The sequence below is a fragment of the Mus musculus genome, chromosome 1 (assembly GCF_000001635.26).
Source record: "Mus musculus strain C57BL/6J chromosome 1, GRCm38.p6 C57BL/6J".
Classification (NCBI taxonomy): domain Eukaryota; kingdom Metazoa; phylum Chordata; class Mammalia; order Rodentia; family Muridae; genus Mus; species Mus musculus.
In genome coordinates this window covers 9,532,990-9,666,409 of record NC_000067.6, presented here as the reverse complement: position 1 = coordinate 9,666,409, position 133,420 = coordinate 9,532,990, and the positions used below count along the sequence as shown (strand labels likewise).

At 43.0% G+C, this 133,420-nt stretch overlaps 3 protein-coding genes, 1 long non-coding RNA gene and 1 pseudogene across 9 annotated transcripts, besides 1 other annotated feature; 1 reads left to right on the top strand and 4 right to left on the bottom strand.

Moving 5' to 3' along the window:
* Window positions 15,445-18,187: an enhancer, noted in NCBI's record as "VISTA enhancer mm1546". NCBI's record gives its function as "enhancer in: neural tube[5/8] | hindbrain (rhombencephalon)[7/8] | midbrain (mesencephalon)[6/8] | dorsal root ganglion[4/8] | trigeminal V (ganglion, cranial)[6/8] | cranial nerve[5/8]" and the evidence as "EXISTENCE:transgenic organism evidence [ECO:0001131][PMID:17130149]".
* On the top strand, window positions 35,318-105,578 carry 2610203C22Rik (RIKEN cDNA 2610203C22 gene). The gene is made up of 5 exons (NR_015470.1): window positions 35,318-35,349; window positions 45,328-45,455; window positions 46,771-46,860; window positions 102,539-102,587; window positions 104,632-105,578. It is a non-coding gene; the product is annotated as an RIKEN cDNA 2610203C22 gene (long non-coding RNA).
* Vxn (vexin) lies at window positions 39,268-65,143 on the bottom strand. Its single transcript, NM_178399.4, has 6 exons — window positions 64,760-65,143; window positions 59,381-59,436; window positions 52,936-53,098; window positions 46,513-46,574; window positions 43,726-43,817; window positions 39,268-41,697 (listed from the first exon to the last, which is right to left on the bottom strand). Exons 1-6 carry the CDS (start codon window positions 64,824-64,826, stop codon window positions 41,514-41,516), a joined length of 624 nt encoding a protein of 207 aa, NP_848486.1. The 5' UTR covers window positions 64,827-65,143; the 3' UTR covers window positions 39,268-41,513.
* Adhfe1 (alcohol dehydrogenase, iron containing, 1) lies at window positions 88,440-118,462 on the bottom strand. Of its 6 annotated transcripts, NM_001357377.1 has the most exons (15): window positions 118,259-118,462; window positions 117,794-117,970; window positions 116,466-116,503; window positions 114,653-114,693; window positions 113,434-113,487; window positions 112,938-113,092; window positions 112,591-112,787; window positions 110,795-110,872; window positions 109,305-109,410; window positions 108,125-108,277; window positions 106,203-106,301; window positions 102,823-102,901; window positions 102,517-102,613; window positions 99,472-99,629; window positions 88,440-90,219 (listed from the first exon to the last, which is right to left on the bottom strand). In NM_001357377.1, exons 5-15 carry the CDS (start codon window positions 113,485-113,487, stop codon window positions 90,136-90,138), a joined length of 1,260 nt encoding a protein of 419 aa, NP_001344306.1. In that variant the 5' UTR covers window positions 114,653-114,693; window positions 116,466-116,503; window positions 117,794-117,970; window positions 118,259-118,462; the 3' UTR covers window positions 88,440-90,135. The 6 variants fall into 6 exon arrangements, with proteins under 6 accessions (NP_001344306.1, NP_780445.1, NP_001344305.1 ...); NM_175236.5 differs by lacking the exon at window positions 117,794-117,970; NM_001357376.1 differs by lacking the exons at window positions 114,653-114,693; window positions 117,794-117,970.
* Gm6161 (predicted gene 6161) lies at window positions 90,545-91,874 on the bottom strand (annotated as a pseudogene).
* A 492-nt stretch (window positions 118,463-118,954) lies between the features above and the next one.
* Window positions 118,955-121,002, bottom strand: Rrs1 (ribosome biogenesis regulator 1). Its single transcript, NM_021511.2, has one exon. The coding sequence runs from the start codon at window positions 120,884-120,886 to the stop codon at window positions 119,789-119,791; it is 1,098 nt and encodes a 365-aa protein (NP_067486.2). The 5' UTR covers window positions 120,887-121,002; the 3' UTR covers window positions 118,955-119,788.
* Between the last annotated feature and the right edge of the window lie 12,418 nt (window positions 121,003-133,420).

Sequence of the window (133,420 nt, the reverse complement as noted above, 5' to 3'; positions counted from 1 at the left end):
TTGGTATGTAAAACCAGAATTCTGTTCATTTGTATGTAAAATAAAACTGCAGAGGACTGGGTCCGTTCTCACCTTAGATGTAAGCAGAAGGAAATAGTAACCACAATTAGATGTGACCAGATCTCTAGGGTTGTCTAATAATAATGATTCTTATTTATGTTCAACTTGGGGCTGGTTTCCACACTTCATTTCAATTTTTCCGGTGCCTTGGCTCTCCCAAGAACATACTTTTTTCATGCCTGTGTTTGCAATGTTACCTTTTTTTATACTGTTTCTAGAATGTTATTGTCAGCCAGGCCTATGAAGCATTTCCTGAGTGCTTCATAAAATGTTCCTTCTATTCTTCCTGGTTCCATGATTATTTTGTTTCTGAGCATCAATGAACTTAGAAAATCTTGTAAATGTTTTAATAATTAGTTATTACCAGGGAATAGTTATACGTACACAACAGATTTACAAATAGCTTTGATTTCCTATTGCCATAAAAAGTTTTGCCTATATTCAAGAAACTTTCTGAAGATCTTTTAGCTCATTTTTTATAACCATGTAATTTGCTGCTCTATTTGTCAGTTATGGAGTGATAAGCCAGCCAGGTAATCAGATCTTTAATGTCTTATGTAAAACAGTTGATAGGATTTGAAGGGATACTTTGTCTCCGAGAAGTGAAAGTGTATTAGAGAGTGGAGGGTAAACTGAGTTGAGAGAGATGCTTTGGGAAATTAACTTTCCTCTGTTTTGTTTTAATTAGTACAGATATGCTCAACAAGAATATGTGAGATAGACAAGCTAAAGTGCACTTAGAAAAGAAATTTTGTAGCCAGTGTGGTTGAAAACTTAGTATCTTGGTGCAAATACATTTAAAGCTATTGGATTTGAGGTACACTTAATTTTAAGTAGTTATACTGTCCTTTCTAAAGTTCCTAGGACTGGTATGATTATTCAAGAGCCAAGTAGAGAATATGTTTGAACCACATGGGTACCAGGGATGGAATTCAGGCAAGCACCTTTTATCACCTATGAACCATCTTGTCAGCTCTATTCAGTTTTAACTATATAATTTTGTCAATGATAGCTCAAAGGTTTCACTGTATTCTGACAATTTCTTAAGTACTAATGCAGTTAGTACTTAAATATTCAACTTTAATGAGTACTTTCCATGCCCCCACGCTGGGTTCGGGGGATACTCGGAGAGGGCAGTGGGACAGCCATTATGGTATTTCATTAGGCTCCTCAGTAACAGAGAAGCTGATATTCTAGGTAAAGGGATGAATATTTAACAGATAATTTTCCTTTGGCTAAAAAAGTGAGCTAGATCCTACAGCCAAGTTTGTTAGTATGTGTGGACTTGGCCCAGAGAGTGAATAGCTCCCCAGCCCCTCTGCTCACCAAACAGAATTAGAGTTATATGGGGCCTTGGAGGCTTGCACAGCAGGATAGCAACTGCAGCCACAGGCCAGTTACTATGCTAAACCCTGTATGTACCTAATCTCATTGTAATCCTTACAGCACCCTTTTGAGATAAATACTCTTGCAGTCAACTTCTGTGGATATGGAGTAGGTTTATGTTAAGAGACTTGTCTAAACACCATGCTGAAGATGGGCTTCAGTTGTCCACGATTTAGACGGTTTCTTCAAAATTACACATAGGGTGCAAAAAAAAAAATACATCATTTATATAAAAATTTAAAAGTATAAAGCTAAGCAAAGCTAATGTATGCTGTTGCTGTTAGAAGTTGGGATGATGTTCACTTTGTGTGCGTAGCTGTGTAGGGTGCTGCAATGTTCTCTCTTGCTCCCGATGCTGGTTTCATGGATATGTTCACAGCTTGTGAAAATACAAGCTGCGGTATTAAAGATGGGGAGCTGCTCTTTGTACATTTTCAGTACACTGTAAAAATTAAGCCCAAGCTGAATCACAACAAATGTATGAATATTCCTGGTACTATTCTACCTGTGTACAGCAAAGCAATACATTACTTCCCAGCAGATATGCCAGGCTCATTTCTCCTGCTAAACTAAACTTACCTGAAGCTTCCTCATGGCACAAATGACTTCCTCCTGGGTGATTACATTCATGTTTTTATGAGTGAGAGCTTATTCTGTTCCAGTACATGAGTCTTTGATAGATAGCATCCCTTCTAAATTCTCTGCAGTTGCCCACCTGTTAACCTTTACCCAGACTTTCTCTTCAACTTGATGTTTGCACTTGCCTTCCCACACAAATGCAGAAATGTTCATACTCACCAAATCAGCGGTCACCTAACATGCAGTACTGCATGTGTGTCCACTAACTCCTGTACTTTGTCAGCTGCATTTCTTTATAACACATGTGTTAATATTTTGTTTATTTGGAGCTGATATTCTCTATGCTATCACTTAACTCACTCCTCAGATTAACCTAGTCTTTGTTCCTAAGGTCCCTGTATGCTCATGGTGGAGCAGACTGTACATCTCTCATTTGACTGCCAACTTTTGTTCTTACCTAAGCTCTGATAAGAGAGAAGATATCTAATTTTTTACAGTTTAGTGATCTGTTTTGTTTAAATCAATATATTGAAAAGATTATAAGTTTAACATGGGACCACTTTACAAAATTATAAATTATGTTTTTCTTTCTAAGTCTTTGAAATACAATGTTCAGTATACTTCAAACAAGGGACCAGTATTCATAATTTACTAAGAATTGCAGAAATTAAATACCAAGGAAATAGAACAGCCAATCAACAATTGGGTAAATGAACTGAGTAGACAGTCTAAAAGAAAACAAAAACACAAATGCCAGTAATTACATTAAAAGGTGATAAACATTCCTAGCCATTAGAAAAATGGAATTAAAACTACATTGAGATAGCACCTTACTAAAGACAGAATGGCTCCTGAGAACAGCCTGACAACAGCTAGAGAGGGTGTGGTGAGAAAGGTACCCTGTTCACTGTGGCAGTACAAATTGATACAGCCATTGTGCAAATCAGTTTGGAAGTTTATCAAAAAGTTAAAACATAAGTACTATATGATTTGTTATTTCACTCTTGGGCATATGCCCAGAGAATTGCATAACCTATTATTAAGGTATTTTTGTTTGTTACTGCTTTATTTACAATAGCTAAGAAGATGACTAGATAATGAAAATTTAGTACATATAAGTGCTGTTCTGCTGTAAGTGGGAAAAACTTACAGGAAAATGGATGAACTTAGCGTTTATAATATTAAGCAAGGTCACACAATTCCGGAAAGAAACAACCTACATGTGCAGAATCTAATGTGCATGTGAAACAAGTGTGTGTGGTACAGTATAACATGAAGAAGAAGAAGAAGTAAGAAAAGCTCTAAGTGGACAAGGAGGGACTCTGTGCAAGTGGTGGGTGTGAGCTGTAGAGGAGGATATGAAGTTAAGTTCTAATTCTCTTGTAGACTAGGTTTTTGTTTTGAGTTGAGGATAAAATACTGAAAGTGAAATTTAAACCATAGCTCCACAGCTTCTGTTCCTAATACCTATTCTATTATATAAAACTTGTAGTTGTATGGACTTTGGCTCTGGTTACTTTGTGTGTGATGTTCTTATTTATTTGCAAGGTTTTTTTTTTTTTCATAATGAAGTTTATAAAGTTAGGGGAAAAATGTCCATTTTGCACATAAGAAATTCAGAGCAGCCACATTTCATGGACTTAAAGGCCACATCTGCTAAGTGACTATTATATACCAGTCAGTGCATTCACAGTTCTGGGCAATTTTAGATTTCTGGGCATTAGGAGGAGAGGTTACTGTAATTCAGAAGAAAGTTCAGGTCACAACAAATAATTTAGTAAGTTACAGTGAGTGTCTTCTCTTTCTTGAATCTTTTGAATTTAATCTGAATTAAACTGTAACCGTATGCAAAATCCTGGCTTAGGTTTCTTCATGAGGAAAATAAAGAAATATCATATATTCAGTCCCCTCCTCTGTCAGCAGATTGTAAGGCCCCTGAAGCCAGTCTTGTTCACCAGGATCTACCTAACACTTGGCAAACAGTCAAGGACAGCAGTGGTGGGCAGAGCTGAGCAGCTCTGCTGGGAGAACACACAGGCTACTCAAGTGCTATGTGGGAAATAACTGCTGTTGCATATGGGGTTGTGACACAGAAAAAGGATCTGCTTCCCTTGGGAGAAAAATGTGTCTGAAGTGATGGATCTCTGACTGATTGGCCTGAGGCAATCAGGCAAATAGATTGGGGAACACTAGGTAAAGACTTGGCACAGGGGGCGGGGGAGGTCAGTTCCATGTTTAAAGACCCTAAGTAGACCCACAGCAGAGCATGCCTCTAATCTCAGCATGTGGACGGCAGAGCCAGGCAGATTACAGGACAGCCAGGTAGACAGAGAAACCCGGTCTCAAAACCCACAAAAACTGGAGAGATGGCTCAGTGGTTAAGAGCACTGACTGCTCTTCCAGAGGACCTGAGTTCAAGTCCCATCTTAAAACCATCTGTAATAGGATCTGATTCTCTCTTCTGGTGTGTCTGAACACAGTGACAGTGTACTCACATTAAATAGATAAATAAGTAAATAAATAAATACCAAAAAACAAAGAGCCCAAGTCTAGGGGTATGAGCGGAGGAATTGATGGAAGAAGGATGGTACTAAAGTGGTTCCTGAAATAAGCCTACCCTGGTATGCCATGCATTCTGTAGGAAGCCGACTGGAGACCAAAACTAGCATGCAGGCAATGCATACGGAGTTAAGGCATCTAAGAAAAGACAACTGGCAGGGCAAAGCTGGGCTGTCTTGAATCTCTGTGAAGGCCTCTACTAACTCCATGAGAATCTCTGAGACTCCATGCTTCTTCCAGTTGTACAAGTTGAGGTGAGAGGAGCAGATCTTCATTTCATGTAAGCAATCTAGAAGTGAGATTTGCTTTTGGGGAAGGACTTGTGTGAGAAGATGCAATTCCTTAAAATGTTCATTCGCTCATTAAAAAGACTGAAGAATCATCTGCTGAAAGGAGAAGGAGGAAATATTGCTGTGGGAGACATTGTCAGTGATCTCAGTGCTTAGTGTAGTCACTGGTAAGTTGCCCTGCTTAAATAAACAACTCCACCCATGCTCTTGAAAGCAATCCTAATTAAATGCACTGGGCCATATGTCAAAGACAAGAAAGAAAACAAAAGCAAGGAAGACTTGGGAAGAAGAAGGGACTTGACAAGAGGGGATAATGTGAAAAGCTATGTTTAAAGAACTTGTGAACAAAATTGTGAAAGTGAAAAAATTTAGTTCTTTAAGAGAACAAGGAAGAGCTATGATGAAGGAAATACTGTGAGCTGCCAAGAGCGTGAAGGGCTTGTTTTCAGTTGGTAAGCATGAGTCCAGGTCTCTACTAGGTCCCTAGCAATGGCCCTGTGGTAATATAGTTTCCCTTTCCGTACAACCACAGGCAGAAGTCCAGTCTGAGTGAACAGTGACACAGGCCTGCCCTGACTTTGGTATGATCCTTCAGGGCAAGGATGGCCTGGAGTAGCCAACGAAGAAGCAGGCAGAATGCCCAGTACAAAAGATGGAGAAGCAAAGGGTACGGAATATTACCAAGAGGCATGGTTCACAGATGAGGCAGGGTAGCTCTCGTGTGCTGCAGCAGGCGCAGATTCATCCCTGGGCATGCTCTCTCAAAGTCTCTCATCTGATTCCTTTTGGGTGTAGTTCTAGGGGTAGTATAGCTGGGTCATAAGATAGTTCAACTTTTAGTTTTCTTTTTCTCTTAAAGATTCTTAATCTGTTTCTGTAGTAGGAATACTAACTCATACCCCTTTCAACAATGTGTAAAGATTCCTTCTCCCAACATTTCTCTCAGCGTTTATAATACAATATTGTTGTTTTCTAATGGGGATAGGATGACACTGTAATATAATTTGAAATTGCATTTCCTTGATGACTAAACATGTCAAATGTTTTCCCTACACTATTCACGTATATTTCTTTTTTTGAGAAGTGTCTGCTTAGTCTTTTAGGTCATCTATTGATTGAATTACTATTTCTTTGAGTATTAAATTATTTAGGATTTTTAAAATAATCTGGGTATTAATCCTTTATTGGAAGACTAGCTGCTAGAATTTTCTCCCATTTTTTTTTAGGCTATCTTGTCACTTTGTTAATTATTATCTTTGTTGAACAGAAATGTTAATTTATTTACCTTCATGTAGATTGAACCCAAGATTCTGGGCATTTAAAGAAAGTGTCCTATTACTGACTATACATTTCAGAAACTTTTAAATTTGATAGCATCTAGTGTGTCAGTTTGGGTTAAGTATCTCAAGAGGTAAAATCTAAGGTTTACCATAGCATCAAAAAGTAATAAATCAAGCAGGTGGTTTTTTTTTTTTTTTTGTCTACTTTCACAAATTAATTAATTTTGAATTTAATTTAAATGTATCTACTATAAATACTGTCTATATACATATATTCAACTATTTCATCTATGAGAATTTAAAATATATTATTTGCCTCCCCCACCCCCTTTCTTTTGAGCAGTGTCTCATAGAGTCTAGGCTGGTCTTGAACTTGCTATATGTGTGAGGATGACTTTGAACTCCCCGTCCATCTTTCTCTACCTTCTAAGTATTGAGATTGTTGGCCTGTGCCAACAAAGCCAGTTCATGATGTGATGGAGATCAAATCCAGGACTCTGCGCACGCTCTCCCAGCCCTGCTTTGTTAACTTGAGAAGAAGAGTAAAGCACAGAGACACCATGGGGATAATAAACAAAAGGTATATCCCACTCTGTGCCTTGTTCCTCTGTTACCCTAAGGCTGTATGTGGCTGTTTTCCTGCCATGTCACCCCAGATCTGTTTGGGTTAATATCTCCTACTCCCCTTATAGTGTCTCTTCCATTCCTTCTGTGGATATTACAGAAAAGCAGCTAACTCTGGGCTGTGGATGAGGAAATTATAATTGCAGAAGCATTTAGTGAACTGTGGAATAGTGACTGAGGGACAACTTTCATTGGCCAATGCCAAAGGTTTTCTTCTCTTATTTACTGTAAACAAACCAACCAACCAACCTGCAGTTGTTTGCTTTTGTAGATCAGTCACCAGAGGGAAGTGTGTGTCTGGTGAGAAAGCAGAGGAAATAGCTTATAGAAGCCTTTGTGGTTCTCTTAGGCTCAGAAGACGGTGTCCCAGCAGGAAGACGTGGAAAGTCTGTGCAGCCCGAGCTAGATTTCCCCAAAGAGACCGTAAAAGCAGCTCACAGAGCCCTGAGCCTCTGATGAGTTCAGGCCACCAGAGAGGCCAGCCCTGGGCAGTGTGTATGTCCAGTGAAGCGTGAAACAGTGTCTCCAAGCTTTTGTTCAATAAGCTGAGCAGCTTGGGCAGGAAACCCACTGGACATGGTTCTGAATTACGGACTACGAACTCATGAATGGCCCGTCTGCTTCCAGGGCAGAGCCGTTGGATCTCTTGAATCCTCTAACCTCATTTCTAGATGCTTCAGTGCTCGGGGGTGGGGGTGGGGGTGGGAATCAGATCTTATTATGTATTATTTTCAGAAGAGATAATCAAGGGGAAGCTCGAGATAAAGCATCGCTTTACTGACTTCCCATTTGGGCCATTCATGGCTAGTGAAGCATTGGTAAAAATGCATAGAACCTGCTATTCTAAAAACAAAATCCATTAAAAGTGATATCATAAAGGTAGAGATTGTGTGCTGAAAACTAACAATAACGTATTGGAAAAGACTTGGTCTCTCCAAGGGGCAGGGCACACTGCTGGGTGGGTTTTAGACAGCACTCACCACCTGGCCTCTGGTGCTAGAGGATATTGACTGTGCTCAGTGAAGTTCCATGCTTTCCAAATGTAACTGCCGTGACTTACACGTGAGCCACAGTAACCCTGAGTCCGTTTGATGAGTAAGCAAACAGAAGTTTGGAAGTTATTTCACCCGCTCAAGGTCATACTCATAGAGGTGAATTTATTACTAAGTGATGCGTAAATGTCAAGGCTGCTCACACTGGCCCCCGCTGAGTTCTGAGAGCCTCGGGGTACACATAGGGAATTAGATGGAAATTACTGAGAGGGTCTAGCTAAGCGTTTCTGGTAAGTTGCCTAAAGAAATTTCAGAAAAGGAAATTGAAATCTTAGTGTCTCCAGACGTGTGTTTTGATTTGTTTTTTTTGCCATTGAAAAGCAATAATCAATCCCATTTCTACTTTTGTATAGTGTTGGAATCCCAAAGAACCTTCCATATATGTAGTAAGCTACAGAGGTAGGGTTGATTCAGAGACCTAACTTTACAATTTTGTAAAAGACAAAAATATAAATAGGACATTGGGTTGAAAGTATGAAGGAGGAGTGTGAGAATTACAACCACAACCCCATTAAACTCTGTTTCAAATCAGAGATGAAGGAGACACAGTTTCAAGCTGCGAGCAGTGTGTTAGAACCTGTGCATTCGTGATTGTTCTGCCTTTCCTCTAGTGAGATGCTAAATTACTTAAACAGTATAGACAAATTGAAAACACAAATTACTTACATTTAAAACTTTTACCATCATAACAAATCATACTGGTAGTTTTTAAAACTTTCATTGAATATAAAGCAAATTTTAAAACTTTATATGCCCCAGTACAGGGGAACGCCAGGGCCAAGAAGTGGGAGTGAGTGGGTAGGGAGAAGGGCGGGGGGAGGGTATAGGGGACTTTTAGGATAGCATTTGAAATGTAAATGAAGAAAATATCTAATAAAAAGTTAAAAAATGAATTTGAATATAAGGCCAATTTTAATAAACTGTTAACTTCAAATGTTGATATTTTAGATTTATATTATCTTGGTCAAAACACTAAGATAGACTTTTATTTCCAAATATCAGTGGTTTCAATTATCTTCAATACATCTCTGACAGCTATCTCTCTGTCTGTCTGTCCATACACACACACACACACACTGATCTGTCTGTATATCTATCTATCTATCTATCTATCTATCTATCTATCTATCTATCTATCTATCCATCCATCCATCCATCCATCCATCCATCCATCCATCTATCTATCTATCTATCTATCTATCTATCTATCTATCTATCTATCTATCTAATCTATCTACCTATACTTTCCTACCTACCTACCTAGCTTTTCTTTTAGAAAATAGAGCTATTGTCATCTATCCTTCTTTCGTGTTAAGCTCCCTTTTCATGACAGAGATGGTGAAACTGAAAGAGGGGTAGAAAAGAGCGAGGAAGCTTATTCTTGATCAGGTACCAGCCTAAGTTGGCCAGCTTAACTCCTGCGATGCTAGGCTCTCCTTTTATAAAAAGAAAACAGAAGAATTTTGGAGTGAGGATGAGCTGAAATAATAGTCTACAAAAAATGGAATTGTACACAAAGGTGAAGCATTCTTATTGGCCAACTGAATTCATTCATTAAGAAAACAAGTTATTGTAAGTAGATGTCCAACTCAAATTCTTTGTACAGATGGTCTAATTAACACTTATAAGGATGATTAAGAGAACAGAAAAACACATATTTTGTCTACAACTGTTGTTCAAGCACATATACTGTGCCTTGAATGTAGCAGGTGTTCAGTGGATATTTGTAGAATAATGTATACATGATTTATGCAAGATCTATCAAGATTTGGCTCTACTAATACTGGCTTCTGAGTAGGAACTGCATTTTAGCCAGAGAGAACAAGAATGGACAAAACTAGAGAATGAAAAATTAAGGGCACACTTGGAATCACAAGTGGTCCACTTTGTCTTGAAGAAGCAATACTGTGGTCATGTCTATGGAAGCCAGATCCTAGAGGGTCTTTAAAATCGTGCTGAGAAATTGCACTTTTGTCCTGAAAGCACCCAGGAACCTATTCCACTTTAAACATAATAGAAACAATGCTTTTAAAAGAACTATAATATGTATCAATGCGACTAGTGCTTTACTTCAACTCGATGATTATTACTTCAAACAAAAAGCAGGCAAGTTGGTCGTGGCCACAGGGAGACAAGCCATGAGGGAAGACATGCTTCAGGACCCACGGTTTCAAATACAACTAAAGAGTTAAAGTTGTTTTCCATTCAGTTAAGCATGAGGTGTCACCAAGTATCTGTGGTGTGCAGATCATGGAGAGCCATCACAGATTCTAATGGGAAAGCTGAAATTCAATGTTTAAAGTTTCTTCAGAAAGACAGACATTTATACACGAACATTTACTTTAGAAATCTTAGCAAAGAGATCCAGTCAGAGAATGTAGGTGGTTAGGTGGAATATGACTGAGAAAAGACATAGAAGAAGTTGGGCAGATCTGAAAGGGGGAGTGGTTGGAGTTAGGGAGAGGAGGGATAGGGTCTTAAACCACACTTCTTGCATGAAATTTTTAAAGAACTAAATTCTTAAAAAGGGATAAGGACTTTGAGTGAGGACATAATCTTATTCAAGGAAAGTTGACAGGAATAATTTGAAAAAAAAATAGATACATATCTAAAATTCATGACCCAGGTACTCATGTCATATCTAAGATCACACAGACATAAAGTGACATGTTGAAAAATACAGCTCAAAACTTGTATCTTTTGATACAAAGTCTGTTATAGATTTTATATTTTCAAATTTTTATTAACATGTATTGATTATACATCATGGAGGAGCATCAGCCAGGAAGGGAGAGGGAAGAGAAGCCTAAGGGAGAGGCTATGGGAGCGAGAGTTAAAATGAAGGGCCATTGGAGCGGTTCATGGAAACCTAATACAGAATAAGCTTCTAAAAACATACACACAAATGAAAGAAACCTAAACAGAATCGCCAAACACCAGGGAAGCTGAAGCTCCGACCGGACATCTCTTGTCACCAAATGAAATCTGCAGTGTTGAAAGCGGGTTACATCCCAGCGAATGGGTGGGTCTCCACACCTGTGTGTGTTTCTTGTACTTTTTCTTTGGTTCTATTTAAATTTTTTGTTTTGTTTTGTCTTGTTTAGGCTTGTTTGTTTTTATATCATCATCTTCGTCATTGTTATTAGATGTCTGTTTTCTAACGAGAGGAAGAAAGGGTGTGGATTTGGGTGAGTGGGGAAGATGGAGGATCTGGGGGGAGTTGAAGAAGGGGAAACTGTAACCAGGATATATTGTTTTAAAATCTGTTTTCAATAAAAATAACTATACGTTAGCCTATATTGATTATGCTTATTGGGATTCATTACGGTATTTTTGTGCATACATATAATGTATTTTAATCACCATTATCTCTGTTACCATCTCCTGTTTTCATTGGTCCTCTCCCTCTTTCTGGGTACTCTATTTTTCACTCCCCACAACCACCTTGCCTTTCTGATGACCCAATGAACTTCATTGGGGTTTCTTATGGGGTTCTTCATCAGAGCATAAGCAGTTTACCAGTGGCTACACAAGTCAAGAACTTATATCCCCTCCCCCAGTTACAATTAACTCTCCACCGATACCCAGGGAGGAGTACGGGCCTCATGAACCTCTCCCCTCTATCTGCCATTATCTTTTTATAGGTCTCAGGGAGGGGGTGGCTCAAGAACTCTTCCATTTCATGCAAGGGAATGCTGAGAGTTCCAATCTTGTGTGGTTTCTGGGCTGTTAGTTACAACTGTATAGGATCAAGAATGTAAGAATCATGGCATGTCCTGATTGTGTTTGTCCATAATCTACTTCCTCTAGCTTTTACATTCTTTCTGACCCATCATCTATGATATTCCCTCAATCTTGGAGGTGGTGGTGTAGAAGCCTTAAGTGTGGTTGAGCCTCTCCTTAAGGCTGTAGAGATAACTCAGTAGCTAAAAGCACTTGTCATGCAAGCCTGATAACCTGAGTTCAGACCCCTACAACCATATAAAAGCTAGATGTGGCCGGGTGTAGTGGCGCACGACTTTAATCCCAGCACTCGGGAGGCAGAGGCAGGCAGATTTATGAGTTCGAGGACAGCCTGGTCTACAGAGTGAGTTCCAGGACATCCAGGGCTATTTAGAGAAACCCTGTCTTGAAAAACAAAACCAAAAACAACAAACAAACATCAAAAACAACAACAAAAGCTAGATGTGGCGGCAAGTGTTTGTAACCCTAGCACTCCTACAATGAGCTGGGAATTAGATGGCAGCTAGACTGGAACACACAGTGTGGTGGCAAAGACAAGGGAGACCCTCTCTCAAACAGAATGGAAGGCAGGACCTGACACCAAGGTTATTTTGTGACACAGATGCCCTGAGGCATGTATATGCCCTCACACATGAATTTGTGTGTGTGTGTGTGTATCACAAACATATACATAAGTAAACAAATAAGTATTTTTAAAACCAGTCCCTCCCTCTCTGTGCTTTGACTAGTTATGTCACTGCAGTTATTGTCCCTCACTACAAAACTGAGCTACTCTGACCAAAGCTGGTGGTGCATAAATGTAATTATTTAGGAAGCAATTTGAAGGTATATCAAGTCCATTTAGTGAAACAATAGCAACGGCTTCTCCACCATGGCCTGTGATATCTCCAGCATAGGGTTTTGATCAGGTTTACAGTGCCAGCTATGAATTTGGACTCCAGTCTAATCAGAGAGCAGTTGGTTACTAACACTCATTAATTGACTTGCCACTATCACACCAGTGGGCACATCTTTCCTGTCTAGTTGCTAGTGTAGACTCAGGGTTCACAGCAAAATAGGACTTTTGATGATAATTCTCCCCTAGCAGCCCTAGGCCTCCCTCTTACATCTTTGAGTTCCAAGATTTTAATTAATTAATTTATTTTGTGTGTACAAATACAAACAGGGGGAGGGAAGGAGGAGGAAGGGAGGCAGCCAGGGAGAGGGAAAAAGAGCACATTTGTATGTGCTTTTGCCATGGAGCACGTGTGGAGGGAGGCTGAAAGACAAAGCTTTAATGTTAGTTTTTCCTTCCCTTTGAGTCAGAGACTCTGTTGTTTTTCTTCTGGGTACCAGGCTAGCTGGCCTGTGAATTTCCAAGGATTCTCTTATCTTTGCCTCCAATTTCCCTGCAGGAACACTACTATGATAGATACTTTTATTGTGCTTCTAGCTTTCCTGTAAGTTCTGGAGGCTTGAACTTGGGTTTTCTTGCCTGTGCAGCCAGAGCTTTTACCCTGAGAGCCATCCTCCCGACCTGTTTTTGAAACCACAAAATGAAATCCAGTATTCTGGATACCACTTGAGCTTCTTAGGTAAGGAACTTCATCCACATAGCTTTTTGCAATAGAGCTTTAGAAAGATGTCCTTTATTTCTTTCTGAGTACTTTCTTGTATTGTTATATAGCTCTTGAACAGCATGTCATGAAACTGACTGAGATGAGCTTGTGCTTCCTTGGCACCTAGATATAGGAAACCTCATTTTCTTATCCTAGTCATTTTCACAATATTAGGTATAAGAACATGGCGATGCTATCTTTCAATTAAAGTTACTGGCACTGCAGTCAGGATGGTATTTCATTAAGGTCACTGGTAAAAGAGAAGTAGATTTGTGTTTTAAGATCTAGGATTCTCGAAAGTACACAGAGTCAAGGAAAAACAGGGCTCATTGCTCTCCCAGCAGCTGCACAGATTTTCTTCTAATAATCCACAGCAAATGGGAGTAAATGACAAGGCAGGGTGTCTAAGTAAAAGCCACAAGGCTGGTAGAGGGTTGTATTGCTGGTGTTAGGGTAGGAGGAGCCAGTGGCAGCATGGCTCTGGGCCATCAATTAAATCATCAGATGTCAGCTATCAACTTTCTCCGGTAGTGTAAGGAGAGACTCCCTCTTTATGATTTCTCCCCATTTATGATTATTTTCCCTCTTTTCATAAAAATAGAAGGTGGAACATGTCCTCAAAAGAGCTATCAAAACAGCACCACTCTCAAGAACATGGTTATTGTGTGATTCCATTTACTTCCCTAAGAGGAGAAATGGTTTACTGAAAATGATGTAAGTTATTCAACAATGACGTTTTGAGAGAAAAGGACAAAAGAGTTAGGACATACATGCTTGGAATGGAGTTGTAGGTACTAAGCAATTCATTTCATTAAAATAAAAAGCCTAATCATGTGCCTGACTTTAATTACAGGACTAAAATTAATATGACCCCTGTGGTGTTGTGGTACAACTAAAATTTTACTAAAAATTGTTGAACACTTAAAATGAATGAACTTTATAGCATGTAAATTATATTTCAATAGTTATTAAAATAATTGCCTGGGAGCACTAGCTCATTAGCACAGTAGCTGAGCTCTTGCCTAACGTAGAAAGGATTTAAGTCCTGGTTAGAATCCTCAGCAGCACAGATATTCCTCCTTCATCTCTTCCTCTCCCTCCTTTCCTTCCTCCTCTTTCTCCTCTTCTTAGTGTTGTTTGGTGTATATAGCTAATGAAATTGTAGCAGAAAAGAAAAAAAATTAAGATATACAATTCGTAGTCAGCCATGGTTGTTCACATCTGTGATTCCAACTCTTGCAGGCTAGAGGCAGGAGAATTGCTGTGAGTTCAAGGCTAGACTAGTTTGAATGTTTGGACCAATGTAACTACCCCAACCTTGTTCAGTACTCAGCCCACTGACAGTGCCACGTGGGTGCTGAAGTACCTATGGGGGACTTGTGATTTTGGGAGAATGACTCAGAAGATCCTGGTTAATATGAGAATAATTATAACTGAAGAGAACACATATCTAACCTGGGACAGTTTTGGAACTCAAAACGTGGTTTTATTAATAATGATGCTGTAACAACAGACATAAACAGATCATATACATAGTCTCTCTAATTCCAAATATTGTCTAATAATAAAGCCAATGTTTATTTGCAACTCTTGTGTGTTTTATAATTAGGATTCAAGATGCAGTTCCAAGGCAGGGCACTTGCCTGGCACACACGAAGCCACAAGTTCTGATCTTGGCACTACAAAACCCTAGAAGACCTGCTTGACTTCTGCAGTTACAGATACAGAGATCTGCTGCCCCCTTTCCAACCTTCCTCACACAACACAGATTTATTGAACTCATGTTTCTATGTTTCACACCAAGAAGCCAAGAGATAAAAATAAAGACAGTGCATTTTGGGGGGTCTCAAGAAACTCTGGGTCTAGTTTTAGAAACAGATTCCCTCATACAGTGACACTTCCTGTCCTCGGTGGTAGTCCTTGCCAGCTTTCTGTCGGATATGATTCCCCTAATAGTCTTGAAGTCAGAACAAGTTTCAGGCAGGGGTAGGAAGCTATTCCTAATAAGGAGGCAAAGGGCACCCGGACCCAGGGTTCTGCTTTGAGAAACAAAGTAAAATGCAGCCTTACCTCCACCAGTCTGTCCAAGTTTGGAGGAGGTCCCATAGTGTACCAAGAGAAAAAAGTCCAGAAGTGGACACTGACTTGTGAATGACACCACAGAACCAAGCAATCCCTTGTGTGGTTGCCTGGAACCCCCTCTCCTGGCTCAGGGGGCTCGTTCTCATGTTCTTTACTCTTCCAATCCATATTGTAATCACGCAACAAACAAAGTCCTCAGTCCTACCCACCACATACCCAGCCAGTTCCCTGGCATCATGGTCACTTTTGCTCTGCTTTCTCTCCTTGGCAAGAATGGATGTCATGGTTCAAGTTCCATGTAAGCCAGGCCACCCACCACCCAGCCTGCCTGCCTTGGTGTCCTTGCTCTCCAGCATCATGTCCCCTGTTCTCTCCACTGGCCATTTTATTATGCCCCAATTCCCTGTCTCTGTTGCTCTTCACAGCCAACTTCATCTCCTCACATATGTACCTTGAGAATGCCCTACTCACAAACAAGTTTCAGGGGTGGGAAGCTACTCAGGCAGGGTGGAGTTCCTTCAGTCTTTGACTGCCTCCTCATAGGGGCCCACAGCCAACTCTGTGTAGCCCTCCCTTCACCTGCCTGGCCTCTGGAATTCTTGTTTTCTGCTTCTCTTCTCCTGGCCACTCTTGGTTTCATCTTGTCTCTTTCTACTTCTGTGTCTAACTTGTAAATATTGGAGTCCCCAGGCCTCTGCATGGGCTCTCTTCTCATTTTCACACAGAAAAGAGAATCAGTGACATCATTATTAACAAGTAAATGATCTGCACCCACAGATAATGTCATTCCATCCATGGCTTTATGTGACAGTTACACAGAAACACAACATTACCTAGAGTTCATTTATTTACTTATAGTAAGGTATAAGAGCCCTAAAATACAGATAACCATATCTAGAGAGATTAAATCAGACCCAAGTTCACTACCTAGAAATAATCACCTTGAACATCATGCTGTGTATATTTTGTGTACATTCACATAACTGTGTATGTGTATATAAATGCAGTACATATTATAACAAGTTCTTTTATTTTGTAGCATTGAGCCCTTGTGTGTATCCTTTGATCCCATCACTCCTCCGGCATTATTTCTGGGTACTTAGACTATTTTACAGTGATGATTGCCCCAAAATTTATGTAACCTGAGCTATTCACTCTCTTCTCTCTGATTTATTTTTTCCACCCCTTTCTGTATTAGGGATGGAATACAGGGCATGACTCATACCTAGGTGGGCTAGAACTGAGATGCGTAACTAACCCAATCCCAGCCCTGTCTGTCTGTCTCTCATTTTATTTATTTTAATGCTTTTGGTTTTCGAAGCACGTTCTCCTCTGCAACTTAATATGCAGCCCGAGATGGCCTCAAACTCCTGGCAATCTTCTAAATGCTTGGGTTACAGGCAAGAGCTACTACATCTTCCTCATTATTAGTTGAAATTGTGTGTCCAAAGTTTTGCTAGTACACAGAAAAGGTAGTGGTGCACACTCCTGGCAGCACTGGCTGTAGATCGTTGTGTGTTGTTAAATGCCAGGAAACTTCAAGATTGAAGCACTGAGTCAGACTGAGGAATGCACACTAAGGGTCCCAGGGTCCCTAAATCGCCTGCCTCTTGCTGAAGGCCAGGAGAACAAACAGCCCCTGCACAGGCCTGAGGCTGACCAGCTGTCCTCAGTGCGGCCAAGGAGCGGGGCGGGACCCAGGGCCTTTGTCTGTCTGGCCCAGTGCTCCCAGCCTGCCAGAAGGGTGTAGCGTCGTCTTGACGCGAGGCGGCTGTGGCCCGTGTTGCACAAATGCACAGCCTGACCCACAGCGGCTGCCAGCTTTTGTATTTGCTAGACACCAGATGGAGCAGAATTAGGGATGGCACCCACGGGTCAGATGGCAGGTGTCCCTGCAGACCCTCTGCTGCTGCTGCTGCTGCTATAGGCATTTTGGCGGGAAAAGAAAATTAGAAATGAATAAAATAGTAAAAGAGCCGTCTTCTCTGACAGGCCCTTTGAACAAATGTCTTTTTGACTTTGTGTGTACTTGTGGGGAGGAGTTGTAGCTCAGAACCAGTCTCTTACCTTCTGAGATGAAAGCCAGTTGCCTGTGCGATCTGGGCCAACGAATGCTGCGGGAGAGTTTCCATCTGGCCTTTGAGGGCAGAGACCAGGGCGATGTTTGCACTTCAGCGAGCACCGAGCACCGGCTGGTCCCATGGGTCATTGTTAAAGACGATTCTGAATGCAAGGATGTAAAAAATAATGGATTATGGATTCATGCTGAGTCCAGGGCTGCCCCAGCAGCTCCTACAGAGTGTGCACGTGCAGACAGGAGGACTCTGGCGAGAAGGCAGAGACACTGAGATCTGCAAGTTTCCTCCCAAGTACATCTGGACCAGAGTTTTTGGCAGGAAAGAGGAGATGAGCATCTCCAAAGTGGGCTTATAGTTTGACAGGAGGGTTGGGTAGGGGCCGGCAGAACTCCGTGCTCTGCCTGTAGTCATCTACATGATTCTGGTGAACACAGCTTATCCAGGCCTGTAGCTAGCTAAGGCAGTGGGAAATGAATCATTTAGATTCGAACAGGAGAGGTCAGCTGTAAAACACTCCTACCCTGGGACAGGGCTTTTTGTTGTTGTTGTTGTTTTTCAAGACAGGATTTCTCTGTTTAGTCCTGGCTGTCCTGGAACTCACTTTGTAGACCAGGCTGGCCTCGAACTCAGAAATCCGCCTGCCTCTGCCTCCCAAGTGCTGGGATTAAAGGCATGCGCCACCATCACCCGGCTATTTTTTTTTAATTGGATATTTTCTTTATTTACATTTCAAATCTTTTCCCTTTTCCAGTTCTCCTCTTCAGAAACCCCTTATCCCATCCCCTTCCCCCTGCCTCTATGAGGGTGCTTCCCCACCCACACAGCCATTCCCACCTTCCCATCTTGGCATTCCCCTACACTGGAGAATTGAACCTCCTCAGGCCCAAGGGCAGCTCCTCCCACTGATGTCCAACAAGACCATCTTATGCCACATATGTGGCCTGAGCCATGGGTCTCTCCATGTGTATTCTTTGGTTGGTGATCCATTCCCTGGAAGCTGTGTGTGTGTGTGTGTGTGTGTGTGTGTGTGTGTGTGTGTGTGGTCTGGCTGGTTGACATTGTTGTTCCCTCCATAGGGTTGCAAACCCCCGCAGCTCCTTCAGTTCTTTCTCTAACTCCTGCATCAGGGACCCTACTCTCAGTCTAATGGTTGGCTTTGAGCATCTGCCAACAGAAGCTTTTTATTATTTTTTTGTTTTGTTTTGTTTTATTTTATTTTTTAAAATGACCTCCATCCTATTGACTTGCCCTCTTCAGGTGGGTGTTTGATTTAAAAGGCCCATCATAGATTCAAAGATGATCTGGTCACTATTGAATGCCCCTTTCCCCTCCTCTTTCTCCATGCTCATGATATTTTTATTGTTACTGGAGAGTAACAGCCAGTTCAGGTTATACATGTGATGGCACTCAGCACCAAAAACCTCCTGGTGTGTGAGACCCAGGAGATTTTGTGTGCCCAGCAATGGGTTCCTGCTATGAAGCTAGCTAAGACAGATCTCCCACTAGGGGACCTGAAAAGCTGCTTCTGCCATATTTGTCCTGCTTCCTTACTAACTGATGTTGAGACTATTGCAGAGAACATGGACAGGTGTCTATGTGTGTTTGGTGGTATCACCAATCTTCTAAAATGATAAAACTGGGCATGGTGGCTCCCAGCATGTGGAAGACTCAGGAAGGAGGATTGCTCTGAGCTTCTGGCTACTTTGGGCCAGAGAGTGAGACTCTACTCAAATAGACAAACAAAATCCCAAACAAGCTAAAGAGTTAAATCTGTGGAGGGCTGACTCCTGCACACACTGCACCCCACATTCACTGATACATGGTATGACCTTGGCTGATAAGTCCTTCATCTGCTGATGCTCTGTTCTCCCCCCTCTCTCCCTGTCCTGCATTTGAGGTGCTTCAGTTTCTTTATTGGTAATCAGAAGAGAGACATACCCAATTCACAGGGTCAGGCTAAAGATGGAACAAGGTTTGTAAAAATCAAGGCAGCATGGGATAGAGATGACTGTGACGATGGTAACCATGGCCTTCTCTGTACTTATGGTGGCTCTTTCCAGAGGTTTAGCTACTCTCCTTTGTTTTTCCCTCCTGAAATAGGCAGCCATTTTTTAATATCTCTATTAGAATAGAGTTTGGTTACCTTTACCTTCATGTTTACTTCTCTGACTCAGATATTCAATACTAGCCATTCACCACAACAGGCCACTCATCACTTGAAACGGAGGCTGGTTTGAATCGGAATGTTATCTATGTGCAGAAAATATACCATACCATGCCAGATCTATAGGATTTAGTTAAAAAAAGCTAAACCATATATAAATCTATATCTATATCTATATCTATATCTATATCTATATCTATATCTATATCTATATCTATCTATCTATCTATCTATCTATCTATCTATCTATCTATCTATCTATCTATCTATCATATTTTGTATACTTTAGGGTAAGTTAAATTGACTTAAAAACTGTGGCATCTAAAAAATTAAGCTTATGTACATGAAGTGCATTAAAAAGACAATCCTATTATGAAAGATAAAAAAAAAACACTACTGTTCACTGTCCAGCACTCATGCCCCCTCAGAAAGCTGGCTGGGGACAGTGGCAGGGTGGGGTGGTGGATCAGAGGGCAGTGACAGAATGCTCTGATCTGTCATTGCCTTCTCCTTGAGAAGTCCAGTCCTGGTTTCAGTGTTTCCTGGATGGCCACAGTGAGGCTGAGCTCAGGGGAACCAAATCTGTTCTGAAATGGAAGATCTGGCTCTGTGCTTTTTAGCACAGGTTATTTGAGAAAGTCCAGATCAAAGGGTGAATCTGATGTTCATTGTTCTTGTGAGCTGGGATTGCAGTGTGTGCACTGTTGCTGTCTCTGCTGGTGACTTCTAATTTGGATGTGCTCACGTTATTGCCTTACTTCACTGGCTTCTTTCTCCTTTATAACTTTGTCAAAGCTAAAGGAGGCTAAAACCTTACAGTGATTTGACTTGGGAGACCTGAGTCCCTGTGGAGAAGGTGGCCTTCTTATTTCTCTGAGCAGAGGTAAGATCTCCATGCCTCATGAGGAAGGACTAACCTTGCACTTACGTGATTCTCCACAGGGATTATGAAATAAGAGGAACAGCTCCTCACCTCCACCAGGAAGCAACTGAACGTGTCTCACTTCACTCCCGCTCTGCAAGTGATTTCACACCAATGTCTTTGTACTTTGGTCTAGGCCAAGTAGAACATGTGGAAATGTCTTAACTTAAAACTCTCCTCTAAATAGTTGAAGATTTCATTCCATTTCTCTTTCTAGGAGTGAAAATCAGCATCTGAACACTAGCTGAGGTTTAGGAAGGGGGCAGGATGTCCTGATTGCATCACAGATGGGCAGAAGGGCTATCTGCTCTGCCACTTGGTGTAAGTCCACATCCAGCTGGCCTACAGGTCACAATGAGGCCAGAGCTCTCCATTTGTAGGAATGACCACAGACTTACAGGAAAGGGTGACAGAGAAACCCCCACTTTCAAGGGTACGAGGGTATCAGACATTTTCTTCCAACTTCATATTTGATATATTTTCACAAAGGTCATACCCTAAGATTGGCCTACTGCAATCAGTAGTTCATTGTATTCTATACTAAGCGAGCTAGCAGACAGGCTCATTCTACAGTTCTATCTAGATACCAAGTTCCTTGCCTGACATGAGAAGAAAAAACATATCAGGGAACCAGATTTATAGAAAAAGGAAGCAAGCATTTCTTGGAGCAACAGAAACCCTGAAGCAGCTCCAGTGAAAGGTAACTACTGTCAAAGCCTTCCTTTTCTGATGAGCATGCCCAGTGTGGTTGTTTGAATGAGAATGTTCTTTGCAGGCACTGGCACTTGAACACATGGTCCCCAGTTGGTGCTGCTGTTTGGAAAGGCTTAGGAGGTATGGTATTGCTGGAGGATATATGTCACTGGGAAGTATGTCCCTGAGGTTTCAAAGCCTTCTGACACTCTGCTCTCTCTGCTTGCTGCTGGGAGTTCAGACTGTGAACTCCCATTGGTTCCTGCCACCATGTCTGTCTATGGTCATGTTTATTCGATATGGTGATGACAGACTCCTAACCCTCTGGAACTGTAAGCTCAAAACAATCCCATCCTTCCTTGGTCATGGTGTTTTACTCCAGCAATAGGAAAATAACTGAAACACAGTGACAATCGTGAAAAGCCAGTTTTGGCAAGCCAGTGGTTGGGGTCACTTTTTAACATTAGACAAAGCCTTTGTGGGGTCTAGATGCAACTCTAACCTTTGAGAACATGAGTGTTAAGCATCTATTGACTGCACAGTTGGCATGGAGTTGGGGGACAAAGGATTGAAAATAGTGAGAGAGTAAGATAATAATTATGCCTTCTGTTTGGACTGGAAGAAAGATCTCCTAATCCTGGTCACTCAGTCACTCACCTGCCAAGCATACCTGCTGTTTCAGACTCCACAGCCAACATACAAGCATGTCACTCAACTATTCAACAATCTTTAATGAATCTTTGCTGCCCACAGTTGGATATCTGGGGCAAACCCCTAAGCCTTCCCATCACCTTGTTCCTTCATACCAACTAGATCTACTTTTGCATGTGCATACTGTGTCCGTATTGTGTGCTCATAAGTGTGTGGGTGCACATGTGTGCATGTATGTGGAGGCCTGAGATGGATGTCAGGCATTTTTCCCAATCTCCCTCCATTTTATATATCAAGTCGGGACCTTTCAGTTGATCTCAGAACTTGACAAATCAGCTAGTCCAGACGCTTGCTCCACGGATTCCATGGCCTTGCCTCTTGAACACAGGGCTAATAAGTGGTTCTCTATGCTCACTTGGAATTTGTGTGGTTGCTGAAGACTTGAGCTTCCACTCTCATATTTGTATGCCAAGAACCTGACCTGCTGAGCCATTTTGCCAGATCCACAACCAGATTCCAGTTCTTCAGAGAAATTAGTCATCTTCCCAATCCTCAATGTTTTGGTATAAATGCCCTTTTTAGGTTTTAGTTAATTTTTGTGATGCTATATGTAGAACTTAGGGCTTCACACATGCTACAAAAGTTCTCTGCTCCTGAGTTACATCCCTACCTATCATAAAAAATGTGCTGAGGGATTGGGGGAGACATCTCAGAGGTTAAGCATCTTTACAGTTCTTGCAGAGGAACCAAGTTCAATTCCCAACACCTGCACGAGGCAGCTCTAGGAGATCTGACATCTTGTCTGTGTACCATCTGTACCTGTATATACATAGCGCGTGCGCGCACACACACACACACACACACACACACACACACTCTCGCGCAAGACCAGTGGTTCTCAACCTATGGGTCACAATCCCTTCCAAGTAGTCACATATTAGATATCTTGCATATCAGATATTTACACTACAATTCACAACAGTAGAAGAATTACAGTTATGAAGTAGCAAAAAATTAATTTTATGGTTGGGCCCCCCCCCACAACATAAGGAATGGTATGAAAGGGTGGCAGCATTAGGAAGATTGAGGACTGCTGCTCTAGACTTGGCCACTTCCAATTTGTACAATCCATTCAAGGCTTGTTCACTTCTGCTTCCCGCATGAAGCCTGCCAGGATTTCCTAAGCCAGCACCTCTGAACACTTTTCCTTTTTGCTTTGCTATTTCTCATTTGCTAATATCTGCTTTCTATTTGTTCTTACACTTACTTCAGCAATCATTTGATGACACCGCTAGGTACCTTAAAGTATCATTAGTTCATTCAATGGATTTAGCTGATACCTAGATATTGTTTAGTGGACATGTGCACTGAGGTGGCACATGAATTTGTATGGCAGTGTTGATATGGCAGGGCAACAGGGCAGCTGGCAGACAGGTGAAACAGAGATCTAAGCTCCCATGCCCGCTGACCACCTCAAAGCTTACAGGAGTCGTATTCTAGCACTGAATCTACTGGTAGGTTGCCAGCCTGGTCTGCTTCCCGGTGAGGGCCAATTTTTCTCTTCTCTTTTTATCTTTGTGCACTGCACACCTGCATGCCTCTCAGGAGGAATAATATAAGAATTAGAAATACAAGATGCACTTGAGAGAAAGAAGTTCTAATTTTGAAAGATTATATGGTACTTAGACTAATCTTGCCATAATAGGTGACTTAGTTTTAGTCACTTTCTGCTTACTTATTTTTCTAAGGATTACATTTAAAATGAACTTTAATATCTCACAAGCTTAATAAAAGCATACCCCAGGCTTGAACACACACCACCAGAGGGGTCTTAGGAAAATACAGATTTCAATACAGTAGCTCTGGGCAGATACTACATTTTTAACAGGTGCTGGATCCATGAACTTTAAAACAAGAAGACTTAAGGCAGCGTTTGGATTGTATTCTGTTACTACAGCATTCCAAATAATTTAAACTTTCTATAGTATCTTGTCTGTGCTGTTATGAGGTCCATATTGCTGATTTCATACTGTCGAAGCTATGCCCCACCCTAGAAACTCTTGAGATTGAAGCTATCTCTTCTTGATTTCTCTGTATTCTTATAACCTTTAGATTGCTAGAACGCAAGAGATATTGACAACTGTCTGTCTTACAAGTGGATTAATGGGCAAAACAAACCTGTAAGATGCTCATCATGTGTCCCCAGAGAAGCCCTGTCCAGCAAAGGGAAATCTGTGGGAGATGCCCCCTCCGCAGGTGCTGACCTTCTGTCTTAACAACTTGATGGGACCAAGTGCCATTTTGTATGCTGTGCGTTTTTAGTCACACTTTCGAATGTCCCACCACATACAACACTTGACTCACTTGGCATTTGGCAGTTCACCCCACACAGGTGTGGGTGTGACACACTTCTGCAAATGTCTCACTGTATCCCTTATCCTTACTCAAGGGATGACTGGAGGGTAAGTGAAATGCCCAGATTCGGTTTTGTTCTACTCTACATGTGGGCTTCTCATGGCTCCCCATGGTCAATCACAGTAAAACACAGGGCTCAGCATAGCCTTTCCTTCAGTTTTTCCAACTATACACAATTCTTTTTTTTTTTCCAGAGAAAACATATTGATTTTAGCCAGTCAATATACTTATTCTATTATATGTGCCATTTCCCTGTCTCCTAAGCATGTTCTCAGGTCCTGATGGTTTTGTTTCTCTCTTCATTTTGTCTAAAACTCTTTCTATTTTGTTACCAAGTACCTCCTGGTTCTTCATCATCCCAGCTTCCCCTGGGTTGAATGAGCAAGTCAGTCCTCCTCTGCAGCCCTGCCTCAGCTCCTCCTGTATCCCAGCATACATCATACCCACGGTCACCAAAGCTTCATCTCTGTCCCACCTGCTTTTTCCCTGTGTCTTCAGCACCCAGTGGGTATTGAACTCAGAAAGAATGAGGTCAACAGGGATTCACTTTGGCTGAATACTCTATTTATGACAATGTTTCCCACTTCTTTTGACAGCCCAGGAAGGAGTCAGATCAATTCAATATCTATCATTGTCAACTTCATGGCTGCCCTGACTTACTTATGCTATTCTAGCTTCTTTCCTGTTGCTGTGACAAAGTACCCTGACAGAAGCAACTCCAGGGAGAAGTTGCTTATTCTGGCTCACAGTTCAGCGTACAGTCCATCATGGTGGGAGATGTCAAAGGAGCAGATGCTTGAAGCAGCTGTCAGACTGCAGCCACAGCCAAGAAACAGAACAACTAATGCTTGATTTCTCCACTCTATACAGCCCAGCATCCTCTGCCAAGGAAATGGCCCCACTCATAGTCTGGATGAGTCTTCTTATATCAGCTAATGCAATCAAGGAAATCCCTCACAGACAAGGAAAGAGGTGAGTCTAGGTTCACTAATTATCAAAGTATTTTACAATTTCTCTGAGTAACAAATATTATATTTATTTTGAGTCCATCATTGAGCCATCTGTCAAAAGCTGCAGTTCTGGAGGCCTTCTGTTGTGTGCTGACCGTGTGTGTCTTCTTAGTGGGCACTGCAGGTTGGGAAGATACATTGCCAATGGCCCTTGAGTCATCCATTCTTGAACTAAGATTTTAGACTCAATGGAATCCCCCTTTCTCCAGTTCCTGCCACACTGACATGACTCAAGCAGAGGGCACAGTACGCTAGGAGGTCACTGGGAAGTATGACACTGATGGTGGGGCAGGATTCCTAAACCAAAAGTAGCCAAATTATTTCCTTCCTCACGATGGTTATTTCCAGTTGGCTCATGTAGCCAACAAGTGAAAGCCTTTTCAAATAGTTTTTGTCTTTTTCTTAGCCTACTAGATCTAAACACAAAGGGTTTCACACTTGCTTGTTTGGTGCTTCAGAGATGCTGTGGCTGTTAGGTAGGTAACCTGCCATCCAGGATCAGAGTGGAAGCAGACACATGTAGTATCTCTGTGACCTTGAACAAATGGTTGAACCTCTCTAAGCCTCTGGCTTCTCAAACGAAGTATAGCTGCCAGGAGGATAACATGAGAGAATCTGTGACAAAAAGATGAGCCGCTGGTAAATGTTTGCACTCTGTGAGGTTCTGCATCTTTATTCTCCAAATTCACCTCCCATCTCAGACCTGCTCAGGCAGAGACCAACTTAAACATTTCTTGAAACAGATCGGGTGTAAGTGACAAGGAAATACCATGACGTACAGAATATTTGAGCAAGAGTCCCCTGTAGGATTCCAGTTTCTCTGCCGGAAAGCCGAGGCAATGGGAACATGCAGGGGACAGGGGACGGGAAATAAAAATGGAGAAACAGGCAAAGGATTGTGGGCCAATTGGCCTACGGTCATACAGATGCCCTAAGGTTTTATTGTAACTAATATTTTTTAAAATGTTGTTCCCAAATCTATTATGATCTCTTGGTGAGAAGCCTAGGCATATGCCTTTGTACAGACTCTGTGGGTGACTTTAGGAGAAGATTAGGGTTTTATGTAGACACAGCTGCTTTTCTTCTTATTTATTTATTTACATCTCAGATGCTGCTCCACCTCCCGGTCACCTCCCCACCCCAGAGTCCCTGATCCCACTATTCCTCCTTCCCTTTTCCTCTGAGAGGGTGCTTCCCCCCCCCCCCCCCAGTATTTCCCCCACCCTGTCTCATCAATTCTCTTCACAGTTAGGCACATCCTTGTCTAAAGCAAGATAAGGAAACCTTATTGGGGAATGGATTTCATAGTCAGGTGACAGCTTTAAGGACAACCTCTGCTCCTGTTGTTGGGGATCTATATGGAGACTGAGCTGCTCATCTGCTACATATGGGGGAGTGGGGGAGGGGACCTCAGTCCAGACTGTATGCTCTTTGGTTGGTGGCTCAGTCTTTGAGAGCTCCCAGGGGTCCATGTTAGTTGAATCTGCTGGTCTTCCTGTGGAGTTTCTATCCTGTACAGGGCTTTCAGTCCTTCCCCCCAACTCTTCCATAAGAGTCCCCAACTTTCATCCAATGTTTGGCTGAGGGTCTCTGAATCCATTTCCGTCAGTTGCTGCATAGAGCCTCTCAGAGGACAGTTATGGTAGGTTCCTGTGGGCAAGCATAACAGGGTATCAGTAAAAGTCACTATCAAGAAAGTGCTTTACTGGACGACCAGCCTCTTTGCTGGGCTCCTCTGCTCCTGAGACCCCAGAGACACAACCCCGGGTCTATACTTGGAACTTGTCATGCTCCCTGTTGATTTCTGCAAACAAACTTAGGCCAGAAGGTGATTAAGGGACAAAGAAGACTAGAGATATTTAGTTAAGCTGCCATTACTCCCCCAACACCATGAAGTCAATCACAGCTTATAGTGAGAGTCAACAAGAAAGCTGATTTGGACAGTTCAGAAGTTCTGGTAGTGTCTAGTGAGAGCAAAATGAAGGATCTCTTGTGGTGTAAAAGCATTTCATCCTGGAAAACCGGTCTGTGAAAAACATCAAACATGGGGGTGGGGCATAGCACGCTTGGATGAGAGTGCTTCTCTGCATGCCCGGGCTTGCTGGAGTCAATCACTTTTCTACTTGTGCCAAGTGAGGTGGACTGGCACCTCATTCAGGGCACACTGATTTTGTCATGTATGCTTTGCATACACACTTTTGAAATATATGTTTAAAAGAAGCCGAAAAAGTTGAGTTGAGCCTAAACAATTTTCTTTTTTAAAGTTGGCTTTACCACCAAATGAAACAAGAGGGTCATTTATCTGAGTCCTGCTCAGCTCCCTGGGCTCACCTCTGTCCTGATGTTTCTGAGTGCTCCAGAGGTCAGAAGGGGCTAAGGTAGGGATCAAGGATAAAGGTTAAAATGACTCAGGTTTCCGTGCATATGAGGCAAGTGCTGTAACCCCCTGAACTGTTTCCCTGGCCCCTGTCCAAGTTTCATTATTGTATCAGCTGAAGTAAGTTTTAGACACTTGACACATCACTGCCTAGCCATAAAAGCATTTCAGTAATTTTCTTAACATATTTTTATTAGCATTAGTTCATGTTGTTAAATCCATTTATGGCCATGGTTTGAAAGGAGTCCCTGAGAGGCTGAGTTAAATTGGACTTAAGGTTTTAGATGTACTTATTTTATGTGTATGAGTGTTTTGTCTGCATGTATGTATGTGCACCACATACATTCCTGGTGCCCCTGGAGATCAGGAGAGGGTATTGGATCTTCTGAAACTGGAGTTACAGATGGGTTCTCATGTGAGTGGTGGGAGCTGAACCTGGGTTCCCAGCAAAGACAGCAAGTGCTCTTAACTACCGAGCCATTTCTCCAGCTCCTTAAAAACTCTTTTTATAGGTTAAAAACCTTTTGTAAAATAAGTAAAGATGTAGTTTATTGGGAAAAAAACAAAAACAAAGGCAAACCTATAAAATCCAACAGCAGCAACAACAAAAGTATTCCCTAAACAAACAAGGGAAAGGACACACTAGGAAAAAGACCTAGTTGTTGACAGGGTCTCTAGAGGAAGGAGGAAGGAGGAAGGAGGAAGAAAGAAGGAAGAAAGAAGGAAAAAGGAGGGAGGGGGAGAAGGGAGGACGGAGGAAAGAGGAAGGAGGAAGGAGGAAAGAGAAGGATGTTTAGGGTAGTGAGACTATTCTGACATTCCAATCAATGGTGGTTGTATGTCTTCACACACCTGCCAAAGGTGAATTACTAGAAGGGAGCACTAAGAAGATGTGAATCAATTGTAACAAAGTTAAAGTGAGGTTGGAATTGGGAGGGAGAATATGGGAGCTTACTGTTTTGTTAAAACATAAGAATTCAAAAGGCATGAGGTATGAACTGCCCCTCACCCCATTTCTTCCCTTCAATCTCAAGGTCCCATCCCAGAGATATTGTGTGCAAGTACAAGGTCATATGCACACAATGACCTATCATCCCATACCAAAATGAACGTTATACATGTGTTTAATTCCAAAGATTGTAAGACTAACAGTCCTGCTCAGGTCTGTGGTACTGGGGGGATGGACAAGTATTAGAGTCCTTGTAATGTCGGGAGGCTCTGTGGTCCCTGGCAGAACCAGACATGACATGATAACCCATGTCAAAGGTGCATCTGGGCACAGTCCTGAGGGTGGCCCTTTTGGAGGTGCTTTTTATTTAAAGGGACTGGCAAAAGTAGGGGTGAACTAAACAGCCAAATTCTGCCATCAGGAAGTATGTCTGGGAATGGGAAGACAGTCACAGGAAGTGTGGCTGGGAATGGTAAGACAATCACAGGAAGTGTGTCTGAGAACGGGAAGACAATCACAGGAAGTATGACTGGAATGGGAAGACAGTCGCAGGAAGTGTGACTGGAACGGGAAGACAGTCACAGGAAGTATGTCTGAGAACGGGAAGACAGTCACAGGAAGTATGTCTGGGAACGGGAAGACAGTCACAGGAAGTGTGACTGGGAACGGGAAGACAGTCACAGGAAGTGTGGCTGGGAACGGGAAGACAGTCACAGGAAGTATGTCTGGGAACGGGAAGACAGTCACAGGAAGTATGTCTGGGAACGGGAAGACAGTCACAGGAAGTATGTCTGGGAACGGGAAGACAGTCACAGGAAGTATGTCTGAGAACGGGAAGACAGTCACAGGAAGTATGTCTGGGAATGGGAAGACAGTCACAGGAAGTGTGGCTGGGAATGGTAAGACAATCACAGGAAGTGTGACTGGAACGGGAAGACAATCACAGGAAGTGTGACTGGAACGGGAAGACAGTCACAGGAAGTGTGACTGGAATGGGAAGACAGTCACAGGAAGTGTGACAAGACAATCAATCACAGCTTTTGTGTCAGATGATGATTGCTTGAGCTTCAGTGAGATGTGGATGTATTTCAGGCTCCTGGACTTGCTTGAGAAGTTGAAGCTGTTCGTGATACTCTTGGCATCCCCTTGAAGGCAGTTCAAGTAGCTGGTGAGTCTCTTTTTGGAGAGAAGATCAAGCTCTTAAGTTGTGATGGATAGAAACAAAGTAACAATATATTTCAAGGCCCCCATAAAAGACACACACTAGGAATGACTCAGAGGGAGAGAAATGGAGAGGTAGGCCCCTTTCCCAGTGGTAGTGACTGAGGATGGGACAAGAGCCAGGGTGTACATGGGTGACACCAGTGTTGCCCAGCACCCAGTGTACCCATGCTGTGACATCATTTCCCAGTCACCTCTGGAATGATTCCTTTTGTAATTGCTCTTTGGTCTGCTGGACAGTTGGTTTCCTTGCACTCTTTAACACAAACCTCAGCTCCTGGGAGCTGCTTGTATACATTTACCAGTGCAGCCCACAAACCTCATTTCCACGGTCTGCATGTGATATGGGGAACGTGTATTCAACTGGTTTCTGTGCATCTGGGAAAATAACTGCAACACTGCACCTTGATTTGTTTCTGACATTTTGTTTTTCAGAGTAAGTTAAGTGAAATCCAGGAACTGAAGACACCAGACGTCTACTGTCTAGTTTGATAGTTCTAGTCACATGATGTGGGATGCTTCACATTTTGTAATTGACTACATACAGCATACTTATTGCTAGTTTGTGGACCTTTATATTGCACTCATTCCCTCCACTCCACTCAAAACCTAAGTGCCACAAAGTCAGTATCTTTGCCTTGTGAAAGCATTTGTATATATTAGGTATTCAGCAAATATTTGTTGAATGAATGCATGAATGAATGAGCATACCTCTTTACTTGAAGAATATTGACTATGATGAGGAAGGGATCAAAGGCACATCCATAAATATGTAGGTGAGAGCTCAGGGAGATATAAAGCTGAATTCTGGATGAACTTGGGAATACACACACACACACACACACACACATACACACACACATACACACACACACCACACACACCACACACACACACACACACACACACACACACACACACACCACACACACATACTACACACACATACACACACACACCACACACACACACACACCACACATACACATACACCACACACACACACACACATACCCCGCACACACACTCACACCACACACACACACACACACACACACACACACACACATACACCACACACACACCACACACACACATCACACACACACACACACACACACACCATACACACACACACACACACACACCACACACACACACACACACACACACACACACACATACACCACACATACCACACACACACACATACCACACACACACACACCACACACACATACACACACACACATACACACACACACACACACACACACACACACACACACACACACTGAATTTTGGATTGTGGATATAGTTTTAAAACACTATTGAAATTCACAGGGAGGAGCTATGGGTGAGGTCTGGGGACAGACTAGGGCTGAAACTTGAAGCAAGTTGGTTCAGGACTCCAGGTAGGGCAGGGGCCAAGAAAAGAGCTGCAACCTCAGTCAGAGGAGGATGTGGTGTTCACGGCACTGGAGTTACTTCCCAAAAGGAATTTTGCTGTCTTCATTCCCAATGACATCGCGCTTCACCTTTTCTTCTGTATTTCTCTGTATTGAATACATTTTCACATCCTGCATTGACTTCCTCATTCCCTTCAATGGCTTGTCCACATTCCCTGGGAAATCATTGTTTATTTATTTTTCTTTCACTTATTTGGACAATTTTGTCATCATTGTTTTGAATCCTTTGGAATTTCTTGAACCTGGGGAGACCATTATTATGGGATTGGTAATTTTTGGAGGATACCTGTTATCTTTAATATTATTATTATTATTGTTGTTGTTATTGTTGTTATTATTAATGCAACTTATACTGAAACTTGTATATGAGGAGTTAGGTCATTGGTTTAAAGTTTCATGTTTGGAATGTTTGGGATTGATAAGTTGAGGTCAGGTTGAGGTGTTATTTCTTGTTAAACTGGTATTCAGGGTCCTACACTCTATCCCTATCCCTCCTCTGCAATAAGAGTTACAATGGAGTAATAGTTAACTACACAACAACCATCCCTCAAACATCATTATACTAGGGAGCAAAGGGATGCTGACGGCCCTGTGTATGCTAATGATATATTAGTTATTGTAGCTATGAGTGGAAAGGAAAAGACAACAAAGGAAAGGCACACAAAGACTGTTGATTATTATTGGGATGATAGAAAGTAGACGAGGACTGTATAAACAGGAGAGTGAAACACAGTAGCAGAAATGTTGGGGAAGGGTGAGGGATTTTGGTTAAAACACTGAAGAGAGTAAAGCTATGCAAGCATATGCCATAGAATAATCATCTCAGGAGGCTGAGGTACAGAACCCTACAAAGCAAGACAGCCTATGTTCCTCAGGACACTGAAAAGCAAAAGGAAGGAATCAGGGCAGAAGGGAAATAAAGTAAAGAAAACCAAGGCAATGTATGGCAAGAGTGGAGTTGAGCTGAGATGGCTGGACATCTCACACATGAGACAAGTGAAGGTGACAGAGTTAGACAGAGGACTGAAAACTGACTGGCCTTATTGTTGGCTCTTGTCTGAACTCTCTTCCCTTTCTTCTCTACCACGGGGAAGTTCTCTCTCTCTTCTCTGTTTCTGTCTCTCTGTCTCTATCTCTCTCTGTCTCTCTCTGTCTCTGCCTGTCTCTGTCTCTGTGCATGTGTGAGTGCGCATGAGTGTGTATCTGCCTGTGTGCTGGGATTACAGGCATATGCCATCATGCCTGGCTTTATGCAGTACTGTGAATTGAAACCAGGGCTTTGTGCATGCCAGGAAAGAACTCTATTAACTAAGCCTTGCCTCCAGCCCTATCAAGTGGGTACACCTACAGGAAGGACTGAATTCCTATTTTTGAGTGACAATTTAGTTATATTATGAGGTCGGGAAAGGAGCTGGGAGCTAGGAAAGGGAAGGTCAAGGAGATAGAGAACCCAGGATTGCTAGGGACCAGAAGCTTAGAAAGGAGAGGGGACAGAAGGTATGTGTGTGTGTGTGTGTGTGTGTGTGTGTGTGTGTGACCATTCTTTATTACTTAGCAGTTTTGAATTGTATTGCTGTTTCTCAGGATAGTTGTTGACTGGGTAGTTGCCAGGAGAGGTTCTGCCATGCTGAGGCTTAGTTGATCTGTGAGTAGCAGATTGCAAATCACCCAGCAGTTCAGTCTTCTTTGAACGTTTTCTTTCTCAAGCATGTCTCCTTTGTGAAATAAGTTATTAATTTATGCTTATAAAGAAAAGGATGTGTAATTTTGAATCAGTGAGTGTGAGTTAAGTTCTCTTGTTGCCAAACTCAATTATTATTAGTCACTACTTTCCTAAATCTTGGCTTTCTTTATAATATAATGGAGATGCTAAAATTGCTTTCAGTTATTAGAGTGTATGGAATGCTTTGGGCCATCCCTGACTGTGCTGCTTATGTTCTCTGGTATCCTGTTTGGATTAACATTTGCCCTAGATTTTTGCAAAGAAGGAATTCTTATTGCTGTTCTTGAGGTAACCATAGATGTACTTGGTGGGCTCTGCTTTCAGCTGCCTATCCTGTTGAGCAGGGTGTGACACCAGTGTGGTGGCTGGAGTTCTCTCTTCACCTCTGGTTCCATCTGAGTGCAGCTGGGAGACCCTGTCATGCCCCTGGTCAGGAACAACATGAGGGTATTGGCTGATAAGGCCAAGTGCTATTAGACAGGTGGGTCAACTGATTTCTGGCCATGGGTAGTCAGTTGCTGCAGCCGTTTTTGCTGGTGTTGGCCATTGGTGACTTGGTGCACCAGCTCCTTGATTGATGTGACCAATGTTTTGGGCTGTGTGACATCAACTGCTCAAACTGCCTGGCTGGCAGTTAATGGGTCAGTAAAAACTGTGGGAAAGCAGAGGCTAGAGATACTTGCTGGTTCTTAGGACATTTCTAATTGACTTTGGGACGACGTCCTTTGGTTCTTGCTCTTTCTTTTCTTGGCAAAACTGGACTTACTTTTCAATACACAGATCAAATATTTCCTTCCTCTCTCAGTCATTTTTTTTTCTTTTCTTGTAACTACATATAAATACCCACACAGGTCACATAGTTTTCTAATTTTCGTATGTTGGTACCTTTCATGAACTATGGCACATAAAAGCATGCTTTGTCTCTGCCCACCTGGTGTCCAGTCTTGGAGGTTGAAAAGTGAGTTGATTTTGATTTCAACATCAACATGATCTTGCTTACCCACTCTTGAGCTGCGTTTTTAAAATAAATAAATATGTATTTATTCTTGTGCCATGTGTATGTGTTTTGCCTGAGTGCATATATGTGTACCAAGTACATGCCTAGTGCCTATGAAGTCGGAAAAGGGTGTGGAATCCCCAAAATATGGGTGCTGAGATCTTGGGTCTTCTGCAAGAGCAGCATGTTTTCCCCAATGCTGAATTGTCCCCATAGCCCTCACTGTGAGCTTCTTTAAATTCTCCTCTTTTTTCCATTGTTTTCTTTCTGCTGTCTCAAACTTCCACATCTCTTTCTCCATTTATTTCTTCTAGGATCTGTGTCCTGATCATTTCTTCTCACTCTGCTAAATTCTATTACTTTTAGATGACTTTTGCTTTTTGTCTTCTTTGAGAGAAGGCAGGATCTGCATTGCAAAGTGTAGCATTAAATTGTGAAGTGGGGGGGGGGGATGGCATGTTTCTGAAACCTTTGTCACAAATACAGGTTTCTTGGTGGAGGAGCCCCTTCCTTCTGGAGACCACCTCCACACTCAAAGAATAACTGAAGTGGGAACTGGGCCAGTGGTTTTATTTTCTGCACAAGCACCGCCAAAGCACAACAAAGAGGCTGGAAGTATCCCCAGGTGGAGGTATGTTCTCATGTCATCAGGAAGCCTACCTGCTTTCCCTGTACCCTGCCCCCTCTCACCACATGCCGCAGGGGATTTTTTTTTTTTTAAGTCAGAAAGGCTGGGGCATTGACCTGTGTTATGTACACTGTTTGTACTGTTGCCCTGGACACTGGGATGACAACTGAGCCACTGTCTTTCACAACTAGCTTGCTTACCTGCTGAGTAATGGGCTGGCTGAGGGCCCTTTTTGGCCTCCTTCCTTGGCTTCCAGCCTTTTGGAGGCACAAGCAACGTTTTCTTTCTAAAAGGAAATTTCGGCTCTCATCAGGAACATGAAGGCCTTTCTGACCTTTTAATCATCTATAGGGAAGATAAAAGTCCATCTTGGATGGAGGATCACATGAGCTGAGGTACTTTAAGCACTTAGCTCAGAGCCCACCACATGTAAACTACATACACCAGTGCCTGTTAACTGTCTATCTGTCTTCACATGCAACAGTCCACTGAACCCAGAGAGGAATCCCAGAAGATCTGTAGCTTTAACCTGAGGATTCAGAGGCTAGGAATAGAGCCTTTTACACTCCTCCTTGGGCTGGGAGAGCAGAGAGTAAGTAGCCAGAACAGGAAGCATCTTTCCTCTTCCTACTTCCCCTGAGCTCCATCTTTAGCCCTCTCCTAAGGAAGAGCATGACACAGATGCGGAAGCATAGTTTACAATAGCATCCAGCTGCAGAGCAGTCTGCTGGCAAGAGCCTGGACAGGCCCTAGAGAACGAAGAGGACGAAGATGACAAGCAGCTTTGAATTCCTTCTGGTATGTCTACAAAGTGACAAGGGTACAGGTCCACCTGTGTGTGTGGGTGTGTGTGTGTGTGTGTGTGTGTGTGAGAGAGAGAGAGAGAGAGAGAGAGAGAAGTGTCCTTTCATTTCTGAGGCATAAAGGGAGATCTCTGTAGATAAGAGGGCTCTCTCCTCCCTGCCTCCACACTGTCCCTGCTCCTCTGCAAGGACAGAGAATTTTCATGGAATAGTCTCCTGGATTTATGGCCGTGAGGCTTGTGTGTGAGACTACATAGCCTGCTTTCCTGGTGAGGTCACTGTTTCTTGAGTTATTGTCTTGCTTTACTTGGCCTGCATGAATAACAAGAATGTGGTGCAGAGGGCTTATTTATGAAGTACCAAATCTCTGCCTGGTTATACCTTACCAAGCAAGCTTCCCATCAGACCTGACTCCTCAGGAGCACTTTAGTCCTAGGGTCTGGTTTGAAGTCTAGTGAGGCTAAATGAGCAGGGCTGGGCCTTCTTCCTCCGAGTTGGAGCAGACAGACAAAAGCCTGTGGTCTCCTAAGCCAATGCACTTTGTAGGTTTCAGTTGAGGACTAATTTTGCTGGTAGGGAATGCAGGCAGGAGGCCAAAGGCAGCAGTTGGCAGCAAGTAGACTCTTTTGAATTCAAAAGAGTCGTCACCACCCACATCTTGCTTCTGAGCCAAGCAAGGGTCACTGGCCCGGACTGACCTGGCACACTGGGTGACCACCTGGGGCTGCAGGATCAGCCCAAATGCTACAGTGGGAAATGGAGAGCCTTGTGTTCAGCCGCCCTGGAGCCCTTCCCCTGCCCACCTTCTTCTGAGAGAGAACCCTGGACCCTGGCTCAGGAAATGATTCTATTTTCAGTTCCTGCCTGGCTGGCTGAATCACTCACTGCTCGCCACCCGTCCCTGCTTCTTCTGAATGGGGCGGATTATCACACCATATGTTAATGCAATTCACAATTTGCAAAGCCCGGTTAGGCTTGGGCTCTGTTGAGTTTTCATCAGCCGGTGAGGTAGATCGGGTAGGTAATTTAATTTGAATGCAAAATAGAGGTTCAAAGAAACTCAGGCAGCAAGGAGGCTCACCACTGTGAGGTGGGGTCTGGCACCCGGCTTCTCACTTGGCAGCAGTTTCTACACTGTCAGGGGTTCACAGCTCTTGGGCTGAATGGCAGGGGACCCTGCTAACAGTTTCCTGTCTTCTTTATAGAGGACATTTGCTTCAGAAGGGTGTTAGGCTGTGGGAGTGCAAAGAATTTAAAATCTTACTTTCTAGTCTCAAATTGAGTCTCAGATTCATCTCTCCAATCCCTAAGGTTTATATGACCCACAACAACGTAAAGGGCAACCCCTTCTTGCTCCGATCCATTTCATGCTTGTGTGGCCTATACTTTAGCCTATAAGACAGGTACATTCTAATGCATTGTCTCTAGGACAGTCCAGCTTTTAAGAACTGGCAGAACCTGGGCAAATGGCTGGCAAGGATGAATACTGGTCATAATACTAATGGAGCCTTCCATCCTTCAAGCCTGTAGGGTATTGCCCAAGACTATTATCCACAGAGAAGTTGGTGAGAACCCTAAGGGAGGGGCTCAGTAACCAGGGACAACATGGAGGGAGGCTCAGGGTAGTCCCAGGCATTTTTAGCTACTGTGGAAGTGCTCCAATAGTCTCACTTGAGTAGCCACACTAATACAAATCAGCTGCATATTGGCCCAGGTAATTTTGTTTAATCATTTCTGGGACAAGGAGGCAGGTAGGATATTTTCTTTTTCAACCAATGAAGAAAGTGAACTCAGAAATCTGCATGAGGTTCTACAGCCACTCAAGTTCTCGTTGTCACGTTTGAAGTGCAGAGCACGGGATACCCAAGACTTTGGGTGGAGGAGATGACAGTCCTGGCTGGTCAGAGTATTGGGGTCTGAGGCCCTACTGAGGTCAAAGGGTGAGAGGTGTGGGGAAAACAAGGAAGGGAACTGAAAAGTGTGTGTGTGTGTTTATGGAAAGTTGCTGAGCTGAGGGGACAACAGAGAGAAACAAGCTTGCTCTCACTGATTAGATTTGGTTTGAGCTAGTCCTGGGTGGTACCAAGAAACAATTTGCATAGTTTGTGCTGCCTCTTGTCTTTATCTAAAGGTTGGCATCTGGGGAACATGTGTGCTCTTGGAGCATTACCTATAGAATCTAATATGTTACAAATAGCTGCGTCCTATTTAGTGAGAGCTGCTGCTGAACCCCTCATGTTCCCCCAACCCTTTGCCAATCTCTCTGTTTCCTGGCTGGTGGAAGGCTTAGCTCAATGGAGTGTCACACAGGACACAGGATGATGAGGTGTGGCTCTCTGTGAATCAAGCCCTGGAGATCAGGTGGTTGAATAGAACGCTTACTTTGTTTCTTTGTGGGTAGGCCTCCAAATATGGGTCAGCATTTGCTCAGCACTCCAGGGACACCTGCTCTACTTGAAAATGTAGGCCCTTTCAGCAAGGCCTCAGCCACCTGTTGGTAGGGGAAATTGCCTTATGGCAAATGCCTTCTGGCCCAGAGCTTGAGACAGTGGCCCTGGCTCATGACCCCAGCTATTTGGGAGCCCTGTGAAAGAGAACTTTGAGTTTGAGGTCAGTCAGGTAGCTTAGTGATTCAAAATAGACTTTAAAAATGGGATAGGGAAGGGCTGGATCTGTGGCCCAGCAATGCTTGCCTAGTGCCAGAGGACCCTTGAATTAAATCCTAGTACTGAGGAAAATGGGAGGAGTGAGGTATAGGATGTGGTATCCCAGAAAGCGAGCTTGTGTTTGGCCTGAGAAGTGTGAGAGATGTGGGGAAAACAGAGTTGTAAGAGCCTCTCAGCTTGGATACCTCTACAGACTCCAACAAGGGCCAGGAGTGTGCAGCCTGTAACAAGCTTAGCTACCCTCTCCATAATGATTCTGCGTGTTAGGTTTCTCTGTTGCCATTTCTCTATTTTTTTGCTCCTACCCAACAGAGGGTATATTGGTAGATAACGAATTGTGTCCCCGGTCCCATGTGACAAAGTAAAAATCAAATGACCAGGTGTGTGGGCTAGTTTTCAGAACAGTTTTTTTCCTTGTCCTTTGAGAGAGACAGGGATGCATTTGTTGGGAACTTCTTGGGCTTCCTGGTAGAGGATGACATTCCCGTGACATTAGAGATGGAGTGCAAATTCTAATTCTCCAGAGAACTTTCTTTGCCTGCATTCTTCCTTGTCTATCCCTTTGTCCCTGCCAACTTTGTGTCAGAAACGACCTGTCACATGATTCCTTTTTAAAACTGGTCTTGGCTGCCTTGCTTTTCCTACCCACTGCCCATCTGCCAGCTCTAGGCAACCTTGGTGCTGGGTGGGGTAGGGTATCTCCAGAGTGAGAACGGAAATATGTGACTGGCCTCTGTCCTAACAGAGGCAGTTTTATTACCCTACATGTCCTGGAAACCCTGCCTCTGGTTCAAGCAGACTCCAATCTTGGTTATTGCCAGATGGGCGTCGGCAGTCAGCCTTGGCATCCTTTTGTGAGTGGCTGTGCCGTGGTGAGTCATGGGGGGGGGGCAGTCTCCAGCAAGGAGGCATGAGGTGGGCACAGAGGAGGAAGTTTGGATCTTTTCAAGGCAGAGAAGCCAGCAGGCCGAGGAGGGTCACTGGGACCCTGGAATTTATGGGTGCTACGGAAACGCCTTAGCAGCAGGCGGGAGGGAAGCCCTGGGATTATACCTCATTCAGTCAGTCCCTTCAGCAGAGGCCCTGGTGCTGTCTGGAGGCAGGGCCTGTGATATCAGACCTAGACATTGCCTCAGGATAGAAAGAGCATGCTGGATTCCCTCTCATTTCAGGGAGCAGTGAGGCCCACATGCATAAATCTTTCCCATTGTGCAAACCTTCTCTCATTGATCGAGGGAGCCTCAGACACAATCTTCAAGTGGTTTATTAATGTCACTAACAAGGCATCCTTTATTTTTATTTGAATGAAATGTTCTACAGAAGGCAAACATTTCACCATTAAATATTTAAATTAAAGATAAATAAATGAGTCCCAGTCTACATATAAAATAAATCTCCAGGAGCCACACACACACATTTAAGACATCAATTTTAAGTTAAATAAATTCAATCGTTGGAGACTCTGTGACATGTTTTATCCCTAACTTTGTTCTGGATTCCAACTTAATATTGTATATGACATTAGATGGTTCACTGGGACAAAGCACTTGATGCCCAAGTGTCCAGACTATGTTTGGACATGAGGGTCAGATGCTCAGGGTCTAAAGCAGAGGTGGGAGGGCAGCAATCAGCAAGGCAAGAGCCTGGAAGTCTGGGTTTGACTTACCGCCATGTTTCAGTTTATCCAGAGCATCAGGAACAGGAAAGCAGAATCCACAGAACAGCAGAAGCAAGCCTGATACCCAAACAGTTCAAACTCGTGCTTGTGCCAACACCTGCGGAGTCTCAACATAACCTTAGGGTAGAGTTTACCACGGAGTTTCTGCTTTCATTAAGAAGGTCGGATTAATTTAAACCTCTTAATTAGGGAACAAGACTTCCGGGGGGCAGAATTTAAGCCACAGATGAGAAATATATAAGGTCTATGTTACCGACCACTTCACAGGCAGATACCACTAACCAGTCTCTGCACTCTGATACCTCATCTCCACGCTGTGCTCCAGGTAGCCTCTTCCCAGGCCATTGCAGAGGAAGACGTTTTGCTGATTTCCATCCTTCCCTTTTCCTTATTTTGTGTGAAGGAGAAGATACAATATGGGCATTAAAGTTAGACACCTAGAGTTAGGCGACTTCAATCTAATCACTTAACTTTTTTGAATTAGTATCAACATATACAGTGAGAAAATCCACCCAAGTTAGTTGTTAGAAAGAATAGCTTAATTCATGCGTGGTGTTCAACACTGTGCTCAGCACAAGGCAGGTAGGCATTTAACAAATGATAGCTTTGATTACCATTATTTCTTACATGATCATTTTTAAATGATAGTAAATATTAGTTTGAGCCACAGGAAATTGATTTTCAGCTGTTTCAACCTACAAAAATGGCGATTTCTTCTGGTTTCATCTATGCATAATCTCTCTCCCTCTCTGTTTGTGTGTGTGTCCATGCATGATTTGTTTTGTTTTTGAGACAGGATATTGCTAGGCTGTCCAGGCATGTCCCAAACATGTGATCCTCCTGTCTGAACCTCTTTACGTGTTGGGGTCCCTGTTCTCTGCACCCGTCTTAATTATCTAATACACAATGATGTATTTCATTCGAATCACTTCTTTGTTCCAACATTGTCAGATTCTTCTCTCCATTTAAAGACTTTCTTAAATCAGTTATTTTAGAGATGCTCAGACCTGGTGACAGTCCCACAAGCTGCTGTTAAGTCACATACTGCCATCCAGATGCTCTAGTGTCCCAATCTGTAGGTTGGGGACCACAGTGCTTTCTTATCAGAGGGTTTGTAATGGTGAGAAGAGACAATGATGGGAGAATGCTCTCTGGATTAAAGTCACTATACAAAGCTTGTCAATTGCACCACATCACAAAATATTAGACATTAAAATTAACATTGGGATTTTAAGTGCTTTTCTATAGACAAGAATGCACCTAAAGAAGAGAGAGAGCTCATGCAGTCATGCCCATGATTAGCAAAGCAGATTGGCAATGGTTGCTGTTAAGTAGATATTAGAACAAAGCAAAGATGAAGCATTTTGTATTTCATCAAGGGAAAACAGACATGGGATGGGAAAAGTAAGAACTGTTGTGTTCTGAGTACCTCAGAATCAAACTTTTACATTTACACCAGAAACCATACGTTTTGGGAAAACTCACAAAGAAGACAGATCAACTGCCTTCTGTTTTCCTTGGAGGCTTTTAAACAGGCCAGGAAAGTTTGCTTTTGGTATAGCTTTGCCTAAAAGTAGGTATATAACCTTTGTAATTGACCAATACGACTTTAAGACCAATGGCTTTAGCAGTTCTGAGGAACAGCTTTCTTGCCTTCTGAGGATGTTACTTTCCATGCCCCATGTCAGAGTATAAGGAATGATGATGTGTTTGGACCAGCAACCAGCAGAGGGGAGGGTGGCTCAGTCCCAGTCCTCAACTCTTCTATCTTCCTCCGAACCTTGACCAATGCAAGGTGCCCATGAAATGTCGAGTTTAGTCGGCTTCAAAGGCGCTGTTGGTGGCTCCCACATATTCAGACTTCTTCTTGTGCCTGGTCCACATTTTTCGTAGGATGCCAGGGACGCCACAGGAAGTACTGCCTGTTAATGGCAGGGAGGCTTCTGCTCCCTGGGGAAGGGCTGGGTACTCTTCTGCTATCTTCTTGAGGTGTCTGGATCTAAATGAAAACCAGAGTGGGGTGGGGATGGAGCAGGAAAGGCAATTACTGCACTGAGCCAGACTTAAGTTGTAACTTTGAGGAGAGTGGCCAGCCAGTGTTCTCCTCTCCTCCTCCATCCTATGTCCATGTCCTGCATAGCTGGAGGGTCACAACACCCACAGGAATGTCTCTGGGGTTCATCTAAGATGGGGTACAAAGAGATGACCATGAGCACAGAGATTTATGGGATCTGGGCTCCTTTCCTTATGTTTTGAGTCTTGCTCGCCTAACCAGTAGAAATCACTGAGTTATGAGGTGGTAGATCAGCGGTAGAGTGCTTGCCCAACTTGTATAAGGCTTGGATTTGATCTCTAGTATAGAGATAGGCAGGTGAGGTGGGGGAGGGGTGGCTGGGCTTAGAGAAACCATGCAGCACTGTAGCCTAGAAAGCTTAACTTTTATCAAGGAATGGCATAGTCTTTCTGGTCTACCTGACCAGTCCACGACAGCCACCGCCCCTCTGACATTCAGAGGCTCCATCCTGAAAGTTCCCACTTTAACTCCCAGGGTTTTACTTCCTTTGGTCAATATTAGATATACTTTGATTGTGTCTGCTTTTCAACAACTCATCTTGATTCCTAATCTCCAATTGAGATCTGAAAAGATCAGGGACCACACTTGTATTCTCAGCCCTTAGGAGACAAAAACAGCAGATCTCAAATTCCAAGCTAGCTTGGATGATGCTATAAGAAAACCAAACATCAAGCATCAAAAATCAAACAAGGGCTGCAGATACAACTCAGTGGAAGAGTATTTGCCTCACACATGCAAGCCTTGATTCCAGTCCCAGCATCCAAAATAAAAAGAGGAAAGACCAGGGTAGAACCTTTTAGATTAAGGTTTTGCCTCATGAAAGGATTAACTGATTCTTGGGTTAGTAGATTATCTCAAGAATGGGTCTGTCATAAAAGCCAGCTTGCATATATCTCTCATATATGAGAGTGTCTCTGTGTGTGTGAATGCCCTGCATGACCTCTGGACTCTGTCTACAGAGAAGCCATCTTTGGGTACAGTTCATTGGCACTGGATTACACCCAAATTAACCTCTCTTCTTTATGATTTACCACTTGGTGGTATTTTGTAACTAACAAAAGAAAATAGATTAAGATGTTCTTTTAGCCTGTGTCCTGAGCTTGCCGCTTCCCAGTCACTGAATTAGATGTTTCTCAAAAAATGTCAGCAGTTTGAGTTAAGCTTTATATGCTGGTGAGTTTTATGTCAGCTTGAACTAAGCTAGAGTCATCAGAAAGGGGGGAACCTTAGCTGAGAATAAGCTTCCATAAGATCAAGCTGTAGAGCATTTTCTCAATTAGCGATTGATGGGGGATGGCCCAGCCTATAGAGATGGTGTCATCCCTGGATTGAAGGTCCTGGTTTCTATAAGAAAGCAGACTGAGCAAGCCACTAAGCAGCACCCCTCTGTGCTCTCTGCACCAGCTCTTGCCTCCAGCTTCTTGCCCTGATGAGTTCCCTTCCTTATTTCCTACACTGTGGAAGTGTAAACTGAATAAACCTGTGCTTTATTGTTTGTTTGTTTTGCAGCATTGGGGATGAAAGCCAGAACCTCACACAAACTAGCCAGGTACTGGACCTCCGAGCTGCATACCTGGCCTGAAAACGATTTGACACACTTTTTTACCTGTGGGTGAGGGTCCCTAAAAGAATTCATGAGGCATTCCTGACACCATCTACAGAGGTTCTGGATATGACTCCTGATTACATTCATCTAATTAAACAAAGCCCCAAGAGCAGTGTTAATGAGGTGGAAACCATGAAAATACTCCAGCTTAATCCCAGGCAAGCAGTTGATGTGAGATAGCTGAACAGAGGATTTCAGGCCTCATTACAAGGTAATTTACAGCCACCATGGGTTTTGGTGTGCATAATAAGTGAGTGAAGAATTGGCCACCTGTTCCTCTCCTGCTCATGATGGATGGATGGGCAGAGAGCCACGTAGGCAGCACAGCAGGAAAGCAGTAGACTTACCCTCTTCCCAGAACAGCTCCATGTTCTGAGCCCTTGGCTGCCACCTCCGCCCCTGCTGGAGCTTTCACCGAGATCCTAGCCACTGGAGGAATCTGTGTTTCAAGGAAACGGGGAAAGAATTGAGATGGCACCACATTCCCATTCTGGCATTTATTGGAGCCATTTATAAGAGGGCTCTCTAAAGGTACCATCCTCCAACCCAGGCAACAGTCCTCCCCCAGTCAGTGTCAGACATGATGGAGGCCTTCTGTGGTACCAGCCCCACACAGTGTCTGATTTAGCAGGTCGGACATTACCTGGGATTGCTGAATTGAACAAAGTCTGTGAAACAGTTGGTCCTGGGACTCTAAGAGTCACTAGCCTACAGACATGTGTGAGAAAGCCATTCAACCTTCCAAGAGAGCTGTCACCCTTTCCCTTCCACTGCTAGAGTCTGATTCTCAATTCTGTAGAGTCTGTCTTCAGCCCTGCTGCCCACACCAGCATGAGCCTTTCCATTTGCTTTCTTGCCCCTTCCAAATCATGGTCCACTCAGACCTTGTTTGTGCCTAGGCCTGCTACACTGTCCATGTCCTGCTTGGACTCTGAAACCACCCCCAACCCAACACCTCAGCATGGAAGACTCAGGCCGACTCTGCTCTTTCTCTTTGAGGTCTTGCAAGCTGACTTGCAGCTCTGCCCTTTAAAGGTGACCATGTTCACCTTTGTCTGACCCAGTGTCTCCAGAGCACTATATAGACTACGTGATAAATCATGCCTTCTCACGTTTTTATTTTTCTTTCTGTAGTTCTCTAGTTACTGTCTTGGTCCCTAGACAAACTGCATGACAAGTGAGAGCATCTGGGCTGATCCTTCCTCATCCCCGTGTTGAACTGAAACTTAACTGACGGCCTAATCAGGGCTAAGTCCAGCAGTTGCTTCATCAATGGGCATACACTTTGCTTTGTTCTTCTGTTCCAAGCCTCATCAAAATGTTAAGTCACCACATTTCCCAAAGTCTCTGGAAAAATTCCAGGTCAAGGACATCATTATTTACCCCTGTCCTGGGGTGGGGAAGGTTGAGTGCAGAGTTACTGTGCCACCTTGTGGCCTCTCCCTAGCTATTCCTTATCATGCCAATGGTTCAGCTAACAGCCCATAGCTCCTTAGCTCTCGAAGGGAATGCCTGGTTCCTGCCCCTTCCTTAGTCCTATCTCATCCATGTCAGCACTGAAACATATTTAGATGGGCAGGCTCTGGGTCTCTCTCCTGCCTCTGCACAACGAACATCGGATGAGTGATGGGGCATAGCTCCGCTCTTTCCAGGCCCATGGAAGTGCGGATTGTGCCTCTTTATCTTCATCTGCACCCTGCACTACCCCAGCTTTCTTTGGTTCCTTGGTACAGCTGCTTATCTGCCAAGGGCACAATCTAAACCTCCTCTGGGGCCTGGGATCAGGAATCCCAGGCTACTAGATTCCTTTTGTATACTTTTTCCAATATAATGACTTTACTGCAGTCCTTGGATTAGGTCTCCTGTCCAGAGCATGAATACCCATATCTGTCTAATTTGTTCCACAAGGATGAGGGGCTGGCCCTGAATGCTTCTGTCATCTCTTCTAGTTTTCATGTTGAGCAGCAGCTGCTGCTAGAGCCTGGTATGTCTGAGATGATTCCCACTCATCACTGACTCTCTTGGGTGAGAGGAAGCGCCACACTCATCCCTAGAAGAGTATGAAGAAAAAGTGGAGGTAAATATGGGGACATGCCCCCTAATCCCTCTTTAAGACAGGACAAACTGTTCAACTTCAGGATGGGCAGAGAGTAGGAAAGTGTCTTTCTGCCGCAGGCCACCTTGCCCAGAGTCACATGCTTTCTGGGATAGTTCACACACCCTAATGGAGTGAGGAAGGAAGACAAAAGTTGAGCCATTTGCACCCCGTTGAGACTCATCTGTGTGGGCAACTTAAACCCTAGAGCCTACACATGAAAGAGTTAAGCCTGGATCTTAGTTCAGTTACTCCCTCCACCTAAGCTACCTCTCTTCCCTCAAGACTGGTATTGATCTCTAATATACATCTTACCCTTCAGTCCTCGAGTCTCAGTGAACCTGACCCATAAAGGGTGCTCCCAGAAGTACCCTGTCCTGAAATGACTGGTTGTTATGGAGTGAATGTTTGTGCCTGACTTAAACTTATTTGTTAAGGCCCTACCTATCCTGTAGTGTGATGGTATTTAGAAGTGGAGCCTCTGGGCAGTAACTAGGTTTAGGTGGAGCATCTATGATGATATTAGTGTCCCACAAGAAGAAAGAGATTTCTGCAATGCTTCTGTTTGTTAAACAGAAAACACTTAGCAGAATGAATCCAAATGCAAGGCAAGGGGAGACCCCTCTCCAGACGCCGAGTCTGCCATAAGCAAATGTTGCGGTGCCATGTGTTTTGGGCTTGCAATACAGCCTCTCTTAGTGCTAGAGAACGTTACATCCTTTTACCCCAGAGCTGCACCTGGGAATTAATTGGGCATTGCTATCTGGCCAGATCCTTTGTGTCTTCCCCCATGCATGAGATGCTAGCAAGTCACAGCTTCTGTTTGCATGTAAACTGAATTCTGGTTCTGAAAGAGGAGCAGAGAGTAATGTATCCTGAGTATACAGAGTGGCTATTTCCAAGAGCGAAGAACAACAGTGTTGCTTTTTTAACAATCCTCAGCTCAGGGCAAAGGACACTATCTCTTTCTGGCACCAGAAAGACATATCAAGAAGTTTTGAGCACAGTGCATACAATTAATCTGGCTTATTTTACTTACCAACGACTTCCCATATGCTCGATTCCCACACAGATTTGATGTTTTGGGTTCAGAAATCCCCACTGTGAGATTGAACAGAAAAGACATTACTCAGTTGTACTCAGAGTTCTGCCTCTCTCTGCTCCTGAATCAATTATCTTGCTAGCTATCCAGCCGAGAAAGGAATTTCTCTGGGCTTTTGTACCAAGCAGTGAAGGACTATGATGCTTGGCAGGCAATGCTAACTGCCAAGTGGGGTCACCCCTTACTCTCTTCCAGGAAGCTGGAACTAAGTTCAATGCAGCTCAACAGCTATGAGAAGTATGCCGCTGTGGGATGTTCAGAGTGGAGGAGGCCACACATGTGCAGGTAGGAGGCAGATATAGAAAGTATGTGTGCTTTCAGCTCAGTTTTGCTGGGAGCCTCAAACTGCCGGAAAAAATTAAGTCAACTAAAACACAGCATTTAACACTGTGTCTGCTCACAGTAGGTGCTCATGGAATGTGGCCTCAGCACTTCCTACTTTCCTTAGACCTCAATTCACAAGAAATTCGTTAAAAGAATGGGTCTCACTATGATGGCATTTCCTTGTGTACTTTGCTCAAACCCACCCTACCCCTCCACTTCCAACCCTAGTCCTCGCTCTTCCTGCTGGTCTCCCCCTTCTCCCTCATTCCAGTCCTGTCTGCTTTGTCTCATATTTGCTTGCCTTCCTTTCCTGCTCCCTCCCTCACTTAGATCTCATCCCTGTCTCATATTCTCTCTTCCAACTTCATCATATACATGCCAATATAAGAAATTGTAGGAGCTGGAAGATGACTTGGTTGCTAAAAGCACCTGCAATGCAAATCTGATGACTGAGTTTGGATGCCAGGAACCCATGCAGATCTGTATATTTTGTAGGCAACTTTAGAGTGGACTGGGTATGCCCAAACCCAACCCAACAGCATTTCATCGTAGTAGCTGAGCTTAAATGGTTACACATATCCAGTGGCTTGCCGGCTGGCTGGGTTGAAAGCAACTTACTAGTTAAGTGAGAACCAGTTGATTCATTGGTTGCTTGGTTGTTTTCTGTGCCTTTCTGTAGATTCTGCCTGCCAGTGGTGTTGGTTAAGTGAAGAACCTGCTCCAGGAGTTGCCTAATTCATGAATCATTTTTTTCCCCTTATGGTTTTACCCAAAGACAGATGCTACTAAATTCAGTTGGTCTAGAAAATTCCCCTTTAACCTTGCCAAGATCAAACCACAATAAATGGTACACTTGGATAATTAGTATCAGCAGCTTATCTTCAAAGTGTGCCAGGCGTTGAGCTGGGCATAAACTGCACAATGATGGTTGGCCTCATTACCTGTAGGCCCCACATTCATAGTTAAAAAGTACTTAAAAATATTGCATTTGTGCGGCTGGGTGTTTGGTCCAGTAGTAGGCAACTTGCTCAGGACAGGAAAGAGCCTGGGTTCAATACCCAGTACTGCAACAATAACAATAATAATGATTAAGTTGTATATATATATATGTATATATATATATATATATACACACATATATATATATATACATATATATATATATTGAGAGAGAGAGAGAGAGAGAGAGAGAGAGAGGCATGGTAATACTTGCATGAAGCAAGGTAGCACACATCCATGCATGTAATCCCAACAAGGAAAGTGAAGGTGGGAGGAGGAAGAGTTCAAAGCAAGTGAGTCCAAGGCATACCACAGATCATGAGACTCTCTTTCAAAACAAAAAACAAAACACAAAACACAAAACCCTGTATTGAACAAGTTCATATTTAATTTCCTTGTTGCCCTAGCTTAAACAATGCAGTATAACCACGACTTTCATAATGTTTATATCACATAAGGTATTTAAGAAATCATCTACAGAAGATTTAAAGTAGACAAAGACAAATGTGTATAGATTATATGCAATTACTATGCCATTTCCCATAAAGGGGTTGAGCATTGTAGAGTCTAACATCTTAAATGGGTCTTGAAATCAATTGTGCCTGATCTAGAGACAGTTACACCCTCATTTAGTCCCTACTGTCACCATAAAGGGAGAGGAGGTACCATGATAATTTACATGCTCTAGTTGGGGAACCCAAGGCATTGGTGATACATAGCCATTAATCTGAAGGCAGATGTGGTGGTTTGGATGAGATGTTTCCTATATCTTCAGGCAGTTGAATATTTGGTTCCCAGTTGGTACATCTGTTTGGGTAGGCTGAGGAGGCGTAGCCTTGCTGGGGATGGGCTTTAGAAGTTTAAAGACTTGTGTTACTTCAAGTTTGCTCTCTCTGTTTTCTGTTTTTCGTTTGATATATGAGTTCTCAGCCACATCTGATGTTCTAGCCACCATGTTTGCTCTCTGCCACACTATCCTTGTTTATGGTTACTAGCCCTAGAAACCTTTACTAGCTAGTAACCTTTATGGTTACTAGCCCCCTGGAACTGTAAACCCAAATAAACCCTTCCTTGTGTAAGTTGCCTTGATTGCAGTGTTTTATCACAGCAACAGAAAAGCAACTAAAATGACAGATAGAGATGATTTCAGGGAGTATTAGACCTTTCAAAGACCCGAGGACACTTGATTAAGGGACAGCATATTCCAATTCAGGAAGGGATGGAGTTTGTATACAGAGAAGGAGATCTGCAGAAGTAACACTAGTGAAGGCTCAGGGCAACATAATGGACTGGGCCATCAGGGTTACGCGAGGTAGAATAACCCCGAGCTGCAGGGTTAGGATGGTAAGGACAGGGTGTCCCAGGAGGTTAGCCATCATGGCTTGAAGGGCAGGTGGGCAGGAAGAGAGAGCAGTGTGAAAAACAAAAGATGACAGAGGAAGGAAGCCCCCTGTCTTAGGAAGAACATTCTGGGAACTTTGGAGAGGGAGAGGGCCCCAGAGGCTGAGGCCCTTCGCTGTCATTGTGCACATATGTGAGACATGGTGGATCTGTGGCTGGGAAGCTTGAGGTAGGTTACAAAGTGGTAAGGCAAGAGCTGTCTGGGGGTGACACTGCCAGCTTAGTGTATAAAGTGGGAGGGAAGGATACAGAAGCATTAGGGACGAAGCTGGAGACTTTCTGGAAAGCTGGACAGCCATGCTTGGTAAAAGGTGATACATTTTAGCTTATTTTGATAAGCTGGTTCTGAAGTGCCCTAGTTCATCTCTGGGAAAAAGGGCTATAAATGGTTAGTTTTCCAGGCCCAGGATGTGGGCACTGTCCATTTCCAGTATTTGACACTATGGGAATGTCTTAGTTGGTTCTACCTATAGTATCCCTGTGATCTCCAAGTTTCCTCACCTCTCTCCTACCTGACATGTCTGTAGCATCCAAGAGCCTTGACCTACAGTTCAAAGAAAGAGCAATCCCCTAGATCTGATTGATGTCCCTAGAGACATGCAGCTTACTGACAGGAGGGAGTAAGAATTGACACCCATGGACTGGTGCCTAGCCTTTCCTTGGAGAGCATCAAGGTTTGGTTTTGGCTCAGCAACACTCCTCCAACCCATCCTGGAATCTATCAGATTGGAAGTTCTGAGGGAATTGAATCAATGCCCAGCTGAATCTATTTTTTTCCCCACCCAAACCTGAGTAGAACATCCCTGCATGAGCTGACAGTCACATGTTGAACAGACTTTCCATTTCATAACCTACTGCTCTTGTCTTCAGAATAAAGACTGACTTTGCAGTATGAGAGGACACGAACTACCTGCAAAGTTGTGAAAGCAGCCAACCATAGTAATGCACTCATGGTCCTAGCTCTTGGGATGCTGAGGCAGGAGGATCATGAGTTTGAGGTCAGCTTGGACTACATTATGAGATACTCTTAAAAACTATAAAAGTGACCCCTAAAACTAGACAGCCAGGAGATACAGTGCTGACCATTACATCAGGAGACTGGTTTTGTACCCTGTCTCTGTGGCTGCCAAGGAATGTCACCTTGCATGAGTCAAACAATTTCTACAGCATTGGTTTTTCTGTTCTGTGATCTGGCAGAGGGTGATGGCAGTAGGTCAAATGGAAGATTAGAAAAAGCACGATCTGCCTTGCAGCACGGTTGAGGGGTGTGTGTGTGTGTGTAAAACACTGATCGATTGACATGCCTTAGTTCTGGAATTCCTAGTCACATAAAATGTGTTTTTTTTTCCAACATCCAACATAGTTCCAGGTGCTGCTCCTGGGACCCCATTTTGGAAACCACTACATTAACTTCTTTCTAACCCCCTGCTAGTCAGTCTGTTGACCCTGTAGCTGCAAGAGCAGTGCCATATCAGAAATGAAACCCTGGGATCTATTAGTGGACCAGGGTTCTTCTGAATTAAAATCTGCATCAGGAAAGCCCCCTAGCTGACTCTTGTATCCACAATAATTTGAGAAGCATAGATGCTAAATTCACTTTATGATTTTTGGAGCAATGAGGAATATTCTGCCTATTTTTCTCTTTCTACACACACACACACACACACACACACACATCCACCCACTCACCTATATATATACATAGACACAGAGAAAAATCTATCTCCTCTTAATTTGCAAGTCAGACTGTGGCTTTTCTGATGTTTCCAGCCTATTTACATGTATGCAATCGACATTGGCTGAAAATGTCGCTTAGTTTTATCTTCTTGTACCTTCGATCCTAAGTGCAGGGTGTGACCAAAGAAACTTAGTATGATGCCTAGGAAAGGCAACAATTAGAACAAACAACAATCACAATGAAACTTGGAACAAAAGAGGATCATGGAATGGGAGAAGATTGTTAAAGAACATAGTCAACAGAGAATCATGTCAGTTCCTGTAAAACACAAAATTATTAATGACAAAGTTTTCCTTTCCTTTCCTTCCTTCCTTCCTTCCTTCCTTCCTTCCTTCCTTCCTTCCTTCCTTCCTTCCTTCCTTCCTCCCTCCCTCCCTCCCTCCCTCCCTCCCTCCCTCCCTTCCTTCCTTCCTTCCTTCCTTCTTCCCTCCCTCCTTTCCTCCCTCCTTCCCTCCCTCCTTTCCTCCCTCCTTCCCTCCCTCCCTCCCTCCCTCCCTCCCTCCCTCCCTCCCTCCCTCCCTCCCTCCCTCCCTCCCTCCCTCCCTCCCTCCCTGTGTGTGTTCATGTTAGTGTTTGTGGGTGTGTGAAGGGCAGCAGATGAAGGCTCAGGTGTCTTTCTTTTGATGCCATCTGCTTTGTTTAGACAGTCTTCCACTGAGATCTGAAGCTTGCATGTTAGGCTGGCCAGGGAGTCCTGAGGTTCTCCTGCCTCTGGCTTCCATCTCTAGCTCCAGTACTGGGTTGGAATCACGCCTAGCTTTCTATGTGGGGTCTGGAGATTGGACTTAGGCCCTGATATTTGTATCACAAATACTTTATCAGCTGAGCTGTCCTCTCCCAACTCCCGGTTTTTGTTTGTTCTTGAGGTAGGCTATCTTCCCGAAGCTGACCTTAAACTCATGACACTTCTCTTGTCTCAGCCTCCCAAATGCTGAGATTACAAGTGTATGCCACCATTATCTGTGTATTTTTGAATTATAACATGAGTAACTTTACGTTGTTGGCACAACAGAAAAAAATGCCTAAACTATCAGTTAAAGAGAAAATACTACGAGAAAGGTCAAGTAAGCTAGATGCTGAATCCTATTTTTATTGCTTAGGGTGCAATCCATTAAAAAAAAAAAATCCAAACAACTAGTATCCAAGGTAACATCACTGTTTCCAGTTTTCAAATAGATTTGTCCCTAAATTCTTTTTATATATTACTAAGTCGTTCAAATTAAAAAAAAATGGTACAATTTAGCTAGTTGGGCATGGTGGCACATGCCTTTAATCCCAGTCCATGGGAAAGCAGGTGCAGGTCTATCTCTGTAAGTTCTAGACCACCATGGTCTAAACAGCAATTCCAGGACAGCTAAGTCTACTCAGAGAAGTCTCACCCCTCACCCTACCCCAAAGGTACAGCTAGGTTGTTATAACTGTGGTTATGGTACTGAGGATGAGTTCAAGGCCTCTACCTGAGCTACACCTCCATCAGCCCTACACACGTGCGCACATACGCGCGCACACACACACACACACGCACACACACACACACACACACACACACACACACACACACACGCCTGCACTGTGCTTCTTCCTAGTCCCATGGCTCTTGCTCAGGGCACAATGATGAACATCTTTTGAACAGCGACAGCTACCTTTGCAGCACGTGGCACACAATCATCTTCACTCACACTGCACCTAAGGAGGTGGCAACAGTGTAGGTGAAGGTGTTGGTGCTCCTGTTGCTGTAGGTCAGATCCAATAGCAGGTACCTTTTCCTCCCACCCCCCAAAGTCGGATGTTCAATAATAAGTCTGCCAGGGATAGGACACCTATAAGCTGTTACTGCGCTTTTGCTACATCACTGGCTCTCAGGGGTCCCTGAACCTGGGGAACTGAGACACACATACCAGGTCTGGAGGGCGTTTTGGTGGGATGCGCCCCGGGTGGCCTGGCAGTCTGCAGCCGGCCAGTCTGCAACCATCTGCGGTCACCTGTGTCCCTGCGCTCACAGCGTTGAGGCAGTAGCTCCAGGGGCCTTGGTGGCGGGTACAGGTCGGACTCGATCACCACCTGCAGAGTGAAACGCACAGTTAGTCATCCTTCAGAGTCCCCCAGCGCCTGGGGACCGCACCCACCTAATGTCCACTAGGGAACTGTAAGGAATGAATAAATGGCCACAGCGAGGTGAGCCTGGACCAGGGTGGCAGGAAGTCAGAAAAGGGTGCTAAAGGCTAAGGTGGTTGTTGCATTACCATCATCTGCTGGAGCTCAACCATAAACAGTACATCAGTAACTGGGATCCTGGGACTCAGGGACCATTGAGGAAGAGAGGCAGAAAGGCTATAAGAGCTAGAGGTCAGGGAGGACGAGAGTAAGCAGTGCCCTTTCTGGATAGGACCCAGTTGTGATTGCCTGCCCAAGATCAAGCCAGTCAACATTCCAGCAGGAAGGACAGAGGGGATCATGAGTCCTCCCCCATTGCCGAAGTGCCATCGACAGTTGATGGCTTCTCTTGAAGGAAGAGCGTGTTTTCTTCAATGCTATCACCCATGCTTCAGTGGATGGCCTCATACCCATAGCACGAAGGCAGTACAAAGCTGACTTAGTAGGTTGTTTTTATAAAAGGACATGAAACTGGATGAGTTAGGAATGGGAGTAGTGGTGAATATGATCAAAACACACGGTATGAAAAAGTTAATAAAACATTATATTTACCTATGCAGAAGAGAGGGCAGAGAGATTGTAAGAACCACTGCTTTCCAGATTCAACAGGGAAGATGAACATATGAATCTATAGAGACTGTGCGGCATGCACAAGCTCTAGTCCAGACACAGCGTGGAGGAAGGGCAGTGGGCATCAAGTCCCACACTAGCCCAGAGGCCACCCAGAATTGACAACCATGAGGAGAGGGAAAATCAGTTTTCTCCAATGGAGCCACACTCCAGTGGGCCTCCCCCAGGAGTCGGTCAGCCAACACAAATCTGATTCCATGCTCTGTGTTGTTGTTTGTTTGTTTCAAAGAGAGGGAAGGAACTTGGAGTTGGGTGGGTTTGGAAAGAGCTGGGAGGATCTGGAGGGAAGGGAAAGATAAGATCAAAGTATTGTATGACATTCCTAACCCTGAATCTCCACTGCACACACACAGAGGCTGTTCTTTATCTCCCAGCAGATGGCATGCCATGGTTTTCATAACATGCCAATATCTTTAGGTAAATTTGTGAGCCAGAGATGATTTAAAGTAGAGTGCATATCTGAGGACTGTGTGTGTAGTGTGTGCCATTTACACAGGGAACCTGAGCATGTGAATGTTGGTATCTGTGGACATCTTGGAACCAATCCCTGAGGGTACTGAGGGGCTGCTGTACTTAAATCATTGAAATTATTTAAATGTAAAAACAGGAGACAAATAATAGTAGCCATTTTATCTTAATACGGGGAGTTATGAAGGGAATCTTGGCAGCCAGGGAGCAGACTCTGCATATTTTATCGATTTCCGGACACAGAGTCATTCATTCTGGTTGTCTTTACTCCATGAGGCTCATTCATTAGAAGCGCCAGTATTCCATAATGCCCCATCCTCCCCAAGGCTTGGCTTCCCCCACTCACTTCCTTCTGCACACAGCTGCTCTGCAAGGGCCCATTCTGTGTCAGCTCCTGGGTGCCTGCACATCTGCAAGGGAGGCAGAGGGGCTCAGCCCTTATAGTTTAGGTTTTGGCAGGCCCTCTTCAATTCACCACCCAGAACTATAGTGTTGGTTTAGGGGGATGCCGAAGAAGAGTAAATGGGCTTTTAAAAACATGATAACAGGGTGGTATTTCAAGTCAGTGGAGGAAACTGTATCTTTAATGATATTGTTAGAATAAATATCAGGGTACTGGTTTGGGTTTCAGTGATAAGCCAGGTCATAGCTGTGGTTGAACAACAAGTACTAAAATAGAATATAGCTTAATATAACACATAGCATGGCATATAGTAAGGGATATATGTTCATAAAACTCTTTACTAAACAATAAAATTCAAAAAAGTAATAGAAAATGGAGAAAAGATGAGCAAAACCCATAACATATGCTTACTGTTAGTGACTAAATGCATATTAAAATAATAAAACCCTCTCTCATCTCAGATTATCAATGGAGAATATGATAACTCCATTTTGGGTCAAGCCAGAGTCCAAGCTCCGTATACACACACACACACACACACACACACACACACACACACACACACACATATATCCTTATGTAGTCTGTGTAGCCTCCAGCTCCATATGTAACTGAGGATATCTTCGAACTTCTAGCCCACTGGCTTCCAGCTATAAAATGCTGAGATTGCAGATGTGTACCACCAGGCTGGATCAGACTTCAGCTGCCCTGCCCAGCCTGGTGTGCATGTTTTGTGGTTAAATCCAGGACTTTCTAAATGGAGGAGCTGGAAGCTACTGGATAAGGCCTAAACCCCTGCAGTAAAGTTTTCTAACTCTGAATTATCTGTGAACAACTGTGGGGCAATGGGCTACGCACAAACAGCCTGGTCTCCAGTAGAGCTTAGATCTTGAACCCCGGTGGGATATGGTGGGTGTGAATTTCCACCTACATAGGATGGAAGGCATTCCATCACGTCTCCTGAACCCCTGGCTCCTGTCGAAGTTACCGCCCCCACAGCCCCCACAGCCTCCATAGGAGAGGCATGTGGCTACCAGTCACATAGACAATGTCCCAAGCTTCTGGCATTCTGGCTAGACTCTTCCCCACAGTTACCTAGCAACAGCAAGAGAGCCTAGCCCACTATAAGAGGGGCTGCTTGGCCCCACCTCTCTCTCTATGCTTTTACCTCTCTTAGTCTCTAGCCTTCCTTCTCTCTTTCTTTTCCCCTTCTCTCCACATGGCCATAGCTGGCCTCTCCCTCTCTCTTTCTATCTTCTCTCTTTTCCCCTGCCTTTCTACAATAAAGCTCTAAAACCACAGACTGTCTCTGGTCATGAAGGCTAGCTGTGCTTGAACGATGGGATAGGCTTTCTCCTAACAAACCACATCTAACCTCCCACCAGAAGGCCTTCCTATGCTCCAGCTATGGATCTGACCAAGGACTCTCGCCCGTGTGGGAACCACCCAGCGCCCCCCTTCCCCCCTACCCTCTTCCCTTATCTCCAGGGCCGAGTGCCACCCCTGGGGCCCCTATTCTGTTCTCAGCTCCTCTGCTGTATCTAGCGTGGGATGCGGGAGACTGAGAACCTGGTACCTGGGGCTGCCCCTTGTCCACCACTCGCCGTGTGGGGTCAGGGGCTTAACACAGCCAGATGCCCACCCAAGCATGCGCCGTCCTCCCGCATCTGCCAGCCTAGAGCACTGGAACTCTGGCTGGACATGTGCTCTCTCCCACTCCCCTCTTTCGCACACACCCACTGTCCTGCAAACAACACTTTCCTTTTCATGTTCCTTATGACAAGGTATTTAATTCTTAGGGATCAGAGTGAGGTCAGGACCTCACGACCAACACACCTTCTCTTTCCTAACAGTGTTTCCAAAAGTCCTTATATAAAGCTACACAACTCACATAGAAGCAAGCAAAAGAGAGGAATTAAACACTCACAGGGAAAACTGTTGAGTGGTCAATAACTCTATACATCTTCTACTGACTGTGTTCTGAAGTATTTCAGAATTTTGTGATTTTAAAGTAAGGAACCTGCCTTTCTCTGGGCTGCTTCTGATCCAGCTGCACCTGCGTGTGGCCCTGGCTTCCCTGCTCCCTGCAGCTCTGTGGCAGCAGCATGGGGTGGGGGTGGGGGGCGCATGGGACTTGGGTTGGGTGGCAGCAGGGCTGGTCCTGCCATACTGCTTGCAAGCCTGAGTCCATCATGAGATTCTGCCTGCAGCATTTCTGATCAGTAGAACTGTACTTCCTGTACATGGAAAACGTTTTCTTACTGCTTACCCCCTTGTGTAAGATACTGGAGATCATCCAAGCTTCCACCCACAGGCAGGCAGCCCTCTAAAAAGGAGTGTCCTGATAAGTCCGGATGGATGCAAGGAGAAATACACCCATGAGATGGTTGCTTTTAAAGCATGCTGTGAAGCAATATATTAGGGTCCCGTGTCTTTTTTTTCACTTAATAATGATAAATACATTTATATATGGACAGAACATTTCTAGAATGATACAAAGAACTTCTGGGCATGTGACTGGAACCTGGATACATGACTTTGTTTACTTGTTTCTACCGTTTGGATTTTTACTGAACATAAATTGTATAAAATTTTAATAAAAAGGAAAAATGCAAGGTGTAAAAAAAATAAAGTAAGTAGCCTTACAGTGTTTGAGATTTTTGTAATGGATACATGCTGATTTGGGAACTGGAAAGCTGTAGGCAATGCTCTTGCCCTTGACTGGCTACTCCGCCCTGATCAGGATGATCAATGTACATGTATTATTCTTTTTGTTTTGTTTTGTTTTGTTTTTGCTTTTGTTTTTTAAGTCTAAAGTATGTTTATGGAAACAACCATTTCTTTAAAACAGAAAAAATATTTTTAAAAATTACAATATTAAAAAATCTATAATAGTGCTGTCCAAAATCTGTGACAGCAGATTATCACCTTCCTTCGGAGACATGGTGCAGATGTATTGGTAGTGATATGAAGAAATGTGCAGGTAAAGTGAAAGATGCAAAGCACCGTTAGCCTCTAAGAATGTGTAGGCAACATAAAGGTAGTGCATTAAAAATACCAAAGCGCAGCCTGGAAATCAGTCTGGCAGCTCCTCAGAAAATTGGACATAGTATTACCTGAAGACCTAGCTATTCCATTCCTGGACATATACCCAAAAGATGCTCCAACATATAACAAGGACACACGTTCCACTATGTTCATAGCAGCCTTATTTATAATAGCCAGAAGCTGGAAAGAACCCAGATGTCCTTCAACAGAGGAATAGATACAGAAAGTGTGGTACATTTACACAATGGAGTACATTTACACATTTACTCAGCTATTAAAAACAATGAATTCATGAAATTCTTAGGCAAATGGATGGATCTGGAGGATATCATCCTGAGTGAGGTAACCCAATCACAAAAGAATACACATGGTATGTACTCACTGATAAGTGGATATTAACCCAGAAACTTAGACTACCCAAGATACAATTTGCAAAACACATGAAACTCAAGAAGAAGGAAGACCAAAGTGTGGATGCTTCTGTCCTTCTTAGAAAGGGGAACAAAATACTCACGGGAGGAAATTCAGAGACAAAGTGCAGAGCAGAGACTGAAAGAAAGGCCATTCAGAGACTGTCCCACTTGGGGATTCATCCCGTATACAGACAACAAACCCAGACACTGTTGTAGATGCTAATAAGTGCTTGCTGACAGGAGCCTGATATAGCTGTCTCTTGAGAGGCTCTGCCAGAGTCTGACAAATAGAGGTGGATGCTCTCAGCCAACCTTTGGACTGAGCATGGTGTCCAATGGAGGAGTTAGAGAAAGGACTGAAGGAGCTGAAGGGGTTTGCAACCATAGGAAGAACAACAATATTAACCAACCAGACTCCCCAGAGCTCTCAGGGACTAAACCACCAAACAAAGAGTACACATGGAGCAACCCATGGCTCCAGCCACATATATAGCAGAGGATGGCCTTGGTGGGCATCAATAGGAAGAGAAGCCCTTGGTCCTCTGAAGGCTCAATGCCCCAGTGTAGGGGAATTCGAGGGTGGGGAGGTGGGTATGGGAACACCCTCACAGAAGCAGAGGGAGGGGTAGGGGGTAGGGGGCTTCTGGGGTGGGGACTGGAAAAAGGGATAACATTTGAAATGTAAATGAAGAAAATATCCAATAAAAATTTAAAATAAATAAAAATACCAAAGCACAACTTAAAACTGAAAGCCCATGTTGATGAGGCTGCAGGCAAAGGACAGTGGAAGGCTGGGAACCTCTGAGTTGTTCAACATTTCTACCATTACTGGATGATCCCTTTTTAATTCTTTCATCTGTTTATTCTGCTTGGAGCCCTATGTGACAAGAAATTGTATGAGTACTTCACTATTATCTATAATGGTGATGGTGAAAATATATAATGTTATATGTAATGTTACAGATGCCTAGAGCAGGATGGTACATCCATATCATGAACTCCTGCACACACAGGATGAAGTCTTTGCTGTCCCGGGGCAAATGGCATAGTGAGGACATTTGGGGGGCACTATTGGGCATAGGCTTGATATTTGTCAGTTATTTTGTCTGAGTGAACAAACCACCACAGCAGACACTGAAAACACCCCTTGCCCCTTCATCCTTGGGATCAGGGGAGAGGGAGAGGTCAGTCAAAGAACATCAAAACCAACTAAACATGTTTCCTTACATTCTTGGCCAAGAGGTGGTGAGAGCTCTTGACTCTTCTCCTGGATGAACTGGACACTGAAAGAGATAAAGAAACGGTGTTAGAAAATGCCTGTAAGGCTATAGTACAGACCTGAGGGCATTTGTCCGTTGTGGGGTTACTGGGAAGGGACAGGGAGAAGAAGCAGAATTCCACTGGAACTTAAGATGTCACTTGGCTTGACTACAACAAAATGTTTATAGCCTCATTCACAATAGCTAAAGGTTGCCAAGAATCTAGCCCCCATCAACAGATGAATGGATAAACAAATATGGTATGCCCACACACTGGAACATTGCTCAGCCTTAAAAAAGTAAAGAGAGCATAAATAACCTTGAAAAGATTGTGCTAGGTTAAATGAGACACAGAAGAAGATCTCGTCCATGCTCTCAAGTTTACCTATATGAAGTATCTAGAGCAGTCGACTTCAAAGAGACACAAAGTAGACTGGTCATTCCCGGGGCTGGGGGGCTGGAAGAGCAGGGCATTACTGTTTCAGTTCAGGGCAATGAAAAAGTCAGATCGATGGTGGCAGTGGTATGCAGCACTCTGACTGTGCCTGGTCTGTATACCAGTGTGGTTAAATAGCAACATTTACAGTTTACAATATATATCCATATGTACACACACACACACACACACACACACACTGCCATAATTTAAAAGCAGCTTAGTAGGAAAAGATATAGCTAGTTGTGAGAGTGTCTGCCTGCCATGCTTGCAGTTCTGGGTTTGACCCTCAGTACCACATAAAACCTGGTGTGTTGGTTCATACCTATAATTTCAGAACTTGAGAAATGGAGACAGGAGTAAGATCAGGAGCTCAAAGTTACTCTTGGTTACATAGTGAGTTCTAGCTAGCCTGGGCTAACAGAGGAGACCCTATCTTGGAGAGAAAAAAACCGTAAATAAATCAATTATCTATTAAATAGTTACAGTGCTTGGCTGGGCCGAGGTGATCTTACTATAGTAGTAGTCACAGTTCCCAGCTCTGGTAACTAGCGTTCCTCCCTTTCATTTCTATGAGGTCGACTACTCGAAGTTCCTCACATCAGGGGAGCATATACATACTCACCCTAACCCCAGTCATATACCTTCCATATTGCTGTGATCTAATGGAATCAAAATCCTACCATGTCTCCATCCTGATTAGAAAGGAATTGATTTTTTTTCTTCCTCTTCCCCCTTACCCCCTCTTCCCCCCTCTTCTCCTTCTACCCCCCTCTTCCCCCTCTTCCCCCCTCTTCCCCCTCTTCCCCCCTCTTTCCCCCTCTTCCCCCCTCTTCCCCCCTCTTCCCCCCTCTTCCCCCCTCTTTCCCCCTCTTTCCCCCTCTTCCCCCCTCTTTCCCCCTCTTCCCCTTCCTTTCCTCTCCTCTCCTCTCCTCTCCTCTCCTCTCCTCTCCTCTCCTCTCCTCTCCTCTCCTCTCCTCTCCTCTCCTCTCCTCTCCTCTCCTCTCCTCTCCTCTCCTCTCCTCTCCTCTCCTCTCCTCTCCTCTCCTCTCCTCTCTTTCTTTCTTTCTTTCTTTCTTTCTTTCTTTCTTTCTTTCTTTCTTTCTTTCTTGTTTTTGAGAAGGGGTTTCTCTGTGTATCCTTGGCTGCCCTGAAACTCACTCTGTAGACCAGACTGGTCTCGAACTCACAAAGATATGCCTGTCTCAGCCTCTAGAGTGCTGGGATTAAAGATGTGCACCACCACCGCCTGGTCTGAATTGGCTTTTTAACACAGATCACAGGAGTGACATCAGGGTGTGGTTCCCATTATCCTCTGCAAAGCCTTGTAGCTGTGAAGCTTGGAGTTAGCGACTCCCGCTTCCTCCAGTTGGATATGAATCTGAACTTGACAGGCTAGGCAGTTTTCTCACTCTCTCAAGCCTCACTTTCTTCACGTGTCAGACAGGGATGATAGTGATACTCACATTAGAGGGCTATGTCAAAGAGTAAGTGAACCAGCCTTCACAAAGTCCTTGCTCAGAACCTGGCAAAGAGTGTGTACCCAGGAAATAATAGTAGAACTTTTCTGCCAGATGAAGGCACAAAGAAGAACCAGGTGTAATGTCTACCGATGGAAGGCTGTGACTTCTGATTTGGTTAGGAACTTTTTGCTGCCTGCCCATCTCATTATTCCCTCCTGCTGGCCCCTGGCTCCCCACCCCTTCTCTTGGAACTTGTTAGAATTAAGTACTGGTACAACTTCTGAGTGAAACAGCTTATATCTTCAGACGTCACTATGAGTTGTCTCTATGACACATATTTCCTAAAAGGATTCTTTGTCTCTAGAATTGAAGAGGACACACATTAGCTTTAGACTTGGCTGATGGTTTAATATCTTTAAGATAAACTAAAAGTACCATAATACTTTCTACTGCCAATGTTACAAGGTCTGTTAAACAGTGTAGCTGTCAGGTTGATCCCAACACAGGTACACTGGAAAGAGAAGTGGTGAACAGATATGCTAATGGTTGAGCCTGATGGTGATGGCTAGTCAGCTTCAGTTCCACCCTGAGTTGCCATGCCGCACGTATCCCACAGCACTGCAAGTTTCCAGGGTCACAACATTCACTCAGTTCTTGGAAGAATGGCGGCCACACTGTGTGTGTGTACATGTGTGCATGTGGCGTATGTACTTGTTAGTGTATATTGTGTGGCACATGTACTTGTTAGTGTGTGGGTGTTGTGTGTGTGTGTATGTGTGTCAGTGTGTGACACTGAATGGCTTTCCTTCATTGGTTTCTATCTTTACTTTATTTATTATTATTATTATTACTATTATTATTAATTTTGAGACAGATCTCTCACTGAACTCCTCATCGACTGAGAGCTCATCAGTTTGGCTAGCCTGGCTGCCAGTGAGCTCCAAGGATCTACTGGTCTCTGCCCTCCTGTTGCTGGAGTTTGGCCAGGTGCCATTTATTCAGCTTTCTACATGGTTCTGGGGATCTAAACCCAGCTCTCTGTGTTTGTGAGGAAGGCACTCTGCTTACTGAGCCAAAGCCCCACATTCTTTATGAGATAGGGCCTTACTATGTCGCCCAGGCTTCCCTGGAGCTCATGATTCTCCCACCGTAACTTACCAAGTGCTGGTACCCCAGATGTGTACTGCTACACCAGGTTTAAGGCTTTCAGTTCTAACCACTAGGATATCCAGGCTACACTGCCTGCACTGCTGAGCCTGTCAAGGAAGAGTGATCATTCATTGGTGCCTATGGCTCATACATAGCCTCTGGGAAATGGTCCACTCAGGGGGCTCAGACCTTGTTAGACAAACTCTAGCCAACTTGTGTTCTGCAGTACTTTGGGTGATCTGTAATAAGGGCTATCTGTTGCTTTCATTCACAGTGATTCAGAATTGAGAGCATCATTCTGTCCGTGGGAGCTCTCTGCTCAAAGGTTCTTGAGAGCCTCCAGGGTGAAGCAAGGCATGGAAAGAGATGTGCTTCACCCACTGAGGCCTCTACAAAAGCTGCAAATAATTCTTCCTAGAAAGTAACTCCCCGGCAGTGAAAACTTAGTTTAAGGTACAATGATGGATGAATATAGGATCAAATATTTATCTTTAATTAAACATATTCATGGCCACACACACATGCAGGCTGAAAACTCAAATCACTTTGTATGTGACATGTTTAATGGTGTGTGATTGTACCAACTCCATTACAACTGTTCTATGTATCAGTCTATGTATTCCCCATGAGAATCCTGGAAGCTAAACCCTGTTTTTCTCTTTTACAGAAGTGGGAACTCTTGCCCGGAGAGATTATTTAGCTGGGCCAAGGTCACACAGTACAGAAAAGACAGAACCAGGTTGTCAAGGTCTTTTCCTCCCTTGCTTTTTACAAGAAAGAGACATACCTTTTCTTTTCTCTTGAGAACAGTGTGCTGCTCTATGCCCCAGTTGGCCTTGGACCTGACAATTCTCAGCTTTCTTGGGTTATAGATATGAGCCACTCTTCTCAGTGGAAGCAGTCATAATCTTCACTTTCCAAAAATTAACAGTGAGATTAGACCCCTTCTCACCTTCTCCTATCTTCCTTCCACCCTTCTCCAGGGCCACTGACCTCACTGATTTTATAACACATGGGTCCTTCTAGTCTTGTTTGCATGTGTTGCTCCAAAAATGTACCCATAAATACTATGCACAATTATCTTAGAGTTCCAAGTATGCTACTAAGCATAGATTGGTTTTCAGCTTGCTTTTTCTTTCCCCTTCAACACTGATCTATAGGTCTTATGTGGTAGATCAGCGGTATAGCTCTTGCTTACCTTGCATGGACAACTGGTTCACCACTAGCAATGCAACCCCACCCTACCCCCCCAAAAAACCCACAGAAACAAAAGGCAGAGATAAAGTAAATGGAAAGGCCACCTCTATACACACAGATCTAATTCATTCCTCTTCAGAAGGGTTGACTTTCAGAATCTCCAGAGCGAATTTCAACTCCTACACATGGGCACACTCCCAACTTCCCCTTTCCTCCCTTTCCCTCAGTAGTAGATGTTGAGAGCTCAATTTATGTTTAGCTGTTTGCCTGTGCCCAGGCTGAGTCTCCACCCCTGGTAACCCCCCTCAGTATTGGACAGAGGAAGAAAAGAATAGTTTGAATGTGTGCTCCCAGCACTAGCAAACATTCAAACCATTTTAGCCAAATATCACAGTCAAGCCAGGCGTAAGCCTGTGCCACAGCAGGACAAGGGGCTACAGGGTCAGAACAATGGCAAGGTAAAGCTGACTGGATCATCGGCCCTTCCTCAAATTTGGACTCACAAGCCCTTCCCAGGGATCCGCACCAATGGCCAGGACCCAGAGGTTATAACGTCAAGATTCCCTTTTGGTAGTTCCCTTTGTGGTCCTATGGATAAGTCAGCCTGGGGTCAGCTTCATTGCCTTTCTGGGTGTTTGATTGCCTTTCTGGAGTCTTTTCCCTCCCAAGTCAGATGGAGTTGGCTTTGGAACGGCTGATTCTCTCTTCAGAACCTGCCCTTTTTTTTTCCTTTACCGGAGACAATAAGAAAGCTTATTAGGCTGCCCTGGAAATTTTGTTTCCATCGTTGTCTCTTTAACAATCACTTATTGTCCCAGCCTTTGAGCCTGCTGGGTTGTCCGTTTCGAATTAAGTGAAGCAGGAAGGCTATGCTGTCCTCGTCCCCGCCTGAATAGATTGTTTCCCTATGATTGATGTTTATCCTTGTGCCCCTCTTCAGAAAAGGGGGACATCAAATGACATCGACACGAAGAAGCCAGCAGACCTCGGGACCCGAGGGTACCAAGTACTAGTGTACCTTAGTCCGACAGCACCGGGTCACCTCCCGCATAAGATGCCACAATAGGGGACGCCAAGAGCGGTTGTTAGGATTATTACTCACCCTTGGAAGGAATCACCGTGGTGAAAACTTCAATATTCTCATCACTGCAGCTGTAGATCTGATGCATGGTCTCAGCCCCCTGCCCTGCAGGGTGTCCGGGAGCCCGTGGCCTCTCTCTGGAGCCCTAGTCCCAGGGTCTCCTAAGCCAGTCTGGCTCTGTGATCATTGTGCAGGTCCACAAAAGGCAGGCTGCCTGTGCCTCTCATGACAGTCTCACCGCAGCAACATTTCCTAATCCCATCTGTCTTTTTTTTTTTCTTTCTTTCTTTCTTTCTTAAATGACTCCTATTATTGCAAACCTTTGATTGAACACGGAGCCTTCCGTCTCTCCCTCTCAGCTAGGATGTACTTAACAATTTTATTTTCCAGTGTCTGCCGCAGTGAATTTGGAAGTCTTTTGTGAAGTGACGAAGTGAATTCGCCTACTCAGTTAGCGCACAGCTTGGCTGGAGGATTTCACAGAAGAGGAATAGACGAAACGTCAGTTTTGCTATCAGTGTGCCCGGGTCTCATTCCAGAAAGGAAGGGCTTTTTCTCCTCCTCCAGGGGAACAGGATCTTCATTTGTCATATGTTAACTCCGCTCCCTTCAAAGTTTCTATTTTAAATAAAAGGACTGTTTTTTCACCACATATTTTTCTCAATCCACTTTGACAACAAGGCTTACATTTCAGGAGGTGAGAGTTTAGTGTTTCTTTGTACAACCCTACAGGTATGCATAGTCACGCAACAGGCAGTGCACACACCAAGGGACCCGTTTATAGGATAGTTATATTTTATTATCTTCTATATTGGAATGTATTTATTGCCTTATCTTTTTATGTTATATAGTCTATGGGTATGCTATATTTTCCTCATATAATCTTTCCTAATATATACACAAATAAATGTCATGGTAGCTATACATTTCATAAACATATATAAGCATATGCATTTTATCCAATCCCACTACTTTTTATTATGCTACACAGTTTCACACCATAAGACTGATGGAGTGTAATGAAATTAACAGTGACAGCTGCCCTATTAAATATTAGTTACAAGTCATGGAGCTAGCTATATGATATCATTGAGTATCTATAACTAACCAATGGCTCTAGCTAATTATTATTTTACCGTGGTATTCTCAAGAAACTGAAGTATGAAGACTTTAGCTTCTTTAATGATTAAAATAGCTAATTTGCACCAAAATTGGATTTAATCTCTAGATTGACTGAAAAGTTAATAAACTAGCTCCTCAAACTCTCTCTCTCTCTCTCTGTGTGTGTGTGTGTGTGTGTGTGTGTGTGTGTGTGTGTATGATGCTATAGCCCAGGCTGGCCCCAAACTCATAGCCTTCCCAAAGTAGGGATTACGAGTATTTACAACCATGTTCTATTAATTTCTAAAATTTTATTTAATGTGTATGTTTTGCCAGCATAGGACAACAGATCCCCTGAACTGGAGTTACAGGTGATTGTGACCTGCTATGTGGGTGCTGGGAATCAATTCATGGTCTTCTAGAAGAGCAGTTGGTGTTCTTAACCACTGAAACATCTCTCCAGTCTCTTTGTGTTCAATTCTTTAGTCTTGACTTGCCATTCTTTAACCTTGGGTGAACCTAGTTCATCATATTTTAGACATGGAGTTGTGTCTACTGATATTTCTGTACTGGACAAATGTTTGCTCCCTAGGTAGTTTTCAGCACTTCATCTCTTTCTCTGTGAATTACACCTATTATAGGGGGTGCCTCTGGCTAGCCATGTTTGCTCTATCTGAGGTGAATGGCTAATCCTATGTGCTGCCTTCTGCATACTGAAATGGGGCTTTGGTTTCAATTTCAGAGATATGATCTGGTCTTATAAATCCCAATCCAACAGTACAGGTTGGGGCAAGAGGATCACAGCCTAGATAATATAGAGAGTTAAGGCCAGAATAAGCTACATAAACAGACGTTATCTCAAAGACTAGCAAAACATAAGAAGAACTAGGATATGGCCAGCGAGACGATGCAGAGGGGAAATTGCTTGTTGTGTAGGTCTGAGGACATTATTCATTCCCCAGATCCCACAGTGGAAGAAGATAATTGACTCCCTAAGTTGTCCTCTGACCTCTATATGTATGCATGCATCCACACACTTTGATACACACAAAAAGAAAATGGTAGTAACAATGGACTGGACAGGCTCTTGGGAATATAAATCCCAAGTAAAGAGTTTTAGTTGAGGAGGGTACCTCCTTGGCCTCTATTCCCCTACACTGGGGGCATCTATCAAGCTTTCAAGACCTCTTTTCCCATTGATGTCCTCTACTACATATGCAGCTGGAGCCATGTGTACTCCTTGGTTGGTGGCTTAGTCCCTGGGAGCTCTGGGGAGGGGGGTCCTGGTTGGTTGATATTGTTGTTCTTCCTATGGGGTTGCAAACACCTTCAGCTCCTTCAGTCCTTTCTCTAACTCCCCCATTGGGGACCCCACACTCTGTCCAATGGTTGGCTGCGAGCATCTGCCTCTGTTATTTGTAATTCTTTGGCAGGGCCTCTCAGAAACAGTCATATCAGGCTCTTATCAGCAAGCATTTCTTAGCATTCACAATAATGTCAGGATTTGGTGACTGTATATGGGATGAATCTCCAGGTGGGACAGTCTCTGGATGGCCTTTCCTCAGTCCCTGCTCTGCACTTTGTCTCCATATTTGCTCCAGTGAGTATTTTGTTCCCCTTTCTAAGAAGGACCGAAGCACCCACACTTTGGTCTACCTTCTTTTTGAGCTTCATGTGGTCTGTGAATTGAGTCCTGGGTATTCTGAACTTTTGGGCTAATATCCACTTATCAATGAATGCATACCTTGTGTGTTCTTTCGTGATGGGTTACCTCACTCAGGATGATATTTTCTAATTCCATCATTTGCCTAAGAATTTCATGAATTCCTTGTTTTTAGTAGCTGAGTATTACTCCACTGTGTAAATGTACCACATTTTCTTTTCTTTTTCTTTTAATATTAAAGTTTATTAATAATAATTTCTTTTCATACAATATATTCTAACCAGTTTCTCTACCCCAACTCCACCATATACTCCCCTCATGCCACTGACGCAAATCCAGACCCTTTCATTCTCTCTCCCATTAAAAAACAAACAAGCAACTAAAGCAAAACAATAATCAAAACAAACAAGCCAGACTAGGACGAAATCATCATTAAAAATAGAAGCAAAAGAAATGCATATGGATACAGAGACATACACACTCATGTACACAAAAATCCCACAAAAACATACGATTGGAAACCATGGTGTATAAGCAAAGGATTTGTAACTGGCCACTTAGACTCTAGAAGCATGCTTCTCCAGTGTGAGGATCGGGTGTGGCGGCAGTCCCAAAGGCGCCAGGGACTGCAGCTAAGTCGTATGACTTGCACCTGACTTCCTCATATAAGCCACAAACATCTTGAGAGCTGCACAGGTGTACCAGGATACCGGTGAATCCATTTTGATGGAGATATGCCCCTGCTGCCCTGATTAGCTGAAGCTGCGTGCCTGGTGAGGTGGTGTGGCCTGCTGTGCGTGGATGGGAACTGAGAGTATATAAGAGTGAGAGGCCCTGGTTAGAAGGAGGATGATTATTCGAGGGAGATATAAACAAGGGAGATATAAAGAAGAAACAGGACTGAATAAACGTGTGCAGAAGGATCCTGTAGCAGCGTCGTTCTTCCTGGCCAGTTGGGCGCGCGCAAGACTCCAGCCCATCAACCTTAGCTCCTGTTAAGAAAATATTCTTCCTCTGTTCCTCCTCTACTTTGTATATGTACCCCGTTTTCTTCATTTTATCATCCAATGCTAGATATAAAATTTGGATTGACCGTATGTCTTGTCCATGTGAGCAATGAGCAATACATTTTCTGAATCCATCCCTCTGTTGAAGGACATCTGGGTTCTTTCCAGCTTCTGGCTACTATAAATAAGGCTGCTATGAACATAGGGGAACATGTGTCCTTGTTATATGTTAGAGCAACTTTTGGGTATATGTGCAGGAGTGGTATAGCTGGGCCCTCAGGCAATACTATGTCCAATTTTGAGGAACCGCCAAACTGATTTCCGGAGTGGTTGTACCAGCTTGCAATCCCACCAGTAATGGAGGAGTGTTCCTCTTTCTCCATATCCTTGCCAGCATCTGCTGTCACTTGAGTTTTTGATCTTAGCCATTCTGACTGGTGTGAGGTGGAATCTCAGGGTTGTTTTGATTTGCATTTCCCTGATGACTAAGAATGTTGAACATTTCTTTAGGTGCTTCTCAGTCCTTCTAGTTTCCTCAGTTGAGATTTCTCTGTTTAGCTCTGTTCTCCATTTTTAATTAGGGTTATTTGGTTCTCTGGCGTCTAACTCCTTGAGTTTTTTGTATATATTGGATATTATCCCTCTATCGGATGTAGGATTGGTAAAGATTTTTTTTATAGAACATGATTTTAATATTTTCAACTGTTAATATTCAAAAGAGTAATTATTTTAAGATATATTCTGTTATGTCTCCCGTTTCATTTCTGATTTTATTAATTTGAATACTGTCTCTGAGCCCTCTAGTTAGTCTGGCTAAGGGTTTATCTATCTTGTTGATTTTCTCAAAGAATCAGCTCCTGGTATTGTTGATTCTTTGTATAGTTCTTTTTTGTTTCTATTTGGTTGACTTCAGTCTTGAGTTTGAGTATTTCCTGCAGTCTACTCCTCTTGGGTGTATTTGCTTCTTATTGTTCTAGAGCTTTCAGGTGTGCTGTCAAGCTGCTAGTGTAAGCTCTCTCCAGTTTCTTTTCAGAGGCACTTAGAGCTATTAGTTTTCCTCTTACCATTGCTTTCATTGTGTCTCATAAGTTTTTGGTATGATGTGTCTTCATTTTCATTAAATTCTAAAAAGCCTTTAATTTTTTTCTTTATTTCTTCATTGACCAAGTTATCATTCAGTAGAGAGTTGTTCAGCTTCCATGTGTATGTGTGCTTTCCATTGTTTTTGTTGGTATTTAAGACCAGCCTTAATCTGTGGTGATCTGATAGGGTGCATGGGGTTATTTCAGTCTTCTTCTATCTTTTGAGGCCTGTTTTGTGACAGATTATATGGTCAATTTTGGAGAAGGTATTATGAGGTGCTAAGAAGAAGATATATTCTTTTGCTTTAGGATGAAATGTTCTATAAATATCTGTTAGATCCATTTGGTTCATAACTTCTGTTAGTCTCACTGTGTGTCTGTTTAGTTTCTGTTTCCATGATCTGTCCGTTGCTGAGACTGGGTTGTTGAAGTCTCCCACTATTAGTGTATGGGGTGCGATGTGTGCTTTGAGCTTTAGTAAAGTTTCTTTTATGAATGTGGGTGCCCTTGCGTTTGGTGCATAGATGTTCAGCATTGAGAGTTCATCTTGGTAGATTTTTCCTTTGACCAGTATGAAGTGTCTTTTCTTATTTTTTTTGATAATTTTTGGTTGAAATTTGATTTTATTTAATATTAGAATGGCTACTCCAGCTTGTTTCTTGGGACCATTTGCTTGAAAATTGTTTTTTAACATTTACTCTGAGGTAGTGTCTGTCTTTGTCACTGAGGTGCATTTCCTGTATGTAGCAAAATTCTGGGTCCTGTTTATGTATCCAGTCTGTTAGTCTATGTCTTTTTATTGGGGGAATTGAGTCCATTGATGTTAAGAGATATTAAGAAAAAGTAATTGTTACTTCCTGTTATTTTTGTTAGAGGTGGAATCCTGTTTGTGTGCCTATTTTCTTTGGGGTTTGTTGAAAGATTACTTTCTTGTTTTTTTCTAGGGTGTAGTTTCCCTCTTTGTGTTGGAGTTTTCCATCTATTATCCTTTGTAGGGCTGGATTCATGGAAAGATATTGTGTAAATTTGTTTTTTCATGGAATATCTTGTTTTCTCTGTCTATGGTACCTGAGAGCTTTGCTGGGTATAGTAGCCTGGGCTGGCATTTGTGTTCTTTTAGGGTCTGTATTTTCTATCTTTCATAGTCTCTGGTGAGAAGTCTTGTATAATTCTGATAGGTCTGCCTTTATGTTACTTGACCTTTTTCCTTACTGCTTTTGATATTCTTTCCTTGTGCAGTGCATTGGGGTTTTGATTATTATGTGTTGGGAGGAATTTCTTTTCTGGTCTAGTCTATTTGGAGTTCTGTAGGCTTCTTGTATGTTCATGGGCATCTCTTTCTTTAGGTTAGGGAAGCTTTTTCTATAATTTTGTTGAAGATATTTAGTGGTCCTTTAAGTTGGGAATCTTCACTCTCTTCTGTACCTATTATCCTGAGGTTTGACTTCTCATTGTGTCCTGGATGTTTTGGGTTAGGAGCTTTATGGTTTTTGCATTTTTCTTTGTTGTGTCAATGTTTTCTATGGTAGGTTCTGCACCTGAGATTCTCTCTTCTATTTCTTGTATTCTGTTGGTTATGCTTGCATCTATGACTCCTGATCTCTTTCCTAGGTTTTCTAACTCCAGGGTTGTCTCCCTTTGTGATTTCTTTATTGTTTCTATTTCCAGTTTTAGATCTTGGGTCATTTTGTTGATTTCCTTTGCCTGTTTGATTGTGTTTTCCTGTAATTATTTAAGGGATTTTTGTGTTTCTTCTTTAAGGGGTTCTACCTGTTTACTTACTTGTGTTCTCCTGCATTTCTTTAAAGGAGTTATTTATGTCCTTCTTAAAGTTTTCTATCATCACCATGAAAAGTGATTTTAGATCCAAATCTTGCTTTTCTGGTGTGATGTTGTATCCAGGACTTGCTATGGTGGGGAATTGGGTTCTGATGATTTTGAGTAACCTTGATTTTTATTGCTTATGTTCTTATGCTTGCCTTCTGCCATCTGATTATCTCTAGAGCATGCCCTCACTATATCTGACTAGAGCCTGTCCTTCCTGTGATTCTGGTTTTGTCAGAACTCCTCAGAGTTCAGCTGTCTCTGTGATCCTGTGATTATGAGATCCTGTGAACCTGAGATCCTGGGTGTTTCAGAGCTCCTGGGAGTCAAGCTGCCTCTGGGACCCTGAGATCCTGGTGTGACCAAGCTCCTAGGATCCTGAGATCCTGGCATCCTGGGATCCTGGCATCCTGGGCGTGTTAGAGTGCCTGGGAGTGGAGCTTTCTCTAGGTGTTATGGGACTGGCTGCCATTTTCTGATGTTTAAATAAATGTATCTCTTCTCTTACAGTTGTGTTTGAGGTCTATGTCCAGAGTGTTGAACATACCTTTTTAGCTTTATGACTTTGGGTAATGACTTTAACTCTTAACTCATAGTTAGACTATTCAACTTAGCATGAACCACCAGTAATATGTGATTAAAAGACTTCTGCTTTGTAGAATTGTATTAGGATGGACTGGGAACACTCCTGAGACATGGTGGGGCCTCTGTGAGCACTGTTTACTCCCCTCAGATGTTGCCAGGAAAGGTTCTAAGTCTTATGTTTAAGGAGGGCAGAGAAGCACACCCTGCTCCCCAGCCTCAGTGATTTAAAGCTGCAAACTTCCTTGAATGGAGAACAGTGACTTTTCATCTTACCAGCCTTAGTGTTTGCAAATAATGTTGAAGACACTGGCTATTCAGTTTCAGAGGTGTAGCCCATCGTCGTCATGGCAGGAACGTAGCAGGCATAATGCTGGAGTAGGATTTGAGTGCTGCATCCTGACTGGCAGGCAGAGAGCTTTTTGAAATATTTTTAACTAATAAAAGTAACATGTGATTGCTATATCAAATGCAGACACTGAAGATGGGTCTACTGAAATATCAAAACGTGCTTCCTGTAACACAGTTTCACTTCCTAAGAGTGTTCTTTGTATAGATCAGTTGGTAGATCAGCAGATTTTTATGCTTATTTATAAGTCTATATTATGAACTTTTTAAAAACAGAAATTGAAAATGTCAATATAGACCATTCCCAATCTTTGAGTAGGAGACCTATAAATTCTAAGAACTGAAGCAACCCCCTTTCCATAGCTTATTTATATTTTTGAAAATTAGAAACAATGCTTTAGGGGCCTAGGGAGATGGCTCAGTTGTTAAAGTGCTTGCTGTTCAACAACGAAGTTCCAAGTTTGATTGCCAGTGTTCATACAAAAAGCCAGAGGTGTCAAAGATTTGCAGTGCCAGCACGGGTGGTACATACAGAAGGATTCCTGAATCAGTCAGTCTAGCCTAATTGGTTAGTTCTGGACAAGAGGGATATCTTGTCTTAAAGGAAGCAGGAGGCATTGCAGAGGATGATGCCCGAGGTTGTCTACTGCCTTGCACAGGTATCCATATGCACATACACACTTTCATTAAAAAGGAAATGACTACACAGTTTATACTTGAGTATGCATCTTTATAGATATCCATGGTTGACCTCTGAGCTTAGAGCCCAGAATTGTGATCATATTAGGCAGTTAGGATCTTCCTGGGCTTGGTATTCTACAATCCTTGGAGGAGTGAATGGCTAAGCCACTTTAGAAAAACAAAAGGTATGAGTCATCGGAAACAGTAAGTGTATACCACACCTATGAATAGTAGCATCAACTACTACCCAGGATAAATCTACACATAGTTAGATCTGCTATGGATTGAGTAGCATCCTCTTTTCCAAAGGCTTCAAAATCACCACTGGGGTACCTTCCTTAATTACATGGGGTGCTCACTTACTGTCCTTTTTTTCCCCATTCAATCTCTGTAGTCAAGGGTAGCCATATGAGGGGAAGTTTTTCTTCCCTTTCTCTGATGAAACTGCATTTAGGATAAAACCCAGGCTTGGTTGAGATTCTAGCAGCTATCTGGACCACACAGAGCACTTCCTAAAAGGCAGATTCTGGTTCCAGTGGCCTAATGTGGGGCAGTGCTGGTCCCAGGACATATTTTAGAACCAGAGCAGAAATAGGAAAGATCTATCTATCTATCTACCCACCCATCTTTCTATTCATCTTTCTATTCATCTATCTATCTATCTATCTATCTATCTATCTATCTATCTATCTATCTATCTATCTATCTATCTATCTAATTTATTGAGGCAGAGTCTGGTTAGTCTGGAATTCACTATGTAGACCAAGTTGGCCTCAAGTTCACAGAAACCTATCTGCTTCTGTTTCCCAAATGCTGAATAAAAGTGTGCACCACCACACCCAGTATTACAAGGGTCTGGTAATTTTAGTGCAACCCAAGTGCACTAAAATAGAGAGGAGCTCAGATCTTCTATCTATTTAAAACCAACCATATAACATATGCACAAACAAAACAAATTATCTATGACCAAGGGCCATCTATTTGAAAACACTCTGGCTACTAAAATATGCTAGGGTTGAGAGCCTTGGATATGCCACAGTGGTTTTCAAATCATCCCCAAACAGAAGCAGCAACATCTCTGGGGAACTTATTAGACATGCAAATATCTCAGGTTCTTCCAGCCTGCCCAGCAGAAACTACCAATCTGGGTGGAGGCCGTGATCTGCTTGAATAAGCTCTACCGGAAATACTCTTTTTTTCATAGTCTGAGAGCCTTTGGGAAGCTCAGCATTGCTGACAGAGCCCTCCTCCACGATTTAGATCTGTGATTCAACAGTCTGTGGCAGCAAGGATCTCTTAGTACATTTCCAGATGCCTGGACATCTTTCTGATTCCAAAGTTCTGCAGTTGTTCCAACGGATATGTAGGTGTGGATTCTGTAGCTGAAAGGCAACCTGTGTGTAACTTTCTGGCTTGTGCTGAATAGTGCCATCTACTTGTCTTGCATGCACTGGGCCACATCACATCTAGACATGATATGCTAGTGACCAGACACTTTAGACATGAACTCAACAACCTGGCAAATAGTAGTTTGCCAGGCAAGTGGTATACACATTATTTCTCTCTCTCTCTCTCTCTCTCTCTCTCTCTCTCTCTCTCTCTCTCTCTCTGTGTGTGTGTGTGTGAGAGAGAGAGAGAGAGAGAGAGAGAGAGACCCTGGCTTACAGTCATACTGTAGGGCCCTCAGAAGCTTCTGCATGTAGTTGTTACCAGCTAATTTTGTGAAACTTGAAATGCATTTAACGTTAGTGGGTGCGATATGATATTCTCTGTACAGCTGCTCTGAGAGACAGAGGCATAGCTTTAGTCTTTTATGATATTCTCTGTACAGCTGCTCTGAGAGACAGAGGCATAGCTTTAGTCTTTTATGATATTCTCTGTACAGCTGCTCTGAGAGACAGAGGCATAGCTTTAGTCTTTTAAGGACAAGTGCTGCCCCTTTGGATGTAAAGAAGACATGCTCACACAGCAGGTGCCTTGGACAGTAGAGTGGTCAGACAAAGGATACTCAGGTCAATTTCATTTTACAGAAAAACAACAAATAGAGTTTTAAAAATCATAAGTATGTCATCTAATTATTGCATAGAGATTTACACTAAAACTATTTATTGTTTACTGAAATTTAAATTTACTGGCTATTTTGAAGGAATATTTTAAAATTTATCTTTGAACAATTTCATAAAAGTATACAATGTATCCAACCCAAATCCTCCCTCCCACTCCTCCATTTTCCTTCCCTCTTTCATGTCCTGTTCTGTTCTTTTATACACTTTGTAACTACCTGTGCCCAATCATTGATGCCTGAATGTGCATAGGTGTGTGACTAGTCACTGGGCCATGGGCAACATAGCAATAGCCACATATCTAAGCGCTCCCCTTGTCCCAAGAGCCTTAGATAGAGGTGGGTCCTCGTAAGCCCGTTGCCTACTCACACTAGAGTGTTGACTAGCTTGATCTCATGAACCATAACTACTATAAATTCATACCATAGGTGGAGGACAGCATCTTACAGTTTTCCTCTCCAACTCAGGTCCTTACATTCTTTCTGCCCCTTTTCTGCAATGATTCCTGAGTCCTGAGGAGTTAGAACAGTTGATATAGATGTCCAATTTTGGGCTGAATACTCAATAGCCACATATTCTTAGCATTTAGACCATCTGTGAATCTCTTTATTGACGTCTGTTGTGTAGAGCAAAAAGGAGCTTCTTTGATCACGACTGAGCCCAGCACTAATCTTTAAGAGCAAAGACAAATATTTAGAAGGCAGTCTGGTAACATTAGCAATACAGACAGTATTAGCATCTCTTTTTGGCCTAGGCATTCTCCATTCATGGCCTTCTGACCAGGTTTATAGTCTGAAGCATGAATTTCTTCTAGTGGAGAAATTGCTACATTAGGTAAGCCAGTTACAGTGAGCATTCTACTTGCTATGGGGCTGTATTCTCCTTGACTTTTAAAGAGAATGGGTTATTTCTGTTATTATCACTATTATTTTGAGATGGCCCTTAAGTATGTGGCCTAGGCTTCTCTTGGGTTCCTGGACTCAGATGATCGTCCTGTCCTAGCTTCCTACTCAGCAATAGCCGAATATTACTATGCTTGGTAAAAAAAGAATGAATTTTAACATTGTACACAGGTTGTTCTGTGGTAGACAGCTCTTGCACAACCATGCCTTATGAGTCTGTAAGGATGATTTCTTTCATTTTTGCTTTTTTATTTTTCTTTTCATGGAAATAAGACTCGTGTAACACACACCAACCATCTTAATATACGCATGTGATGAACATTAGTATATCACAATGTTGTGCTAGTTTCTACTACCTAATTCCAAAACATTGCATCATGTGTTATGATTGTTATTCATTGTCAACTTGACTAGGCTTGGAATCACCTAGGAGACACACTTCTTGAGTGTGCATGAGGATGATTCCAGAGGAGTATAACTCAGGAGGGAAGACACGTGCTGAATGTGGGTAGCACCCTCCCATGGAAGAGGGTCCCAGATTAAATAAAAAAAGAGAATGTAGAACTCCCACGGAGCATCATCTTTCACCTCTTCTGGCTTTCACCAGCAGAGTGACCAGCACCCCATGCTTCTGTTGTGTGCCTTTCCCTCTATGAAGGACTTTGTTCTTGAAAACCATGAGCCAAGATAACCTCTTCATCCCTTAAGTTGCTTTTGTCAAGTATTTTATTAGAACCATGAAACTGTAACTCACACATCACCTGAAAAGGAAATCCCATACTCAAAATTTTTGTCACCCTTTCTCACCACAGCCTCTAGCAAGCAGGAGTCTATATTCTGTCACGAAGGGTTTACCTCTGGAGAGAACTAGACTCCCACGAATGGAACTGTTTTTGTCTAGCTTCTTTTACCTAGCATAATATTTTGAAATTCATTCATGTTCCTTTCATTCATATTTTTCAACAGATATTTATTGAGCATGTGTTATGAATCAGGTCTTGGGGATGATATGATGTAAGTTGTGGATTTTATATGCTATTGAGTGAGACAAATAATAAGATAAACAACCTGTGAAGTCTATCAGATAGTGATTAATGGAAAAAAAGAAAGAGAAAAACAGGGAAGAGAGGATGTGAATAAAAAAATTAAAAATTTAAACAGAAGCCAGGAGAAAACCATATCAAAAAAGTGATCTTGGGTTGGAGAGATGGCTCAGTAGGTCAGAGTGCATGCCATACAAGCATGTGATACTGAGTTTGCATCCATACCACCCATATAGAAACCAGGCATGACACATGTACCTGTAGCTTCAACATTGGAGGGAAAGACAGGTAGCTCATGAGAATTCACTGGTTAGTCAGTGTGGCAGGATTGATGAATTTCAGGTTCACTTAGAGACTGTCTCAAAGGAATAAGGTGGGGAGCAACAAAGGAAGAGGCTAGCTACCCTTCACTCATTTCCATATGCTTATGCTTGCACATGGGCACACACACACACACACACACACACACACACACACACACACACACACACTTCCATGAGATGGTCTTCAAACAGGATGATTCCTTAATCGCCTAATACAGGACTCTCTGGGCAATGCAGCATGGCCTTCATCTAAATATCAAAGCCAAAGTGAAACAAGCAAAAAAAAAAAAAAAAAATCTTGACAAACAGCTGAAGCAGAAGAGGGAAACTGCAAACATCTGGGGAAGAGCACCTGCTCTGGCAGGGGAAATCCGAAACTAAACAAACACCTAACTTAAAATGTAATAGTTAAAAGAAACAGAGTGAAGTTTAATATTTGTGTGTGGTTTACCATGTGGGTGTGTACACATGGATGCATGTGCATAACTTTGATAATATTTTATGCTATACAATATATATCTCCTTTATATTAAAACCAATTTATGCTGGATTTTCTACATTTGTAACTTAAAGGTTCTTACATGGATTCAGTACAAGTAAATCTATCTTATTTTGAGCTTTTTACAATTTTAAATGAAAGGTCTTACTATTTTACCTGGTTGGTCTTTAACTCTCAATCTCAAATGACCCAAGCATCTGGGATGGAGAGCAGATGTGCACAGTCATGCCTGGCTTCTATCTCGTTCTCTTCAGGGGCTTTGGCTGACTGCATCACAATACATTCAATGGAAGTTGAGATATTACTAAGTCATTTCTAGTACTAACTTACACACACATTCAGGTCTACCAGTATGATAAATTCTTAGAAGTCAAATTGCAGATCTTTGGATGATATCTAGGGATATATTTCTAATTATTAAGTTAAAAATGGCTGCCTCTAGCCCAGGAAGTTTGATGAATTAAGAATGAATGTTCTCCACATATTTTTAAAAAAGTATACATTTTAATCGAAGAGGGAAAAGATGAAAATAGAAATATATGTGGAACATAGACTTCAAATCTAAACTATCATGCATAAGGTTTTGAAAGTGGACAGAGTGGGCTGGGAAAGAGCTCAGTGGTAGAGCGCTTGCCTAGATGCACAGGTATGAGCTTGATGTCTAGCACCACGCCCTGAATCCCAGCACTCGGGAGGCAGAGGCAGGCGGATTTCTGAGTTCGAGGCCAGTCTGGTCTACAGAGTGAGTTCCAGGACAGCCAGGGCTAGACAGAGAAACCCTGTCTCGAAAAAAACAAAGAAACAAAAAAGTTATTCAAACTACATAATTGGTGAACTCAGTAGTGCAACAAGCTACCTGAGTGTGAACTAGAAAGCTATGAGTGCTTGAGATGAGGGTGCAGTTTAGTGTTTGAAGATTTGGTTAGTATGTGCAAGGTACGAAGAATTGAGAAAAAGCCACAAAGAAAGAAAAAAGAAAAGAAAAAAAAAGCCACAAGTTCGGAGGAGTGGTAAAACAAATTTATATCTAATTAAAAATACCAAGATATCATTTAATCATGTAACCATTATAAAAACTCATTAACGAAGTAGTTGAATTACTTTACATTTCAAGAAAAAAGTTACTTTTGATTCACTCTATATTTTTCATGCTGTCTTTGGAATCTGGTATGTATTTCCTATGGACAGTACATTTCAATAGCTCACGTAGCAGTTGGCCACCATATTGGACAATACTGATTCCTATTAGCTCCTGGATTTTGTACTTTCTTGGATTTTGTACTGTTTGTACATTTTTGGTGCCAGCATCAATCCTCAAGGCAGGCTAAGTGTTCTACTTCCGTTTCTGTAGCTCTGATAAAATACTGATCAAAAGTAACTTGGAGAGGAAAGAGTTCTTTATTTTTAAATCGGATATTTTATTTATTTACATTTCAAATGTCCTCTTTCCTGGCTTCCCCTCGGGAAACCCCCTATCCCATCCCTCCTCTCCCTGCTTCCATGAGGGTGCTCCCTTTCCCACCCTCACTGCCCTGGCATTCCCATACACTGGGGAATCCAGACTTCACAGGACAAAGGGCCTCTTCTCCTATTGATGCCAGACAATGCCATCCTCTGCTACATAGTCTGGTTGGTTAATATTATTGTTCTTCCTATGGGGTTGCAAACCCCTTCAGCTCCTTCAGTCCTTTCTCTAACTCCTTCGTTGGGGTCCCCGTGCTCAGTCCAATAGCTGGCTGTGAGCATCCACCTCTGTAGCAGGTGATGACAGAAGAATCCAGCTTACTGACTTGTTCCTCTGGCTTGCTCACTTGTGTCTCCTTTGTAGTTGTTTTTCCGCTCCTATTGTCACTCATCAATTGTATACAATAATGGGTTACATCACAACATTTCATGCATGCATTATAATATACTTCGATTATCTTCAGTGCCCAATTGTCCTGTCCTATTGCCAACTCTGTTTCCCCTCCTCTCCCTCCTGCCTTCCTATTACTTTCACGTGTTATCTCTATTTATTTTTCATTTAATTATTATTACTACATGTATCCATATATATATTCATAAATACAACTTGTTCAGCTTATTTAGTGTTGTTTCTAACTATACTTGCAAGGGCTGACCATTTAGTATTGGATAACCAGTTTTGGGGAGGGGGAGTGCTCATTCCTGGGAACACTTATTCTCTCTCAGTGGTCATTTATTGCCTGCATCTCTTCATTTAGGAGTGGGGCCTTGTGAAATTTTCCATCTCCATTTTGGGATGCTGTCCTGATGTTGTCATTGTTCAGGTTTTGTTTAGGCTTCCATGTTGTTGAGATTTCATGGACACAGTTTCCCTATTCAATGTAGAAGATGTAGTCTCTTAGCAGATGTCTTAACCTCTGGCTCTTACATCTTCCTGCTTCCTCTTCCATGACCCTAGCTGTAAAGTGTTGTAGATATGTCAGTCGGGGTTGGAATCCCTTCCCATGGTCAGATGTTCTCTGCATTTCAACCAATTGTGGATTTTTGTGATAGTCTCCATCTGCTTCAAAAAGAAGTGGGATGAGAGCTTTCCTTTTTTATGTGTATAAGTATTTAGGATGCAGTTAAAATATACTCTGATTTAGGAAAATGGTAGTAGTAGGTTCTCCTCTGAAGTCCACAACCTCACCAACCATGGGTAGTTGGCTAGGCTTACAGTTTTGTCATGAATTTCCTCCTAGTGGGTGGGCCTTAAGTCTAATTAGACAGCTGTTAGTTATTCCCAAGATATAGATGCCACAATTATACTTTGGGGGATATCTTACTGTACTGGTCACTGTTAGATATCATAGACATCCATAGGCATAGGCATCATAGGCATTATAGCTGGGTAAGACTATTAATCACTTTTCTCCCTTGGAAGCTTGTATAGCACCTTTCAGTAACATGGAGAAGGCTTCCAAGTCAGTTTCAGCTAAATTCCTCCAAGTCTTATTTTTGAAGCATTTGGTGTCTTCAACAATAAGGAGTTACCTTTGAATTTCATATGTAACCAAGGCAATGTCAATAACCTGCATTTTGGTGGGAGTCTCTTGGACTCCCCTGAACTTGGAAGAAATTTTCTCATGTTGGGTACTTGGATTTTTGTTGGATAGACTATAGCTTTTGGGAGGGCATTATTAACCTTAGTGCTACAAACTTCATTTAGACTATATATACACATGTGTGTAGAGTACATATACACTTATAATTTCACATACACATGTAATTTCATGGAAACAAAAATAATATGCTTAGTTATGGCTGTTTTTAAAATATCCTTAGTGTTATCTATCCTTCCTTTCCTCTCTCTCTCTGTATTTGATGTCCCTCTTGGACACTCAGTTAAAGACCCTCACCCCCATTTTTCCAATTTCCATCCTCATAGCACTTGTAGCCTACTAGTTCCCTTTCTAGAGCTCCTTCCCCCATTCCCTTTCTGCTTCTCTGGTTTCTGTAGTTGCCTTTCTTCTACATAGCCACTCAGAGAGGGCTGGACCCTCCTACATAAATAGCAATCAAGAACATGGCTCACAAACATGGTTATGGTCCAGTCTGATGGAGACCACTCTCGGTTGGTGTTTTTCTCTTCTCAGGTGGATCAAGTCAGCAACTAAGATTAGTCACTGCACTGGGTGTTTGCTCAGTGTAGCCCTTATGCTGGCTACCGTAGCTCATTGATCTGTTTTCCTGGAAAAGGCAGTGTATGTGACCTCTATGGTGAGTGGCGGTGAGTGAGTCCTGGGAAAACTGCAGCCAGTGGAAATGATTTTCTGCCTGTGAAATATGTTGCAAAATTCCTGTTTGCTAGTGATGATTCTTTGCTTTATTTACTAAATGTTTAAACTGTTACGTGAACAAGTTTTTCTAAAACTATAAAAATACTAAACAATAGATGCTGACTTTTTAAATAATCTCCATTTTGTATATATTTTATTTTTCCTGATACTAATTCAAAATGTATGCAAAGAGGAGACTATACTATTATGAGCCCCCAGGACCTGTCACTCAGTTTTAATGATGATCAATTTTTTGTTTTCATTTATACTGCTACCTTTTCTCTCATCAAAATTTTATTTTGAAGGCACTTATAAGTCAAGTATCTTTGCTTATGGCAATCCTACAGGGTGAAGCCAGGGGCACGCCAGGAAACTCCTCCACCAGTACGCACAACTTCTACAAATGTTTGAATGTGTTATCAGAAAAACAGTTTTTTTTTCTGTTGCCTAGGGTTTTTTAGTGAGATCAGAAATGTGTCAGGTCACCAGTCCCAATGTCAAGGTAAATGCTTACACATTTAATCGGATAGCTTGTTCATGACACGAGCAGACAGTATTACCATTAGCCCTTGATTTATGAAGCCACATGTTCAGTTGTATGATGGATGTCATTAACATCGGGGAGGCAGGTTCATTCATCTGTCTCTGCCGAGAACTCTTAAGTCATGAATACACTCAACAGATGGGGGATTTCATGGTCACAAATGGAACTGTTTACCCTCTCATTGTTCCCATGTCAGCAATCAGACAAAATCCATTACCCACCAATAAAAAGACCAGCCTTCTGCCAGTTCAATTGTGGAAGGAGCGAAGCTATGTTGAAGGGATTTAGAACGTTAGAAGAGATAAAAGATGCAATAAGAAGCCACATAAAAATTAAGACCCCAGAGAAAAATTTGAGTCTCTCATTCTAAACCAAAAGGATTAAGGGATTTGAAAGAGAAGACCCAGTAAGTCTCCATTTTCTTTAACCTAAATACTTTAGAGCCCCGTTTAGTTATGAACAGTTCATAGCATCCACTGTGTACTGACAGCTTTATTACGTCATTTTAAATTCATCAACATTCAAACTGTTTTTTGTTTTATTGTTGCTGTTGCTTTGGTTGGTTGGTTAGTTTTTTCACAGGGTTTCTCTGCATAGCCTTGGCTGTTCTGTGTCCTGGGAAAGACAAAGTTTGCTTTTCTTCTGTGTGTCTGCTGTCAGTAAATGGCTTTAGGAACTGAGGTGCTAAATGCCATTCTCCAGACACCAGAAGAAAATTTCAGGGTAAAGCCCTTTGCTTAATGAAACTACAAGGTCAGCGAACTATCTGCCCTTGGTAAGAGTGAAAGAGAGCCATCTGACCTGGCCTTGGGACCTTGTAGAGCCAAAAGGAATGTGAGATTCCTACTCAGACACCTGTTCATTCATGGCTGGATCTTTTCAGGGTCTGTATGGCTAGCGGTGAACAAGGGTTTTAAGCAAAAGAAAATACTGATAATATCCAAAGAGAAGGCTGCTTCTGCTGCAGCCTCTTCTCCTCCTCCTCCTCCCCTCTCCTCCTCCTTTTTCTTCTAAAAGATTTATTTATTTATTTTTGTGAGTACACTGTTGGTGACTTAAAACATGAGAAGAGGGCATTGGATACCATTAGAGACAGAAGTAAGCCACCACGTGGTTGCTGGGAATTGAACTTATGACTTCTGGAAGAGCTGTCAGTGCTCTTAATGGCTGCGCCATCTCTCCAGCCCCCAGAAGACTTCCTATAATGGAATAACCAACATGTCAAATATCATATAGAATCTACCAAGCTTTAAATTTAATTTCTAATGCATTACTATCAATTAATATTCACCTATGGATTATTTGGTCTACTGTATTTCCCCATTTTATCTGTGGTTAGAATGACAAGATGTTTGGTTTTTGTCAAGGAAAGTAAGCATGCTTTATTGATCAGGTTCAATGAGGGGAAAAAACTCTACTATGTTAGCGAGTGGGTCTCAGGAACCACCCATGACTTCCTCTGTATAATTACCAACAATGTAAATATATCCAAACCTATAAATATGCTATATACTTCAATGCACTTGTGAATTTCATAATGAAATGAATTAGAGAGCAATTTGCAAGAATAAAGCACCATAGAAATGCTTAAATAAACAAACACTTAAACTGGGTTCTGAAGGAGGAGGAGGGGGGGGGGAGGTCAGTTTTGTAACCGAGATGGACACTGGTCAGGACTGTTGTGAGACTTTATGTCAATAATTTTGCTCTTTAGACAGTTCTTACCCTGGCTTAGCTTGCAGGCTCTCTGCACATTTCCCTGCACATCTGTCTGGTTGTTCTCTGGATCCTCCTAGCTGACCTCCTAGCATCTGAAGTGGACTATGGAGCCTTGTTTCTAATGATGTGAATTCTACAACACTTCTTACCTTTTGTTCTAATATGATGTTACAGGACAGAGGTGTTGCTTCCAACGCTCATCCACAGCAGCTCAGGATCTGGGCATGAAGTCTTTCTCACTTAGGATGTGAGACTTTGCTCAACAAAAAATAGTCTGAGAAAATAGTCTTTTTCATTCTATTTTATTTCTCTTCTTCAAATACACATTGCCAACCATGTTGTTGGCTATGATGGGAGAGGATGATGATCTTTGACAAAGACAAGGTCCTATTCCCCTAGTTAACATATTAGAAGGGGAAATAGAGCAGATAATAAATGACAGACAGACACACAGACAGATAGACACACAGACAGACAGGTACACAGATGACAGGTACACCGAGGATGATCAGAGGACATTTCAAATTAGTGTTCCTTGATATCTCTAGGGAGAAAGCTAGCCAATGAGATTTGATTTTTCTCCTTCCCTCCCTCCCTCCCTCCCTTCCTCCCTCCCTCCCTCCCTCCCTTCTTTCCTTCCTTCCTTCCTTCCTTCCTTCCTTCCTTCCTTCCTTCCTTCCTTCCTTCCCCCCTCCTTCCCTCCTTCCCTCCTTCCCTCCTTCCCTCCTTCCCTCCTTCCCTCCTTCCCTCCCTCCCTCCCTCCCTCCCTCCCTCCCTCCCTCCCTCCCTTCTTTCCTTCCTTTTTTCTTTTCTCTTCTTCCTTCTTTGCTGTTGGCAGTGTGGATGATCAAGCCCAGGGACTCACTTATGCTACTCAGATGCTCTGCCATTGAGCTATGTCTCCATCTTCTACTGAAAGACTTAGATGAATATGTATTATATGAAGACCATTCTGGGCACAGGAAAGGGAATGGCTTATAAGATCAAGGTAGGACAGTGTTTGCAATAGTGCTTGTGTAATCTAACCTCAATGTATTAGTCTCTAAGAGTTTTCTAACTGATTCCTAAGGTGGTGTTTGGTCACTGGCCCTGCATGCATAGCTTGCTAGGAATTCACAAGGTGAAGGTTTTAAGAGACTCTTCACCCAAAAGGACAGTGAGATAGTAAATCAACAGGTGACAAGATATCACCATAACAAGTGAACAATGTGAATCAAGTCTGTGACAATAGCTCCCTACAAACTTGCTAGAATAGCTGGGGAGAAAAAAACGTTTAGGCCTCGGATGTAGCTTAGTGTGTAGAGGTTTTGTCTAGAATGCCTCTAGCCCTAGGTTCAGTCCCCATTACTACATAAATCCAGGCATGACAGTGCACACCATGCTTGGTAGTGCAGGAGGTTGGAGGCCAGCTTGGGATATATGAGCTTCTGTTTCTAAATAAGTAAATAGGACAATGGTTGTCTTACAAATATTTTTCCTTATGTTTAGTACATGATATAAAGCTCACACTGGGTGCCCTATCATTGCTGACAAAGCCATCAAGGGAGCATTTGCACATACACCTTCCAGAAGGTTCTGATTAGAGAAGCAACTTAGACTCCTGGGATGGGTCTTGGGATGCCTCCTAGCCTCACTCAGATCTCACAGGGCAGCAACCCTTGCACTAACAAGCCTGTATTATTGATAGAAAAGAGTATTTGGATATTGTTCTCAGCCAGCAAAACCGTGGCCTATGACTTTGTTAATATAGGCCTGCTGGCTAGGGGCGCACTCTTAAAGAGCCCAAGAAGACAAAATGATAGATACATAAATAAAGCCAAAAAAAGATTTTGTGATTTACAGATTCATTTTCCCTTTACTCAAGTACGTTTTATAAATTGGTTTGAGTTAGTCTGCCCTATGCAGATTGATCTGCCAGGCAATATAGTCATCTCTCCATCTCTATGCATTCTGTAGATTCGAGTGAGCACACATCAAAAACACACAGGGGAAGATCTCACCTGATACCCACATATGCGACTGTTCTTGCTCTACAGTGTCTTGTGCCCCAGCAGGTCGCTGCCAGCAAGAAGACCATCACCAGAGGTAGCTATAGTCCCTGCATCTCCAGAGCTCTGCTTCTGCCATCTCAACTTGGCGCTGCCTCCACCTCACTGAATGTCAGCTGAAGGCAGACGTGGTGGCAAGGGAGAAGTTTTCTATGCTGTGGCTTGTTCCAAGATGGCTGCCTGCAAATCAGCCAACTGGACGAGGATACCTTAGTATGACAGGCCTGGTAGTGTAACACTGCTGGAGAAAAGACATGGTCAGAAGTTCATGAAACCCTTACTTTGCAGAGGACTCCTTAAATGCCTGCTGTGAAAAACATAAATATAGAGGGTTTTTGTTTTTGATTTTGAGCTTTAGAGTAGTTATTGGTGTTCTGAAGCAGGAAGTCAAATTAAATTGGTCCAAGAGGGCCTCAGTCTTAATCTCAATCTCTCTCTCTCTCTCTCTCTCTCTCTCTCTCTCTCTCACACACACACACACACACACACACACACATGTTGGACATATACAGACTTCCTTCATTCTTGACATTCCTTAAACTTAACTTTTTATACTGTGTCAGACAATGTAAGTCATCTCCAGGTGATTCCAATTATATGGAGTTACAAGTAATGTCTATATAATTTTTTACAAAGGATTTGGACATCTTAAGATGTATGGTATCCAAGGAGTGTCGTGGAAACTCCACAGATTCCAAGGGTAGACTGTTCTGACAAAAGAAAAATCCCTGGTTTTTTTTTTGGGGGGGGGGTCCCATCTGTGTGAATGCATTTATTACAGTGCTAGGGTTTGTTCTGAAGAGAGACAAGGAAAGAGGTGAGGAAGCAGTGCTAAGGTGAGGTCCTGTGTACATTTCAAAGGCACACACACACACACACACACACACACACACATCCATTGTCTGCACCCTGCTGTGGCTCTGGCAACATTGAAAACTTAGAGTCATCCCAATTGCCCGTCTTCTGGATAAATTACTAAAATTCCACTCTATGAACTATTGGGTGCCACTTAAGTGATCATGGAGATTATGTGGAAACATGGAAAAGCTTAAGGCGTCTTATCTCCTGAGAAAAGAGATGAGGAGTGTGCTTTCTATATGGGGAAAGCCATAGAAGGAGATCACATGACTACAGCTGTGTTTGGGTAATGGGATTCTAGGCTGTTTTCCTTTTCTCTTGAGTATTTTAGTTTCCAAGGTATAAAAAAAAATCTACGGATTGGAAAGTAATTAAAATTCAATATTTAAAGCCATAAAGAATGGAGGATTGAAGTTAGCTGTCCTGGGTGTAGCCTCCTGAGGGACGCCACATGGGACGTCTCAAGCACTCATTGCTATTTGAAGGGACACTGCATTTAATCTGAGAGTGAGTGGTGTTGAAAAGCAGAGGAATAATAGCAGAAGAAACCAGGCCCTCCCAAAGCAGCTGCCATCAATTCAGCTGGGGCCTCAAGACCTAATTCCCCTCCATTCACTGTGGCTGTGCTTAGGAGACCTTCTTCCCCAGGCCATTTTGATGGGAATGGCCTTGTGTGCCAATGGCTCCCAGAGGACCAGGCACTTAATGGCAGCTGTCTGGGTTGGGGTTGCAGGCATCAGGAATCATAGCCTGTGCAGTGTTGACCTGGAGGTGAACAGTTATCCTACTCAGACCCCTTTCCCCAGGGGTAACATGCTTCATTAGGGTACAACTTCCAATCCAAACAACCATTAATCTTCCTTCGGGGTTGCAGGGGCCAGGAAAGCAGTGTTTGGGCACACACTTTCTGTTTTGATACTGTACTTGTCTGAGCTTTCTGAGAACAGAATTACTTCATTGAACACGTAAAAACACCCTGCAGCTGTGTCCAGCACTATACAAACAATGCCCAACTCAACACAGCCCTTCCTGCAGAAGGGACAAGAGAGCAAAACATGCTTATTGTGGCATGTGACAATAAATCACAGTGACGTGGCTCAACTTAGAATGAATTAGTGTTTAGCTCATAAGTAAATTAGAGATGTGTGACGTAAGTGAAAGCATTGTCGTCTGTCATAACTCCATGCGCGGAGCATGAGAAGAGCATATGGACTCTTCAATGTCATTCTTTTCATTCTCCCTCCCTTGCCAAGAAAACCAAGTAAACAAACCTGTAACTCTAGAAATGGTTTTTAAAAGAAAATCAATAGAAAAAAATAGGATTTAAAATGAGAAAAATGCACTTGTTACTTCTAACATGAAAGTGCTTGATTTACAGACACTGGCCTTGTTTCCGCTCTCATACTTAAAATAGTGGGCAATTTACAAAACACTTCTTTTTACATGCTGTCAAATTGTAAAGATCAAAATGGTGAGTTTCAAGATTAAAAAAAAAAAAAGGCTTCCAAAATCTGTTTCTTAATGCATGGCCTTTACATTTTCCTTTGCAGAGTCATTGTCAAGATGAATGCCAGACATTTCTGGTGAGTCACATCTAGACATCTGGCTACTGTTAGGAAAAGCATCAAATACTTGAAGGATAAAGAATTCATTTTTATATCTCAAATTGTTTTTCATTAAATTTCTTGAATTAAAAAGAATCTCACATTCAAGAGTAGATAATATATAAAATATACTTATAACATTTTCAAGCTAACGAGGGGTTGGTTAAATAAAGGTTCAGGTGACAGGAACAGAAATCCGGTACCCCAGGGGCTCTAAATAACACCGTGGAGCAGTACAGGAAAGACATTACTCACAGGCTCTACATCTGAAAGTCAACCAATTCCAAATTGAAAAAGTTTTCACAAATTTCCACCGAGCAAGGTGGAGTGTGCTGTCCATCAAGTAGATGTGTAGCCACATCCTGCTGGAGCCTCCTGCCCTGCACAGCAATCCTGCACTAGCTGCCATTGCTTGCCTTGAGTCTTGTGAAGTGCTGTTCGTAGGGTAAATGGTGATATGGCTCACAGGTGATTGTGTGTGTGTAGTATGATGTGTTCATGTGTGTTTGTGTGCGCATGTAGAGATCAGAGGTAGACATTAGATGTCTTCCTGTTACTTTCTACCTTATATTCTGAGACAGAATCTCTCGATGAATCTCAACTGGCTGACCAGTGAGCCCTGGGGTTCTGCTTGTCTCTACCTACCACCACAGTGCCAAGTTTACAGATGTACAAAGCTGTGGCTGGCATTTACATGGATGTGAGGGGAGGATCCGAACTCAAATCTTCACATATGGATGGCAAGCACTTTGCCTACTAAGTCATCATCCCAACCCTGCCTTTCCCATTAAGATTAGGAAATTGTTTTCTTTAACAAGCCCAGACAATAAGTATGTATAAAATACAAAATGGGAGACCAGGTGAGGCATGGTGCATAATCTCAGCGCTGGGAAGACAGAGGCAGAAGAACCCCAAATTCAAAACCAGCCTTAAACCGAAGACATGCAGAGTGACTCTACCTTAAAACCCAAGAGCTGAGAATGTGGCTCAGTGGTAGATTACTTGCCTAATGTGTGCAAGATCCTGGGTTCTAATTTCAGCACCTTAAAAAAACCTGGAAGCATAAAATACTCAGTACACATTTTTTTCTTTAATTTATTATACTCCTGAATTCTCTTCTCTGATATCTTTTAATATTTTAATGTGCACCTTTTTCTCTATATAGACACACTCATATACAGTTGAAAAGTTAAGTCAGACTCTTCTTTATAGCCTTTCTGCCACTTGTTTCCTGACACCAGCTTTTATGAAACAGACATATTTTCAAGAGTTTTACTTCATTTTTATTAATAATACCACAGTATTCTATCATTTACTATATTAGGATTCATTCAGTATTGAATATTTAGATTGTTTTAATTTTTACTATCTAAAAATATGTCAGACTCATCCTTGTGTGCAACCTAGTATGCATTGTTTTTTTTTTGCACACTAATGCTAGTATTTCTTCAGGGTAAATGTCTAGACATGCAGTGTTTGGAGATAGGCATTTTTATGTATTTGATGGGGTTTGGTACAGGAATACTGACCCCTGGGGTATGGCCCATGGGTTCCATGTAATGAGCACCAAGGAATCTTCCAAAGGATAAAATCACATCACATTCAAACCAGCAATAGGTGAGTTAAGTGTGGAGATAAGACGGCAACATCAGCTCTGGCCAACTTCTGCTATTTGTAACTTCTGTCGCAAAGGCCAATGGGGATTCTTTTCACTAATATGTTAATTAGTACAGTTTCATGGATGCTTCAAACAAAGCAGACAAATCCTCTTCTGACTGGGCACGAGGTGCGAGCTTCGTGACCCTTTCCTGGAACAATGAATAAAAGGAGTTATGCAGGGCTTGGCAATGAGTTTGTCAATGCTACATGGTCATGTGAATTAGCAATAACTAGATATTTTAAATATCCTATAGAAATAGCTCCGTGTCTTGGGATGTTTCTTTTTCTTTCTTTTTTTTTTTTTTTGAAAAGTTAAAAATTCCTTAATTTTTTATTCCTGGTACCACTACCACAATTTACAGGGCAATATACCTGATGTAATGAAAAGAAAAAGAAAAAGACAAAGCTACAACAGATAAAAGACCTCAGGAATGTACATCTAATTGACACTACATTGCATTAATCAATAGCTGCACTTTTTGCAAACTGTGGCTATGACAGTCCTGAACAAGAAGGGTTTCCTGTTTAAGCTGCAGTAACTTTTCTGACTATGGATCATCGTTCCTTCTGTGGCAGATTTTTACAGTTCCTCTAATGCATTTGGGACGACTGTCTCAAAGTAACCTGCAGCTTTCCTGACAACTCCTCGCTCTCTCTCCTGCTAAGAACTGTAGCCGTTTCTGTTTTATTTTAAAACCACCTGCTACCATATCCACCACTTCCACCTCCAGATCCATAGCCACCACCATAGGGACTGCCTGAGCTTCTTCCACCAAAACTGCCCCCCTTCATGGGTCCATAATTTGATTGTTGCTGTCCACTATAATTTCCAAAGTCATTATAGTTTCCACCACCACCATAGTTACCTCCACCAAAATTTCCTCCTTCATTGTAACCATCATAGCCTCCTCCTCCACCACCATATCCACCACCCTGGTTTCCATATCCTGGTCCACCACCTCCATAACCTCCTCTACTGCTATAACCAGGACCACCACCATAGTTGCCACCATCACCTCCAAATCCATTATATCCACCATCACCACCTCCATAACTACCTCTGCTGCCACCACCTCCACCACCATAGCCACCTCTTCCACCAAAGTTTCCTCCACGACCAAAGTTTCCTCCACCACCTCCAAAGTTTCCTCCACGACCCATAAAGTTGCCAGATCCACCTCCACGACCTCTCTGTGATCCAGCAGACTGCATCTCTTGTTTAGAAAGGGCCTTTTTCACTTCACAATTATGCCCATTAATAGTGTGGTATTTCTGAACAACAATTTTATCAACTGTGTCATGATCATCAAAAGTTACAAAAGCAAATCCTCTCTTTTTCCCACTCTGCCTGTCTTCCATAACCTCTATGGTTTCAATCTTGCCATACTTTTCAAAGTAGTCTCTCAGGTTATATTCTTCCGTATCCTCTTTAATACCACCAACAAAAATTTTCTTCACCGTTAAATGGGCCCCAGGCTTTACAGAATCCTCTCTAGAAACAGCTCTCTTTGGTTCCACCACACGCCCATCAACCTTGTGTGGCCGAGCACACATTGCAGCATCCACCTCTTCAACACAAGAGTAGGTCACAAAACCAAAGCCTCTGGAACGTTTTGTTTGGGGATCTCTCATTACCACACAGTCTGTAAGTGTGCCCCATTTCTCAAAATGTTCTCTTAAGCTATCATCTGTGGTTTCAAAGCTCAGACCACCAATAAATAGCTTCCTCAGCTGCTCTGGTTCCTTTGGATCATGGCCCTCCATTTTGAGACCGGACTCGCCTCTTCCAACTCGAGTTCAATATCTTGGGATGTTTCTATAACCCAGCACTTGAGAGGCAAGGCCAGGGGAATCATGAACTGAAGGCCAGCCTGGGATGTATAGAAAGATTCTGGCTCAAAAAACAGATGAGCAAAGAAACTCTCCACCTCCAGGTCCCAAGCCATATTCCTGCGTGGTTTGGCCTAATTCCCAACTCAGGTTTATCAAGAACAACTTTCTCATGAGGCTTTGGAAAGTCATCAGCTCTGGTCTTCTGTTCAAATGTACAGAAACAAACCAACCCATATACTTATCAAACTGGGCCAGTCAACAGCTGCCCTGTATAGAGTCTTGTCCCTGGCAAGGACAGTACAGTGCTGCTAAGAAAATAACTCAAGACCATGTTCTTCACAGCTTGGTCTTCAGACGCATCCACAAGGACTTTCTGTAGGACATGACTGTTTAGGCATGCACAACATGGAATCCTTCCCCTCCCACCCCTGTTTATATTTACTTTTCCAAACTAGTTTAGTGGTTTGCTTAATTTCTCCAGTGATCTTTATGGGTGGAGTTGGTGATGTCAATATCCTGTGGCTATAAGTTCTCTCATCGGCTCTATGATCCTTCTGGGACAAGGGACTAAAAGATGATGGCTATCTGCCACCAAGATGAAAGGAAGAAACATGACATCTTGTGGGTTCCATTTTCATGGGTCATGTGGTCTAGTTTCTCATGATAAGCAGGTGCTTGGTGTCTACCCCTCTGCAGGCAAGCACAGGTGGAGAGAGGCCTTGCTGTGTCTCCTGCTCTGGTCGGACTCATCATAGTGTTTAACATACAGTAAATGTACTGGGCACAGTTGGCTGCTGAGTTGATGAAGGTGGTTGGGAGAGTGGATAATGGCGTCTGAGAGGTCACATATACAGGATGGACTGCTGACTGCCCAGCCCTCCCATTTTCCTCATTTCAGAAACGACTCCCAGTAGTTCAGACAAAAAGTATCTCAAGGATATCTCTGCACACAGGTTCCCTTGATCTGCCAGTTTAGTCTACCAGCCAGTCCTGCAGACCCACCTTGAAGATGAATTATAACCCTTTGCACCACAATCTCTGAGGCACCAGAGACCTGCAATGAGCTGTTTCCATTTTTGCTACACTATTGCCTCCTAGTGGTTATTCTCTAAACAGCCAGATCTCCTTTCCCCACAGCAGTGACCTGGGTTTCTAAGCTCTGGATAACTTCCCTTTGTGATAAGAACAAAATCATGGAGCTGCCATGTAACTCAGTTGGTAAAGTACTTGCCTGGCAAGCAAGAAGCCCCAGCTTCTATCTCCATTACAATAGAAACTAGGTATGGTGGCTCCCATAGCACAGGAGAGACAGGTGGGTCAGCAATTCAAGGCCGTCCTCAGTTACATATCACATTTGAGGCCATCTTGGGATATATGAGATTCAATTCTCTACCCCAAACCCCACTTCCCTGCAAATATCATGATGTCTGATGTCTCCCTAGTCTGGCTCTGTTTCTCAGCACTCCATCTCCCACTGTCTCACTTTCCCTATTAGTTCAATTGAGACAGAGTTCGATTGAGACAGATAGAGATTGCAGCCCTGACTGACTTCAAACTCACTATTTAGCACAGGCTTGTACTGTGGATGCCTCTGCCCTACTTCCTGAGTGCTGGGGTTACAGCTCACACCACCATACCCAGATCCACTATCTCTTTTAGATTTTAGCCCATCTCTTCATCCTTGTCTAGTTGCCATGTCTGGGTTGGGAATGTCGCACAAGCCACCTGACTACCCTCACTGGAGTTCCCTCCACATTGTCCCCACAGGATTTCTCTCCATCTTCTCAGGCTTCCCACCCCGCCAGTGATCACATCTAAACTTCTTATGTCTCACTTGCAGATGCCCGTTTCCTGTCTCTCCTCAGAAGGTAGTTAAGCTCCAGGTATAAGCCCTAAAACACTTGAAGGAACAGTATATGTGCTAATGTCCAAAATATAAAAATTATTCTTAGAGCACAACAGCAAAATACCAAATGAATCAACCCCAAAATCAGCAAAAGACTTGAAAAAAAAAAAAAAACCATTTCTCTAAAGAAAAATACATGAATGGCCAATCCGTACAGGACAGGATGGTCGGTATTCTTAGCCTTTGGAGTGTGTGTGTATGTGTGTGTGAAATCTAACTCACTTCACCCCACTGGGAGGGCCATTATAAAAACAATGGAAACTAACAAGTGCTGGAGAAGATGAAGAGAATTGGAACCCTTTGTGTTGTTAATAGAAATGTAAATGGTGCAGGCACTATGGAAAAGTTTACCAGAGCATTAGGAAGTTAAAAACTGGGCTGAGATTGGTGGCTGAGATTGCTGGAAATCCCAGCACCTGAGGAGTCAACGTGGGGATCATCAAGGCAAGCCTGGGCTACATAGTGAGATCCAGTCTCAAACACATCCAAATAAATAATACAATTACCATACGAATTAACTGTTCTACTCATACTTCCTCCAAAAACCTGAAAGAGGGGGTGCAAGCATGCACGGTACCCCAGCAGTCAGAGCAGCCAGAGCGGGAAACAACATGAGTGTCTTCTAACACAGGCATGAAATGGGTGAACAAAATGTGGTCTATCTGCACAAAGAAATATTATTTATCCTTAAACAGGAACAGAATTCTGATACATGCCACGAACTGGTCACCACATTAAGATGAAATAAGCCAGCCACAGAAGCACTGATGGTACACGACTCCATGTGCATGAGGTGCCCAGACTAGGCACTTAAAGAGATGGGAAATCGATCTTAAGTTACGATGGGCTGCAAGAAAGGCAGCAGAGCAGTTGTTGTTTGGTGGATGCAGAGCTATTTGGGATGCTAAAAAAGATCTACAGTGGGTAATGATTACTGTATCATGCCGTGGGTATATCAAATAGCATTTCATTATATACATAAAAGTTATTAAAATGACAAATTAATGTTATTTTACTACAATTAAAAAATAAAACTGAGAAGGATGTATAACATCTTGGAGAAAGTGGAAGGAAATGTGGATGAATGCCACAGATGAGACAAGGGCAAAAAATTATATTCTATCAGTCTTGTTAATAGTCATTCATCAATCGATCTATCATGTATCTATGTATCTATTGTCTATCCTATCTATCTACATACCTTATCTGATTATATCATATGTCTACTTATTTATAATCAATCAATCTATCTATCTCTATTTGTCTATGTATCCATCTATATATCTATGTCTGAATGTATGTATGTATGCATCTATCAATCTAATCTAATCTAATCTGATCTGATCTTCTAGTTTGTGTCAGAAAGAAAAGCTGAATTTCAATGTGTGCTATGATCAGAGATGAAGGTGATGTTTCCCACCACATTTTATTATAACAGTAGGAGTCCTCTGATGAGCTCAGAGTCTTGGACCATGATCTGTTCATCTTTGGAGAGACAGTTCTAGACTTCCTGAAACAGCTAAGCCCAAGCCTTTCCTACCTCCTTTCCTTTTTCCTTTCCTTTCCTTTTTCCTTTCCTTTCCTTTTTTTCGAGAGAGGGTTTCTCTGTATAACCCTGGTTGTCCTGGAATTCACTTTGTAGACCAGGCTGGCCTCGAACTCAGATATCTGCCTGCCTCTGCCTCCCGAATGCTGGGATTAAAGGCGTGCGCCACCACACCTGGCCTTTCCTACCTTTCTTTTTGACATTTCCAACCCCAAAGTTTGGGCAAACACAGATGGAAACAAAGTATCTGATCCTATGCTACATAAAAGCCAACTGATTTCAAAATGAAGATGTGTTGAGCAATGTGCTATTATTTATAGGCAAGAAGACCAAAGAACAACTGATTAATATGGGCACTGAAATAAATACTTCTTTTAGCACATACATAAAATAACACCATTTCAGCTGGTTCGTCTACCAAGTGTGGGAGTTGCTCAGTTGGGCAGACAGCTCTCCCCAGTGATGAAATGTTTTGTTTTGAAATGGAAAATGGCTCTTTCCAGAGGTTTCTGAAATCTAGCTCTGAAGATGAGTTTGTTCTTGCCCACTCCCTCTGCAGCTGGGCCATGCATTTGGAAGCCTCCATGTGCAGAGCTGCCGTTATCTGCCACTAGCGTAAGCTGTGGTGTTTGGTTAAGGACATTGGCCTGCTGGTTCCTTCTTGAGAAAACCAACCCCTGACTGCTGAGTATAAAAGAGCCTTTATCAAAGAAGAACTTTCTGGCAAGGCTCTTTGCAGGGACCAGTATATGCTAATTCTACGACATTAATAGTGAAGACTGGCTTATAGGATGTGTAAAATTCTGAGGTTGCCATGGCATTCCTGTAAAATGTTCGCTGCTGCCAAAAGCCAAAACAAATCAAACCGAAATCCCCATACTAGTCCTTCATCTGCAGGCCATTTCTGTTCTCGTGAGGGCTCTCTGTTGTCGTGTTGTGTGGGAGGAAAAGGCTAATTTCATCATAACAGCTCTCCAGGTCTAACACTGAGAGAAGTCAGGGCAGGAACTCAAGGCAGGAACCTGGAGGCAGGATGTGAAGCAGGGGCCATGGAGGAATACTGCTTCCTGGCTTCCTATCATGCTGCCAAAACCAGTACCTTGGGGGAGACTTTACCATAACCAAGCTTGGCTACCTGCTTGAGATGCAGCTCTGGCCCCCTCTGGACCACAGCTCCTGTGTGCTGGCCCTCAGGAAATGCTCCCCAGAAACTCTTTTGGTGGTGTTGGACTCTGTTTGCTCATAGTTGATTTTTCAGCCTCAGCTAACCACAATCCATTATTTCAGTAAAGCCACGGTTCATGTCAATGTTTCTGGTCTATTGTTATCACAGCTGATCATTCAGTCCCAGCTGACAAGAAACCACAGAGTCTTAATTCAAAATATCAACCAGGGGCTGGAGAGATGGTTAAGTGGTTAAGAGCACTGACTGCTCATCCAGAGGCCTTGAGTTTAATTCCCAGCAACCACATTGTGGCATCTCTAATGGAATCTGATGCCCTCTTCTGGTGTGTCTGAAGATAGCGACAGTGGACTTAACACAAAACACATAAATAGATCATCTTCGAGGGACTCTCAGTCTTCCCTCACTCCATAAGCTGGGCCTCTGCCATCTGCTTCCCTCTAACATTGCTTTCTTCCAAGCTCCCATAACAGTATAGTAGACTTTAAGGACTTCAAGTCCATAACTCCCAAACAAATATGGTCACGTCCATCACCACAATATCACACTCTCTGGTACCAAATTCTGTCCTATTTTGGTTTCTGTTGCTGTGCAGAGATCTGCCTGCCTCTGTCTCCTGAGTGCTGGGGTTAAAGGCCTGCATATGGCCACCACCACCACTGGGCTTTTTTTTTTTTTTTAAACTGGTTTACAAACTGTGGATATATGATAGTTTATCATCAAGAGAAGTTAAGGCAGGAAATGAAACACAGACTAGTGAAGTGTTGCTTACTCGGTTGTCCTCCATGGTTTCCTTAATTTACTTCCTTATGCAATGAGGACCACCTGCCCAGGGTAGTGCCACTCATAGTGGGATGGCCCCTCCCACATCACTAATCCCCAAAGGCCTTAAGAACCCAAGTACAGGCTGCTCTGACGGAGGCCACTCCCCAGCTGGTGATTCCAGTTTGTGTCTAGTTACAAAAACTAACTAGCACAATTAGTTCTTGGAAGTAAATTCATATTCTTTAATTTTAAGAAATTGCGATATTACTTATTGTCTGTATATGTGTGCACCATGGTCCAAGGGGTGTGGTCAGAGGACAACTTGTGAGAGTTGGTTTTCTCTACCATGTGGGTTCCAGGACTTGGACTGGTTTAGCAGCAAGAGCGTTTACATGCTGAATCACCTTATTGACCTAAAAAATTCATATTCTTAAACACAGACCTGGGATAAACTTCAGAAATGACAGTATCCCTGAGAAAATGTTATGAGACCAGAAGCCACATTGAGATCATGGTGGCTACTAGGTCTGTGGAGTTTGTAGCCAGGCTTTCATGGCCGTCGTTTATTTCTCAGTCTTAGGAAACACCTACAGTTACTGCCACCAAGTCACTTGCTCACTTGGACAGAAGTTTTAGGAGAAGCTGTAGGCATGAGCTCACTCAACATGTCTACTAGCCTGTGCCTGGCGGGGCAGAGGACAGAGGGGCAAAGCAGCTTCCCACCTTCCTCAGGAGGCTTGAATGGAGTCACTACAATGGCTTTTGTGGCCTTCCATTTTGGCTCAACATGTTAGAACTATGGATTTGTGGGTTGGCTCAGCTCCTATGCTACATCTCAAAATACTTGTGTTTCTCATTTACACTGCTAGATAAAACTGGATCTACTGGGTTTGAATCTAAGTTAGGGAAACTAGTGGCCCATGGGTCATATTTCACCAGTATACTGAGAAGCCATGGAACTAGGTTCAAGGAGCACCCAGTTGATGATTTTCTTAGAAGTTGGAAAGTGTAATCACACAGGAACCTAAGTTTATAGTTAATGATAACATGAAGGCTGCTCGCCCATCCCATGGGTCATTGCTTTCCACTTTACCCCTGTTACCTCAGAGTACTTGGTTCATTGCTATTCCCACATGCTTCTGTGGATATGTGAAGCCATGAGCTCAATCTGTACAAATGTCTTCTGTGAATGGTGAGGTTATCAACAGTCTGTACAGTGATGGTGTGGGGAAGGGGTCTGGCTTGATCCCTTGCTTTCCTGGAGTTGGCTGAGGAAAGGGTCCCACTGTTTGTGGTAAGCAAGGTCCTGATTGAGTGGATATTCTAGCTGTCTGCTGTCTCAGTGCCGTGTGTGTGTGTGTGTGTGTGTGTGTGTGTGTGTGTGTGTGTATACTGTGAATGCTTAACATTGGACAAAAGAGCCCCATGGTGATCCCTGCTTTCCTGCATCTTCCATATTGACTAGGAGGAATAGGGAGAGCACTGGGTGTGGTAGTCATGGTGTGGTCCACTAACTGGGTGCTCAAGGATCTGAGGTCCCTACTTTATAGTAAATAGCAGTATCAGGGTCTTGGCCATTATGATCTGGTGTACTAGCTTCAGAGAGGACCAAACAGATCACATCTTCATGAGGTTCTTGGGAAAGGGAGTTTTGTATCTGTAATGATTCTACTTTATAAGTGGGGGTAAATTAGTTCACATTCTTTAGCAAAATTTAAATATATGAAATAAGGCACAGAAGGACACAGATGTGTATGAAATACACAGTGTCGTCCCAAATGATTCAAATGCAAACTTTCAATAGTTTCAATCTTAAAGCTATGCTGCATTCTGTAGAACAGCAGGAGTTTCTGATGTTTTATAGTGGAAAATAACATCCATGGTCCTTTTGAAATGGCTTAGCTCTGTCTTATAGGGGAAGTCCTTAAACAGCAGAAGTGTGGGAAAGGGTGAGGTTTCCATAACCCAAGTCACTTTGGCAGTTTGTATCTCATTGTTTTCAGTTTGCCACAGTTTTATGGACGAACATAAAGGCCCAGGGGCTAGGCTGCTTTTGCCCTGTGGGTTCTCTAGCGGCTATGAGGGGTGTGACAGCACCACTAGCAGACTGGGTGTTGGTCCCCTCTGGCTCTGTGTTTAGCAGGCATAGGCCACACTGTGAATCTTACCTGGGGCAGTGTTCCTTTCACCAATGAAGGAATGTCATCCTTGGAATAACCAAGAGCAGCCAGACCGTCATCAACATTTAGGTCAAATAGGAATTTTCGGAGGGCATCTGCCAACACAAGCCCAGCATCTTGGATCCTGGCAGTGCGGATGTTGGCTCCTAGAAGAAAAGTTCAGACTATAGGAACAGAGGGAAGTAGCTTCCAGATGTAGCTCAGTCACAATATCAGCTGAACATGTAATTTGTACCCAATGCCACCTCCAAACACTGAGGTTCAGGGCACTACTAGGGTTTCCTGAGATGTCTCTAGTCAGTGGCCCATGGATGACAGACTCAGTAGCCATCAGTTCTTTAGGACAAGCTGCCTGGGGACTTCTGATTCTTTCCTGTTCACCCTTTGTGTGGTGGGGGAGCAGAATGTCAGAGCCAAGAATGGAAGTGCTGAATAGAGACCGGAAAAGACACTGGCACTAGGATGCAGGGATGGCACATTTGTAGGGGGCATAGCTTCTATGGTTTCCAAGGCTTGGCATTTACTGACCCCTGGAGGTGTGCACATTCAATTTCTTTTCTAACAGCAACACAAGGTTTCTGCAAACAGCTTGAGGCAAGGATATAGAACTACAAATACTACACATCGACCACCAAGGGGCGGGGAAGGAAATAAGATCACAAAACTCTGTTGCATGTGAGTAGGGAAAGAAAGGTTTCCTCTTTATACCTTAAAAAAAAATTGGACTATGTTGGCAAAGATAAGGGGATGTCCCTCTTAATAAATGTCTCAGTGGCAGCTGGGCACAACAAAGACAGCAAACTCAGGGAATTGTGCTTCCTGCGAGGACGACCATGTGAAGAAGGTTGCCAAGGTTTGGAGATTTGTAAGGACAGAAGTTTAATGATTCACAGCACAAACAATAATAGAGATCTCAGTCTGAAACGGTCATGGAGTTCTGTTCTTAGGCAGGATAGTGTGCAAATGCCCAGGAGAAGGGACCAATTTCCCAGTCTGTACTTAGCACTCGGCCTCTCGATCATCTATCTAAGTGGCACACCTGTGATGCCCACAAGGCTAGCATTCTGCAAATAAAGATAGCGTTGGATGAGGTATAAACAAAAGGCCTATGAGGGAGAGGAGGCCTATCTTAGTCAGGGTTTCTATTCCTGCACAAACATCATGACCAAGAAGCAAATTGGGGAGGAAAGGGTTTATTTGGCTTACACTTCCATACTGCTGTTCATCACCAAAGGAAGTCAGGACTGGAACTCAAGCAAGTCAGAAAGCAGGAGCTGATGCAGAAGCCATGGAGGGTTGTTTCTTACTGGCTTATTTCCCCTGGCTTGCTCAGCCTGCTCTCTTATAGAACCAGGACTACCAGCCCAGGGATGGCACCACCCACAATGGGCCCTCCCCCCTGGATCACTAATTGAGAAAATGCCTTACAGCTGGATCTCATGGAGGTATTTCCCCAACTGAAGCTCCTTTCTCTGTGATAACTACAGCTTGTGTCAAGTTGACACAAAACCAGTACAAGGCCCCTCCTTGCTACAGTCAGATTTATGCCTCTTCCTTCTGTGAAGGTCAGAACCACGTCAATTCCAGGAAAATGTAAACAGAACCAGATACAGGCCAGATGGAGAGCAACAGGGTGAAAGGTACACCAGACCTGGCAGATCCATCTGCAATGCCCAACAGCAGCTAAGAGTGGATTAGGTGAGAGGCGGGGCAGGATATGGGGTTACAGTTTTATGATCCTGGGATGGCTGCCACTGAACACACGGTATAGACATCTAGATTTTCCTATGAAGCATTTTTTAGAAACAATAACAAAAAAGAGGTGACATGAAAGAAAATAAACTGGTGTAGCTAAGAAAAAGCTGAGGTTTCATAGAGAATTAACATATTTGACTGGCAATATGGGATACGATTGGAGTTTCTAAGCAGTAGGAAGAACTGCTGGGTTCTTCTCCCAGTTTAACAGGGGATCTGCCTTCTCATAATGTCTGTGTTGCCTGAAACATGGCCTATAAATTCACTATGATTTTTCCCATTTACAGTAGATCTAGTCTACTATTTAGGGCCCCTTCCCCCAATTTTTACCATTCATATATCTACAGAGGCCAGAGCTATGTCTCAGCATGGCCGAAATTCCCTTCCCTAAAGGGAGAAGGGATACAGGCCCCTGGAATCACTGCCAATGTGTGCACACAGTACATACTGTGAACTGAAGCCTGGGCTTGGGTCCAAGTCCCGGGCTTCTGACATTAACATTCCCCACACAGCACCTGGAGCCCTGGGGCACACAAAGGGCTGGTGTGTGAGTGAGGGCCAGGGCAGCAGCCCTGTGGGAGGATGTCTGCGGTCATTCCTGTCTCCTTGGGAGTAATCTTTCTAACGGCTCAAGCTACAAGAGCATAATGAAGAGTTTTTGTTACCGCCTTTTTCTTCCCACCCTAAACCCAAGTAGGGGGATAAGATGTTCTACAAGTAAACTGGGATCTCCAAGTCAGCTAAAAAAATAAAAGACTTCTTGTTTCAGAAAAACACTCAGTTTTTTTTTTTAACCTCCTCCTATGACTATCCAGAACATAATTTTATTTCCATAAGAGTCAGAAGGCACAGTGGGCATGTATCTGATTAGATCACTTATGTGACACTATGTCAAGCAGGCTGCTCACTTGCAATTGCTGTAGTTTATTGCTCGGCTTCTCTGTGATCGAAAGGTCACTGTTGCTTTATTGATTTATTTGATCAGTGACTCTGCATAGCAGAAGTCAGAGAGGACATTAGTTATGTGCCAAGCAGCACTTTCTCAAGAGGCGACATCAGAGCAGACAGCAATAGGACATACTTAATAGGGTCAATTTTAGGTTCTATTTCCTTATGGGTCCTTAGAAGGCTAAAATGATGGCATGTAAGTGCTGTCCAGGGCTTCAGGAAGTCACTGTCATTTTATCACTGAGCTACTTCAAAGTGAAAGCTTTTGTTCTTATCCCTGGGCAACAGCCCACCTTGGAGGGTCACAGAGCCGTGGGTAAAGGTTCATACCTAATATTCCTGCCGTCTCCAGGTGCCGCTCTGGAAACATCTGGGCTGTGAAGGTGAACACTGCAGGAGAGGTGAGCACCACAGAAAGGCCATGGGGCTGGGGAGAGAGATGCACAGAACAGCTCTTCCAACACTCTGACATGACTAGAACTATGAGCAGTCAAGGGCTCTCGGTGTGGGCTGGGGTGCAGCCTGGTGGCAGAGTTCTTGCCAGGGTTCCATCCCCACACCCACTGATGAATATACTTATAGAAATTGGGATAATAATAAGAGCTAGTTGAGTAATTTATTGTTAAATATTTTTACCACAAGAGGGTGATCCACATTATATTCCTTGGCTTTATATGTCTTCACTAAACCTGAAATTGGGTAAGACATGCCATGGCTGGAAAAGAAAAAAAAAAATCTTTTGTTGACACACATATGCTAGACTTCAGTAACACGGACATTGTTGCAGGGCTGCTCCTCACATGTCTGGACTGTATTGTCACTCACAGGGCTCTACATGGTGTACTTCTTGTGACAACACTCCAAATTTATTGGATTCACTAACAGAACCTCTGAAATGATCAGACTCCAGTGGTTAAAGAGTTTTATGCCTGGGATAATATGCAAGCTGGACCTACTAGTGATCCATTCTGCTAATAATTGACAGATTGTTTCAAATGCTGTATATTAACAGTGCTGAATTATAAAGGACTAGTCTGCCCTAAGAAGCTAAGTTAACCAGTCCTATTTAATTGACTTTTATTTGCCTGCTTCTTTTTTTAATTTTTATTTTATTTTTATTTTTTATTAGATATTTTCTTTATTTACATTTCAAATGCTATCCTGAAAGTTCCTTATACCCTCCCCCCTGCCCTGCTCTCCTACCCACCCACTCCCACTTCTTGGCCCTGGCATTCCCCCGTACTGAGGCATATAAAGTTTGCAAGACCAAGGGTCCTCTCTTCCCAATGATGGCCGACTAGGCCATCTTCTGCTACATATGCAGCTAGAGTCACGAGCTCTAGGGATACTGGTTAGTTCATAATGTTGTTCTACCTATAGGGTTGCAGACCCCTTCAGCTCCTTGGGTACTTTCTCTAGCTCCTCCATTGGGGGCCCCGTGATCCATCCAATAGATGACTGTGAGCATCCACTTCTGTATTTGCCAGGCACTGGCATAGCCTCACAAGAGACAGCTATATCAGGGTCCTGTTAGCAAAATCTTGCTGGCATATGCAACAGTGTCTGGGTTTGGTGGCTGATTATGGGATGGCTCCCCGGGTGGGACAGTCTCTGGATGGTCCATCCTTTCGTCTTATATTTACCTTTGCAAATCTGTGTGTAGGCACAGAGCAGAAGAGGATATGGGTATCCTGCTCTATTATTCTTTACTTGCTTTATTTGCCAAGGCAGGTTTTGAATCTAGAGCTAGGCTGGCAGCATCTCATAATGCTGGGGCTATAGACAACCACAGCCACCCATGCTCAGCTTCAGACTGTTATGTGAGTGCTCGGATGCAAACTCAGACCCTCACGCTTACACAGAAGCACTCTGTGTTCAGACATCTTGCATGAGATAAACTGGAAGCTCTTACTTCCCTGCGTTATTGAGTACTTTAGAATATACTTTATCTCCCATGGAATCAGAAAACTATTGACTAGTGTGCTTTTAAGCAGTGCTAGGATTCATGAGCTTTCAAAGGCAAGTCTATAGTAATACTTAAATTCCTAATTTTTTTAATTTTTAAAACTGTATTCATGTATGAGTGGTCTGTCTGTATACATGTATACAGATCCCATTATAGGTGGCTGTGAGCTACCATGTGGTTGCTGGGAATTGAACTCAGGAACTTTGGAAGAGCACTTTTCCAGGCCCCCAAATTTCAATTGTTTTTAATAGTTGTCTATGTTCTTTGTACAAAATAAAAACTATTCATAGTCTCTTTCTTTCTGGACATTTATTCATATATTTAACTTTGATCATATTGAACATAGTTTCAAGATTTGTCTTCCTTTTTTATTTTATGTGTTTGTGTGTGTTTTGCCTGCTTGTATGTCTGTGTGCCCCATGCCTGAATGCCCAGGAGGTCAGAAGATTGCAATTAATCACTTGGAACTTGAGTTACAGGAGCAGTAGACACCACATGGATGCTGAGAATTGAACCTGGGTCATTTGGAAGAGCAGCTGATAATCTCCTAATTGCCAAGCCACCTCTCCTGTCCCTGTCCACTGCTTCGGTAGCCGAGTATTCTTTGTTTGTTTTAAGCCTGAGTCTCATGTGGCCTGGATGATCTCACCCTGACTGTGTAGAAGAGGATGACCTTAAACTCCTGGTCCTCCTGCCTCCACCTTAGAAGTCTGGGATTACAAGTGAGCTGCTGTGTCTGGTGTTGCAAACACTTTTCTATATTAATCTGCCTTAAACATGACTTTATTTTATTCTTTAAGTACTATAGTTGAGTGTTAACTATTGGAAATGTGCATCCAACATTTTCAATTACATATTACACATGAGTGAACAGTTTTATAAGGAAACCCACTGTGCATACCATGAATATTACTTTGGCTAGTGAAACAGTGAGCCAAGGGGGATGAACACTTTCAGGCTCTGGTACATTTTGCTTACTTGCTTTTTGGTATAATAAATTCACCCTCCCATGGCACAGAAGGTGATGCTTGCCGCTGCCTTGTATCCTAACATAGCTCTACTCTTAACTCTCAACATTCTGTTTGCTTTCTTTCTTTTTAAATTTTTTAAAATTTCAAGGTACTATACAAGAAAGTTTCAGTCAAAGTATAATTTGGGGATATAAACAAAGATTCTGATCGTTCCTTTCTCTGTTGTATATAAGAGACTAAGGAAAGATCCTGCCCTTGAGATTTTACAAATCACAATATTTAGCAAGACACAGAGGAATGGGACCCCCCATTCAGTGCTGGCATGAATGAAAAAACTGGTGTAAAAACTAGAGTGGTAGTTTCTAAAAAGAAATTAATAATAATACAAAATTATCATAGATTCAGAAATTCCATTCATTTGTATCAAGTAAGAGAAATAAAAATGTACACACAAATACTTGTACAGAGCACTACTCATAGCCACACATGTCCACTAACTGATAATTGGTCAATTCAAATGTGCTATCTCCATACAATAGAACGTTTTTGGCAATAAAAAGATCTGAGGTACCCCTGCACGAGTGAATTGAAGGTTCTAACAGTATCTAAACAAAGCATGGTAGGCACAGAGGATCATGTGACTTCATGTCTATGTCATGTCTGTGACACACCGGAAACAGAGAATCCCAAAGAGATGGAAAGTTGTTCAGTGGTCTCTGCGTATGTGTGTGCATTGGTGACCAGTAGTTGAGGATGTGGAATATTTTATTTTTCTTTTAAACCAAGGGTAATAAAATGTTCTAAAACTAATGGTAAGAGGGCTTTGTGCACAGAGTAAAAACCATTGAATTAAGTGTGTCTTAAATGAACAGACTGTATACTGGATAAACTGCATTTTAAAAGCTATTATAAGAAATCCATGACCCAGTAAACTAATTCAAATTAAGAAAATGTTTGGGGAATCTTAGATTTCTTTTTTTGTATAGAATACTTAGAATTTTCCACTTGTCCTGAATTCCATATATTAAAACCTAGAAGCAGTAGCTTGAGTTAAGAAAATGAATTGCATGCTCACTTACCACAGATGAACACCAGCATTTCCGAAGCCAATGCCAGCAAAAGCACTTGCCAAGTGCATTTTAGACCTTGCTTCCAGATCATCTGGGTTTCTGACAGCCCTGTGGATTAGAAAAGTATGGAGCAACACAACAACATTGGTATTTCCTTCTGAATAAAGAGCTGCCTTAGGGAAAGGCGAGACAGTGGAATGTTCCTTAGTAGGAAGAAAAATTAGGCAGGTTACTCAAACAACCCCTTGTCTTCTAAGTGAAAATGGAAGGCAAACGTATTTTTCTCATCAATGGTTTCACCGAGGGCATAATAAATGCTCTGTCAGGTGCTTAACTGATAGGAAGATACCACAAAGGCAAGGCCCTGCCTGACCTTGCACTGTGAGCACTGTGGGGAGGTGACCTGGGACTTGCTCAGTCTTCATTTGTCAGAGGCCCTGATGGTTGTGAATGGACTCAGGGTGAACACATTCTCAGAGTGTACCCAGAGCCCTGTCACCCGAGTCCACTGCAGGTTAAGCCAGCCAGGTCACCTTCCTCTCTGTGATGCTGACCCAAACTGAACTATATGTTTTTGCTGTTTCGGGAATCTGTTCCCATTTGGTCTCTCATAAATAATGGCCATAAATATGTATACTTATATATTTGTATTCTTTAAAAAATTTAAAGATTAGTCAACTTCCAAAATATTTAGCTAGAGAGATGGCTGAGTGGTTAAGAGTGCTGGCTGCTCTTCCAGAGGAACTGGGTTCAATTCCCAGCACCCTCACTGTAGTTTAATTCCCAGCAACCACATGCTGGCTCACAACTGTCTATAATCATACTTTCAGGGGCTCTGACACCCTCACACAGATATACATGGAGGCAAACCACCAATGTACATAAGATAAAAAGAAAGAAATAATCAATTAAAAAAGAAAGGAAAAACAGAAATCCTATCTCAAACAAAACAAAACAAAAACAAAAACAAAAACAAAACAACAAAATAAATAGATAGATAGTCTATATAAAGAAACTTAGGCTGGGCAGTGTTGGCATACACCTTTAATCTCTGAACTTGGGAGGCAGAGGCAGGCTGATCTCTGTTAGTTTGAGGCCAGCCTGGTTTACAAGGTAAGTTCCAGGACAGCCAGAGCTACACAGAGAAACCCTGTCTCAAAATACCAAAAATAAATAAATAAAGATAAAAATAGTTAATTAAAATTTTTGTTTTCAGATTTGAGGTCTTGTTACCCTGCCCAGGCTGCTCTCAAATTCCCATAGTGTGCCCAGCCTCCCCGGTAGTCATAACTCCTTGTGTGTTGCTACACCCAGTTTGTATCTGCGTTCTTGAATCTTTCAAAACCTCCCAGGAATCCTTTTACATTATCTGTCTCCTAAGTATCTACATCTTTTCCCCTGACTTTAATTCATGTGAGTTCTTTTCACTGGGTGGCTTCTGTGTGCTTTTAGGGTACAGATGACCCAGTCAGCATCTATGTGTTTCTCATTCCTGCCCAGTCTCACAGACTTCTCCCTCATGCCAGCTTCACTGTTGGGAGTTGTTGCTTTGGAAAGAATCTTGCTTTGCCATCCTGGCTTATCTAGTACTAACTATGTAGCACAGACTGACCCTCAAATGCATAGCAATCCTCCTGTACCAGACTCCCAAGTTCTGAAATTACAGGTGTTCACTGCCATGCCTGGCTAATTTGGGGGCTTTGGTGAGAAAACCTTTTTTTTGATTTTACCTGCATCCTTTATGCATTAGGAGCTTCAGTTGGGTTCTGAAACTCTTGCCTTTTTGAATCAAGGGGTTCCAGTTCTCTCCTGCCTGTCCTCGGATCCCTTCAGAGGACACAGGCGACTGTGGTCAGCGTCCCTTTCGGCATTAGGTACGTCAGGTTTCACCTGAGAGCATGTCCCATCTCTCTGTCCCCAGGCTGACATACCTCTTCAGATATTTGGCAACAATCTGCAGTGCATGGACTGCCCAGATGTCGCTGATTGGGTTGCTACCCTGGTATGCTGGTCGTTGGATGGGGTTGGAAGGGCAGGGGCTCCGCATGCTGTAGGGAATGGCGGTGTATGACTCCAGAGCATGGCTGAAGACAAATGTTTAAAGTACACAGCATGAGTTTTGCTTCCTCCATCCCTTGCAAAGCTCATTTTTAGAACAATCTTTACAACTAAAACTTATGCTTATAAGGAAGGATTGAGGGACTAAGAGACTCCATAGGAAGACCAAATAGTCAACTAACCCGAACCCTTCAGGGCTCCCAGAGACTGAACCACCAACCAAAGAGTGAGCATGGGTTGGACCTAGGCCCCAGCACGTATGTAGGAGATGAGCAGCTTGGACTTCATCCGGGTCCCCCAACAGCTGAAGCAGGGGCTGTTTCTGAGCCTGAAGCCTGCCTGCCTATGCTTCATGTTCTCCTAAATGGACCACCTTGTCTGGCCTCACAAAAATGTGACAAAATATGCTTGTACTAGTGGGTGAACTATGGCGGTTTGCTGAAAGTGAAAAGAACGTGTGTGGTCTTCAAAGGAGATTGGCACTAATGGCCTGGCTCAGGAACAGGTCTGCAGTAGATAAACACATGAAACCACATGAACCTATATGAGCCTGGTCAAGCTACTAAGCACTGAACACCCAATCTCTGAGAGTGTCACGCTGTACAGTGCTACAAAGAGGCAATGTGTGTGAAGTGCTAGGAATACACACAGTGGGCCTGCATCCTGGAGACACTAGCCCCTTGACTGATCTCTCCCGGGGTGCAGCCCTGAGGCTTCCCTAGTTTGTGTGGCTGTAGAGGCAGGTGGTGTGGTCCAGAGATGCTTTGTGTCATCTTAAACTGATCCTTTCTCTGTGACTCCACCGACACAGACGATGTCTAGGGCGTTCTCTCCAGAGACAGGCTTGTGGGCTCTAACATGACGACATCCCATCAGCAACATTTCCCACCTTCACATTTTCGCCCAGCAAGCGGACAATGACAGCCAACAGGAACAGTGCTCCATAGTGTTAATCACTGAAGGCTTACCAGGACTGGATACAGGCAGTCCAGTGGTGAAATACTGTTCACAGACCAGTCTTGAAAAGTCCTTCCAGGAAGCACCGGTACTTACCAAAGGACATCGAAGCCACTGTTGGCAACCACCTGGCAAGGCATGTGGAGAGTGTGCAGGGGATCAACCAGTCCCAGGGTGGGTTTGATGGCTCGTGAAGCAATGCCTAAAACAGAAGAAATTCAATGTTAAAGGTTTGAGCATCATTAAAAATTTAATAACCTTAGGACAATAAATTTAAATTTTAATACATTAAAAAAGTATGAGAAAAGATTCCTTTTCATGTAGTGATGCAGGGAGCAGTGGAAGGCTACTTGGGACCAGAACCTGTGATTAGGTGGTGTGCTGGGCTGACTCCCCATCCCCCAAGTCATCTCATGTAGCTCTTCTAGGTGCATGGAGGACTGACTGGCCAAGTTGGCAGTGGTGATCACACAGAAACTGACAAGAACTACAAACCACGGCTTATTTCCTATTCCATTCCAAAATATTATCTACTAGCAGACCACTGGCCATTGTTCTACACCTTGCTATGTTACATGTCACTTAACCACTGGGAGCTAGCTCAACCCCTCTCACACACTCTCGCACATATGCATGTCCTCATGCACTTACATACACACTGTAACAACATCTGCTTCAGGAGCTACAAGGATAAAATGAGATAATATGCATGTAAACACCATAAGGCTGACTTTAAGAGTTGCTTGTTATTGCTGTTAACCATGTGAAGGGATCACATAATTTAACAAGAATAAAGCAGTTATTCTGAGTGTGTAGCTGAACGTCAACAAAGGCTGGAAGCAGTTGCTGCACCACACTTATTTCTACCATAGTCAAGGAGAAGGTAGGCCTCAAATGCCTAGGAAGACAGAAAACAGAAGTGATCTGGGGATGGGCCTGAGTGACAGGCTGGCTGGGATGGAAAGTGAGGCAACTTTGTGGAGATCTGGAATGTCTAGGATCTTGATTTGCCTTGTGTATTTGTTAAAACCCACCAAACAGAGTCTTTGAAAACTATGCTTTTTGTTGTATACAAGCATCTTTTCATAAAATTGATATAAAATGTAAAAAAAAGTCAGAGGGAACCACTGATATGGGCAGGGAAATTGCTTATTAAGTAAGATTTATGTCATTGGGGGGTCTGGGAAGATGGCTCTGTGGCTAAGAGCATTGTTTGTTCAAAGAACCCAAGCTCGATTTCCAGCACCCGAGTCAAGGGGCTCACTACTGCCTGTGACTCCAGCTCCAGGGGATCTGACAGCTTCTTCTGGCCTCCAAAAACATTCTCACAGCTATGGAATACATTTATACATGCTCACAAATAAAAATGTATATGCAAAGAGATTCCTGGCGTTTTGCTAGGCTTTTCAGGTAGTTGTCAACAAGAAACTTACTAGTCCATTTTCATATCTCCTCTTCTTGGGAAGAGAAATGTGTGCTTGAGTTCCTTTAATTCTCTGATTTCTAAATAATAGCACCAAGGGCAAAGGGGTGAGGTAGACGGGTGTGAGAGAGAATTTCAAAAGAGTTAGGAATAAAATTCTTACCAGTTTTTACTTTCAAATGCTCATAGTCAAAAATGGCAACCCCGGTAGTCTCACTGCCAGTCCCTGAGGTAGTTGGAACTTGAAAAAAATAATATTGATATTAGAAGGAATCTGAACATATGTCAGTGGAGATACTTAATTCCATCTCAGAACAAGGAACAAAGTCTGACAACTGTGTCTGTGTAACATATTTGTTAAGGATTCATGCAATGTCCATGCTTGAGTTAACACACTTGTGAGTGTTCCCATCAGCATGATATGTCTGTACCTACATTATAATGCATGTATGCTTCTATATCTGTGCAACACACACACACGTGCACACACACACACACACATATTATGATATTTGAATGTGCATGCATGCTTAAAATATATCATGTGTCTATATTAACATGAGTTCTATTGGTCTATTCAACATTTACCTGGCTTCTATATCTTTATTAACATAATATACATGCTGCATTAACATGACTGCATACTATACATGGCTGCATTAATATGTATGTATGTATGGTTAACATGCATTAGTATTTAATATGCCTACTACCTGTATATGTAAAATGCATTTTATGAATTTACATTGAATATATGATGTATTAACATACATGGTTAACATGCATGCATATTTAACTCACATGATGCCCACAAACAGGTTTTATACTTATGTTGTCTGTTATCTGTATTATCACTAATCTGTGTTGAATAAATGAACTCTGTTGTAATTGATGTCTATGTCAGTATTAATATGTATATGTTAATCACACCAGTGTGGGAAGTCTGCCATATTTATGGCAATGAGCTCTAGGAAGCTTGGCTCTCGAGCTAGAGATCAAGTTGCCTAGCACCTCCAGGAGGACCGCTTGTGCGTCCTGTCTCTAAAAGACATCTTTATTCCCCCTTGGCAACAGGCATAGGAATGAGCTGCTTTTGCTGGCCTCTGTGGTTTTGCAGCTCTGTCAAGTTTTTAAAGTTTACTAATCGCTTCTCTGTGTGGCGCCGACACAGTTTCTGCAGCGGGTTCCAGTTACGCTTCTTCCTGCTGACTCCTCATTCATACCAGAGCAGCTCATCTGCCACTGACTGCCTCAAGACACTACCGTGGGCATTTATGATGGAGCAGAAGAGGGGCGAGCAGGGACGGCACTTAAACTGAGGCTGTTTCCTTATTCCTAGGTAGTGTATTTTAACAACAGAACCTTAGTGAGTAGTGTGCTAACAGCCATAGAAATTAAAGGGAAGGAAAGGCTAGAAAACCTCAAGTGCCTCTGTGGGACAGTCAAGCTGTTTTTTGATATGGATTTGTGCACGAGGAAGCTGTGGAGCAGCTGTCATCCAAAATAGCACATCCATGCTAGCCACATGTCCCGGAAAGATGCAAAACTCCAGGCCAGCTGAAGAGACATTATATTGAAGGAAGGGTTGAGTCACTGAGAGAACACAGCAAATATTCTCTGCAAACTTTGAGGTGGGAAATGAGACAAAGCAGACAGGTCTGGAGACAAGGCTGCCAACAGGGGACCTACCAAATGTCAGTGAGGATCCTTGCCTCCTCCACACAGTGACATAATGGCCTAAAATTCCAAGCTTCCTCTAACTGACCCAAACTGTCTGTCTGTGCAATGGTGAAGGTCAGAATTTTTAAATGAAGTAATTGTCATCTGTTTTGGTCTCTAAACATGCACTGACTTAAAATGAACATATCAGAGGTTCTGGAAATGTAGACATTAATAGCTGGCATGGCATGTATGGCCTTTTTTGCTAGTTGTAAAATAAAGCAAATGAGCAGTGTTTACCTGCAATCAGAGGTTTAAGAGGCACAGTTACTGGCTTCCCCTTCCCAATGGGGGCATTGACATAATCAAGGAACTCAGAGTGAGGGCTGGATGCATACAGATTGGCGGCTTTACAGGTGTCCATGGTGGAGCCCCCACCCACAGCAACATAGGCATCAAACGCTCCCTTTTTGGCAAATTCAATTGCATCCATGAAGCTTAAGCGAACAGAAAACAAAGGTTGTATTATGTTATACTAAAAACATAAGTCACACTGTCATGATGTTAAACAAGGTCTGGGATTAATTTTCAATGGCAGCCATTTTTGTTGGCTTCTGCTTAAGTAACTAAGAAGCCCATAGCATTACCTTCCATCTGTAGGTTCCACCCTTACATCATCATAAACCTGAAAACTGATGCCATTCTTCGATAGGGAATCCATAACTATTTGTACAGGAGGGAGCTGGGAGAGGTTCTTGTCTGTCATCAAGCAAACATTCTTAGCTCCCATATTCTGTAGATCCTATAATAAAAATTAACTCATAAGTTAGGCTTGAGTACAGCAGCACCTTAGGCAAGTTTAACATGCTCTTTAAGAACAAAGGACTTGGGGCCAAAGAAATGGCTCAGTGGTTAAGAGCACTGGCTGCTCATCCAGAGGTCCTGAGTTCAATTCTCAGCAACCACATGGTGGCTCACAACAGGATCCAATGCCCTCTTATGGCACATAGGTATATATGCAGATAGAGCACTCATACATCAAATAATTTTTTTTAAAAGAACAAAAGACTTGATTATTGGTTCCTTAACACTTGTGTTTACAAGCTATAACCTGTAGGAGCTGCAGACATCTCAAATACTTGCCATGCCTACTTCCTTCGTAACCCCTGCTCCATATCTAATATTTGAGACAGCCATCTGAAATAAGAAAAGAATTTGTGTATTAGAGTTGGTCAGTGTATTTCTAACATGCTGAGATGACTGACTCCTCATTGTTAGAGACTAAACAGCATGCTCTGTAGCACAGCCTTCCACATGCCTCACCTTTTCGCCTCCCCTCTCCTTTAAGCAAACCTTGGCTCTAGCCGTATTGAAATTTCGTATTTGTCTTTTCCCAAAGACACTAAATTATCACTTGTTCTTTCAGCTTCAAGTGTCTGCTTTCCGTAATTCCCACATCAAAATGAACACATTTTTACTTTCCAATTCATATGTCTCATCTGTGGTTTTGCCCCTCCATTTATCCAATCCTTGTGTGCATCTATACACACCCTTCTAGCGTTCTGTCCACCGAGACCATGGAGGGTGCTCTGTTGAAGGCCTTGTGCTGGACTCAGATCACACAACAATGCATGGTCTTCTGAGGTTTACATACAGAGGCAGAGCTTTCACACTAACACAGATCGGCCAGATTTCAATTAAAGAACAAACCAAAACAATCATGTTGTGTTTGATTCATGATCTTCTCTTTTCTTTCTCCCTTAAATGGTTAATAACTCCTTAAATGAGGACTTAAGCAATTCCAACGGGGTCATCTGGAACTCTGTTACTGTCCAATGACCTTACAACCACCAGGATTACAGTTTTCAACTGTCAGCTATCATATGGGACTGAGTACCTTCAGATGGAGCCTGGGCTAGCAGAAGGCTCCCAGTGACCTAATTTATGATTCCTAAATGAGGAGGGGCAAGGAGCTAAACAAATAATTACAAGTAATTATGTAGTTAGCATGGAACATCACAGCAGAATCGGTTGGTCATTTACTCTGGCTTCAAAACATTACTTTGATTTCTTTTGTTAGATATTTTCAGAGACTTGATTTATAGCACATATAATTTGCAAGTATGTAGAGCTGTGAGTTTGTCATATTTTAATAGCTATGTGAAAAATGGTGTTTTAAACATCTTGTTTTCTGACTACCTCCCCTATCTTCACAATGCACATTGCTGCATAGAGCCGGGTCCAAATGAGAAGGGAACCATCAGCTAACAGCAGATTTCAAGTGGGACACGACTGCTGCAGCAAATAGGTAGGGTTTTCTTCCACGTCATCCATAAGAGAAAGATGAGTCAATGAAATCTACCTCAAAGGCGTAATCTGCTGTTTTTCCCGAAGGTCCAGGGGCTGGAAGCACAGAGAGCACCATCAGCTCACGTACCAGCAAATAAACCTCAAGGCTGTTTACTAAAACCCACAGCGAACACAAACCTCTTCCTTGAATCTTACCTAGAAGTATACGTTCCTGCCACTTTATGGTTGTATACCACATATAGGTCAATATTACAAAAAAGTACTGAAACCTGTTTTTTCTTTCTTTCCGTTGTTATATCTGGGCAATAGGGGGCCACCAATGAATTTCATATTTAAAAAAACTTATTGTTTTGTGTGCCTGGTGACTGTGTGCACCACAGCATGCATATGGAGGTCAGAGGACAGCTCCAGGGAGTTGGTCCACCTTCATGCAAATTCTGGGATCCAACTCAGATCCAACCAGGCTCGCGTAGTTAAGTGTTTTCGTTTTATGTGCATTGGTGTTCAGCCTGCACGTGTGTCTGTGAGGATGTCAGATCCCTGGAACTGGAGTCACGGACAGCTGCGAGCTGCCATGGGGGTGTTGGGAATTGAGTCCAGGTCCTTTGGAAGAACAGCTAGTGCTCTTAACCACTGAGCCATTACCCACCTCCCCCTCCATCTTTCCTTTTAATCTACTTCTCTATAACCAGTTCTGGTCAGCCACAGGATAAAGGAAAGTCAACAGAATAATTTGCACCACCAATTATTTTGTTATTAAAGAAAAAGAGACCAGAACTAGATGACGACAACAACAACAACAACAACATGTTCTCTGAAGGTAAAAACATCTTATCAAAATCCACATTTCTCTGATTCCTCTAAGGCGCTATAGACACTCTTGCTCCTCCTCCTGCTGCTTCTGCTACTAAAGTTTAGGTCAAACTTAGGTTGGAGTTACCTTTCTCTATGTCATTTCCCAAGTAGAAAAAAGCCAAAATTAAAAAAAAAAAATTAGACCAAAATGGCTGAAAACAAAATTGTGCCTGTTTTTCCAGGGGCGAGATCCCATCTGCCCCGAGGGTGAACCACTTCTCCTGACCTCTTGACTCTGCCTTCTCAGCCCGCTGCGCAGGAGCACACGGCTGATCTTTCCTTTCCTGCCTCTCTGTTTACATCTTACCTCTTTCCAGAAGAGCAGTTTTTGTGTCAACCACGTGACATCCCGAGACTGTGCTGACGCTACACTGAACTTTATGGACCTCAGAGTCTGGCAAGGATCAAGATGGTGGGAGCCAAAGACTTTTGTTATTATTTTTAATGATAAAGAAATAGGATATTTTAAAAATGGATACAGACAAGAATTTTTCTTCTAGCAATCACCTTACTTTAGCTTTTAGGGCTCCTCCCCCCAAAAGACTTGCTCCTCAAGAACCTAAACATTCTTAAAATATCATGTGTGTTTTCAGTTTTGGAAAATATTATAGGGCTGAAAAGATGGCTCAGTGGGTGAGAGCACTTGCTATTCCTTCAGAGGACCTTGGTTCATTTCACAGCACCTACATGGCAGCTCATAACTGGTTGTAGTTCCAGTTCCAGGGGTCTGATACACTCATAGACATATATGCAAGCAGAACATCAATGTATATAAAATCAAAACATTATACAAAAGGAACATTGTAAGGATAAATAGCATAAAATATTGTAGACTCAGCTAACCTATCACAGTTGCAGCCATGTCTTCCCAGTTTCCTAGTGAGAGCAGCTATAACGTCAGCCTGCCTCAGCCTGCCTCAGCCTGCCTAATGCCCCCTTCCCACACTTTAGCCAAATGCCAGTGGTAGAAAGCAAAACTGAAGCTGATGCGAAAACTCAAAATGTGTTACCTTGGGAGTAAGTATGAGAATGAGTTGGGCACTGGCATCTAGGGAAAAGGAAAAGGAGAATATAAACAAACAGGAAACCAAGAGTGAGAAGCCTTAAAGTAACTCTTACAGGACATTCTGGCCCCAAGATGGTAGAGTGTAGAAGAGAAAGCAACAAAACCCAAACCCAGGATAACGCCAAAGGTCAAATCCAGCCCACCTTTTCACCAGCCCTCACAGGTCAGGAGCCTTGACGCACCCATGTGGTCCTCTACTCAGCTTGAAACCCTGAGAATATTCTTCGTAATTCTTCCCCATCTTCAAGGTTTATCTTCAGATTGCTTCTGCACTTGAGCACTGGCCTTCCAGGTCAGCTACTCACATCCCACCATTCCTCCTCTACCAACTGTAGCCCCAGCGCTGGTCCTGTCTCTACAGCAGGAACACCTCACACAATCTCCTTCCTGGATTCTGTCACCTATGTACATCGCACGGTTTTGCTTTTTTTTTTCTGGAAACTTCCCTCCCTTCCCTGCCACATTGGCTATTTTTTGGGCAGTCCCTTCCTCTGGCTTCAGTTTCTCCTTTTCATTTGTTTCTCTTTATGGCTCAGAGGACCTTGCCATAGCTATTACTTGACTGCAAAGCCTCCTCCAGACCGCGCCAAAATTCAAATCTGGAATTAAAACAACCAGGGAGGGAAAAGGTAAAGGGAGGAAAAGGTTACTCGGTGGCTCTCAGGATCTTAGAATTTGAGATTAAGAAAAAAACATAAAGCAAGGCTGGCACCTAGTGGCCACCTACTTCCACCAGGAAAGCAGACAAGGCCCAGGCCCAGCTTACAACTAGATTTTTCTGCTCTGCATTAAACTTCTAAGGACAAGAGAAGCAAAGGGAAGAAAGACATCTAAAATCAGTGCTGGGAATACGGCTGCCTCTTCCCACCCATTCATTCATGTTACTGTAAATTCTAAGGCGAACTAACTCATTTCTAGCCCTTATTTGAGGTTCCTGCCTGGGCCACCCTTGCCTTCTGAGGATGTCCACCTGGGTTGATTTCCTCACTATCCTTCCTGTCCTATAAGTGACTCATGTCTGAATCACTTTGCTCACTCTGGTCCTCCCCTTGGTCTACACTTACTGCTACCAACAGTTCACGTGCAGTGTATACTACCTGATATGTGTCAACTGTGTTCCACTCACTTCTCAGTCTTTACTGCCTCCTGGAAGGCAGCCCCAGACCCTGTGCTGGGCCCTGGAACGACAACTTTCTCTCCAGTCCCTCGCCTCCCCCTAGCTCCCGGCAGCTTTCATCTCCCTGCTGACTCTGACCCTTCACACACACTTACTCATGTGCTGGGCCTTTCTGGAAGGAACCGGGTCAGGGAGGGTAACTCCTTGTGGTCTTTTCCCGTTTACAACCCATCTGCTGAGACTTGAGACAGGTGCAATATCCCCTCATTGGATACTTGAGCAGCCCTTGCTCTTCAGCCGTTCCCTGTTGTAGTCTCAGAAAAGAGCTGTTTCTGCACATAGACCCATACACGTGTTACTTCGATATGTTGTCGTCGCAGGGACACCAAAGTCTACACTACTTGTCTCACTGTGAGAGCAGGCTAGCTTCTCTGGAAGATCTCCTTAGTGGTAGCTGGGCCACATTGCACCATCCCATTCTATCATTGTTTAAGGGACAGCCCAGGGAATACTGTGGTTTTTCTGAATTCTGTAAAGTATCCCGATGATGACTGCCTGCCCAGCTGGGTGCACGCGGGGTTGCCGAGCACTGAGGCACCCTCAGTGCAGCCTGTACTCACGCTGTGCTTTGTAGGTGCCTCAGCAAGTGTGTGACTCGAGCGCGTGCAGCTGCAGCCATGGCAGTTCTCCTTGTTCGCCGCCTACTCCACCCCCACTAACAGCCAATCCGGTCGCTGCTGGACTCCAGGAGGAAAACTTCTGCCTCCAATGCAAGGTCACCTGACCCAGTCTTAGCTCATTTCTCAGGAAACTCTGAAATGTCTCAATGGCAAGAACCCCACTGGGTTTTTCGTAAACTTAAAAAAAAAAAAAAAAAAAAAAAAAGGCCCCAAACTGACCAACCAAAACCCCAAATTAATCTCTGAAAGTTAAGTCCTGTTGTTAGCAGTTGGGAATTGGGCTAGAGGTTACTTTTAGCTGTCAACAGCTTGGCTTTGATAAAGTTCTCATGGATACTTAGAACTATAAACTGGAAGAGTTTATAGTTCTTCTCCAGTGGAAGAGTTCAGTAAAGATGAGCCTAGTTAGAGCTTTACCCAAAGTCACTAACAATCCAGTGTTTCCATGAGTTAAGAGACAAGTTGAGCTTTCCTTGCATTTCTACAAGTAACCTTATAAAACTGAAACCACACTAAGAGTAACCTCCAACCCAATTCCCAACTGCTAGCAACTGACAGACCAACTTGCTTTAAAGAAAACACCCCTTCCTCAATTCTAGAATTGCTATTAATAACTTACAAAAATAATGCAAATACTAATTATGCAAAGATAAGTTTATTAAGAACAAAATAAGACAATGAAACAGGGAAAAACATCTAGGACAGAAATAAACATGAAATCTGCTGCTCGATTATAATCTCAGCACTTGGCCCTGAGTTCCAGGGCAGCCTTGGTTCCATAGTGAATGCCAGATATTTTGACAATATCTAAAACCCAAGCCAATTAAACAAAAGCCACCGGTTACAAACAAAATGACAACTATTTCTGGACTTAAAGCAATCCATTGGCCAAATGCACCACCTGAACCAACACCAAAAAGCACTATACTTTTAATATTATAGTTAGGGCCAAAGTTTTCCTAAAACAAGGGGTCTTTTTTAGAACCACTGTAACTACTTTGTTTTTCTCAAGCACACTCCATATTGGTGCCCAGGTTACTGGCTTCACATGCAACCTCTACCGACAGTAAAAGTTAAAAGCAACACCAGGTACCTGCATCCATTTACAATACTTGCAAATCACAGGTAGATATAATTTTCCCCCGCCCTCCCCGCTTTGATAAATACACAAGCTTTGTTATAAAAATAATGCAAAAATGTTGAAACCAATCTACTGTAACGCAGTATCCAAAGTCAAGATAAAAAGGCAGGCCTTAACTTATTCCTGGTTCTGGCTATATCATTTCTATAATTCTCAAAATACACCAATTTCCAGTCAGTGTCTCTATTAACTCGTCCAGCACTGACTCGAGGGAAGGCAAACCCGTCCTTTTAATGTCAAATGTCACTGAGGGCAGCGGCCACCTATACCGCCCAAGTTAACTTTTAGTACAGTCCCAGCTTTTCAGAACTGGTCCCGAGGGGAGAACGCTACTTCCTCCTCTTCCCACCTTGGGGCGGCACTCCTTTCTTCTTGCCAGCTAAAGCAGAAGGCCAGGAATGCTTTTTGCTTCCCAAGCCTCCTTTCCTCTTTTCTCCCTGACCCGGCGGGCCGCCCTTTCTCTTGCCCGAAGGTCCTTGCCGGCCCCCTTTCCTCTTGCCTTTCTGGCTCATTTTCCTCCTCTTGGCAGCCTCCTCCTGGTCCTCTTCCCTCATCTGCTTGTTGGTGGCCCTCGTCACGTCCAGCCGAGGTTTCTTGCTGTTCATGACTCGAAGTAGCTCCAACTGGTTCTTTTTCTCGGCTGCGAAGTCCCCAAAGAGGGGCTGAAACTTCCTCTTCTTGCCGGAGCCCCGGGGAGCTTTCTCCTTGGGAAGGCGCTCCTGGAAGCGTCCCACCGAAGCGGTGGAAACCTTGGCCACTTGCATGGCGCGGCCCAGCTCTTCCTTACTCTGGTGTCCAGTAGGGTGCAGGCCGGCTGAGCTGGGCATCTGCATCTTGTGCGCGCGAGCCAGGTTCCGCAGACGGTTCAGCTCATTCTTGGCCACGCGTTCTTTCTTGGCCTGAGTCCTCTTGGCGAACTGGTCTTCCATGGGGTCGGCGCTCCCAGGCACCTCGATCAGCCATTCTTTAGTGTCATCCCGGGCGCGCTTGTAGCCCCAACGGCGCCGCCACTGGCCACTCGCCTCGTCCCACACGAGGTTGGTCTTCTTCTTGGGACGGATTCCCTTAAGGCGCGCGAACTGCTGCCAGCGGGTGAGCGGCCGTGGTCGGGGCAGCGGCTTCTCGCGGGGCAGGCGAGTGGCGGGCTCCGGCAAGCGCGCGACCACCGCCTCCTCCACGCGCTCGGTCGGCAGCCGCCACAGCTGGTTGATGAGCAGCTGCGTGTTGTCCCGCGCCAGGGCCCGCAGCTCGGCCTCCGGCGACGGCCCGGCCTGGCGCAGCACGGTCGGGGGGTTGCGGTCCGAAGCCAGCAGGTTGCCCAGGTCGAACTCCAGCTCCAGCTCCTTGTGCACCGTGATGCGCTGCAGCTTCTCCGCCTCCTCCTGCTCTGCCTTGGCCAGCAGCTCCTCCACGCGCTGGCCCTCCATGGCTCTCGCTGCGGCTCGGATCCCTCACTTCGGGACAGCGGCGGGACGTATCGCCACTACAGCAGCACCCTAAACCGGCAACCACGTGCGGACGTCCGGACCCGTAATCCGGAAGAGGAAAGATCACTTCCGGGTTGTCTGGAAGCGGCTCACAGCTAGGCGGGGAGGTAAAGACCGGCAGAGGGCGGCATTGGACAGCAGATGGGCTTAGAGGCGGGACTTGGATTCGTCACCGGATGTTGGCCCGACTGGCGCTGAGGGTTGGCTAACCAGCTCAGGACCTGGTTGGGACTACGTTTCCCAGCATGCTGTGGGGCAGAGGTAGTGCAGTAGGACGCGGGCTGCTCAAACTCTTGGAAGTGCCTGCATTGTAGCTTCCGAATGGAGCGTCTACACCACAGTGTCTATGGGTAAATCTATTACAGAGGTGTTTGGGGCGAGACAAATTATTTCCCCAGAGTTATAGCCCGTTCTCTGTGCCCTAGGTGTGAGCGGAGACAGATCCCACGGATACCTGTCCAAGTTAGGCATTGTTTTGCGACTTAGTAGGGCTTGCAGTTTGTCTGTACGTGGCCTGGGCACCAATTCTGGCCATGCCATTGTTTGTTCCTGTGATATTTGTGTAGGCCTGAAAAATCGTGGAAGATGGAGACTCTGGTAGTATCCAGGAGTGTTTTAAAGGTAAATGTGTTAATAAGCTTGGAGGAAGGCTAAGATCCAGTGAAAACCAAATAGTTTTTATTCAGTAGTCATGGTGGCCTAGGGAGTTAAAAATCTCAGTTTACTATTTACTGCCATCTATTTTTATAGGTTTTTACCTCAGTCCGGTGTTAGAATGGGCACATGTTCATCTAATGTCATCCAAAAAAGTGTTTTGTTTGTTTGTTTGTTTGGTTGGTTTTTTTGTCTTGTCACATAAGTAGACTTTTACTGATTTATTTATTTTTTAGTTTAGATCACATGAACCGGAGGCCGAGCTTGAACTCCCTGTACATCGAAAGAGAACTTGACTTCTTTTTTGTTTGTTTGTTTTTTGTTATTTTTTGAGACAGGGTTTCTCTGTATAGCCCTGGCTGTCCTGGAACTCACTCTGTAGACCAGGCTGGCTTCGAACTCAGAAATCTGCTTTCCTCTGCCTCCCAAGTGCTGGGATTAAAGGTGTGCACCACCACTGAGAACTTCTTGATTCTCCTACCTCTCTCTCAAGCATTAGTGTTTCAGGCATGCAATATCCAGTGTCCAGTTCCATTTTTTAAACTAAGTTTTTGGTTAGAATGCAAAGTAATTATTTTCAATATGGTGCTTTCATACAGGTATCATTGTTATCTCCATCCTTCACTGCCTTCCCCGTCCCCCATAAATAGACATTTAAAAAATGCAGACTAAACTGGGTATGGTGTATAATCCCAGCACTCTAGAGAAAGAGGCAGGAGGGCCAGGTGTTCAAGGCTAGCCTTAGTTGCATATGGAGTCATCCAAATCATTTTTGTTTTTAATGTGGTTTAAGTTTGCTATATAGCTAAGAATGGTCTTGGAATTAATTCCCTTGCCTCTGCCTCCCAAATTCTGGCATTACAGGCAGGAGCCACTATAATTCTTTGTTTTCCTCTTGGTGCTAGACCAGATGTCAAAATCTACACAGCACAAAGCTTCCTCCAAAGTTGCTCCTCCTTCCACCATCCTCTCATCCTCTTCCTCATTGTCTTTGCTGCCCAAGGAACCCTGCCATTGGGAATACTGTAGAGACAATAGTCCCAGGAGATGTGGTCATCATTCAAGTCTAGTAACTTGCTCGGATGATGGCAAATTCATCTTTGACTTTCCCTATCCAAATCTCATCAGTTCAAAGCCTAGATAGCTTGTCTCTGTATGTTGCGCCCTTTCACTCCCCACTGCTGTGGCCTTACTTCATCCTAGCCTGGATCTCTTCTATCTGCTTCTCTAGACCATCTCTCTACTATGTAAGCTGCACTAGTTTCTAGCTGATTTTTGATCAGCAGGAAACAGTGATACAAGATGAAAAGAGATGAAGAGAGTGGGGTCAGGACACTTATGCCCTATTCCTCTGTAGACTACGTGACAGCCTGCCTCATCGAACCGTCTTCTGGCTCTAGAAGCTCCCTTGATTCTATCAAGAAGTTTCCTGAAGTTGTGGCCATGGCTTTGTAAATACTCCTGTTGTTTATTTTTCTCTGTGCTGCCAGGTCTCTCACTAATATCTTGAGGCTATTCTGGGAATTCTGAAAATTTAACTTCCACGAATGTGGCCAAAGCAAACTCATATAATAGACTCATGATTATTCTTGATCCTGATTGCTTACCACCTGGGTTCAAGTCACTCAGAAGTTGTAAGTCAGAGTAGCCTTCCTCACCCTTGTTCTGGTGCACTTCTACATTTCATTTTGGTTAGGTCTGGAACCCCAAAGGCAAAAATGAGATTCAGGGCAGAAAAACAGCTAGTATAATTTTGTGTCAATTTTGTGACCTTTCACATCAAATGAGGTTTCCTGTTTTTTGTTCCCACCTCATCCCGAAGAGGGATTAAAAAGGTTTAAAGACATCAAATTAATACTTTTCACCATCTTTCAATAAATGATTACTCTGATCAGTGCAACTAGTTCTTTTTTTTTTTATTTCAGTTTTCTTTATTAGATATTTTCTTCATTTACATTTCAAATGCTGTCCTGAGAGTCCCCTATACCCTCCCCCTGCCCTACTCCCGAACACACCCACTTCTGCTTCCTGGCCCTGGCATTCCCCTGTACTGGGGCATATAATCTTCATAAGACCAAGGGCCTCTCCTCCCACTGATGGCCAACTAGGCCATCCTCAGTGCAACTAGTTCTGAAAGCAATTTCATCAGTCTTTAAAAATCACATTAACTTAGATTTTCTTTTTAAAACATGAAACTAAGTAACTAATTTATCTGTTGTATATATGGACATATCCTTTTGTTTTAGGGTAAAATGTTCTGTAGATATCTGTTAAATCCATTTGTTTCATAACTTCTGTTAGTTTCACTGTGTGTCTGTTTAGTTTCTGTTTGCATGATCTGCCCATTGATGAGAGTGGGGTGTTGAAGTCTCCCACTATTATTGTGTGAGGTACAATGCATACTTTGAACTTTAGTAAAGTTTCTTTTATAAATGTGGGTGCCCTTGCATTTGGTGCATAGATGTTCAGAATTGAGAGCAAGATTGCAATGAGCAAGAAATCCTAACTGGATATGAAAGTGTATGCTTGCAGTCTTCATGCAAGAGGATTCTACATTTGAGACCACTCTTGGATACATAGCTGTCTTGAAAATAAATAAATAAATAGCCTTCAATTGTGCGTGCACATGTGGTGTGTGTATGTGTGTGTGTGAGAGAGACAGAGAGACAGAGATAGAGAGAGAGAGAGTGCAAGAGCAGAATCTCATTATGTAGCCTTGGCTGGATTGAAACTCACTGTAGCCTTGAACTCAAAGAGATCTGCCTGCCTCTTCTTGAATGTTGAGATTAAAGATTAAAGCAACTCTTTGTTTTTTTTAAAGAGTAGATTCACTTAAGACTCAGCAATGGAATCATCAGTAACTTGTCTAAAGGAAAACAATGTTTAGTTTTCATTATATTACTGTTTTTATTTTTTATTTATTTTTTGGTTTTTCGAGACAGGGTTTCTCTGTGTAGCCCTGGCTGTCCTGGAACTCACTTTGTAGACCAGGCTGGCCTCGAACTCAGAAATCCGCCTGCCTCTGCCTCCCAAGTGCTGGGATAATATAATATAATATACAATGTGAGCATATAATAATCCTGACAAAGTTCCAGTCAAGCAAAAATTTCTGTGCCAGCAACATTAAAAACACACAGAGGTTATGGTGAACCTAATAAACATTTGTTGTTGGCTCCTGCTAACTGGTTTGTTTCTAAAGATTAACCCATTGTTCTGTAGAATAGTTAGAAAGTGAAAACATCTAAAGTGGCTGTAGGCTACACTTTTCTCTCCTTGCTGCTTTCACTTGCTAAAGGGAGACAGCAAGGAAAGAACCTCCTACTGGCAAGTAGGTGTCACTGTATCCGTTAGCATCTGAGCATCCGCAGCCTCTCCTAGTGGCAAGTAGGTGTCACTGTATCCTTTAGCATCTGAGCATCCGAAGCCTCTCCAGCCCTGGGAGGCTCTGGTGCAGCAGAAGATGCAATCAATGGCTTGGGATGTATAAATAGTAACCCTGGCATTTCTCAGATTTGACTTCTTCTGTCTCATTATCTACGGTGTGTGAATTTAGGGGAGCTCCAGGTTTCTTTCCTTTGGGATTGGATTCCGGAGAGCACAGTTTGTCCCAGGATCTAGCTTATTCATTTGGAAAATGAAGAGTGTGACTAGGTAGGATTTACTATGACGCATCTCTTTGATCTTTTCCTTGTTACAATCCTATATTCTTTAGGTGCTCAAGTATCATTTTTTTTAAATAAGGCACTTTCTTCTCTGAACGCACTCCTCCTGGGTCATGAATAGATTTCTCTCTCTCTCTCTCTCTCTTTCTCTCTCTCTCTCTCTCTCTCTCTCTCTCTCTCTCTCTCTCTCTCTCTCTCTCCCTCCCTCTCTCTCTCTCTCTTTAAATTTGTTTTTTTTTGAGACAGTGATTCTCTGTATAGCCCTGGCTGTTCTGGAACTCACTTTGTAGACCAGGCTGGCCTCGAACTCAGAAATCCGCCTGCCTCTGCCTCCTGAGTGCTGGGACTAAAGGCGTGCGCCACTGCGCCCAGCATGAATAGATTTTTCAACGTGAGGTGACCTGATCTGTGACTCATTTAGAAAACTCATCTATTTTTTGTGAGATAATCTGCATGTCTGATATGGAAAGGAAGGACTGAGGACCTTCCCTGGATATTTCAGACATTTTAAAAATGAGTTACTTCTTTGCCTGAATTCTTGAAATGGCTCAGTGGCTGAAGGTGCTGGCCATCAAGCCTGCTGGCTTGAGTTTGGTTCCTGAAACCTATACATAGGGAAGAGAGAACTGGCTTCTATAAGTTGTCCTCTGACCACCAAGTGTGTCCACAAACACATAAATGTTAAACACAGAAGTTATTTCTTAAGCCCCCTGCTGTGTAAGATCCTGGTTCATGGCAGTCTTGTGCCAGTTTGAAAACTGGCTCCCTTGTGCTAGCTAAGCACCCATAGAAACCACACACCTCCATCATATTATCTGTTCTTTTATGTTTGTAACATTTGGTTATTTCATTTGCTCTCATTTTTCTAAAGTAAACTTAAAACAGAACAACACATTTTCTGTATCTATTCCTCTGTTGAGAGATATCTGGGTTCTTTCCAGCTTCTGGCTATTATAAATAAGGCTGCTATGAACATAGTGGAGCATGTGTCCTTATTACCAGTTGGAACATCTTCTGGGTATATGCCCAGGAGAGGTATTGCTGGATCTTCCGACAGTACTATGTCCAATTTTCTGAGGAACTGCCAAAATGATTTCCAGAGTGGTCGTACTAGCTTGCAATCCCACCAGCAATGGAGGAGTGTTCCTCTTTCTCCACATCCTCGCCAGCATCTGCTGTCACCTGAACTTTTGATCTTAGCCATTCTGACTGGTGTGAGGTGGAATCTCAGGGTTGTTTTGATTTGCATTTCCCTGATGATTAAGGATGTTAAACATTTTTTCAGGTGCTTCTCAGCCATTAAGTATCCCTCAGTTGAGAATTCTTTGTTTAGCTCTGTACCCCATTTTTTAACAGGGTTATTTGATTTTCTGGAGTCCAACTTCTTGAGTTCTTTATATATATTGGATATTAGTCCCCTATCAGATTTAGGATTAGTAAAGATCCTTTCTCAATCTGTTGGTGGCCCTTTTGTCTTATTGACAGTGTCTTTTGCCTTACTGAAGCTTTGCAATTTTATGAGGTCCCATTTGTTGATTCTGGATCTTACAGTACCACCCACTGCTGTTCTGTTCAGAAATTTTTCCCCTGTGCCCATATCTTTGAGGCTTTTCCCTACTTTCTCTTCTATAAGTTTCAGTGTCTCTGGTTTTATGTAGAGTTCCTTGAATCACTTAGACTTGAGCTTTGTACAAAGAGATAAGAGTGGATCAATTTGCATTCTTCTACATGATAACTGCCAGTTGTACCAGCACCATTTGTTGAAAATGCTGTCATTTGGAGCATAGATATTCAGAATTGAGAGTTCATCTTGAAAGATTTTACCTTTGATGAGTATAAAGTGCTGCTTCTTGTCTTTTTTGATAACTTTGGGTTGGAAGTCAATTTTATTCAATATAAGAATTGCTACTCCAGCTTGTTTCTTAGGACCATGCTTGGAAAATTGTTTTCCAACCTTTTACATTTTGGTAGTGTCTGCCTTTGTCACTGAGGTGCATTTCCTGAATGCAGCAAAATGCTGGGTCCTGTTTATGTATCCAGTCTGTTAGTCTATGTCTTTTTTGGAGAATTGAGTTCATTGATATTAAGAGATATTAAGGAAAAGTAATTGTTGCTTCCTGTTATTTTTGTTGTTAGAGGTGGTATTATGTTTATGTGGCTATCTTCTTTTAGGTTTGTTGAAAGATTGCTTTCTTGCTTTTTCCCTCCTTGTGTTGGTGTTTTCCATCTATTATCCTTTAGAGGGCTGGATTTGTGGAAAGATAATGTGTAAATTTGTTTTTGTCATGGAATACCTTGGTTTCTCCATCTATGGTAATTGAGAGTTTTGCTGGGGATAGTAGTCTAGGGTGGCATTTATGTTCTCTTTGGGTCTGTATGACATCTGCACAGGATATTCTTGCTTTCATAGTCTCTGATGAGAAGTCAGGTGTAATTTTGATAGGTCTGCCTTTATATGTTACCTGACCTTTTTTCCTTACTGCTTTTAATATTTTTTCTTTGTTTAATGCATTTGATGTTTTATTATGTGACAGGAGGAATTTCTTTTCTTGTCCAATCTATTTGGAGTTCTGTAGGCTTCTTGTATGTTCATGGACATTTCTTTCTTTAGGTTAGTGAAGTTTTCTTCTATAATTTTGTTGAAGATATTTACTGGCCCTTTAAGTTGGGAATGTTTGCTCTCTTCTATACCTGTTATTCTTAGGTTTGGTCTTCTCATTGTGTCCTGGATTTCCTGAATGGTTTGGCTTAGGAGCTTTTTGCATTTTCTCTGACTGTTGTGTCAATATTTTCTATGGTGTCTTCTGCTTCTGAGATTCTCTTTCTATCTCTTGTATTCTGTTGGTTATGCTTGTATCTATGACTCCTGATCTCTTTCTCTGTCTCTAGAGTTGTCTCCCTTTGTGATTTCTTTATTGTTTCTATTTTTATTTTTAGATATTGGATGGTTTTGTTCATTTTATTTGCCTGTTTGGTTGTGTTTTCCTGTAATTCTTTAAGGGATTTTTGTGTTTCCTCTTTAAGGGCTTATACTTCTTATACTTCTTGGTGCTTCCTTTTTACTCAAACTGTATATTTTGTTTGTCCTTGCTCAGCTTGCTCCTTTTCAATATAGATCTGCATAAGACTGGCACTAATAACCATGTGACACAGTCAACACTGAACTCTTTGAAATCTCCTCTACCAATACAATTAATCCAAAACTCCTCAATTTAGCCTCAGGCAGACTCTTCAGACAAGAGCAAAAAGCAGCCACATTCGTAGACAAAATGTCTCAAAAAAACCTGTTTACCTGTGGTCTCCTGTATTTCTTTAAGGGAGTTATTTATGACCTTCTTAAAGTCCTCTATCATCATCATGCGAAGTGATTTTTAGATCCAAGTCTTGCTTTTAAGGTGTGATGGTATATCCAGGACTTGTTATGGTGAGAGAATTGGGTTCTGATGATACCAAGTAACCTTGGTTTCTGTTGCTTTTGTTCTTAAGCTTGTCTCCCGCCATCTGAATATCTCTAGTGCTACCTGCCCTTGCTATCTAACTGGAGCCTGTCCTTCCTGTAATCCTGGTTGTGTCAGAACTCTCTATTGTCCAGCTGTCTCTGTGATCCTGTGATTCAGGGTCCTGTGATTCTGAGATACTGGATGTGTCCTAATTCCTGGGAGTCAAGCTGCCTCTTGGACCCTGAGATTCTGGTATGACCAAGCTCCTGGGATCCTGGGATCCTGGTTGTATTAGGGCGTCTGGGATTTGAGCCTCCTCTGGGTGCTGTGGGACTGGCTGCCGAGTTTGTGCCCAAGGTGAACTGGTACAGACTAGAAGGAACTAGAGCCACTGGTCGGGTGAAGTTCTTGTGTGCCTGAATACTGCTGGTCCTCCATACTCCTGGTTGTGTTGGAACAGATGTTGTGTCCCACTCACCCCTGATCCTAAGATCCTGGGTGTCCTAGAGCACCAGGGAGTGGAGCCTCCTCTGGGTGCTGTGGGACTGGCTGCAGAGTTTGCGCCCCTTAAAAAAAATTTTTTTTAATTGGTTCTGAGTTTCATGTCCATGTCCCTCTTGTTTCCCCATTGTCTTATATCTGCCCTTTGCACTTGTATCCTCCCCAAAATAAAAAATAAAATAAAAGAAAACCACAAAGAAACAATAAAAACATAAGAAATCTTAAATAATAGAAAACACCTTATTGTAGAAGCTGTAGTATGTCACAGAGTGTCCTAAAGTATATCCCTCTATCTATCTTTGCTTGCAAATATTCATTGCAATGAGTCATTAGTCCAGTTTGAGATCTCTGTCTTCTGTAACACCATCAATATTGGATCCTCATTGTGACTCCTCCCTGTTATCATGTTGTCCTGTGTCATGAAGATTCTGCAGCACTGGTCAGTAGGATTGGTCCTTTCATGTGACCCAACCATTTGCAGATTATAAAGATGTTGGGGTGGGCCAAATCAGAACCCTGGATTTAGACCTGGATGGTAGCTGAGCAGGTCAGCCTGCTGGTTCTCCCTTATCAACACCACCAGGGTGAGCTCTTTAGTATTGCTCAAGGCTAGGCTACCTAATGCCACTATGGGCAGGAGGCAGGGTCAGCTCTCCTGCTCTCCTGCCCTCAGATTGGCTCACCTCCATGCATATCTCTAGCTCCAGCTCCAGCTCCACTGTACTGCCTAGTTAAGGTGTGTGGTCCACTCTCCCAAGTTCTGCAGCCAGTTACGGTGTTAGGGACAGGGCCAGTTTACCCTGCTCTCATGACCCTGCTGCTAGCTCTCTGAATTACCACAGGTGGGTGGGTGGGGGGAGACATCACCAATGCACCCTTGCAGATGAGTGGTGGGGCCAGCTCTCCTGTGTTTTTGCTGTTGGGGTTGGCTCATCTGTGTCCTCACCACCAGGGTCAACTGTGCTGTCCAGGTGAGGTGCAGGGCCTGGAGAGTGCTGCAGCTGGTGAGAGACAGGGACAACCACACCACCAGGGCCCTTGTACTGTGTGGGAGAGGCACAGATCCTATTCTCCTAAGTGCTGTTGCCAGTTGAGCTAGCTCTCCAACAGGTAGTTAGGGGCTGGGCCAGTTCTGCATAGCCTCTGGACATCCACATGGTCCCCTGCGGCTGCCCCAACCAGTGATATCTCCATCTTCTCTAGTAGTAATATGATCCATGGATATCGACACTGACTCCTGCTGTTGTCACAGACCCAGGTAATGGCCCTCAGCAGCTGCTTGGGCTGGGACCTGACTATGCCTTTGTTTGGAGGAATGTGGACTTTGGGACTTTGGATTTGGAAAGCAGTTGAATGCTTTAAGTGGGGCATAATGAAACATACTAGTAGGAGCATGGAAAACAATAGTGCTGAGAGTGATTTGAACTGTGGGTGTCTGATTCAAGTGGCTTCAAAGGAGAAGAAGTGGCCTAGGGACTGTTTTTTGAGACATTTTGTCTACGAATGTGGCTGCTTTTTGCTCTTGTCTGAAGAGTCTGCCTGAGGCTAAATTGAGGAGTTTTGGATTAATTGTATTGGTAGAGGAGATTTCAAAGAGTTCAGTGTTGACTGTGTCACATGGTTATTAGTGCCAGTCTTATGCAGATCTATATTGAAAAGGAGCAAGCTGAGCAAGGACAAACAAAATATACAGTTTGAGTAAAAAGGAAGCACCAAGAAGTATAAGCAGAGTAAAGGAAAGGCTGGTGATAAATGGAATAAAGGACTGGTGACCTCAGAGGAAGACCCCTTCCAGCTTGACTTTCCTGGACCTCTGTAAACCTGCTGGACTCAAACTCAGATATTCACCAGCCTGTGCCTTCTAAGTGCTGGGATTAAGGCATGCACCATCACAACTGGCCCTAAGCATTTCTTTATTCCTTTTTACAAGCTGGAAGCTTAACTGGGTGGGGTCCAATGATACCTGCCAAGGAGAGCTGCTAACAGGGTATGGTATCATCCTAAGAGAAAAAAGCATGTTTGGTCAAAGGAGTTAGACTGAAAGTAGTTAGAAGTCCGAAGAGCACTTTGACATCAGACATGGAGATGCAGAATTTGGAGTTTGCCCAGCTGATTTTTGTCTCGCTTTGACTCAGTGTTTCCTCACTATGCTCCCCATTTCTCCTTTTTGGAATGGTAATGTACATCCTGTGCCATTGTATGTTGGAAGTGTGTGTACTGGCTCGTTTTGTGTCAACTTGACACAGGCTGGAGTTATCACATAGAAAGGAGCTTCAGTTGGAGAAATGCCTCCACGAGATCCAGCTGTGATCAAGGGGGAAAGGTCCCTTGTGGGTGGTGCCATCTCTGGGCTGGTAGTCTTGGTTCTATAAGAGAGCAGGCTGGGCAAGCCAGGGGAAGCAAGCCAGTAACATCCCTCCATGGCCTCTCCGTCAGTTCCTGCTTCCTGACCTGCCTGAGTTCCAGTCCTGACTTCCTTGGTGATGGACAGCAGTATGAAAGTGTAAGCCGAATAAACCCTTTCCTCCCCAATTTGCTTCTTGGTCATGATGTTTGTGCAGGAATAGAAACCCTGACTAAGACAGTGTGTGATCTCATTCTCAGAACAGACTTTGAACTTGGGACTTATAAACAGAATTGAGGCTCTTATAGACTATGGGGACTTTTGATGTTGGATTAAATGCATTATGATATAGTGATAAGTCTATGGGGATCAGAAAGTGGAATGTAGGTGGTAAATAGGAATGGTCCCCATAAGCTCATAGATTTGAATGCTTGGTCACCAGGGAGTGGTACTACTAGGAGATATTGTCTTCTTGGAGTAGGTGTGGTCCTATGGGAGGAAGTGTGTCACTGAGGGTGGGCTTTGAGGTTTCAGAAGCTCAAGCCAGGCTCAGAGTCATTCTCTTCCTGCTGCCTGATGATCTTGATGCAGAATTCTCAGCTTCTTTTCCAGCAGTTTGCCTGTGTACTACCATGTTTCCTGCCAAGACAACAATGGTCTAAGCTTCTGAACTTCTAAGCCAGCCCCAGTTAATTGCTTTCCTTTATAAGAGTTGCTGTGGTCTTGGTGTCTCTTTTCAGCAATAGAAACCCTCACTGAGACATCAGCAGAGGTAAAAATCTCTACAAGAATCTCTTTTCTATCAATTTGCAACAAGAAAAAAAGCATTTCTGTTTTTTAAAAACAATTTCTTCTTGAAAAGATCTTGCTGAATCTTCCAGAACACCTACAGATAACTTTGCAGGCTCCATAGACAAACTGGCCATTTGTGTAGTGCTTCCTAGTCACTGAAGTAGCTAGATTTTGAAATGCCTATTGACAGTCTCTGTCTTTTTAAAAAAGATTTATTTATTTTATGTATGTGAGTATACTGTCACTCTCTGCAGACACACCAGAAGAGGGCACCGGATGCCATTACAGATGGTTGTGAGTCACCGTATGTTTGCTGGGAATTGAACTCAGGACCTCTGGAAGAACAGTCAGTGCTCTTAACTGCTGAGCGATCTCTCCAGCCCTAACCTGACAGTGTATGTCTTTACCTGGATAGTTTTGTCATTAGTAGTCCCTGGATTTAGGATGTGTGTGAATTTAACTGTTGTTAATACTTTTGTCTGTTTTTCATTTCCGATCTTCCTCCTTATTTATTTGGAATGAGAATTTATTTCCCATTATTTATTTCTTCTAGTTGTTTGAAATTAGACACACTTTTCAAGTTTTAATGTGTATTTATTCCATTTAGTGAAGTATAAGGTAAATACCTTAATGTGTTCTACAAAATGGTCATCCCATCATCAAGCTATTTACTGTTATTAGCTAGCATTTTACTTTTCCTCTCTCTCTCTTTTTTTTTAAATTAGGTATTTTCTTCATTTACATTTCAAATGCTATCCCAAAAGTCCCCCAGGTTCCCCCCCCCCCCACTCCCCTACCCACCCATTCCCACTTCTTGGCCCTGGCATTCCTCTGTACTGAGGCATATAGAGTTTGAAAGACCAAGGGGCCTCTTTTCCCAATGATGGCCGACTAGGCCATCTTCTGCTACATATGCAGCTAGAGACATGAGCTCTGGGGGTACTGGTTAGTTCATATTGTTGTTCCACTTATAGGGTTGCAGATCCCTTTAGCTCCTTGGGTACTTTCTCTAGCTCCTCCATTGGGGGCTCTGTGATCCATCCAATAGCTGACTGTGAGCATCCATTTCTGTGTTTGCCAG

What these genes read in the sequence shown, in the direction of transcription:
- Vxn (NM_178399.4), bottom strand. Translation starts at nt 64,826, where the DNA reads ATGCATCAGATCTACAGCTGCAGTGATGAGAATATTGAAGTTTTCACC. An exon ending in CAAAACGCCCTCCAGACCTG is followed by an intron (nt 46,575 to 52,935) that starts GTATGTGTGTCT and finishes TCAATCTCACAG; the next exon opens with TGGGGATTTCTGAACCCAAA. An exon ending in GGAGCTGTTCTGGGAAGAGG is followed by an intron (nt 41,698 to 43,725) that starts GTAAGTCTACTG and finishes GTTTTCATTTAG; the next exon opens with ATCCAGACACCTCAAGAAGA.
- Adhfe1 (NM_175236.5), bottom strand. Translation starts at nt 118,317, where the DNA reads ATGGCTGCAGCTGCACGCGCTCGAGTCACACACTTGCTGAGGCACCTA. An exon ending in GCATTTGAAAGTAAAAACTG is followed by an intron (nt 109,411 to 110,794) that starts GTAAGAATTTTA and finishes CTTCTGTTTTAG; the next exon opens with GCATTGCTTCACGAGCCATC. An exon ending in TGAAAGGAACACTGCCCCAG is followed by an intron (nt 90,220 to 99,471) that starts GTAAGATTCACA and finishes TCATTGTTCCAG; the next exon opens with GAAAGGGTCACGAAGCTCGC.
- Rrs1 (NM_021511.2), bottom strand. Translation starts at nt 120,886, where the DNA reads ATGGAGGGCCAGCGCGTGGAGGAGCTGCTGGCCAAGGCAGAGCAGGAG.